Here is a 105,946-nt window from a genome sequence, read left to right as displayed (position 1 = left end):
GGAGGTCAGAAGTCCAAGATGAAGACCAAGGTGCCTGGTGAGGGCCTGCTTCCTGAGTGGGAGATGACTGCCTCCTCCCTGTCCCCTCACGTGGCAGAGAGACAGAGAGAACGCTCACGTCTCTTCCTATAAGGACACTAATCCTGTTGTACAAGGATCCCACCCTTAGGACCTCAGTAACCTTGCTCCCTTGTCTTCCTCTCGAACTATAGTCACATGTGGGAGTTAGGGCTTCAACATATGAACTGGAGGGGACACGATTCAGGCCATAGCAATGGGAAAGTCAAGCACTGTCCACAGTGGAAGAGCCCACCGGAAGTGTGTGCCCGATCTCCCCTCAATACTGCCTTGGGCAATTTTTCCTTTGCGGATTTGATTCTATTCTATTTTCTGTTCTCTTCTATTCTATGGGCTTCCCAGGTGGCCCAGTGGTAAATAATCCACCTGCCAATGCAGGGTACTGGCTTCTATCCCTGGGTTGGGAAGATCCCCTGGAGAAGGAAATGGCAATCCACTTCAGTACTCTTGCCTGGGAAATCCCATGAACAGAGGAGCCTGGCGGGCTACAGTCCATGGGGGGTGGGGGTCACAAAAAGAGTCAGACAGGACTTAGTGACTAAACAACAACAACAACAACATTCTACTCTATTTTTCCCTTTGGCTGCACCACATGGCTTGCAAGATCGTAGTTCCTCCACCAGGAATCAAAATCAGAGCCTGGGCAATGAACGTGCAAAGTCCTAAACACTGGACCACTAGGGGATTCCCGGGTATGCAGATTTTTATCTGTATCCTTCTGTTGTAACAAACCATCAGTATGACAATTTCTCTGAATTCTTTTAAGTCCTTCCAGTGACTCATCAAACTTCAGAGTGGTTTGGGGGGATCCCCAGAACAGTCTGTTTCCCTCCTCAGACTGTGGTGCAAAAAGCCATGGTTTCCCTAAGTGGGGGAGACAGTGGCCACCTGTAAGGGTCTGTCCAACCTGGGGACCAGAACTCACAATCTCAGGCGCACCCCTGCACCCCGCCGCACAGTTGTCAGCTCTCACAGAGCCCGGAGCTTGTGTAGGATGGAAAGTTGCTGACCAGGAAAACTGCTGAGTTTATTACAAATACATAGAAGGAAACAGGGGAAATGCACAGAGAAACGCGCAGTTCCTTTTCATCTATAACCAGTTCCTCACTTTACTTCCCTATTGCGTGGTTTCTCAAACAGGAGGTGACATCACTTTTAACTGAATGGTCCCCGCTGGTACCAAGCTGTGTGTCCCTCCTCTTGCCGTTGCTACTGTGTCATCTGCACCCCGGACTGGGGGTCATGGAGAGCAGCCCTCGGGGGACAGGCTCTCAGGAGAAGGAGCACCAGGACCTCTGTCTCTGCTTTTTTATTTTGAGTCAGTTTTCCAATTTCTGCTGACTTGCAAAATGGGCCCAGAACACTTCCCTTCTTTCAAATCAAGTAGACTGTTCATTGCTTGTCCAAGAGATGGCCAGAAAGACTGGGAGAGGGGAGGTCAGCCGCTGGCAGGATTCCAGGGAGACCCAGGGCCATAGGGCCTGGGCACTTAGTGAGCGCTCAGGACCCAGGTGTCACTCCAAGTCAAGAACTCTCTTCTTTCTCTGCTGCAGGAGACGTCATTGCCTCTGGGTCTCCTTGGCCTGAAAACTAGGTCTGGCTGCCTGGATATAGGGTTCTACCCATCTCGGGAGAAACAGTAGGGTGGAGAGTGTGCCCCAGATGTGTGTCTGTGAGCTCTTGCACGTGTCTGCAAGTGTGTTTGGGGCCCAGGACGGGCCATCTCAAAATATGCTTCAGGACTTCCCTGGTGGTCCAGGGGTTAAGAATCCACCTTCTAGTGCAGGGGACTTGGGTTCGATCCCTGGTTGGGGAACTAAGATCCCATATGCCACGACCCAACTAAACCCACAAGCCTCAGCTAGGGAGAAGCCCGTGCAGCTAAGACCTGACGCAGCCAAAAGTAAATGTTTTTTAAAAAAGAAGAAAAAAGTGGCAAACATAAGACACTCTGACCCCCCTTTCTTTCTCCCTGAAAGCAGGAAATAAATCTCTCCTGTGAAAGGTACCCTCCCCACACCTGGAAGGAGGACGCCCTTATCAGCAGACATAGGGGATCAAGCCGAGAACCCTGAATAAAGAAAGCTTCCTGTGCTTCGTCACAGACATGTCCAACTCTCTGCAACCCCACAGACCGCAGCCCGCCAGGCTTCTCTGTCCATGGGATTCTCCAGGCAAGAATACTGCAGTGGGTTGCCATGCCCTCCTCCAGGGGATCTTCCCAACCCCGGGATCAAACCCAGGTCTCCCACATTGCAGGCTAATTCTTGACCATCTGAGCCACCAGGGAGGGCCAAACCAACCTTGGGAAACATTGGGTTACTGCTTTAATTTCCAGTCACAAGACTAAATTCTCTTTACAGTCTCACTAATTGGGCCCCCAATGCCTCTTTATTCTGTCAATTCCTCACAGATTTATTGTTTCTTTGCCTGAAAATTATAAACGCTGTCTGAGTTGGCCACTTCTTAAGTCCCATCCCAGGTGGAGGATTCTAAAAGACAGTGTCTCTGATCAGCTGAAGAGCAGCCCCCAGAGACGTCCCCATCTTAATCCCTGGAACCTGTGACTATGTTACCTTGCAGGACAAAAGGCCTTTGCAGCAGTGATCACGTTCACGATCTTGGGATGGAGAGATTCCCCAGGTAGACCCTCACTGTGATCACAGGTTTATGAGAGAGAGGCAGAGGGAGCTCGGAGCACAGCAGGGGGAAAGGAGTAGACGGTAATACAAGAGATTGTAGTGATACCTTCAGGGCTTTCTGGTGTCTCCCTGGGAAGTACCATGCACAGAGGAGCCTGGGGGACTGCTGTCCAGGGGGTCGCGAAAGAGTCACACTTAACTGAGTGACTAAACAAGTGAGACCACCACCAAACCTGCAAAAAGCAAGGAAGAGATTCACCTTAAGATCCTCTGGAAGAAACGACCTCTGCCAACACCTTGATTCTATCCCCCTGAGGACTCCCTTTGGACTTTCGGACTCCAGAACCATAAGAGAATGTATTTGTGTGTTTTGAGTTGAAATTGAAGCCCTGCTTCAGGGGAGAATGCATCTTCCTGCCTCCTGGGCCCCTTCTGCCATCTGCAAAGCCAATGGCATAGCACTTCCTCTGCCTGATTCTGCTTTCATCTGCTTTTGCATCACACTTCCTTCTCTTCTGTGCTCAAATCTCCCTCCACCTCTCTCTCAGGAAAATCCTCGTGGTTATATTTAGGGCCAACTCAGGGAATCCCCGATAATTACCCCATCTCAACATGCTTAACCATATCAGCAGGGTCCTTTCCACCACAGAAATGACCACCCACAGGTTTCCAAAGATTAGGATCTGGATACCTTTGAGGGCTCTGTTCTTGCACATAAATATTGCATAACTCCCTTTATATGAAGTGCTCAAACTGGGCAAAGTCATAGGGGCAGAAAGCAGATTAGTGGTTTTCAGGAGCTGAGGGGAGAGCAGATTTGGGGGTGACTGTTTAACCGGTTGAGGGTTCCTGTTTGGGGGTGGGGGAAGGGATGAAAAAGTTCTGGAATGAGATAGTGGTGATGGTTGTGCCACATTATTAATGTGACAAATGCCACTGAATTACACACATTAAGATGGTTAAAATAATTGTACATTATGGATTTTTAAAAAATGGAGTACAGTTGATTTACAATATGTTAGTCTCGGGGGTACGGCAAAGTGATTCAGTTAAATATATACATACATATGTTCCTTTTCAGATTCTTTCCCATTATAGGTTATTACAAAATATTGAGCAGTAGGTCCTGTGCTATATCCAGTACGTCCCTTTTTATTGCCTATTTTATATATAGCAGTTTGTATCTGTTAATTCCAAACTCTTAATTTATCCCTCTTCCTGCTTTCTTCTTTGGTAGCCATAACTTTTTTTCTCCTGCACTGGCAGGTGGATTTCTTTACCACTGAGCCACCTGGGTCATGTATGAGTCATGTATGGATGTGAGAGTTGGACTATTAAAAAAACTGAGCACTGAAGAATTGATGCTTTTGAACTGTGGTGTTGGAGAAGACTCTTGAGAGTCCCTTGGACTGCAAGGAGATCCAACCAGTCCATCCTAAAGGACATCAGTCCTGAATATTCGTTGGAAGGATTGATGCTGAAGCTGAAACACCAATACTTTGGCCACCTGATGCAAAAAACTGACTCCTTGGGAAAGACCCTGATGCTGGGAAAGACTGAAGGCAGGAAGAGAAGGGAATGACAGAGGATGAGATAGTTGGATGGCATCACCAAGTTGATGGACATGAGTTTGAGCAAGCTCCAGGAGTTGGTGATGGACAGGGAAGCCTGGTGTAATGCAGTCCATGGGGTCTCAAAGAGTCAGACACGACAGCAACTGAACTGAACTGAGCCACCTGGGAAGCCCAAGATGGTCATAGGGAACTCCAAGCGGAACTTGAACGTGGTTGAACATTCAGGGCAAGACCACAGAGCAGCAGGTATAGGTGATACAGCTATCTTGGGACCTGGTCATGTAATTAACCTGCACTTTCTGGCCCTGTTAGATCCCTTTCTCCTGAATTCGGGCTAATGCCATGCCCAACCTTACTTCATAGTCATCACAATTCAGTACTGAAGAGGCAACTCTGAATCTTATTGACTGGTCAGCTCACTTTCCTCTCCTTGTACATCTATACTGCAGTGTGGATGTCGCTGATGGTAAGAAAATGATTTATTTACTTGTCTGGCTATTCTGCTGACCCAGAGACAGGGCCCCACGCTAGTTTCAGTCGTGATTCCAACACTGATTGTTGTGTTGTTGAGCCCTGGGCTCTGCTAGAGTATTTCACTGGCTTCAGCACCCACACCGCCCCCCACCCCACCACTGTGCCAAGGAAACGGGGTTTACTTCTACCCCAGGTGCAATGCCAAGGAAAAGCCTCTGGGCTGGGAATTGGGGATCACTGGGCTCAACTCAAGAGTTCTCCTTAGGAGAAAAAATATTGCTTTGGTGATTCACTTCCCTACTCTGATCCTGTTTTCTTTTCTGTAAAATGGGAATTTTTAGCAATTGATTTAACAAATATACCAGATCCTTCAAAGTAATTTACAAATATTAATTCATTTAATATTCATGATAGCTCTATGAAGCAGGTGTTATTAGGCCCATTTTAGAACAGAGGAAACTGAGGCACAGAGAGGCTATGCAAGCTGCCCAAGGACTCCAAGCCAGCAGGACTCCACTCGTATTGTCTCACACCAGTCTAGGCGAGGAGGCCTCCCTGCACAGGCAGGGTGGTGAATTTGAGGTCTTGTCCGTTCTCCCCCACCGAATATGCGCTCTGGGAGGTGCACGGAGGCATTTAATGAACATTGTGGAATGAACGGATAAGGGGGTATCTTAGGATGGCCACATCCCTTCGTGACCGCCTGCGCCCTCCTGCCGTCCTCTGTTTGGGGAATTCTATTCGTGGTCAGGGCTTCCAGTCCCCAGTAAACCCGACCCTCAGGGCGAGAAGGAACCCCAAGATCACGGGCTTGGGCTGAGTAGAGAATAGAGGATAACTCATTCACGTCGGGGCACGGGCGCCCCCTGGCGGTAGAGTCCTGCTAAGACAGAGCCGCCGAGAGGCAGGAAACTTACTTTGGGCGGAGCGGGATCGGGCATCTCAAAGTGAGTTGATAGCGGTTTTATTAGTGGGCAGTGTCTGAAAATCACTGTATGATGCTGGCTGCCGTCTACCAGTGGCTTTCAAACTTTTCTTACCGTGATGCAAAGTAAGATATTAAATCAACAGAGTGGTATTTTCTACCGTTCTATTCGTATCTTTAAACACCGGTCAGAACCCTTTAAATTGATTCCCAACTCTGTAATGGGTGCCCATCTGCATGAATTTTTTTTCCAGCTCATAAAGATTATCATGGAGAAAGTGTTAGCACCCAGATCCGACTCTCCACTACCAGGTCACCGCCCACTTACCTCCTGACTTCCCCTGACAGCGCAGCGCCATTGCTCTTCACCACCCGGTGCCCCACAACTGCTCCAGCCACCCGGCCCCTTTGGCATCACCCTTTTTGGTGACAAGGACCATGGGGAGCTGGCACCTTTGGCTATTCTTTCTTTCACTGTCTATGTACTAAATGGAAGTTAAAAGCGGGTCTTGTATCTCTACCAGTTCAGTCTCCTCTTGGCTTTGACCTTGGGTAGAAAGTGTGTGCTTGACCGTAAGGATTATGTTGTTTCCATTATTATCATTATTGTCTTTGGTGTAAGACTGCCCTCCCCCCAGCTTCTCCTTTCAAAGACAAGACGCACATAATCAGAGGAAGTTCTTCCTTTTATTTCCACTCACAAAGCCCCCTTCCAAAATGATCAATCAGTCCCTGCCCTCCCTCACCTCCCCCAACACCTTCACAAAACACTGATTTCCTCCCAGAGCTAAAATGTACATCCCGTCACCCATTATGGCCACTCCCCCAGACCCCCCAAATATGCACCTGCTCTGCCAAGTCGGCTACCTCTTGGTTCCACCTCCAAATGTAGTTCCCAAGGTCACTTGGCTTGTTTTGCTCATTCCTTGGGCACCTTTCTTTGAGCCCTCCCTGACTTGGTCTCCAGATGGCTTCCCTGTTCTTTGCACAGACGTTCTGCAGGGCTTCCTGGGCTCACTTCCCTGCTTGAGAGACCGGTTTTCCAAGCTCTCCCCTGCCTCCCAAATTCCCCATGGGCCTCTTCCTCAGATGTTACTTGAAGGGTGTAAATGCTGACTCATGCCAAACGTCTCATGATTGGGGGGGAGGGAAGGGAAGGCAAGAATAAAAGGGGAGGGGGAGAGAGAAAGGAGAGGGAGGGAGGGTTTGGAAGGAAGCTGGAGGCAGGGGGATGACTGGGGACCCTCCCCACTCCGCCCGGGTGCCCAAGACCAGCGCCCCCTACAGCCCGAAGCCCCCGCCCGGCTAGCTGTTCCTGGTCCTCTGGCTCCGAGCCTTGTACACTTCGATAAGCAAATCCTTGACATACTGGATCTCCCGCTCCACCGACTCCGCCCTCTCCCTCAGCTCCCGGTTCCGCGCCTCCAGCCCCTGGCATTCGCCCTCCAGGGCCTCGCCCTCTGCACGCTTCCTCTGGCGGTACCTCAGAGCCGCGGACTTGTTCTGGTCTCGCTTCTTTTGCTTGCGGTCTCCTCGGCTGGCGGCAGGACTGGGGTAGGGGGCGGGCCGGGGCGGGAGCGGGGGCGGGGGCGGGGGCGGGGCTTGCGGAGGTGTGGGCAGGGGCGCCAACCCCGAGTCCCCCTGCCCGGCCTCACCGCGGCAGTATATGGCCAGCAAGTCGAGGGTGTCCAGGGCAGGGGGCTGGGGGAGGTCAAAGGTGGGCAGGGGGAGGGGGAGAGGGAGGGAAGGTGCCGGCGGGGGCGGGGGCGGCGGCGGAGGTGAGGAGGATGGTGGGAGCAGAGGGGCATCGAGGAAGTAGTCTTCCATCTGCTCCAGCTCCTTCTTGAGCAGGGAAGCCATAGCTTCCAGGTCAGGTGGGGGTGGGGAAGGTGGGGGGAGGGCACCTGAGGGCATGGGGGGCTCCAGAGGGAGCAGGGCTGTAAAGTCGACCCGTTCTGTCATCCAGTCAGAGAAGCCATCTCCTGGAGGATTGCAGAGGGACAGAAAACTCCTTGATTTCCTAATCCTCCACCCAACCAGATCTCAGTCATGCCCAACTCATTCATCCCATTCATTGAGTTAAACCCCCAGCCAGTCAGCCAGTGAACCAACCAATCAACAAATCATCAAACCAGTTAACAGATCAGCCAACCAACCAACCAATAAACCAAACATCTAACCAACCCGTTAACCAACCAACCATCAATGACCCAAATGACAAAACAGTCAACCAGCCATTTCTTCAACTGTTCCAACATCCTCCTTACTGATTACCCTGCATCTCTGGTTTCTTGATTTACTCTCTGGTTTATTCATAAATGGCAAACGAGATCACATGTAAACACACCCTGTTTCATCTTTAACTACTGCAATCCCACTATGCGCCAAGCATTTGGGATACACTTCCCTCAGAGCTCAAGTTGGTGAAGAATCTGCCTGCAATGCAGGAGACCCAGGTTTGATTCCTGGGTCGGGAAGATCCCCTGGAGGAGGAAATGGCAACCTGCTCCAGTATTCCTGCCTGGGAAATCCCATGGACAGAGGAGCCTGGTGGGCTACAGTTCATGGGGTCACAAGAGTCAGACACAACTTAGCAACTAAACCACCACCAATGAATAAAATGGGCTTCCCAGGTGGTGCTAGAAGTTAAGAACCCACCTGCCAATGTGGGAAATGTAAGAGATGCAGGTTCGATCCCAGGGTCATGAATATCTCCTGGAGGAGGGCATGGCAACCCACTCCGGTATTCTCGCCTGGAGAATACCATGAACAGAGAGAGGAGCCCAGTGGGCTACAGTCCATAGGGCAATGAGTCAGACACGACTTGGTGACTTAGCACCGATGTCCGCAATGAATGAAATAATTCCTGCTTCAGGGGCTCTGCTTGTGCTGTTTCCTGCACCTGAAAAGCTCTCCCCTTGGGTCTTTTTACAGGTCATTCCTTACCACTCCTTAGGTCTCGGCCAAAATGTTACTGACTGGGAGAGGGCTTCTTGGCTCCCCCCACCAAACTTGTCCTCGTTGTCATTTTTATTTTTTTTTTCTCATTGCCATTTTTAAACTCAGCTAAGTGTTTCCGACTTATTCCCATGCATCATTTAATTTGTCTCTTGCATATCTCCCCAGTAAGAGTGTGCGCTCCAAGAAGGCAGGGATCATGTCAGTCTTGTTCCCAGCTGTATCCCCTAAAACAGTGCCTGACATATTATGCTGTTGTTGTTGCTTAGTTGTTCAGCTATGTCCAACTTTTTGTGACCCCATATACTGTAGCCCACCAGGCTCCTCTATCCATGGGACTTTCCAGGCAAGAATACTGGAGTGGGTTGCCACTTCCTTCTTCAGGGTTTCTTCCCAACCCAGGGATTGAACCTATGTCTCCTGACTTGCAAGCAGATTCTTGACCTGCTGAGCCAGGTCAAGTCAGGTCATTGGGGAAGCCCTATTATAGGTACTCATTAAATATTTATCAAATGAATGAATTCTTTCTTCTCCCCTCTCCCGCCAGCTCACCCCAGCTCCATTCTTCACCTGCCCTTACCTGCCAGAGGCTCTCCCCCCCCTGGAAGCCCGCCCTCCAGGGCTCCCCCAAGGACCTCATAGGGGCCCAGGGGGGCAGGGGCCAGGGGGAGTTTCCCATAGTCTACGAGCCAGCCCAGCCCGCTAGCTGGGAGCAGGGTCCTGTCCAGCTCCAGCCCCAGGGTCGCCAGGAGTGACATGGCTGCAGCACGGGCGCGGGGCACCGATGGCAATGGAAGAGGCTGCACCAACAGCTGGGAGGAGGCTCTGGAGGTTGCTCAGCTGGGCGAAGACAGGCACCAAGGCAAAAGTGGAGGACCTACAAGTGTGACACCGAAAGTGAGTGGGTCAGGATCAGCCTCACCTACTGTTGCCAAAGGCACAGGAAATCAAGCCACCCCCACCCCCAGACCCTTTCAGAATTCTAAACCTGTCCTTTCCCTGTATCTGAGCCCCACCCACTCCCAAGGGAATTCTCTTTACGCTTGCCTTATTTCTCAGAATTCCCAGGACCCAATCCTTCCAATACAGAAACCTAATGGTCTCCCAAGGGAATTTCCTTAAAGTCCTTTCCACTCACCCTGTAATATTCCCTTTCATTAAAAAAAACAAAAAACACCACGCTCAATCCCAGGGGAATTTTCTTCCAGTCACACCTCTTCCTCTAAAATATAACTTTTAGGTCCCACACCCTCCCTAAAGTCCAGCTCAAATCTGTTCCCATGGGAATTCCCCCTTGTCCCGCCGAGTCGTCAAAGTTATCCGTTCAAATCGCCGTCCTCCCTTTGAATTTTGGGGCTGCTTTGCCACTGTCTCTCAAACTCCCGCCCCAACGGTTTACTTTAGCTCCACCTCTCCCTGAAGACTCCCCAGAGGCCCCACCTCTTTCTCAAGCAGAAACCCCACCCCCGCCTCAGCAAAGGGGTTTGTTAGCCCCGCCCCTTCCACAATGGGTAACCCCGCCCCAACCCCGTCCTCGGCGACGCCTCTTATCCTAGCTCCGCCCCCTACACCGGTCGTTTCTAATCCCCGCCTTCTCCCCTGTCAATCTAAACCAGTCCCCGCCCCAGCACGTGCCTAAATGAAAGGGAGAGAAAATGAGCTCGGCGCCTGAGCAAAGTGGGAGGCGGCTCTCTCGCTGAAGGCTACAGCGCATGCGCCACCTCCGGAGCCGCACCGTAGCTCCCTCAGGCCACCGCCCTCACGGGGACCAGTGTGCCTGTGCAGCTGCTTAATGCCCAACCTTTACGCAAAAATACAGCCTCAGGTGGGCAAGCTGCGCATGAGCAATCGCTCGCAGACGGTCGGGGCGGGGGGGAGGCCACCGTGTCTGGGAACTAGTGCGCAGGCGCACACGCACGTGGGCTATCTTCTTTAAACACCAATTGTCTGGAAGAACGCACCCGCCCGAGTGCGCATGCTCCGTCGGGAGAGACCGCGCGTCTTCCCTCTTCTGCGCCTGCGCGACCGTGATTCTTCAGTCTCCCCACCCCTCCCCCAGACTCGGTCGTGAGGGCCGCGAGCTTCGAAAGGGCGGGAAAGGCGGTTGGAGAGGGAGGGGCGAGCGGTTACTCACTCCATGGCTGCGCAAAGAAGAGGCGGCGGCGGCCTCGGCTGAAGAGAGAAGGCAGGAGCGGAGAGCGCAGGCGCGGTGAGCGCGGAGACTGGCCGGGGGCACAGAGGGGTCGCGGCTACAGAGCCATGGCCGGGGATACCGGGCGGAGGCGGCGTGGCGGTAGCGTGAGGAAAGACCCGTGATCTGAGGATGGGGAATGAGGCGGCCCCCGAGACTGGGCACAGATATACGGCGGATGGCGCAGCACTGCCTGCGCGGATCCTTCCGCGCCCCGCCCCGCGTGGCCCCAACCCGGAGGCGGGCCTGCACCCCTACCCTCGGGAATCGGATCCCGGTTTTCGATCCCGGGGGTTCAGGCCTCTCCTTCCCCTGACCCGTGAATCTAGCCCCGCTTTTCTCCCTAATCCGGGGTTTCTGACCCACCCTTCTCTCTGACTCTGGGATCCGGTCCTCTGCTCCCTCTGATTCTGGCGACCTGGTAACCCCTCTTCCCCGACACTCGCGTCAGTTCATTTCTCCTTTGCTTTCCCCTGCTTCGCGAATTTCCGGCCAGCCACATGCTACTCTCTTCATCCTTCAACTGCCGTACCACTCTGAGAACCTTTCCTGTGGCTTAGAACCTGGCGTGAGTCACAGAGCGCGCTCCATTCAAATCACAGGCCGGCGAAGGTGGCCGTGGGCAAATGATCTGAATTCTCTAGCAGCCTGGATAGGGGACTATCTGTAAAACGCGGAGAATAATCAACTCTACCTGGTGGGGTCATTAGTGAGAATCAAGTAAGTCGACGCCTGTGAAACTGAGATCCCACTTAATACCTGCTCGCTCAACCTCTTATTGTGAGCAGGAAGGAACCCCTTCCAACCCTCCTGCCAGGAACCCTAGACGCTAGACCATCCAACACTTGCTAAAAGGCGATCCTTGTGTCTCCTTTACCTCCTCCAAGGTAATTCCCAGCCATTCCCCGCCCTTCCCCATTTACAACATGGACGCTCAGCCCCATCTTGTTGCAGGGAGTCAGTTATCGCCCTCAGGCTTTTTATCTTTTCTCTGTCTCCTGCCCACCTAGCCTCAACGCTTATCCTCAACATTCCTTTCAGGCCAGTTGGTTCCTTCTTTTGTCCATACCCCCCACCTAGACTCCCTTTCAGATTGTCCTCTACCTCAGCTCCCCCACCCTCCCCACTATCAGTCGTGCAGGTCTGCCAGAAATAGGAAGATCTGTAATCCATTGCTCAAAGAAATGGGACTTCCTGGTCATCCCCTCCTGGTGCGCTGGACCCTCCCAGCCCAAGTGGTTGTGGGTCTTTCCTGTGCTGTAGAAACCCGTCCTTTATCCACCTCCGTTCATCCACAGCAGGACATTACACCGGGACTTGAGCTTTTCCGAGTGCTTATGAGACTGAATCAGAATCCAGAGAAGGCAGGGGACCTTGATCTTGAGAGTTATCTGAGAATGAAGACATGCAGGCTTTTTTTTCTTTTTTTCTTCTTTCAAGTTCAGGTGCTCTTTTTTTTCTTCCAGATTTATTGGGATATGATTGACTTGTAGCATTGTGTAAGCTTAAGGCATACAGCATAGTGATTTGATTGAACATACCTCATAAATTGATTAGTAAGTGTAGTGAACATCTATTATCTCCTACACATACAAAACTGAAGAAATAGAAAAAATACATCCTGTTTTCCTTGTGATGAGAACTCTTAGGATTTACTCATGTAACAGCTTTCATACACAACATATGGTGGTATTAATTAGGTTTATTGTATACTGCATCCCTAGTACAGGCTACTCTTGCATACAGGAAGTCTTTCTTGGGATCTGACCACATTCTCTTAGATTACTTTATCCACTCTGCTTGTATTTCAGCTCTTGCCCTATAGGGGCTATGTTTTTACCAAGGAAACAGTAATGGTTAAGAGCACGGACTCTGGAGCCAAGTTGTTGGATTCAACCCTTGACTACACCTGGCTTACTAGCTTACTGGCAATTCCCCTACATGTGTCTTGCTTTCCATTAGTAGTTCCAGAATCAAATATGGAGTTAATAGAAACGTGCTAATGGCCAACGTGTGTGGCCATCAACAGTACTTATTTCTTAGTATTGTTTTGAGGATTAAATGAATTAATCCAGGTCAGGTGCCCTTGGACTAGTGCCTGGCACAGAGTGAGGTGTTTCATAAGGGAGTCGTCGTTGTTATTCAGGCAGGTGTGTTTTCTCTCCAGTGCCCAGCTGTAGTGCTTCTAAAGGCCTTTTAAGTAAGAAGTAAGGGCTGACTCCTCCGTGTTGAGTACTAGGAGGTGGGATTGGGGGAGGCCATTGGACAGGCCACTGGCAGCAAGGGGGCACAGTCATCCCCCAGTCTTCTCTTTATCAGAAGACCTTCTAGATTATAACTGGTAGACTAGGTAATTTTTCTTTAAATAAACTTTTTATTTTGGACTAATTGTAGATTGACCACAAAGCAGCAAAGACAATATAGAGAGTTCCCGAGGAACCCCTCACACAGTCTCCCCACCGTGGGCATCTTGTGTTACACCGGTGTGTTTGTCACAACTCAGGAGGCAATGCTAGTCTTTCTGTGACCTACCCCCTCGCCCACCCTATCTTCTGATTTCACCTGTTGTTCCCTAACCCCTTCCTTTGTTTCAGGATCCCCCCAGGATGCCGAATTACACTTAGTTTTCACGTCTCCTCAGCAACCTCTGGTCTGTCGAGGCTTTTCAGACTTTTCTTGTCTCCTGTGACCTTGATGTTTTTGAAGAGTGCGGGTTGGATATTCTGTGGACTGTTCCTCTATTTGGTTTTGTCTCATAGACTGGGACTTGGAGAAGGAAATGGCAACCCACTCCAGTATTCTTGCATAGAGAATCCTGTGGACGGAGGAGCCTGATAGGCTGCTGTCCATAGGGTCGCACAGAGTTGGACACGACTGAAGCGACTTAGCATGCATGCGTGCATTGGAGAAGGAAATGGCCACCCACTCCAGTTGTTCTTGCCTGGAGAACCTCGAGGACAGGGGAGTCTGGTGGGCTGCCGTCCCTGGGGTCGTACAGAGTCGGACACAACTGAAGCGACTTAGCAGCCGCAGCAGCATAGACTGGGACTCTGGGGTTTTGAGAGGTTGGTCAGGTCAGATAGTTTGTTAATATACCAGTTGCTTGCAGTTTGCTGACTGAGAAGGCCCTGGCCGGGCGGTCCCTGCCCCATGTGCCTCTTTCTCTCTCCAGCTGGTTCCCACAGAATTGAGTCCTGGTGCCAGTCACCCCGCCCATGCAGCCTGACTCACCCCTGCAGAGCGGGTGCCAGCAAGCACTCTGAGCTCCTAGCCCTTCCCAGCCTGTTAAGCTTCTGGGCAGTGGGTCATCAGTGGTGCCTGTGAGCCCAGGTCTTGGCACCCTGCGCCATCTCTGCACACCCACCCCTCATCTGGATCCATGGTCCCCCCGGTACTCAGATGACTCCGCCTCCCCCAGCTTGGCCAGGTACTCGGGGTCCAGCTGCCCCCCGGCCCTTCAGCTCCTGAGCTGAGGCTGGGAGCCTGGGTGGGGCTGCTGGGGATTCTTTTTCATTGCGGAGGAGCCAGGCTTGGGGAGTGAGGTGGCAGTTGCAGGAGGTTGCGTCACCCCGGCTCTTTGATGGGGAGGGAGAGTGGGGGGGGTTCTCTGGGGGCCGGCTGCACACCTGGCAACGGTTAGCGAAGCCCTGGACTGGGGAGACGCCCCAGTCCAGTAAGGTAGGGGATTAGGGAGGAGGAAGGAGAGCCTGTGCAGAAGCCTGGGAATAAGGCTCGATGCCAGGACGGGGCTCAGATCACAGAGGCTGACCCGCGGGGCTCGCAGGGGGCAAGGCGGAGGCCCGGCGGGGTGAGAGGAATTGTGCAGGGCCACACTGCTGGTTAGAGCCCAGCCCCTGCTGCACACCTTCTAAAGGCCTGCAGGTCCCAGGGAGAACCTGTCTCCTCTCAGACTGTGGGGTCCCTGACCCCCAGCTCAGGACATAGCTTGCTGGGAGGCAGCTGGACCTGGACCTTCACCTCAGGTCTGCTGCTGCTTACTACTGCCAAATTCTGTTGGTTGCCACCTGCCCTTCTCCAAGCCCCATGCCCCGTAGGAGGTCCTCCTTGCCTGTTCTATGGCAGAACCCGCTGCTTTCCCAGTCAAGATGACAGCCTGGTATGATGGGAGAAGCACTGGGTCTCCATCAGATGGACCCAGGTTTCGGTCCCGCACCCATGTCACCTGATCCTGGCCAAGGGTGCCGTCGTGGCCCTGACTGCTGGGCCTCTGCTTCGTTCTTAGAAGTGGCTCTGGTGGCTCCTTGGCCTTTTGATCACGGGAAAGGTGGCTCAGAGCATTGTCTCTGGAGCCAGTCTGCTAGATTCACATCCCAAGTCCGCTTCTTCTTTGACCCTCAGCAAGTGGCATCTTCTCTCTGTGTGACTCAGTTTCTTCATCCTTAAAGTGGGGATAAGATCACCCACCTCGTAGGCTTATTGTGAGGATTAAATATGTAAATGTATGTAAAATTCCTAGAAAGGGGTCTGCTTGCCTAAGTATGAGCGTTATTTCTCTCCAAGGCTTGGGTGCTGAGGGGATTATGTGAAATGCTGTAGGTAAAGCCCAGCACTTACTCACGGCCAGCCCATGGTCATTTCTCTTCCTATTCCTACCACACTTCGTTCTGCTTTCAGAGCCCCTCGAAAGCAAGACGTCTGTGTACCTGTTTCCCTGAGCACTTAGTGGGTGAGTCAGGACCCTCCTCATTCCCAGGAATTGTTCCTCACAGCCCCCAGCCCTCAGCTGTGGCCTCACGAGGCATCAAAACTTTTTTTTCCCTGGCTGCGCCACAAAACATGCAGCCTGTTAGTTCCCCAACCGAGGATTGAACCCACGCCCCACCCCCTGCGGCGGGAGCAGAGTCCCAACCCCGGACCACCAGGGAAGTCCCACATCAGTTCCTTTTCTGGCTTTGTTGGGCCTTTGTTGCAGGGCATGGGTTTCTCGTTGCAGTGGCTTTTCTTGTTAAGGAGCATGGGCTCTGGGGTGTGTGGGCTCAGTAATTGGGGCGAGTGGGCCTAGTTGCTCCAGGGCATGTGGGATCTTCCTGGACCAGGGATTGAACCTGTGTCTCCTGCATCGGCAGGCGGATTCTTTACCGCTGAGCCACCAGGGAAGCCCTCACATCAGTTCCTTTTAGAATGAGTTGCTGAGGGACAGAAACTGGGGGATTCAATTCTCTGTTCCCTGAAGAGGCCCTTGGGCAGCTGTCTAGATCATGCAGGCCAGGAGCAAGGGTTGGGAGTGGGCGTCCTGGCAAACAAGGACAGGAAGGCCAAGGCCAGTTCAACTGGGGAAAGGGCAGTGCAGGGGCCAGACACACAGCTCAGGTCTGCCACGTGGCCTGGCGGCTCAGAGTCCTCCAAAACCCCTTCTCTTAGTGGCTTCAGACAACACACATCGATTCCCTTTCCCTTCTGGAGACCGGAAGTCTAAAAAGGGTTTTTCTGGAACAGTGATCCTCAGTCTTTTTGGCACCAGGGACGGGTTTCATGGAGAACAACCCCTCATCTCCCGCTCTGCAGCCTGGTTCCTAACAGGCCACAGCCTGGTACAAGTCCACGGCGCGGGGGTTGGGGACTCCTGTTCTCAAGGCTCTAGGGGAGAATCCATTTTCTTGCCTGGGCCCTTGTGAGCACTCTGGGGCACACCCCAATAATCCAGGATAGTGTCTTCACCTCAAGGTCCTGAATATGACGTCTGTAAAGTCCCTTTGGCCATATAGGGTAGCATACTCCCAGATGCTAAGGATTAGGATGGGGACATAGCCATCCCACCACACCTCCCTCTCAGAGCCTCAGTTTCCTCATCTGAGAGCTACAGGCTGCCAGCCCTGGGATGCCCCTCCATCAGGTGTGTGCAGAGACTGGTCAGGGCAAACTGAAGGTAATTGGCAACAAACCTCCTAGATGACTCTTAGAGACCCCTTTCCCTGCTCCCCGCAAACACTGCCCCCCACGACTTTACACAGGACCCGGCAGCGTCTGAACGAGGCTGGCACCCTTTCAATCTGGGTCAGGCCGGTGGGTGGTGGTGACCCTGCCCTGAGGAATTTTCAGTGTCTTTTGTTCTCTGCCCTGGCAGAGGAGGACATATTTTTGGGGTGTGTGACGGGGATCAGAGGCCAGCAGGGAGCAGGGTCACGTCTGTGACTGGCGTTGGTTATCCGTGGAGCCAGTGCTATGCTGAATGAAGAAGCGGCTGTCAGCTCTGAGTCAGGAGGGTGGTGTTGGGTCTTTTTTATGCTTTGGACAGCGTTTGTGCTCTGGTCTATGTTGAGCTGCGCCGTGGTCCAGTGGCCCGCGTGGCCTTGCCCCGTGCATCCGTGGAGTTGTTGGTGCCCAGCAGGAGAGCGCCCGGCGGCTGTCAGGGCTGCTCATCCCTCTCTCAGCAGACAGCCTCATCCTGCCCGATGGGGGTGGCTTGGGGGCCACCTGTATCCCTGCCCTGGGGTCCTCGAGCTCAGAGGAAAGGAGTGAGGCCGAGATGAAGGCAGCTGGCACTGCTGGATGGCCAGTCACGGGGGGAGCCAGGGTGGAGGCCGGGGCAGGGGAGCTCAGCGGGGAAACGTCACAGGCCCCCTCCACAGACCCGTGAGGACGGCCCCGTGGGGGTATCTGCGGGCCAGCAGGGCCCTGGACCTCAGACCTGTTAGGTTTGCTGAAGAGTCTTTTGTCCTTCTCCTGCCCACCCCCACCCAGAGCAGGAGCAGGCTCCCCTTCCTCAAGGTCTCTAGGTGTCCAGCCTGCAGTGGGGAAACGGACAGCACTGAACTGGATTCGAGAGTGAAACCCGAACCACTGAACTAGTCTGGAAGGTGACGAGATGGCCTGGAATGTTGTCAGGGAGCAGGAAGGGGTACTGGATGTAGCATGCGAGGGAGCATTGCGTGGTGGTGGAAAAGGTCCCTCTGGAGAGGCTCCTGAGGCCCCAGTTCAGCTCTGGGCGGCCTCATTCAGTGCTACCACCTGGGCGACTCTGGGCGAGTTACTGAAGTTCTCTTGCCTTCAGCTTGCCTGTCTGTAAGATGGAAACGCTGGTGGTTCTGCTCTTTGGGTTGTAGTCAGTACAGGTCAGGGTTTCCCAGGTGACTGAATGGTAAAGAATCTACCTGCCAATGCAGGAAATGTGGGTTCGGTCCCTAAGTCAGGAAGATCCCCTGGAGGAGGAAATGGCAACCCACTCCAGTACTCTGATCTGGGAAATCCCATGGACAAAGGAGCCTGGCGGGCTACAGTCCATAGGGTTGCCAGAGAATGGGACGCGACTTAGCAGAGACATACAACAGTACAGGTAAAGCTCTGTGGACAAGGCACAAGGTAAATGTCCGGAAATGGCAGTGCGGCGATTGCTAGCCAGGGACAGGGAGGGGCTGTGGAGTGGCATCTCCATGCCAACTGCCTCTGCCACAACCTGCCTTTCCCTCCCTCCCCCAGTGACATCACTGCCTCTCCCCTGGGACGCGGGTGTTGGTTGCAGGAGGGAGGCTGGGCAGGGGGAGCACAGGGCCGTGGATTTCTGTCGACCTGCAAGCACACGCGTGTCATAAAGCCCCCAGCCCTGGCAAGTCCCCCTCTCCGAGTCTTGTCTGGGTGGGCTCTGCTCCGGGCTGTGTTTCCACTGGAGCCCCCTGCTGGCCTCAGCTGACTGGAGCTCTCCAGCCTCCTCCCCAGCCTGTTCTCAGCCAGCTTCACGCATCCCCAGAAGAAAACACAGTCCTGCCTTTAGAAGCATCTCTTCTCAGCCCCTCCCTGGCATCCCATGCTTGGTTGGTTGGTTTAATGGCTTTATTGAAATAGTGCATAATTCACATCCATTTATTAAACTATACAAATTCAGTGGTTTTTAGTACATTCAGAGTTGTGAACCTATTACCACAATGTAATTTTAGAACATTTTTATCACTCCAGAAAGAAACCTCATACCTCTTAGCAGGCACTCCCCATGCCCCCATCTGTAGGCAGCCTCTCATCTGTTTTCTGTCTCTAAATATGCCTGTAATGGACATTTCATGTGAACGGGATCATGCAGTAGGTGTCTAGTGCTCTAGGTTCATCCATTTTGTGGCATATATCAATAGGGTTTTTGTAAGGTTGTATAATATTCCATTTTATCCACTCATCAATTGATGGTCATTTGGGTTGTTTTTACTTTTCAGCTGTTAAAGAATATTTGTGTACTAGTTTTGTATGGACATATGTTTTCATTTCTCTTGGGAGAGGTCCAGGAGTGTAATTGCTGGATCATAGGATAACTGTATGTTTAAGGAACTGCCAGACTGTTCAAAAGTGTCTGCATCATCTTACACCCCCACCAGTGATGAATGAGGGTTCAGATTACTCCAAGGCTTGCTGTTATCGACCTTTTTTATTATTGTCATCCTAGTGGCATCAGTGAGCTGGTATCTCATTATGGTTTTGATTTGCATTTCCCAGTAGCTGAGGATGCTTTTCCAGTGCTTATCAGCCATTTATTTGTATACCTTCTTTGGCATCCTGTGGTTTTGACACAGGGCATTTTCCACTGTTCCTCAAGGCAGCAGACCCTTGCCTATCTGAGCTTTGGCCTGGAATGAGCTACTGATCTAACCTCTTCTCACCCTAACTCCTCCACATCCTTCAAAACATTTAAACATCCTTTCTTTCCCTAGGACAGTGTCCTTGCCCCTCCCCTGAGCTTCTAGTAGGTTCTCACCAAAGCCCTTGCGCAGTGTCTACCATGCCATCCAATAATCTGTCTCTCTGTTATCCTCAGTAAGCTCTGAATTATTTCAGCACAGGGACCTTTTTTTTGACCCTGACTTTGATATTTATGTTGACACTGAGCAGATTTCTTAACTCTGGAAAGAAGGTGCTAATGGTACCTACCCCATGATAGGAACATCGTAGAACTACACCAATTAGTACGTGAAGAGCACTTGGAATAGTACCTGGCACAAAGCAACCTGGCCCTGTTTACTCGATGAACCAGTGTTTGCTGAGTGCCCAGCGGCCCACAGCTGTCCCAAACATGGGGGTGCAGCAGTGGAGACACAGGCCCAAATCCTGCCCTTCGTGGAGCCCACTTCTAACGGGGAGACAAACACCAAATGAGATCTGTAATGGAATGTATCGTATTTCAGGTGGTGCTGGGTTCCTAAGGACAGCCAAGGAAGCCATCACTGAGGAGGTGACAGTTCACATTTTAGCAAAGACCTGAAGGAGGTAAGGGAGTAAGCCACGGGGCGAGAACAGCAGGTGCAAAGGCCCTAAGGAAGGAGTGCTCTAGGCATGTGTGAAGGGCGGCAGGAAGGCTTGTGGGACCGGAGCGGCATGATGGAGGCACGGGGCGCTTAGAGGTCGGCGCATGGGCACCTTTTGGTCATTTGGGAGTGATGCTGCTGAGAACATCTGCGCACAAGTTTTTGTTTGAGTAGCTGTTTTAAATTCTGGTAGCTTTTCCTTCATCACGTTTATAACACTCTAAGGTTTTGAGGACAGGCGGCCCTGCCATATTGTCTTTTGTTTGCCCAGTTCAAGGCCTTTCTTGTCCCAAGTCTGAGTGGATGTTTGTTGACTGAATGAATGAGGTATGTTTGTGGATTATCCACACACGCGGCACATAACAGCACTTAATGGCTGGTGCGTTCATCATTATTTTTTAATAAATGCGGTTGGTACACCAGATTGGCAGAACTTTCCTAACTTCGGGTGCTGACAGGTTGTAGGGACATGGTTGTCTCAGGCACTGCCAGTTAGAATAAAGCAGATATAGGCAAGCTGGGGAATAGTTTGGTTGTCCCTAGTAAAACCAAGATGCAAATATGTGGCATCTTGTTGTTCTTCTGGGATCTTCTGGGATCTGCCCTGGAAGAGTGTCTGCGCCTGTGCCTGAGAAAGCATGAGTGAGTGTGCTTGTTGGAGTATTGTTTATAGTAAAGAAAAACCAGAAGCGTCCTAAATGCCCATCAGTAGTTCGGTTCAGTCGCTCAGTTGTATCCGACTCTTTGTGACCCCGTGGACTGCAGCACACTAGGCCTCCCTGTCCATCACCAACTCCCGGTGCTTACTCAAACTCATGTCCATTGAGTCAGTGATGCCATCCAACCATCTCATCCTCTGTCGTCCCCTTCTCCTGCCTTCAATCTTTCCCAGCATCAGGGTCTTTTCCAAGGAGTCAGTTCTTCGCATCAGGTGGCCAAAGGATTGGTGTTTCAGCTTCAGCATCAGTCCTTCCAATGAATATTCAGGACTGATGTCCTTTAGGATTGACTGGTTGGATCTCCTTGCAGTCCAAAGGACTCTCAAGAGTCTTCTCCAACACCACAGTTCAAAAGCATCAATTCTTCGGCACTCTGCTTTCACATCCAAGTCTCACATCCACACGTGACTACTGAAAAAACCATAGCTTTGACTAGATGGACCTTTGTCAACAAAGTAATGTCTTTGCATTTTAATATGCTATTTAGGTTAGTCATGGCTTTTCTTCCAAGGAGCAAGCGTCTTTTAAGTTCATGGCTGCAGTCACCATCTGCAGTGATTTTGGAGCCCGAGAAAATAAAGTCTGTCACTGTTTTCCTTGTTTCCCCATCTATTTGGCATTAAGTGATGGAACCGGATGCCATGATCTTAGTTATCTGAATGTTGAGCTTTAAGTCAACTTTTTCACTCTCCTCTTTCACTTTCATCAAGCGGCTCTTTAGTTCTTCTTCACTTTATGCCATAAGGGTGGTGTCATCTGCATATCTGAGGTTATTGATATTTCTCCTGTCAGTCTTGATTCCAGCTTGTCCTTCATCCAGCCCAGTGTTTCTCATGATGTACTCTGCATATAAGTTAAATAAGCAGTGTGACAATATACAGCCTTGACGTACTCCTTTCCCGATTTGAAACCAGTCTCTTGTTCCATGTCCAGTTCTAACTGTTGCTTCTTGACCTGCATACAGGTTTCTCAGGAGGCAGGTCAGGTGGTCTGGTATTCCTGTCTCTCGAAGAATTTTCCAGTTTGTTGTGATCCACAGAGTCAAAGGTTTTGGCGTAGTCAATAAAGCAGAAGTAGATGTTTTTCTGGAACTTGCTTGCCCATCATTAGAGGCATGGGTAAATGTGGTCTAGTCACACCACATTATATTTATCATTCCTTCTAGCTTACTGGTTTATAGCAGCTGTAAGGAATGAAAAACCTGTTGAAAACTACAAATTGTGGAGTGACACATGCAGTATGATCCCTTGGGAGTAGAGAAAACATGTGAGTAAAATGATTTCCTCTGACTGTGAACACGTGTGCAAGCATATGTAGATGAAATATACGACTGCTTTTCACCAGAGTACCTCACAGGCGTGGGGACCAGGGGTGACAGATAGTGATCAGGGGACTCTTGGCTTTGTCGGTGATGGCCAAAACAAGATTTTAAAGAAAGGACTGGTATATTGATTGTTCCATTAAAATTTAAATGTTGAATGCAGTTAGGTGGAGGGAGAAAAATCTTTTAGTACAAGAACAAGATCTTGTCTAGTCCTTTTTTTTTTTTTTCCCCTAGTTCTATAAGAGTGTTTCTAGAATCTTCCTTAAAGTCTACCCTTCTGGCTGTTTCCTGACTTTTCCACACGTCTAACTTGATTTGCTTTCCCCGTGGGGATTGCCGTTTCCTACCACCTGAGCTCCTTCAGGTGCAAGTTTGGGCCTCAGAAGTGAGAAGGAGAGTGTAATTGCTCATTAGTGGTGAGGTGTTTGCTTGTGGTAGAGAGGTTATTTTCCAGGGAAGAAAGGGAGAAGCCAGATAGCTGAGAACCTCTGGGTCCAAGAAGCAGTTTTTGTACTAGCTGGAGGCAGTTCAAGGGGCAGGAAGCTGAGGGGTTTCTGAGAACGCTTCCTCCTCCGTCTAGTGAGGATGATACGTGTATGTGCTCAGTTGTGTATGACTGTGACCCCACGGACTGCTGCCCACCAGGCTCCTCTGTCCGTGGAGTTCTCCAAGGATACTGGAGTGAATAGCCATTCCCTTCTCCGGGGTATCTTCCTGACCCAGGGATTGAAGCTGTGTCTCCTGCTATGGCAGGTGGATTCTTTACCACTGTGCCAGCTTGGAAGCACCAGTGAGGATGATAAGCCTGCTTAAAATGACCTCTAAAATATTGTCAGTACAAAAAAGAGTGCCGAAGAGTGCTCCTGGCCCATGCAGCCTTGTGTGCACAGCGGGAGAGAGTGCAAACTGCATTTGCTTAAAGATGTCGAAAATCTCTGGAAAGAGGCCCAAGAAACCCGAAAGCTTGTCTCCAGGGAAGAGAGGTAGCTGTGGGGGTGAGGGGGACCACAGAGACCCCTCTTGTACCTTTTGAACATAGAACCATGTGAGCAAACTATTCACAAAAAGTGTGCAATTTTTGTTTTTAAAAACACCCCCCAGCAGAACACGTATGAGCAGGCCTCCTGGGGGATTGGTGTGCAGGGCCGTCTGGGGATCTGTTCAAGTGAGCAGGGCATGGCGGCAGGACCGGGGCCAGGCTTCTCACAGACCCTCCTCCCCACCCCCAGCAGGCAGGCAGGCAGGCAGGCGCGCCTCCTGGGAGGCGTCAGAGGCCTCCAGGGTGCCGTCCACACGGAGGAGGAGGCCCGTGGAAGTCAGGACCAGAGCCCCGGCCGCCTGAGGAGGTGAGAGGGCAGCTGGTCTCTGTCCTGACTCCCTGTGGGGACGCCTCATGCCATGGAGGAGGAAGGGCCACTAGCTGGCCAGGAGCGCCGAGGCGTCTGTGCCGCAGCCTGCCCGAGAGCGGGGCTCTGGTTCCTGCCTCTGGGATTGGCTGGTCCTTGCGGGCAGGGCGGTTGGGTAAGAGCCAGGCGGATTGGCCCAGGTCCCCAGCAGCCCCTGCCCGGCCCCTGGTGCTGTCTCCCCCCCCCCCCCCCCCCCCCGGCCCCCCACAGCCTGGATAAGTCTCCTGTCCCTTCAGGGTCTCTCCCGTGACTTCACCCTGCACTCTGGTCGGGCCCCGCGTGCCGCCTCGCTGCTCTGGAACCTGGAACAGCTGAGACTGCCCCGGCTGAGGGCTGGGTAGCAGGCAACTCGCCCCTGATCGGCTGATGTCCATTCTTGCAAGGCAGGCTCTCTGGGCTCATCTATCCCCTGAGGTTTAGAGGTGTTTTCTTTGACTCAAGGGAGAGAGGAGATCCAATTCAAGAGAGATTTAGGAAGCAGGAGTTTGTGGACTTGGGCCTGGCCTGTGGTGAGACAGCCCAGGGGAGGTGTGGTGGGGGCAGGCAGGGGATCCCTGCACTCAGGCCGCAGAGGTACCGGCCCAGCTGATGACCACTGATGTCTGATCCCCTCTCTTTTCTCTCCCCTCTCTCCTCCCCTCCTCTGGTCTCTCTGAGCCCATGGCTGCACTTCCTCCAAGTCTTAATTGAAGACCTAATTCCACAGGGAAAGTATAGTTGGCACAGAAGTTGCCTGTCCTGGCTGGGCTCGGCATTGTGGGCAGCGCCACCAGGTGGCTCTGGGCGGGATGCCAAAAGCGGTTGCTGGGTCTCTTCCCACAACTGCAATATTATTAACTGCAATAGTAGGTTGTTTTCTGGGCTCCAAGAATGCACCAGACACAGTGCTAAGTGCTTGACACAGATCGCCGACTGTTTCATCTTCCCAGAGACCATATGATTCTGGAGCCGTCATCCTGTTTTTTTCAGATGAGGAAACTGAGGCCCCAGGAGATGAACTTCCAACTAAGACCCTGGGGCTGGGAGTGGAGGAGCAGGCGCTCGGGCCGGCAGGCTGCAGCGCCTGCCTCTCGGTGCTGGGCTGTGTCCTGCCAGGCGCTGAGAGAGCGCGCAGGCTGGACGTGTCACGACCGCTGTGGGCCTGCTGCCCTCCTCCCAGCCCATCGCTAATTGGGAATGGAGCCCATTGGCCGGACTCATTGCTGCCCCGAGTGAAGAAGAGTTTGTCATGAAGGAAGGAGGCGGGCTGGGGGGCGGCAGCTGCCCCGGCCTGGTGGAAAAGCCTTGCTCTGGGAGGGTCGCTCGAGCTTCTGAGGTGACAGGTGAAGGGCTGCGGGGTGTCGGCAAGAAGCAGGGTCCTCTGGCTTTGCTGCCAGTTCTCCTCCGTGACCGGCCCTTGACCCCGGCCGGCAACCGGGAGGTGTGTTGCTCCTTCGGCCACGCGTCTGCCCGAGCACCCCACTGCCCCTCTCATGCTGATTCTGACACCTGCTCACCTCCTGCCCCAGAAGGAACTCAGTTCCCTCCCGGGAACTCGGGTTTGCTGCTGTGTGGCCTTGGGGAAGTCATGGCTCCTCTCTGAGCCTGTCCCTCACCCAGGAAGACTCGGTGTGCTGCTCCCTACTGCTCCTGGCCAGTCCTGCTCACATGGGTGGCCCGCAGTGAGCGGCCTTCAGTGTTAGTTCCCCAGCACTGTCCTTGGTGCTGCAGATGAAGCCGTGAGCAGAACAGGGACATCCTGCCCTGTGGAGCTGACCCTGCCACTCCACGAGCCCCCCTCAGTGCTCCAGGCCACCCTGCCCCTCCCTCTGTCACACGCGGCCCATCGCTGCTGGGTGTCTGACACATCCACGGCCCAGGAGGTCGCCCCTCGGCAGAGGATGTCCAGGTTTCCAGAACCACAGCTGTTCTTACCCCCTCGCCTGCAGCTGCCAGGCCCAGCACCCTCACCCCGCCCCTTCCTCAGCCCCACTCCAGGACGGGTTTCCCATTCACTTACCTTCACCAAGCTCCGCCCTTTTCCTTCTTTGTCCCCCACTCTTGTGTTAAGTTCCTGTTGCACTTGTTACACGTTGCCACAAACTTGGCAGTTTAAGATAACACAAATATTTCCGCTTGCAGTTCCCGAGATCAGAAGCCTGAGTCGGGTGCACAGGGCTGTGTTCCTTGTGTGGACTCAGGGGAGAGTCTGGGTTGTGCCTTTTCCAGCTCCCGGAGGCCACCTGCTCTCACATCCTTCCGGGGTCACAGTCCCTCTGGCTCACCTCTTCTGCCTCCCGATTCCATTCAGAGCCCTCGTGATCACATCGAAAGCCAGGGCCGTCTGCCCACTTGGGATCCTTAATCACATCCGCGATGTCCCTTGTTGCCACGCGAGGTCTCAGGTTCTGAGATTAGGGTTAATCTTCCCTTTTGGTCCAAGGTTGAGGTCCTCCCTTCCCTTGTATTCCTTCCCAGACAGCCACCCCTGTTCCGAGTATCTAAGGAAAGGGGAGCCCAGGACTCAGCACAGTGCCACCTGCCCCGGCCACCCTGGTCCCACGCTGGGACTTGCTCTGGCTGCTCTGGCCACCCCGGTTCACCCCCTCGCCCCTGCACTGGCACCCCGCTGGCCCGCCCCACTTGGTCTTTCCTCCAGGACACTGAGCCTCGTCTGACACTCCGAGGGCTTCCTCCGTGGTGTCTCTTTTTCTCCTGTCTTCCCAGGCGGTCCTCTGTCTCGTCCACAGCCATGTTTCCGGGGCCTTGAACGGTGTCTGTGCAGAGCAGGTGCTCGCATATCCCTGTAGCGTGCTCTCGGTGCCCCCCGGCCTCCGGGGATGGACCGTTTCCTGCTGTGTTGTTGCTGAACATGGGATAGGGCCGAGTACGTGCTGGAGTGAATAAAGCAGGTGCAGCTCGGGTTTGGAGAGGCAGAAGAACTAACGACAGAGGGAAGGTTGATGGATCAGAGCGAAGGCGGTGGTGACGGACGACACAACCCGCGTCCTTGAAGCTGGGGATGGGCCGCGCCTGTGCATGGGAATCCCTCCCAGACTCTCGGGACTGTGCAGGCACCTGGATGTGGTTTGGAAAACAAGGGCAAGTGTGCGGCTGGATGCTCTGCCAGTAACACCCCTAGTGACCTCGAGGCAGCCCCATGGACTAGAGAACCCGCTGTGCTGAGCACCCACCCCCAGGCCCACCTGCCCCTCTTCCCAAGAACAGCATCACTTCCCCTCAACAGCATCCGCTTCTCTTTTAGGAAAGCTCAACCCTTTGGTAACAGTGGAAAAGCCCTCATAAAGGGCAGAGGGGTTTTTGTGTGTTTTTGACCACATCTGTGAGAAACTCGCAACATTCTGAGGGTCAGTGGTAAGTGAGCAGTAACAGCCAGGACAAACTGTATCAGGATGTGTTCACCACTCTTCCTGGGTCCTTGGCATCCAAGGTGTTGGAAGGAGATGAGGCATTTAATAAACAGTAAACCGTTAAACCAGACAAGACACCGGGGCGGGGGCGGGTGGGGGAGATCATCTTCGTTGTGGTTTCTTAATCATATAAAAAGTGAAAACTTTCTATAAATGCTTTTCGGAAAAATTTTAGCTGCAGCTTATTAATAGCAAAAGCTGTCTTGAGCATGCTCTTGCAAACTGAGCTGTGTGGGTGTCCGGGCACGTCTGTCCACTCGCTGGTAACAGACTCAGCTCAAGATGGCTCTGCAGTGAACTGGGCTGGGGTCTCTTCATACCCAAAGAAGGAACCCAGCCTCATGCCTGAAAACAAGGAAGCCGTCTTGCAGCTGCTTTTAGATGAAAATAAACATGTGAGGGAGTAGAGTGGAAGCTGGGTGCAGAATGGTGGCGATGCCCCCTGAGCAGGGCTGCCGGCCCTGTGAGCTAGGGCCCACTGGATGAAGTGGAAATGAAGAGAGCTTTACAGCGCGGGGTGTGGGGAGTCGGTCACTGCCCACCCGGGGGTGGGCTTGCAGGTTACCTCCGTCTCAGCCCGCCCTCCCTGATCTGGGTAATCCTCCGACCTCCTCGTAGGGCGGGTGTGAAGCTGGCTGGGGGTGGCGTGCGGGGGTGACACTGCTGGGCCATAGCGCTGTCAGTGCCCGAGCCAGCCGCCCGCAGACCACGCTCACCTCAGCCGGGGATGGGCCACGCAGCCCGAGGCCCCGCTGCGCAGTGGCAGCCGACCGTGCGTTCGTGTTAGACTTGGGGCCAGCTACCACCACAGTCTTTTCCTGAGGACACCACAGCTGGGTTGGATTCACGGCCCCTCGGGGCTCCCCCCCTCCCTCCCTCCCCAGCTTCCAGAGGTGACAGTGCGGCCTGTGTCTGCGCGGGGACCGTGGTCGTGAGCACCGCACCCTCCCGACTCGGCCACACTCCAGGTCCGCAGTGGCCACTCCACTTTCCTAACGAGGCCGCTGGGTCTCGAGGTCCTCAGGAGTTACGGGGTCCCCCTCATGCCCGTCAGGCACTTTCTGCTCCCCAGCTGTGTTCATTTCCTGTGCTGCTCTCACAAATACGCAAACTTAGCAGCTTGAAACGATGCACTTTTATTCTCTTGAAGTTGAGATCAGGGTCCAGAATTGGTCTCACTGGGCTGAAATCAAGGAAGGCTGGTTCCTTTTGGAGACTGCAGGGGAGATCCGTTTCCTTGCCTTTTCCAGCTTGTAAAGGCCACCCACATTGCTTGGCCTGTGGCACCGTCCTCTGTCTCCAAGTTCAAGGCACGTTCCTCCAGCCTCTGCTTCCACCTTCGGGTGGTCTCTTCTGTAGTCCCATCGCTGCCTCCGCATTTCAAGATCCTTAGTCACATCTGAAAATTCCTCCTGCTACTTAGAGTCATTCATCCCCAGGTTCTGGGGAGTGGGGCCTGCATGTCTCTGAAGGGCCACGTCTTTGGTTGTGGCCGAGCATGGTGTTGGTGTTACGTCCACGTGCTGGCTCCCCTGCTGCCTTCAGCACAACCTCTGGAATCCAACGCGGCCCCACAACCGAGACGAGGTGTGACCGAGTGCCAGCCTGGGGGAGGTTGTTTAATTCAGTCACCCCGTCTGTCCTGCTCAAATTGTGAGTCTAGAACCCAGCTGCACGGGTTAGCTGGTTCTTCAGAGTGAATTTACACTATAATTCGAGGATCTTTTTCAAAAACCTAGCTTATCAATTATGTTTATTGTACAGGCAGGAATAAGCGCACTTGGAAACTACTGCAAATTAGCAGGGAGAGGTCATCCATGTGTAGTCCCACCAGCCAAAGACGGATCCCAGACACATCTCTGTGCATTTCTTTTCAGCCCTCCTTGTTCAGGGTTTTTCCATAGCTGAGGTCATACTGCAGTAGTAAATTTGTGTTCTGCTTCTCTTTGTTGTCATTCCCAGTGTTTCTTGAGTATAGTTTAGAGGCTGTATCAGTAGATAGGATGCAGGGCTTCCCTTATATCTGATGCCCAGTTGACCCCTAATTGGTGCCCGTGCTGGATGAGGAGCTTGATGGATTGGGCCTGGGGTCAGCTCCTAGTAGATCACCGCAGCCCCCTGAGCCCCAGTTTCCTCATCTTGGATGTGGGGACACCATCTCTGCCTCCAGACAGCAGGAGATGTCACTTACGTGAGCAGCCTGCCAGCCGTCAGTGCTTAGCCTGTGATCACTCTCCTGAAAACGCCTCTACCCAGGATGCCCTCCAACTCTTTCTTCTCCAAGTCACCTTTGACTTCCCAGCTACCAGATGGCTTTGCTCAGGGCTTTTTCCAATAGAAAAAATATGCAAATACGCAGTCACCTTTGACTGAACAGGGACGTGCTCGCTCCCAGAGCTTCTAATGAAGACCAGGCGGGGTTGGTGAGCAGGACTGGGGTTTCTGGCAGCTCTCATACTCTGCCCTCTCGCTCTTTCCTCTCTGCTCTCTCTGGCGGCGCTCACTTTCCCCCGATGCTCATCTTCCGTGCCCCACACCTGCAGGTGGGGGCGGTCTCTTGGTCAGCTCAAATCTCCACGTCCCCTTGAAACCAGCCCCTGTGGCCAGGGGCTCCAGGTGCTCCGAGCACTCGGGTCTCCTGCCCACCCCGAGTTAGGAGGGCAGGGGACTGCGCCCGTGTGCCCTCTGTCCTCCTAAACAGCGCGGGGTGTGCCCAGACAGAGCCTTTGGCACCCAAGGCCCTGTCGTAAGCTCAGCTTCCCGGGGCCGGTCTCTGAGGTTCAGAGGGGCACTCGGGGTGGTGCTCAGCCAAATCAGCCTACCCCACACCCACCTGCAGTCAGCAGGGAGACCTGGGGGGCAGGTCCCGAAGGCTCTTGTGTGGTTCTAATCCCGCTCACCAGAGGCACCTGCTCTTCGGCCTCCCCTGCCCCAGCAGTGGGCCTCCTGCTGGTGCTGACCCTGCTAGACCCCCGGGGCGGGGCTGTGCTCCCTGTGGTCTTTCCTGGTTCAGCAGGGCCTGGTTAGGTTACACCGCAGGAAGGGGAGCAGCCGCTTATCAGAATAGAGTCCCGCCCCCTTCAGACCGAGCTCCATCGTGCCACTGAGGTGTTTCCAGATCTGCCGTCTGATCATGTCACTTCCCCTGCTTTGCAAATCTTCCCAAGGTTGCAGACACCGGTGGATTTGCTTTGGAGCCGGAGTAGCTGCTGCCCCCAGAGTCTGGAGCCATGAGCGGTTTTAATTTTGGAGGCACTGGGGCCCCCACAGGCGGGTTCACCTTTGGCACCGCGAAGACCGCAACGACCACGGCCGCTTCGGGCTTTTTTTCCTCCACGTCCGGCACTGGCAGGTTTAGCTTTGGGATTCCGTCCCAGTCAGCCGCCAGCACCCCTTCCACCAGCCTGTTCTCACTCAGCACCCAGACTCCTGCGACACAGACCCCGGCCTTCAACTTTGGGACCACAACGCCTGCAACAGGAGCCACCGGATTTTCCTTAGGGAGCAACACCCCAAAGCTGAGCCTGGGCAGCACGGCCGCGGCCCCGGCCCCGACACAGCCCGCCGGCTTCGGGCTCGGGGGCAGCACGCTCAGCGGTGCGGTCTCCAGCGCCAGCACGTCCGCCCAGGGCGCGGCGCCCAGCGGCTTTGTGTTTGGCTCCACCACCACATCTGCCGCCCCGCCCACCACGTCCACGTCCGGGGGCTTCTCGTTCACAAGTGGGAGCGCATCCCAGACGGGGACCTCTGGCTTCAACGTAGGCTCCCTGGGCGGCCCGGCCCAGCCTCCAGCACTCAGCGGGCTGCCCTTCACCGCTGCCGCTCCGGCAGCTACTGGAGCAGGAGCCGCCCAGCCAGCCGCGCCCACCCCCGCCGCCACCACCGCCAGCGCCGGGCCCTCGCTCTTCACCTCGCTGGCAGCCGCTCCCACCTCATCCGCCGCCACCGGGCTCTCCCTTGGCACCCCAGCAACCACTGCGGGGACAGCGGGAGCGGGGACGATGGGCTTCAACCTGAAGCCCCCTGGAGCAGCTTCCACCACCTCCACAGCGACAACCACCACGACCACGACCGCCGCCACTACCAGCACCACCGGCTTCTCCCTGAACATAAAGCCGCTAACTCCAGCCGGGATCCCCAGCAACACGGCGGTCTCTGGGAGCGCGCCTTCTGGCCCCAGCGCGGCTGCTGGGGGGTCGACCAGCGCCGCACTGACCTACGCCCAGCTGGAGAGTCTCATCAACAAGTGGAGCCTGGAGCTGGAAGACCAGGAGCGGCACTTCCTGCAGCAGGCCACTCAAGTCAACGCCTGGGACCGCACGCTGATCGAGAATGGTGAGAGGATCACCAGCCTCCACCGCGAGGTGGAGAAGGTGAAGCTGGACCAGAAGCGGCTGGACCAGGAGCTCGACTTCATCCTGTCGCAGCAGAAGGAGCTGGAGGACCTGCTGAGCCCACTGGAGGAGTCGGTCAAGGAGCAGAGCGGCACGGTGCACCTGCAGCACGCCGACGAGGAGCGCGAGAAGACCTACAAGCTGGCGGAGAACATCGACGCGCAGCTCAAGCGCATGGCCCAGGACCTCAAGGACATCATCGAGCACTTGAACACGGCGGGGGGCCCGGCCGACACCAGTGACCCGCTGCAGCAGATCTGCAAGATCCTCAATGCGCACATGGACTCGCTGCAGTGGATCGACCAGAACTCGGCGCTGCTGCAGAGGAAGGTGGAGGAGGTGACCAAAGTGTGCGAGGGCCGGCGCAAGGAGCAGGAGCGCAGCTTCCGCATCACCTTCGACTGAACCCGCTGCCCAGGGCGGGGGTGGGGTTAGGTTACTGTCGCATTGTTGGGGTGCAGGGAAGTACGTATTTGTGTGTTTCTGTCTTTCAAACAGTTGCGCTGTTGATAGAACTGTTCTGTGGCTTGACTTTTCTTAGTGAGTAGTAAGTATACTCGGCGCTCTGGTCCAGGCAGCAGCCTCCTCGCAGGTGTGGTTTCTCCATGTCCTAGACCTTCTTCACCTGCTACAACTACCCGCCTCCAGTTGTGCTGGAGGAGGGCTGAGCCGGCAGAGAGCCGCCTGTCTCCTAGCCAGGGCGCCAGGCCTCCACTCTGCCAGACCCAGAGTCAGAGATAAAGGGAGGAGAGCTCCATCCTCACGGAGCCAGCTGCCTGGAGTGAGTGTGAGCGGTTCAGAGACGTGGCTTGTGGATGGAGTGGACAGTGGGACATAGGATTTCAAAGGAGGAGAGACAGGTCAGAAGAGAAAAGCGGTCTCCCCTTGCTTGGCTGACACACCGCGTTGGCCACCCTGAAGCCGGGTCGGGGGCCGTCCCGCGGGCCCCCCCACGCTGAGCTTGTGATCGCACACCTTTGGTAACACTGGCCACACTAGACTGTGCAGACTACTCACTTCTCCCCTCGCCATCAGGTTGTGTGCCCTGTGGGCCTGTTTCCTGTCCCCCCTGTGTGCTCAGCACAGTCCCTGTCACTCACACAGATGAACAGTAGAGATGAGACAGCATAAAACGCTTGCCCACCGCATGAATGCCTGTGGAAGTGGCCAGGGTGCCAGGGGCAGCCACAGACTTGATTCTGAGCCTCCCAGAGTCAGGGCAAACCTGGTCGGTTCCAGTGAGATCCAGTGGCCAGAAGCCAGCTGTGTCCCAGGTGTCTTTTGTGTTTGTCTTTACATTCTGCTGTACTCTCTGAAATACCTACAGCTGTATGTTGCTTTTCTAAATAAAATGTATTGTGGAATTTAAAAGCTGCTGTTTTTGTGGATAACTTAGGAGAAGGTTGGGAAAAGAGTAGGTTCCAGGTCATGCTTGGGGGGAAATCCACTCAGATCTTGCTCGTGGCGCAGGGCGGGAAGTCTGCCCTCCGGCCTCCCTTGGCTCGCACACACTTAAGCTGTGTTTTGACTCTGGAGTGCCCAGGGCTTGTCCCTGGACATACATTGTCCAGTTTCCCAAAGTCATGACTGTGAGTCATTTCCTTGAGCCATCTTGGACTTCTGGAGACCACTGTCTCATCCAAGCAGAAGCCACGGAAGAGGAGGGGAAACAAACCAGAGGCGGGAGACCCCAGCAACCCCAGTTGCTTCTCCAAAGGCTCCACCCCCTGCGACAGTGGCCCTCTGTGCAGTCTGGGAGCTGTGACCCCATCCGGTACCCGTATCCCACCCCCTTGAGTCCCCTTAGGAAGTAGTATTTTACCTACATGTATTCATTCAGTATCCATCTTTGGAACACTTGCTATACATCAGATCCCAGTCTGGCACTGGGGTTTCAAAAATGGAACCACCCGTGAGGTTATCTGCCCACCCATGAGGTCACCCTGGCAGGGGCCACACAGTCGTGATAGGAAAAACAAATTCCTTTAGCTTGCATTTCCAATGCGTAGCACATACCTATTACTTCGCATGTTAAACAAGTGAAGCCTAATTGCTTTCTTGGTTTTTTTAGTTTGTTTTTCAATCAAAGTGAGTTCCCTGGCCGTCCAGTGATTGAAAGATTGAAAGACTTCGCCCTTCGATACGGGGGTGTGGGTTCAGTCTATTGTGGGGAGCTAAGATGCCACATACCTTGCAGCCCAAAAATAAAAATGTAGAACAGAAGCAACATGGTAACAGAAACTTTAAGATTGCTTCATATCAAATCAAATCTTTTTAAAAAGATTGTAGTTTTAATATTTTCCTCCCACACCCCAAGGGATCTCACGCACAAGGCTTTTGAAGAACGCAGGTGGTTGTAATAAATTGGTACAACAGCCATGCAGGAGGGGTGGTTCTGGTACTCGGGCACCATGGGGAGAATGGCCCCCAACGGCTTCCTGGAAGACCAGGGATCCCCCAAGATTGCAACAGGGCCAGCCGCTGTGACTGAATGCCACCCCGTGATGCTGGCTTCATTGTAACTGCAATTTCCCTTTCCAGGAAGAAAACACAGATGCGTTTCCCTGTCAGTGCAGAAAGGCTTCTTAAGTTCCTCTTCATTCATTAACATGAAGAAAGTGGTGGCTAAATTTGGAGTCAGAGGCTTTTAAAAAGGTGAATCTTTTTTCTCACTAAGTGGTTACAGCATTTTTTCTCCCTATTTAGGGAGAAGAGTAGCAACTGGGGGTTTACAGTTTTGACTTTTCATCTCCCAAGATGCCCTCAAACAGCTTACAGCCCATCCCCTTCCCCGGGAGAACGCCCCTGCCTCCTCTGGCACCCCTGGGCATCAAAAAGTCAGTGTTTGAAACATTTCCCGAGGGAGAGCACCCTTGATCTTCAACAGGAGGTTGAAACAGATGATCCCCAAGCAGTGGTGTGCTGGTCAGTGTTTTAGTAGTTGGTCCTCCAGGGTCAGAGGTAGCACGTGCCCATTTCCACGGTGTGAATTCTCCCACTGTGGATGATTTCAAGCCACCAGGACGAAGTCGGAGAACATGAATTAGGGAAATGGAGGCACACTGTGTAGATAAAGCCAGTTTACCTGGAGAGTACATATGTAATAGTAAAAGGTAATCAAATACTCAAGGGGTGGATGGATTTTGAGTTTTACCCTTGTTTTTAATAAGACTCATGGTAAATGTTTTCATCTTTTAATAATGGTTCACAAACCAAAACCACAAAAAGGTCTGCAAATTAAATGACTCTTGTGAAAAGGTGTGAGCCGGCTCTGGCACACCACCGCTCCTGAGGTTTTCAGTCAACCTCGAAATTGCCTGGGTGCTTTCAAAGTCTGCCCTCCTGGGACTTCCTCAGTGGTCCGGTGGTTAAGACTCTGCTTCTTCTGCAGGAGCCACAGGTTCAGTCCCTGGTCAGGGAAGTTACGTTGCAGCACAGCGCGGCCAAAAAAAGCCCAAGTCTCCCTTCTAGACCTGCAGCTCTGCAGAACGTCCCAGACACGAGTTGCCTCACCCTCACAAGTCAGGTCCACTCATGGACACCGCCCAGACCTAACTGTCCCAAGCTGCCCCTGCGCCTGTCTGTCCCACAGTCCTCACACACCTCAGCCCTGGTCCCTTTGGACTCATGCCTCACTTAGGCACAGCCCGCACCTCACCGCAGACACCATCCTGGTTCAGCCCCATGACGTCCAGAAATGTCCTTGCAGCAGAGATCAGATCTGGTAGGCTGCTCTGCCAGGCTCAGGCCCCCCTGGGGCCATGGGGTCTCATCAGTTCTCCCCAACTCTCCCAGTTCTAGGAACACAGACCCCAGATCCACTGAGCTGAAAGTGATGATTACTGACAAAGATAGTATCACTCAGATGCAGTGTGGGCTCTTTGAATGTTGATTCAAACCAACTGTGTTGTTCTAAAAAACAAAAAAAGTTTTGAGTCAATCGGGGAAGTATAAGCATTGATTTTATGTCATTTTTAAATGCAATAATGATACTGGAATTTTAGTAAAAATCAAATAGTTCTTATATCTTTCAGAGCAGAGGTTGGCAAACTATGGCCCCACTTCCTGTTTCTGTAAATAAAGTTTTATTGAAACCCAGCCACACCCATTCATTTACATATGACTGCAGGAGGAATGATGGAGTTGAGTAGGCCAGGCAGAGACCACGTGGCCCCCAAAGCTTCAAATGTTTATAGAAAAAGTTTGCCAACCCCTGCCTTACAGAAACACCCTCAAGCATTTACCTCCCAAATAATAGTAATGTTTTAAAGTAATCCAGTGGGGGAGGGAGAGAGTGTAAATGAGGTAAGATGAACTAAGAGGTGATAAAGGCACCTGGCTTCATCATCCTAGTCTGTCTGTTTTTATTTATATTTGAAATTTTTCATAACAAAAAGCTTTCCAGACAGGAGGGCCTACGCTCCACAGCCTCCCAGCTGATCCGACCCCACACCAGGACCCTGGCATTGCCAGTCTAACAGGGAAAACAGGACACCCCGGTTTCACCCTCGCCCGACGATGACGTCCATCCCGGGCTAAGCAGAAAGGCCATGGGCACTGAGAGAGCCCGTCAGAGCCAGCCGTGCAGTGAGTATCCCCACGGTAGCCCCGGGGTTCTGAAAGCCAGGAAGGAGGGGTGGTGCGCCCTAGGGGAAGGGGCTCCTGTCTGCCAGTCAGGCCAGAGGTCAGGGGCCTCAGGTGAGTGCATCTGCCTTCCACTCTCCATGCCCCCTGACCATCCAAGTTGGGACCCCTGACTCCCTCCTGGGGCTCTTGGCATCCCCTGGGTAGGCCCTGCCCTCCTCTGAGACATGGTGAAAGTTTTAATACTGGCCATGCAGGGTCTTGGGCTTCTCTGGTGGCTCAGTGGTGAAGAACCCACCTGCCAATGCAGAAGATGCAGGTTCAACCCTGGGTCGGGAAGATCCCCTGGAGAAGGAAATGACAACCCACTCCAGTATTGTTGCCTGGGAAATCCCATGGACAGAGGTGCCTGGCAGGCTGTAGTCCATGTGGTCTCAGAGTCGGACACGACTGAGCAACTAAAGAACAACTCAGGGTCTTTAACTGACCCAGAGGAGAGAACATATGTGAGGGTCTAGCCCTGTCCCTCGCCCACTTCTGTGGCCGCCATCACTGTTAGCTGTCCTGAGGGGCCTTGGAGGCTCCTGGGGGGCCAGAGCCAGATCTCTGGCTGCTCCAGAGGTGAGCTAATCCCGTTAGAACTGTCATCGAGGTTCCAGAAGCAAGTCAAATAAGGTAGGGCTTTCACCCAAAAGACAGTTTTTATCTGAGAGGGTTGACATTGTTCCTTAGAAACACCAAAAGCACCTCCAAATCAGCTGAAGCAACCGGTGCTGGATTTGGTGGGAAGCCTGGTGTGTCTTTTGTCTCCTGCTCCCAAGCTTTGGAAACCCAAGCTTTGGAAACCCAAGCCAATCCAACCCCCGTTTTCCTGCCCCTAATTCTTACCCCAAAATCAAGCCTAACACCAATCTCTTTGACATTATCAGGAATGACTCTGGGAGGTCCCGTTTCTACCCAAGCAATCCCCAAATGACTCATACTCTCTTGACCCCAAAGTAACCTCTGCTCTCCAGCCTTCCAGCACTTCCCCTCCTGCCAGGTGCTCCCGGGACCATATCTGGCTGCTCTTGGGCGTTTCACCCAACATCATCCAAACCCCAGCCCAATGCTTCCCCCCACCTGGGAATGCAGACATCAGTGGGGGTTAAGCCTTGAGGGGCAAAGTGCTCCTGGCATCCAGAGGCCAGTGGTGGTCCTCTCACATCCTGCAGTGCGCGGGAGCACCCCGCAAAGATGGTCCCACCGGCTGGCCCGTCCCCAGTCCACAGCCTGAGCTAATAACTAAGTGGTTAGGAACACCGCCTGGACACGCCCAGACACGCCTGGGGCCCCTTGGCTCTGCTGCCTCCACTCTTTCTGCCTCCGTGTTCTTGCCGCTTCCTTTCCCTGTGGGGCCATCACTGTGCTGTTTGGCCATAAAGCAGAGGGGCCTTTGGGCAGGGCACGGGGACCTAAGATCAGCCGGACTCCCAGCTGTGCCGTTCCCCACGGGGGCCCCCAGTGCAAATGACCACCTCCGCACCGCCGGGACAAGCCAGCTCCCTCCCTCAGAGGGCCTGACTAAGGAAGCCGGCGGGCTCTGTGATGGGAAGGCCTGCCAGCTCTGGGGCCTTGGGCAGGTCCTGGGGCGCTCCCCGGTCCCCTCTGAGTTTCAGGTTCCACATCTGTCCAGTGCAAAGCTCTGATCACAGACCCGCTCAGACAGGGGAAAGTCCCTCTTGCCTCCAGTCTCTGCTGACTCGCCCTTGGCTTTCTGTGTCTCCGAGGCTCTGTCCAGCTCACTGATTCTGTTTCCTTCTTGGCCACACCTCCCCACCCATCCATTTCAGATGCCTTCTGACTCACTCTGTGCACTCCCCACCCCCGTACCTCCACCAGACCACATCCCTCTTTGATTTACGGTTGGGATTTTCCCATCAGCTGCAAGGACCTGCCGCCCTCTGGCTTTCCTCTTCACCACCACCAACCCCCCCCCCCTCCTGTGCTTGCTCCTCCAACCCCCAAAAAAGTCCCCACAATCGCCTCTCCATCCCCGACCCCTTCAAAGGACCCAGCTAAAGCCCCAAAGCCGTGAGCCAGGTGGGGGCTCCTTGGAGGCAGGTCAGCCTGTTCTCCCTGCCTGCAGCTCGCCTCTCAGGAGAAGAGCACACACAGGCGGCGGTGGCGGTGGCGGTGGCCGAAGGCAGGGCAGACAGAAGCGCCCGATGCTCTGGCCTGAGTGAGGCGACACAGGGGTTCCCAGCGCAGGCGCAGGGAGCGCTCCTGGTGCAGGGCTGGGGTTGAGGGGTACTCACTGAATCCCCCTGGGCTCGCCGTGGCAGCAGTCACTGAGTGGGAAACTGAGGTTCAGAGCGGCCACATGGGTTGGGAGGGGAGCCAGCGAGGACCCTCCAGGGCACCAAGATGACTGACACCGAGGACTCATAACAGGACTCAGCTGTCCCTGGGAGCACGCTGTCCCAAGGCCAGAAATGCACCCGCACCCGCCCCCACCCCAAGAAGGAGGCAAAGCAGAGGGCAGGCACAAGGGCCAGCTCAGGGGGGCCAGGGGCAGCCCCCGCGCTCAGCACGGTCGCCTGAGCATGTACTTGCAGCCGCCCAGCTGCCCCTGAACTATTTGGGGCAAGAGGAAGAAAACAGATTGATGTGCTCTCCCCGCCCCCACCCACTCCAGCCTCGACTAGACTCAGCATCTGACCTGCTGCCCAGGAAAGGAGTTTCATTTCCCACAGCTGGGTTTCCCAAAAGGGAGGGGAGGGAGGGGTGCCACTGGGTTTAAGGCCAGCGAGGGAGACGCGGCGGCAGGCAGACCAGCAGAGGGGCCAGAGGAGAGAGGGGTGTGCCTGGGGAGCCCGAGGTGGCGAGGAGGCTGCGGACAGACGGGGCCCCACGGACCCAGACGGGGGACGGGGAGACAGGGCGGACAGAGGAGAAACGGAGGCAGGACAGGAGCTGGCCAGCCCAGGATTAGGGGACGCACACGGCCCTAGGGGCGAGGGCTGAGGTGGGAGCCGGCAGCCCCCAGCGGGTCAGGCTGGGGGGACGCAGGCTCCTGTGACAGCGGCCTTGCTTCCCCTCTGACCCAGACACATCTCCAACCCAGACACAAGAGTCATGGACCCCTTGGGTAAGTCGGGAGGGGAGGGGGCAGAACCTGCTTTGCTCCACCACCCCCTGTCCGCACACCCGCCGACCTGCCCACTGACCCTGTCCTCCTGCCCCCAGCCTGGCGCCTCCTCGCCCTGGTCCCCGTCTTCCTCAGCCTGGTGGCATCCCTGGACTGGCAGACGGCCCACATCTATGACCCCTTCGAGAAATGCATGCACGACCCTGACTACGAGCAGCTGCTCAAAGTCGTGACCTTGGGCCTCAATCGGACCTTGAAGCCCCGGAGGGTGGTTGTGGTTGGTGCGGGCGTGGCCGGGTTGGTGGCCGCCAAGGTGCTCAGCGATGCTGGACACAAGGTGAGAAGTAATGCTGGAGGTCTACCTCGAGTCTTTCCTGCTGCAGCTGGGAGTCCCGGGTGGAGGGACCCGGCCACGTCCCTCCTGAGGGGAGAGGCTGATGGGGGGAGGGGAGAGGGAGCTCTGCTTTCCTCGTGGTCTGGGGGTCGGGAGCCTGGAACCCTCTGCAGTAACTTGAAACCCAGAGGGATGGCGCGTGTCTGTGCTGAGAGACATTTGACCTTCCCTGCCCCACTCTCATCCTGGAGGGAAGTCCCTGGAAACCTCCACCTAGCTCCTGGGGGGGTTTTGTGTTGGTGGAGAGGGAGGGAGAGTCCAGACAGGGGAAGTGCCCCCTGAAGTCGCACCACTGTCCCCCTCACTGAATCCAAGAATGAGTATGGGCCGGGTCAATGGCTTCAGTCTGCACAAGGAATCTCCCCACTCCCTGAGCAGGGAAGTCCCTCTGAAATCTGCCCAGCAGCCTTCCTGCTGCAGTCTGGAAACCAACCGTCGCACTGTACATGTTCACTGTGACCTTCTGTTCTCCCACCAAGCCCCTCACCTCCCCATAAAAAAGGGTCCTTCTCTGGTCTCCATCTGTGCTGCTGTGGGGATGGAAGGCGGGGTGCAGGGGGGCTGCCACAGAGTGGAGATGGGGGCCGGTGGGAAGAGCTGAAGGACTTGCTTGCCACCTCTCCCCAGGTCACCATCCTGGAGGCAGACAATAGGATTGGGGGCCGCATCCTCACCTACCGCGACCGGAAGACAGGCTGGATTGGGGAGCTGGGGGCCATGCGCATGCCCAGCTCGCACAGGTGAGGTCAGGCCTGGCAACCAAGCAGGTGCGGGGCCACCCCAGGCACCCCCCCCCCGCCCACCCCAGCCCCCCCGCGCCCAGGCCCGAGCCCAGACTCAGCTGGATGCTCGGCTCCATCACCAACCCGGACCCCAAACTTGCGGCCCTGGTCAAGTCAGGCCTAGACTCCGCCCCCAACTCTGTCCTCCCAGCCTCCCACCTCTAGCCCCACCACTGCACCCCTGAAGCGCCCAGCCACCGTGTCCAGCCCTTCCAGAACCCCAGCTCTGTCCTCCCCGACCCTCGTCCTTTCCCCACCCCCAGCTCCCACCCCCATCCAACCCATTCTGTCCATTCTGTTGCTATTCCACTTCATCCCCAGTGAAAGTGAGCCCTGAACTCCCACTCCAAACCCAAACCCTCCGCCTTCCAGCCTTGTTCTCATTTCAGTCTCTGGTCCCTGGCACCGAAGACTCCCAATCTAGCCCTGCCCCAGGCTCATGCCCATCCCCAAACCCCATATCCAGCTGCCCCACCTACCCCCTACCCTTCTCCAAGCCCCGCTGGGGAGAGGGGTCCCCGCCCCCGCCTGACCCTCACGGGCACCTCCACCCCCTCAGGATCCTCCATGAGCTCTGCAAGAGCCTGGGCCTCAACCTGACCAAATTCACCCAATATGACGAGAACACGTGGACAGAGGTGAACGAGGTGAAGCTGCGTAACTACGTGGTGGAGAAAATGCCCGAGAAGCTAGGCTACAAACTGAACCCCAAGGAGAAGGGCCGCTCGCCTGAAGAAATTTACCAGATGGCTCTCAACAGGGTAGGCGCGCCCGCGAGCCCTGCAGCCCTGGTCCCCTGCCCTGTCCTCCTGAGCCACACGCCTCCTCCTGACCTGGCTGCCGTTTTCCCGTTCCTTCTGGTCTCCTGTCACTGGCTCTTCCGTCTTTAGGCTCCCCTTAAATACTGCTGATCCCCATCTCCCATCCCCTTCTCAGTGGCCGGGACCACCTCAAGTGTGGGCACTTAGTGGAGGCCTTTTCTGTGCCCTGGCACTGCCCAGTTTACAGAGTCCAGGAAAACATGAGGGGAAGGGTGAGTGTGAGTGAAGGGACACCTCCTTCGGGGAGCTCCCTGGCCACCTGGGAGAAGCCAGGTGGACAAAGGAGAGGGCTGAAATCAGAGGGGGCAGGAGGCTTCCGGGACAGGAACAGAGGAGTGAACGAGGGCCACTCAGGTGCCCAGCAGAGATGATATGGGGAAGCAGGAGCAGGGGCGTGGAGGTGGGGGGACCAGAGGGTGGTCTGGGCACAGGACACTGCACTGTAGGCCGGAGCTGCCCTAAGGGATGGTGACCAAGGGCCTGGCAGCCGCCTTGAACGCCAGGCCGAGGGCTGGAACTCTGGCTGCAGGTGCTGGGGAGCCACAGAAAGGCTGGGGCAGGGGAGGTGCCAAGAATAGGGCAGTCGTGCCCTGTCACAGCTGACGGGTACAGCAGGAGGGACTCGGCTTCCGTCTGGATGCACAGAGACCCAGATGACAAGTAATTACTGGGCACCAGAAGGACACGGGGCCAACTGAGACTGCGCCATCCCTGCCTGTGAGGAGCGCGGGAGCTGGACGGGCAGGCAGAATAACACCCAACCAGGGCTGTGTGACGCTGTAACTCGGAAAGACTTACCGGGGGAGACATTGAGTTGCAGTGGAGGGCAGAGCTGAGGGCACAGCATGGGCAACGTCCTGGCTTGAATGAGAGCAGTAAATGGGCAGCCGTGGGCAAGAGAAGTGGGCAGGGCCTCCCTGGTCCTGTCCCCACAGCTCAGCACCGTCTGCTTGTCCCACACAGGCCATCAAAGATCTCCGGACACTAGGCTGCAAGAAGGCAATGATGAAGTTTGAAAGGCACACGCTACTGGTGAGTGGGGGCCTACGTGTCGCTATCTGAGCGGGAGTCGGACAAGGACGGTGCTCCTGGGGCTTAGGCGCCGGCGGAGTCAGAAGGCAGGAACCGGGGATGCCGGGCTTGGGCTTGCCACCACCTCCTTTCCTTACGAGGCTGGACACGCCCCTCTCTGGGCTTTGGTTTCCCTCATCTGTCACAAGAGGGGGGACCGTATTGTCAAGGTCCAGGGAACCGACACTAAACCCAGAGATTCCGCGGGGAGCGCCCCCCCCCCGCCGCCAGGGAATAGGGACAGAGCCGGCCGGCCTGGCCTGCCTGGGCCCTGACCCGGGCCGCGCCGTCCCCAGGAATACCTCCTCGGGGAGGGGAACCTGAGCCAGCCAGCCGTGCGGCTCCTGGGAGATGTGATGTCCAAGGACGGCTTCTTCTATCTCAGCTTCGCGGAGGCCCTGCGGGCCCACAGCTGCCTTAGCGACCGGCTCCGGTGAGAAGGCGGGGCGGATCGGGGCGGCCACAAGTGGGCGGGGGCCAGTGGGAGGGCGGGGCCCGTAGAGGGGCGGAGCCGATGGGAGGGCGGGGCCCGTAGAGGGGGCGGAGTTGACGAGAGGGCGGGGCCCGTAGAGGGGCGGGGCCGGCTGGGGGCGGGAAGACGTGCTAGGTCCCGCCTGCACTCTCCCCGCGTCCCGGGTCCTCTGAATGAAGGCTCCCGGAGAGGGGCGTGGTACAGAGGGGCCGAGACGGCGTGTCCGGGTCACACCGCTCTACCTCCCGGCCTCGAGGGACGTCGGGGACGGGTGAGGGCGGCGGTGGACGAGGGGGCGGGGAATTAGAACCAGCCTGTGAGACCTGGAGAGGGGAGCGCCCCGGGATGGGGGCCGCTGGGGAGGGGCGGGGCCCGAGAGTCCATCTTGCTCGCGCCCCGCCCGTAGGTACAGCCGCATCGTGGGCGGCTGGGACCTGCTGCCGCGCGCACTGCTGAGCTCGCTGTCGGGGCCGGTGCTGCTGCACGCGCCCGTCGTGGCGATTAAGCAGGGCACGGACGAGGTGAGGGTGCACATCAAGTCCTCGCGCCGGACCCGGAACCTGAAGTCCATGATGGCCGACGTAGTGCTGCTGACTGTGAGCGGGCCGGCGCTGCAGCGCATCACCTTCACGCCGCCGCTTACGCGCAAGCGGCAGGAGGCGGTACGCGGGCTGCACTATGTGCCGGCCACCAAGGTGTTCCTGAGCTTCCACCGGCCCTTCTGGCACGACGAACACATCGAGGGCGGCCACTCGAGCACCGACCGCCCGTCGCGGGTGATCTTTTACCCGGCACCGGGCGACGGCGCGCTGCTGCTCGCCTCGTACACGTGGTCGGACGCGGCGGCCCCGTTCGCCGGCCGGAGCCTGATCGAATCGCTGCGCTTGGCGCTCGACGACGTGGCGGCGCTGCACGGGCCCATCGCGTACCGACTCTGGGACGGCACCGGTATCGTCAAGCGCTGGGCGGAGGACCCGCACAGCCAGGGCGGCTTCGTGGTGCAGCCGCCGACGCTCTTTCAAACCGACAAGGACGAGGGGCGGGAGTACGACTGGTCGGTACCCTATGGCCGCATCTACTTCGCCGGCGAGCACACGGCCTACCCGCACGGTTGGGTGGAGACGGCCGTCAAGTCGGCGCTGCGGGCCGCAGTCTTGATCAACAGTCGGATCTCCGGCTCTGGCTCTAGCACCCGCCTGAAGGAGCCCCGGATCATCAACAAGATGGGGCATGGGCACCTGGCGCCCGCCCACCACCGCCACCACCACCACCGGTGCCCCTTCGAAAGTGGGCAGGGCACCCACTCTCCAGCCTTACATGCGGTAACCGCCGCGCACTCGACCTCAAAGAAGAGCGACTATTAAAGTACTTTTGGAATCAGCCGTGTGGTCCCGCCCCCTCCCTGGCTCAACCGTTACCCCATTTCGCAGGGAGGAGAACCGTGAACCTCCGCGATAGAAGGCGCTGCGCCTGTCCGGGAGCCCCGGAAGCGGTCCTCCTCCTTCCTGTGCCGTGGGGCTCCACTTGGGGTAGAAGGAGGTACAGGATGGACACCGCTTTGCGCCACTGGTAAAAGGTGGTAATCATAGTGCCCATCACGGTTGTAAATGACACCAATGGATCCTTATGCAAGTAACAAAAAGCCCAGTTGACAGTGGGTGAAACACGAGTTTATTTTTCTCATAACAAGAAGCTGGTAGGCAGGGCCCGAGCGAGCAGCTCCGCAGGCCCTCCCATTGAGTTAGGTCCGGGATGTACCCCAGCTCATCTACTACGTGGCGGCTGCACACCAGTACCCCATCCTCGCTCCTCCAAAAGCCCCAAACTCAGGCAGGTAAGGGAGCGCTGCCTCCACAAGCCCCCACCACTCACCCACCCCCAAGGGGCTGCCTCTTACACCTCATCTGCCAAATCAGGGTCACAACGGTCAGACATCAACTCTGCAGAACGGTCTGGGGAGACCATGAGCCTCCACCACCCGCCTCCCCATCCAGGGCCAAGGCAGCGTGGTGGCCTTCCTCCCCCAACCTCTCGAGGTCACCTGGACAGGAAAAGTGTCAGTTTCAAGAGAAGGGAGGAGTGGGTGGAGGGCCCTGCCCCTCTGCTCCTGCGTCCCGACTCTGGCAGGGGCGGGGGCGTGGGGCAGGAGCTGGATAAAGTGCCTAGTCCTGTGGGGCTGCTGCAGTAGCCCAGCACTGTTAGGAGTCGACGCCTTCCTCGTCGTCCTCCTCTTCAGGCAGGATCTCCAGGCTGCTGTCGGGCTGCGTGGCCGTGGCCGTGTCCGCGGTGGGGAGCGGAGCCGGTGGGGCCCGGGTGGGCGACAGCGGCAGTGGGGAGGCAGGGGGCGAGGGGCTTTGGGGCTCTGCAGGCGGCGCCAAGCCTAGGACCTCCTGCACGTTGTGGGGTAGCTCCTGGAGGGGTGGGGGGTGGGGGGTAGGGAGCATCAAGTCAGAGGTTTCCTGGAGGTTGGGGGGTGGTATCGGGAGGGATCAGGGACTCACCCGGCAGGCGGTCAGCTGCCGGTAGAGGGCCTCGGCCCGCGTCAGCACGTCCTCCACGCTCAGCTTCATGGTCAGCTCGTTGATGTGCTGCAGAGCGGGGGGCAGGTGGGGGTGGGGTGGGGGGTGGGGTCAGGCCCACCTGCCAGCCAGCACTCAACCACCACTGCCCCAGCACCTACTCTTGTGCTTCTTGCTGGGGACCCAGTGGAAGACACAAGGGGCTGGCCCTCTTAGGGTTCACAGTGGAGCCCTGGCATCAGGAGAGGTCATGCTCTCAGGCTGCTTGCTAGGCACTAATGCCCTGGGGGAGGGGCGGGGGCCCACTCCTGCAGGGGCCAAAAGCTCTCTGAGGGAGCCAGGGGTAAGACGGGGTAGGAGACGCACAGAGGTGTGCCCCAGCCGCTGTGCTCACAGCTTAGCTGACCACACTTTCAACAATCCTATTCTGAGGACCCACCACCCAAAGGGGCTGTGGCACAGGGGCGGTGCCCGCCTCCACGGAGCTCACACCCTGATGTGTCTCCGGGGGAGCCAAGGGCTCACCTTGAGGATCTCATTGGAGCCGAAGCCGGAAAGCATGAGGGTGTCCCGCTCCATGTCCAGGATGGCGCAGGCCACCAGCAGGTGCAGATTGGGGCCTGGGAGCCCTGTCCACAGCACCTGGCACGCCCGAGGAGGCGGTCACTGGCAAAGCCTCCGCCCCAGGCCCCACCCAGGTCGGCCCCATGCCCTGCCCACCTCCCACCAACCTCCCCACCCGCCCACCAGTCTCTCTGCCTCAATTCTCCCCCTCAACCCAGCTGGCGCACCTCCCACAGTCGGAGGACATCCGGGAAGGGGAATTCCCTCTTGAACCAGATGAGCAGCCACCGGAAGCAGAAGCAGAGAGAACCAGAGTCCTGGGAGTCTGGAGAGGGGGACAGTGGTGGGAGGGGCAACGCTATCTATCAACCCCAACCCCGCTCTAATTCACAGGGCACCCGATGTTTGGACTGGACTCTAAGAAGTCACGCTGGTGGTTAAGAACCCGCACCAGGCTCGCAAGTGGATGAAGAGCTCGTGGGGGTGGAGGGTGGGGTTGGGAAGGAGGTGGGGGGCGCTGCCCAGGTCAGCAGGAGCCTTTCCCATCCTGCCTTCCAGGCTCCAGACGCGAGGAGCCACCCCTGGTCTCTACTCTCATGAGGAAGGGAGGCAGTAAAACCAGTCCATTCAGAGGAAGAACAACAATCTGGTCAACACCCAAAGCTGGTGGGGAGCGGTGTGAGGAACTGGGCCCTGGTGTACACTGCTAGCAAAAACGTAAGTTGGCAGAGCTTTCCAGGAAAGCAGCGATGGGGATGAATGTTTCAAAAAATGTACAAGTATACGCGGATATAAATCATTTCTTGGAATTTAAAGACATTATCCACAAATACAGATTTATCATGGTGAAAAACTACAAACCACCTAAATGTCCAGCAAGTCAGGCTAAATCTACTCTTATACATCCTTAAACTGAACAGAACACCATGTAGTCGATAAAAACTGACGGTTTAGAAAACTTCCAAGTGACACAGAGAGGCAGCTAACATCCAAGTGTCCCTGAAAGGGGCATATGCTTTCTAAGCCTTAGTTTTTCTCTTCAGTGAAGTGATACCAGCTACATCTCTCCTCCCCAGCGTGACCCTGAATTTCCGTGAAGAAATGTCCACCAATCAACTAGCTTATTTATCATCATCTGCATTCAAAAGAACAGTTCTAGCAACAGCAATTTCAACTTCCTTTCCCTGAATTTCCTGCATTTTTTACATTACACAAGTAATGTAGTCAAATTTTACAGCCAAAATGTAGCTGTCCCACCCCCAAGAGCCCAAAGAACCAGCTTCCAATCCCTGACTCAGGAGTGAGCAGAGATAAGAGCTAAGTGCAGCTGGGAGTTGCGAGGAACCACAGCCAGGCCCTCCTCTGGAAAGTGTGACTGACGGGCATGAAGGAGCCACCTGATCGTGCAGCGGGGACGGGGGTGCCCACATCTGCATTTACTGAGGTTTTGCTCCAAACTGCAGTCCTGCTTTTACACATCACTTCTGGGTTCTGGGGGATTGTTTCTCATTTGGACCACATCCACACATTTGGATGTCATCTCTGGTCCTACCATCCCTGGCCCCACCCACCACACGTACCCAGGAAGTCGCAGAGCGGCGGGTCCAACACCCTGAGGAGCAGCAGGAGTTGCCCGAGCTGCCGCTTCATGGTCTCCTGACTCTCCTCGAAGTTCCCGTGCTGTGGGCAGAGGGCCTCGTGAGAAGCCAGAGCCCCTGGGGCCTGTGAGGGGGCTTGCCTCCCACCACCGCCCTGAGCCTCACCACGCGCTCCATGAAGCCACAGAAACACCAGAAGGCGTCCACCTCGTTCTGGACGACGTAGAGGATCGGGGAGAGAAGGTCACTCATGCCCTGGACGTAGCCTGGGGGGACACGGGGTCAGGGCCGCGCCCAGGCCAGCAGTGCCCCCGGGCCGGCCCCCAGCCCCTCCCTGGACTGCCACGCACCGAGATCGAAGTGGTACATGCAGTAGGTCAGGAGGATGTCATTCAGCAGGCCCAGCCCTGGGTTCTCGGGGCCCTCGTAGAACTTGTTGGTCCTATCGGTGCGGCTCACATCCCGCTCTGCGGGGACAGGGGACAAAGTGAAGGTGTGAAGGGACCAGGGTCCCATCCCTGCCGGCCGCCAGCACGCCTAGGCAGCTGTGGGCCCTCCAGAGACCGCTGGGCCGCTTCCATGGGAGGTGCTGCGCTTCACACTCACGGGCTGACCACACCCTCCCAGCCGCAGACAGTCACCAAACCAGCGACAGGTGGGGACACAGCAGCCCAGGGAGATCACATCACTTACCAAGATATCTCAGTGACTAGAGAGCAGATTTCAACCCAGGGAGCCTGGAGCGCCCCCCACGGCTCACCTCGCCATCCTGGCCACTCACCCCTGCTCGCCCCCATCTTGCTCCCCCTCACCCCTAGAGGATCTCATTTCTGGCCTGGCACCCCCATCCCCGCCCGCACCCACCGATGAGGCTGCGGTATCCATGTAGCAGTGAGTTCCTCCGCTCCTGCTCGGGGCTCACAGATTTCCACTGCAGCTTCATGCGGAAGTACTCGTCCCTGGTGGGGAAAGGGTAGCAGTAAGGACACCCTGCTGCTTTGCCCCACGGGGCTCAGCCCAGCTCACCAACACACTTCCCCTCCGCGGCGTCTCTCGGGATACACAACACCCTTGTGGGCTTTTGCTCACAGTCTGTTAGCCCCAGTGGACAGACAGCCCCAGGGGCAGGGGCCAGGACACACAGCAGAGGCACAAGATAAGCCAGGAGAGGTGGCTGCACAGTGGGAAGGAAGCCTGCTGCGCATCCGTGATATCGCATGGCCCAGGGATGAAAACAGCATCAGATATGGGCCCACTGCCTCCATCCCCGTGTGAGGGCTGATGTCCCTGATCCCTGTGATCAAGGGATATACTGTTGATCAAAAGCCTCCAGTGGACTCCGGCGGCCGGGGCAGCAAGGGCTGAGCCCAGCAGGGCAGGGGCCACACCTTCTCACTCACGTTTTCTTGCGCACATGGGCCTTGTGCTCCTCTGTTGAGCCCTCCCAGCTCAGGTACCCCAGGAGAAACTTCCAGGCCTCGCGCCGCAGGCTGGGGCTCAGACCCTGGGGGGCAGAGGTGGAGGGCAGTTCAGAGGGGCCTCCCCTTGGATGCCCGCTGCCCTGCCCCGGCCTGCCCCCCCACCTGCCCCCCCATCTCACCCCTGAGAAGATTCGGGCTTTCAGCTCTGGGACCCGCTGCAGGCGGCCCTCGGGGCCTACGTGGCCGGTCCATTCCTCCTCTGTGACGGGAGGCGCCCGCTCCACAGCCGGCCTTGGCCCCAGCTCCACCTGGGAGATACGAGGCAAGGCGGGTGAGCCCAGGGCCTCAGCTGCCCGGCAGACCCCAGCCCCCTCCAAGGCATCTCAGAGCCTTTCTTAGCTAGACGGACAAACAGAAAATGTAGTGCTGGAAACATTTTCTTTCGTGGCTCGGTGATAAGGTTACCCTCCCCCAACATTAAAAACAGGCACGAGGCGCACAGGCTACAAGCACCTTCCACACAGTCCATCAAGCAGCCCGGTGAGGGTGGTGCTGTTAGGATGCGAGCCTGGGGCAATGCGGCCCCGAGCCCAAGGTGGCTGCAAGAGCAGCGGCATCCACGCGGACACTCACACAGGAGATGACCTCGAACCCGGGCTCGGGCTCGTCGTCTGGGGCCGGGGGCAGGTCAGGGGAGGCCCCCTCCAGGTGAGGCTGCAGGGCTCCCCGGAAGAAGTTGGTCACACGGGAAAAGCTGCTGAAGGTGGTGGAGTAGGGGTCCTGGAGGAAGCGCTGGGGACGGGGTGGAGGGGTGGTCACAGCCCAGCCGCCGGCACGGTCCTCCCCGCACTGTCCCTGCCCACCAGCTTGGCCCCGCGGACTCACAGACACCACATTGGAGCTGTCCTGGTCGAAGAGCTGGAGGTGGTGGAAGGAGCTGGAGAGCGCTGACGAGTCGTGGGGGAACACGAGATAGAGGCGGGAGTCCTGCGGGGAGCTGCGGGGGCGCAGGGGGGCGTGTGGGCGACCCCAGCCAGCGTCCTGACTGCCCGTGGGGAATCTCCAGCCCAGGCCTGAGACCACGACTGCACCCCAGGGGCGCCCCAGGGCCCAGGGCTGGCCAACGAGGCCCTCTCACCACCCGGCCAGGGTGACCGACTCGGGCACAGGCCGTGGAGGGGCAGCCCCCAGGAAACTGCTGGGGTGTGGGCTAGAGGTGCTTTCTGCCTCCTGGGCCCCACAGAAGGTGATACAAACTCAAGAGAGAAAGGAGACCAACTCTTTCCATAATCTGGGGCCCAGGTCCTGCCCGATGCCAAACTACCCTTTATCCCGGAGTTATACGCACCACGCCACTCGATTCTCTTTTTCTGCCCTGAAAATCGGTCTGGGTTGTATTTCCTTCCCAGTTCTGAGGGGTCAGGCTGCGGCCCGGGAGCAGGCTCACCTGGCCAGGAGCAGGTAGCGGCTGAGGACGCGGAGCAGGGCACGGGTGCCCCCGCGGTGGAAGTGCAGGGCAGGCAGGGAGCCACCGGACTGCGTGACCAGCACCAGGTATGCCCAGCTGAGGCCCGGCTTGGAACGGCGGATGGACCTGAGCTCCCCCAGACTCACCGAGAAGGCCCAGGAGCCCCGGGGGGAGCTGGGCTCCGCACCTGGGGGGGACGGGGAGCGGGGAGGGGCTCAGTCATCTCCTGAGGTGCCTACCCCCACCCCATCCCCCCCCCCAGTCAGCCCAGGCCCTCCAGGAAAGGACTAAGGAAAACAAGGGGAGCCCGGAGCAGACACGTGCCTGCTCCAAAATCTCCCCAGGCTCCCCTCAACCCCTCCGGTCTGTTCCCTGCACCCTGTCTGTCTCACCTCTCACCCTCTCTTCTCTCTGGACCCCACACTCAAGCCACAGCAAAAGGCTGCGGTTTCCCAGTGCCCCACACCTCTGGCCTTGCCCCGGCTGCCCTGCCTGCGGGGAGAGAAACCGCTCACGTGCCCCCCAGAGCCGGGCTCTGGCAACACCTCTTCCTGGGAGGCTTCTCCATCTCCTGGAGGTTAGCTACCTCCTCTGGTGCCCCCAGCCCCACCATGTGACTCCAGGATGGCCTGAATTGCCCTGTCCCTCTGCGACTATTGCCCCACAGTCTGGAAGACTCCAGGGGCAGGACTTACATGGGGGTGCCCACAACCAGGGAGCCTGGGGTAGGGGTCGACCAGACTGCATATCCTGGAGACGCTGGCCATGCTGGACGTGACCTGGCGACCACCCTGCACCCCCACCCACTCTCCGGGGACTGGAGGCCAGTGTGGGTGGCCATCTTGACCGTGGGCAGCAAAGCCCGCGGGGCCATGACCACTGAGGACAAATCATGTCTACCTGCCCACCCACCCCCAAGCCCAGGAACCACCTTAGTCTACCTCTCGTGGGCTCTGAATGGCGGGGCCGTGGCCGCACGGTGCTGATGACAGCCCAGTCGGGTTCATAGCCGGGATCAAAGGTCGGTTCCTCCTCAGAGGTGCAGGAGTCACCCCCACTGGTGTCCTTGGGGGAAGGCAGGAAAAGAGACTAAGGGGTCATGGATTCCAGATCTGAGCCTCGAGGCCACCCTGGCAGGTAGCCCCACTGAACAAAGAGAAACTGAGGCAGAAAGAGGGCACCGCACTTGCCCTCAGGGTCACCCAGCCCAGGAAATTCTTGATTAAAAGGCACCGACAGGAGTGAACATCCTATTCAGGTGAGCCTCTGGGTGCCATGAAGGGAAGGCTGAGGAACAGCACAGACAGCTGCCCACAAGCTGCCAAACTAGCCCCTGGTTAGTTTCTGCCCTCTGTTTTGTCACCTGAAGAATTTTATACTTTTGCCAACGTTTGCACAGAACAGTGATAATTAGTAGTGCTGTCAAATGCTTGCAGCTGTCCGTCTCACAGGCATACATTAGGATGGATTATAGCTAACTGAACTCTACTGGCTGAGCGGAGACAGGCACCTAGTTCTGGCCAAAGGGCTGGATGTATCATTTCCAAGACGGACCATTTAATTGCCAGGACAAGACTTCTAGAGACTTCTATCTACCACTAGGAATGGAGACCTTTGGAATGGTGGCTGCTCTAGCAGCATGCTTCCTTGAGTAATCACGATGAGTAGAACTCTTTTGCCCACCATACACATGGAAAGTGAACAAAAACAGTTAAAAAGGCTGGACTTGCAGCAACCCTTTCGGACCACAAGGATATGTTGAGGATAAACGCCATGTGTGGAGGATTACGAAGCAAAGATGGAAGGAAGCTGAGTCACTGATACCATATGAACCTATACGACTGCATTCTGGGCTTGGAAGAAAAAGAGAAATGAGCTGCTATCTTCCCTAGGCCATTAGCATTCCTGTTTCATTTATGAACACCCAAATGCAACTCCTAACCAATACAAGAGGCTTCTGGGAAATCTCTTGCTTTTCCTGATGAAAAGGATAGATATGACAGTACCCTGCTGGGCCCCATTTTCCTTTTTCCATGCTCCTTCAAGTCCTTATGGGCTGAGAGCCCCTGGGACCTGAATCCACAGACTGAGTTATCCTCTTGCACCCTGGCAGGGCTGTCCCAAGCAGCAAAGGGGGCGAGGCGGTAGGCGCCATCTCCATGGCCACAAGTCGCATGGTGTCTGCTTTCTCTCCGTGAATGGGCCTCTTCAGCCTCATTTCACAGAGAAGAGGAAACCAGCGGGCAGAGAGAACTTAAGTCCCAACCAGGCTTATACATTCCCCAGTGGTAGGTCTGGGATTCTACCCAAATCCTTCAAATGCTTTCGACTGCTCCATCCCAGAAAAAAGCAAGTGGAGAAGAGGAAGCCAGGGAAGCCTACCTTCTTGGAGAAGAAGATTTGGGAGGAATCTCCAGCCTCCTCTATAGGAGCCCAGTGCAGGAGGACATCATTGTCCTGTGGGAAAGAAAGAGGGGTTGGAGAGGCTACCCCCAAACTCCCTAAACTCTATTTCCAAACTTCTTCCCAGTTCTGAACTCTCAGCCTTAGAAATCCACCTCTTCTTCCTAAGATCCCATCGCTGACCTCCACACTGTACTCCTACAGGTGCCGCCCTCCATCCCGCTCTGGGCCTGCCCGAGCCCTGCTCTCTCCAGGCCCACCTTCTCCACAACACGGATGACGCCGGCGATGAGGGAGTCCGGGTCTTGGTGCTTCTTGGCACTGGTGTGCAGGTACACGCCTCCTTTCTCAAACACCACCTGGAAACAGGTACCATTAAGGGGCGGGGCCCCAAAGAGAGCCAATGGGAACAGACTGAGGGGAGAAGCTATGCACCAGGACGCGGGACCCCGAGGTACCTTTACCTAGGGGACGGGGTCGGCGACGTGAAGCCTGAATACCGACCAGGCTTCTCTGGGACCCTGGAAGCCGGGGAAGGGCAAAAGTGCATTCCAAAGAGGGCGGGGCCCAGAAGAGCGCCTCAGCAGCCCAAGGGGCGGAGCTAAATGATATGAGTCTCCCTAGGAAGTGGAAGGAAGCAGTGACAGCGCGTTTATTAAGGGAATGGTGTGCTTGTTAAGGATGTGCCGGGCTCCCAGAATCCCTGCAAGGCCTGAGAAAGAAGTAGGTCACCGGAGGGGGAAGTTTCGCATCGACAGAAGAGAAAGAATGCGTCTCTGGTACTTACCCTGTAACCGGCTCCCTCCATAGCCGCGGCCGAGGCCCCACTGCCTCGGCCCCCTCCTTTTCCGGGTCAGCGTGCTGTCACATCCGGATTGGACACTCCCTGCAAGCCCAGACAGTGGTAGCGTCCCTATCTGTTCTAGAACAGGAGTGGGTGTAACCATTTTCCAGAATGGGGTGGTTGAGCTTGAACCACGAGGTTTTGAGTCACATGCCGCAGACGCTAGACGCGGAGCGGCCAGTGCGCAGGCGCAGTAGTACATTCTTAACCACGAAGTAAACAAGGGGGCGGATCTAAGAGCTCCACCCCCTCGATCAAGCTGGCTCCGAGAGGCCTGGTCCTTCCTCCATATTGCATGCTGGCATCGAAGCCAAAAAGATGCCATTTTGCTCGAGGGCACGGCCAAGGCCGGCGAGCTGAGGCCATGTTAATGCGGGGCAGTCCCATCTCTCTGCGGGGCGCGAAAGCAGGGTCCTGGAAGAAACGGGTAAAAGAAAAGGTTAGAGGAGCTGTGCATCACAAGAGGCCCTGAAGGACTCGGGTTAAAGGGATGAAACCATCAGTTTCCCCGGGAACGAAGCAGTCCCAGACGAATTCCTAAGTCACCGTAGAAAGCGGTCTCAGCCGCCATATTGAAGCTGGGCAAACTGAAGCAAGAGAGGCTGCCATGTCGGCTCTTTGCCAGTCTTGGTGCTGAAGGGGGATAGGCTGGGGAGCCTATGTATATGTTATGGACGAATGATGTCTGGCTGGTTGCCATGTCATTAATGGACATTGCTTTCCACTGTGGAAGAGGTTACTAGTGTATGAGGGACGTTAGTTCGCTTGAGTTAGTATACTGTAGTCCTGAGTGTGCATGTAGTATTTTCCCCATATTTTGGGGCGACAAGTCGAAATCTAGATTTGTGTCTTAAGAAAGTTGAAGCCTTTCTTTTACCATCTTTCTTATGGACACCCTGCCGAAGCCAATGTCCCACTGGGATCCGGCGAAGCACCTTTGCCGCCATGTTGGTCTCCGGCGTCTGGGGTTAGGGAGGTGGAGTGTGCAAAGTGGAGGCGGGCCAAAGATGCGGAAGTGACGTAAGGTACCGCCATGTCTTTTGAGGGCGGTGACGGTGCCGGGCCGGCCATGCTGGCTACGGGCACGTGAGTGGAGGCGGCGTTGTGAACCGCGGTGTGGGGAGGATTTGGCCGTCCGGAGGAGAGGGGCGCTGGGTGGGCGAGCTGCTCGTGGGAAGGGTATAGCCTGCGTTGATCAGAGGGCAGAGATCGCTCAGTGACCTCACGCTGAGCGCTGGAAAGGTGTCGGCCGCGGGAACCGTCGTGTCTGACTCTAGGCAAAGCTTGGACAGCCCTATCCTCCGGTCTTCAGACCCACTAGGATTCTTGACTTAGGCGTGGACCATGTCCACAGGGTCGAGGGGTTACTCGGTGAGGCCGCGGGGCGCCCCTCACCCGTCCAAAGGCGGGACTTCCGGTCCTGGCCCCCACCTGGGCGGGATTTCCTGTGTGCTTCCTAGCGAAGTGGGTCTTTACCTGAGCCCCCGAACCAAGTAGTGAGTTCTGTGAGCGGTAGAGAAAGACCCCAGATATTCACCTGCCCCCGGCCACAGGGTGTATCCCCGAGTTCCTCCCACCTTGAAGCGGGGAAGGGGTTTAATTTCAGTTTGACAGGTGGCTGGGGGGACTTCGCTGGAATGATAGCATCCCTCATTCCTTGGGGGACTTTTCCTTTCTTCATCTCTTCCTGGAGTCGCTTTCCTAACCTCACCCCCCACCTCATTCTAAAAAGTCAGTTGCCTTACCTGTCCCTTCCTCCTGTGGGGGACAGGTCTCACCTCCCTCTTTCCCTAATCTTCAGTTCAGTTCAGTCGCTCAATCGTGTCTGACTCTTCCCTAATCTTAAGTACCTCTATTTGGCGGGAGAGGGGGTCTTCCATCTAGCATCTCCGTGGAAGATAACAGGACTTCTTCTGGAACCTGAAGGGGTGGGAGACTCTTCTGGGGGGGCGGGGCGTACTTGGCTTGGCTACTCTCCTTTTAGGTAACCAATGCCAGAGACACCCCCCTGCCCCCAAGACCCCCAAGCCTTGGCAGAGAGGTCTGCGTAAGTCGCTCTCCTCATCTTTGAGGTATGAGTGGGGTACTCATGACCAGCTCACTCCCACTTGACTCTTTCCAGGTATTCCCAGGCTCTTGGAGTTTGATCTGCTCTCAGATCTCCTCTAGGAGAGGAGCCATATCTTGATATCCCAAGGAAGGGCACCCTGGCCTGGCATTACCAGGCTGTGCAACCTTGAGCCACTCACTCTCCTGCCCTGAGCCTCAGTTTTCTCCATCGAGTGGGACCCAAGGAGTGGCTGTGAGACCCTGGGTACCTCCCAGTTCGGTTGGGCTTTGGAGTCTGTCAAGCAGACCACAGTTTGACCTCATTTCTGCCCTTTCTAGCTGTGTTCCTTCTGGCCAGTGCCTTGAGCCTCTGAGCCTCACTTTTCCCTTGTGGACTAGGAAGCCATAAATCTTTCCTCATAAGATAGGCAGTGTGGCATTTAGGATTAAGAACACGTTCTGGATCCAGGATGACTGATCCAGGTCCCAGCCCTCGGTCTTGGTCAAGACATTGACCCTGGTCAATGAGTCTTCCCAGGCCTCAGTTTGCAGTTGTAAAGTGGGATGATCGTAGCTCCGCCCTCATAGGGGTGGTGAGAGAGTGGGATGAAACTGGATTACACTCAGGTCCCTGCCTGGGAGGTGTGGTATAAACTTGCTCCAGGGTCTGTCAGGACTGGCAGTGGTTGTGCTCTCACTGCTTGTGGCTGCCAGGAACGGCTTTGTACTCCGTGAGCTTTGACTGTCTTGTTTGTGAGGTAACAGCTCCCACCTTGGTAGGTAGGTAGGAGGGGTCATGACCGGTGCAGAGTCCCTGCACGGAGCAAGCGCTCAGCAAACTCTGGCCTCTCTCATCCTGAGTCACAAAGAGGATGTGAATTGAAATCTAACTTGTACGACCCTGGAGGGCTAGATCACAGCCCAGCTCGAATCCCTCCGATGATGAGGAGCCTGCTGCCTCTTTGGGGAGGCTTCTCCGCTGCCCAGCAGCCCTGGCTCAGCCACTGGTTTACAGGGAGAAGACAGGCACAGAGAAGGCCACTCAGTGGCCCAAGGTCACACAGCAGTCAGGGTGGGAAGTCAGGCTCCTGGTCCTTGTTCTTCCCCGCTTGTAAGGAGATGCATCCAAGCGGGTCATCTACTTAGGGTGAACCTGTCCTGGGGACACAGATCCCTGACCTCAGGTGGCTCATAGTCTGGTGGAGGAGGCAGCCAGAGATACAGCTGTCACAAGCTTGTGTGACAAGAGCTGTAATGGAGGTAGTCAAGGGCGTTGTGGGTCTAGGGGAGGCATCTGATCCATCTTGAGGGATCAGGGGAGACTTCCAGAGGACCTGCTGGAAGTGGAAGGACGTTGTGGGCAGAGCCCAGGTGCAGAAAGCAGCTGGCATCCCATTTTCTGCTCCACTCCAGCTCTCTGAGACCTGCCCTGTGCCAGGCAAGGCTGGTGTCTCAGAGGTGAATCCGACAGGCCTGCCCTCGAGGGCCTCCCGCATTGGTTGGGGAAATGGATGTGGATCCATCCAAGCAGTGCTCCCAGAGGGATCTGGGCTAGAATGGGGATCATTCAGACATTGCGGGAGCCCATCGATGGGGAGGAGACGCCCTGCGCTCGGGGTGGGTGCAGGAGTGACAAGTACACAGAGACAAGCGGTCCAAGTCGGGGGTGGGGGGCGGTTCACCTTGACTGAAGGCCTTGGGCCTCAGGAGTCTAGAAGTATGTGAGGCCGGGGCGAGCCTTCCGGTACTGGGCTGAGGGCCTGTGACCTTGTCCAGGGGATGCTGGAGCAGGGTCAGCTCTGGGGGTAAAAGGACCCCCTCACACACACACAGCCCGGGGCCCGGGTGCCTCCTGGACTGGAGGCTGGGACCATGGTGCTGGGCAGCATAGTCCATCAGAAGTATGATCTGAGCCATGTGTATAACTTCACGTTTTCTATGAGCCACATTAAAAAAATAGAAAACAGATGAGATTCACTTTTACCCTCTTATTTTATTTAGTCAGCATAAATAAATGTCGTCATTTCAACATTTAATCAAGCTTAGATTGCTCATGAGATATTTTACATCCTACCATTTTGTGCTAAGTAATCCTTGACAGTCCGGTGTGGATTTCACCCTCTCTGCACATCTCATTTTGGATCAGTTACATCTCAAGTGCTCCCTAGTCACGTGTGGCTGGTGGCTCCTATACTGGCCAGGGCAGGGCTAAGAGGAGAGTTGGGGGCTGAGGGGACAGGGTGAGGATGGGGCAGGGGGCCCAGGACAGGGCCTGGAGGTCTGGATGGAGCGGAGTCCTGTAGAAATGGAGGGCGGGGGTCGGTTGCGGGGGGAGATGAGGAGCTCAGCTGGGATCAGGTGGCGAGCAGGGCCGGGCGTGGAGTCCAGGGCCCGGTGAACACGTGGGGCTGGGTGGACAGTGAAATCTGCTGGGCCTCAGCCTCCTCTGTCCTGCTCTGCCCCGCAGGGCGCGGATGGCGTCGGGGCGGCCCGAGGAGCTGTGGGAGGCCGTGGTGGGGGCCGCCGAGCGCTTCCGGGCCCGGACGGGCACGGAGCTGGTGCTGCTGACGGCCGCGCCACCCCCACCACCCCGCCCGGGCCCCTGTGCCTACGCGGCCCACGGCCGAGGGGCCTTGGCCGAGGCCGCCCGCCGCTGCCTCCACGACATCGCCCTGGCCCACCGGGCGGCCGCCGCAGCCCGCCCCCCTGTGCCCCCGCCAGCACCGCAGCCGCCCAGCCCCGCAAGAAGCCCACCCCGGCCTGCCCTCGCCAGAGAGGAAGACGATGAGGATGAGGATGAACACACAGAGACGGAGACCTCTGGGGAGCGACAGGGCATCAGCGACAATGGAGGTGAGGCGGGAGGGGCTGGGTGGCTCTTGGTCAGTCGCCTCCGCGGTGGGCTTTCCCGGAGGGGTGCGGCTTGCTTGTCTTGTGGGCTGGCCTGTGACTCATGCTGTGACCCTGAGCAAGTCGTTTCTCCTCCCTGAGCCTCGGTTTCCTTTCCTCGTTTCCTGGGACCAGCTCCGCTGGGAGATGCTGGGCACAGAGAAAGCCCACTCCGGGCCTTTTCTCTAGGTACTGCGGGTCTGGCCAAGGAATGAAGAGTCCTGACATGAAGCAGTGCCCTGTAGAGGACGTGGGGCGGGCGGGGAGGGAACCTTCTGAGCCGGGAGCGTGAGTAGGACAGGACTGGTTTGCAAACTTGGGGTGCCTGATGCCTGTGAGAGCAGACACAGAAGTTAAAGAGGGTCAGGGGTACAAGCAACAGCGGAGGGAGCAACTGGCTGCAGTGGGGGAAACAAGAGCTTGGATGCTTCCCAGAGACTGGACTGTAACATTACGGTTTTGAAGAGTGAGTAGGAGTTCTCCAGTGGTGGGTGGGTGGAGGGCTCAACTCAGTAGTTACTTACTTGTTACTGTTACTACCAGTGGCTGACTTTCTCACTGTTGCTGGACAAACCCATGGGGTTAGGGGCTCAGACTGTGAAGCCAGGTGACCTAGGTTCAGATCCTTATTAGCGGTGAGACTAAGGGCAAGTAAGTTAATCTCTCTGCACCATTGGGTCCTGGTTGTCAAACAGGGATCATAAGCATCTCGTCTTTCTCTCAGCCTGTATTTTGAGTCAGTTCATCCCAAATGAATCTTACAGATTTTGTGTTCATCCAACCAGTTGTTTTCACCCAGGAAGATGCCAGATAGACAGAAACTAGATTTATTTCTGCCGAAGGCCAGCCAGATAACCAGGGGAAAGGTGTGCAAGGCCCGAGGCTTGCAGGGGCCTGGCCAGTGCAGGGGACAGGGAGGCGGTGGCAGTGGCCGCAGTCCAGAGCGCTCAGAGCGCAGCAGGCACCAAGCGGCCGGGCCTCTGATGCCACCCGCAGGACTCTTCGTGATGGACGAGGACAGCACGCTGCAGGACCTCCCCCCTTTCTGTGAGTCAGACCCAGAGAGCACGGACGGTGAGTGCTGCAGGCTGTCCCCGTCCCCGGAGTGCGGGTGTGGGGAGCTGGGCTCAAGGCAGGGACAGAGGCTGGAGTCCACACTCTCTCCCAGATGGCAGCCTCAGCGAGGAGACTCCCGCTGGCCCCCCAGCTTACTCGGTGCCCCCGGCCTCAGCCCTGCCGACACAGCAGTACGCCAAGTCCCTGCCTGTGTCCGTGCCCGTCTGGGCCTTCAAGGAGAAGAGGACAGAAGCTCGGTCGTCCGATGAGGAGAACGGGCCGGTGAGGGGCAAGTGGGGGAGGCGGGGAAGGAGGGTGTGGGGAAGGGCTCAGAGGCATCTCCTCCGGGATGCCCTCAGACATGGATGCCACGTTTCCCAGGATTGATCTGCCCCTCCTCCTCACAAGGCTGGCTCTCGGGCCAGAGCCCTGCAGTTTTTAACTAGATCGTAGCCTCTATGGGGTCACACAGAGTTGGACACGACTGACGGGACTTAGCAGCAGCAGCAGCCTTGTAGAAGGAGAGTGGCCTCTCCTTTCCACAAACAGCTCTGTTAGCAGAATACCTGATCTGGGCAGGGCGCAGACGTTTTGGTGTCCCCTCCAAATGGGGAAACTGAGGCTCAGCGGGGTCAGATTGCTTTCTGCCCCCACCCCTCATATTCCTGGCCCCTCTTGGAATCTGTGCCCCCTCCCTTGTCATCCGTTCCTCCCACACCATCCTACATAGGTTCCTGGGCTGGCCTGGGTGGGTCCTCATTACCCATCACTAAACCTCTGAAGCAGAAGGGAAACTGAGGCACTGAGGGTACATGTGACTTCCTGAGACTCAGCTGGAATTGGAACCCTGCTTCCTTTTGGAAAACAGCTCTGGAGGGAGGAGGCCTTGGGTCCTGTGGTTTCCCCCTCCCTGTGACACTCAGCGTCCTCCTTTACAGACTGGCAGGGTTCACTGTCTGCTGCTGTCCTTGTTTGGTGGTGGAAACATAATTAACTGAACCTCTGAGGCCTGAGTGCTGGGTCCTGGGCTGGCCTCCGAGAGGGCCTGAGTCCGGCTTCCGTCTGTGGCCTCTCATTCCGCTGGGCGTCAGGCCCAGCCGAGGGTGACAGGGTTCCTAAGGGAGGTAGCACTGGGTGCCGAGGCTGCAGGTAGAGTGAGGACCCCTCCTGACAGGCAGGGGCTCCTTTCTCTACAGTCTTGGCAACTTGGTCGTTCAGCTCTCTTTAGCAATCACCGTGGTGATAGCCCACGCCCTGCTATCTGCCCCATTTTTCAGAGGGGAGACAGAAACCTAGGGAGATAAAATCCCTGTTGACAGCTAGTGGCTGGCAGAAGCCTGATTAGAACATGACTGAGTCCCAAACCCGGTCCTCAGACGTGAGACTGGGTGCACACAGCCTTGATGGTCAGCACCCAGGCAGCACTTCCGCTCTGGAAGGACCGCAGTGAGACAGGTTGCTGTGCGTGCACAAAGGACCAGGCTGAGAACGCGGCGAGGAGAGGGGCAGGAAGGCTTCCTGGAGGAGGTGGTGCCTTGAGTTGGGTAGCAGAGCCCTAAATGGAGCAGGATAGGACGAAGGGCCTTCCGGGCCGTAGGCGTCGCAGGGGCAAAGTGCTGGGAGAGGACTTGGAGCCCTGGGGCACAGGCTCTGATCCCATCCGTGTCGCCGTTCCCGCAGCCCTCCTCGCCGGACCTGGACCGTATCGCGGCGAGCATGCGCGCACTGGTGCTGCGGGAGGCCGAGGACTCTCAGGTCTTCGGGGACCTGCCGCGGCCACGGCTCAACACCAGCGACTTCCAGAAGCTGAAGCAGAAATACTGAGGCCCAAGGAGCTTCCCGGCCCGGCGTCCGTCCCACCCATACACTACACCCCTGTCCCGCCCCCGGGGCCCGCCAATCCGAGTCAGATCCGGGACCGGCCTCCCACGCCCGGGCCACCAGGATTGACCAGTCCCTGCAGATTCCCGCCACCCTTCCAGCCCACAACTCCCGCGCCGCCGAGCGAGGCCTATCCAATTTCCGGATTGGGTCTGTCTGCTCTCTGCCCAGCGACAGATTTCTTTCTAGTAAGGAATTGGCTCGCTCTGCGACCGGGGCGTGGCTAATTCGCAAGGAGTTGGCTCCATTCCCGAAAGAGTCAAGCTCCAGAATTGGGTAATCGTTCTCCACTTCAGCATAGCGAATGGACAGCTCCTTCATTTGATTGACTTGAACACTGTAAAGGGCTTGACCAATCTCCCGAGAGACTCATCCACCCTTCTTGAGTTCCCCCATTTGATTGGCTCTAGCCTCCTGGGGGCGTAGCCAACTCCTCCTGTACCCAGGATTGGCCTGTGGCGTTACATTTACGTTCTTTACACTACTGGGACTGGCGTTGATTTTCGCCGAAGTCCCGACAATTGTCCCTCTGGCCCCCTCAGGGATGGCCTGATCCGGTTCTTGCGTCTGATACCCTCTCATTGGTTACATCCCACAACTGCCTGCCAATCAAACCCGTCCTTGCATCCAGGACGTTACCAGCTCCCGCCCCTCTCCCCCCACCCCCAACAGGTGCCTTAAAGGGCCCTCGTCCACCCAAGGTGGGGGGCAGGGGGCCTCACTCTCCGGCCCTGGTTTGGGGGAGAGAGTCGGGGGTGGGGATCGGGAGTTGGGAGGGGCGCTCTGAGATTAAAGAGTTTTACCTCTGACAAATGAATATGAAGTGTGTTCTGGGTATTCATTCAACATTTTTCGAAGCCAAATGAGCAGGTCTCATTGCTTCTCAATGCAAAGTTGGGAACTGGATTCGTTCCCACTTTACAAACAAGAAAAGGTAGATACACAGGGTGGAAGGAAGGATTCCATTCCTGTGTGATCGTGGGATCCCAATCTTCAGGGCTGTAAGTTTCGGAATGATAATAGTTTTGAGTCGGTCTCCTGAGCCCACATAAGTGCCCAGGAAAAGCCAGGAACCCCCAGCTGAGGCCGGGAAGTTTCGGACTAATGTAAGACAGCTGGAGGTAAAAGAACAAATGGCTTCTGGTCTGAGGATGCAGACGCGTAATCCCCTTCTCTCATCAGATCACCACCGATGGAATGCTAACAACAGACAAGACTTCAATAGGGTAAACTATTACCTAGACGCCTTTAAAAGTTATTTACATGTACTAACTCGATCTTCTTTGTAACCCCACAAAGTGAAAACGATTATCCTCACACTGTAGATGAGAAAACTGCAGCATTGCAGGGTAGGGCTGCTGTCCCGGCAAGGTTTCGTCAACTGACAATAACCTTAAAGAGAAATTCCTCCTGCTGTAACTATCTCCGTCGAAAGAAATGAAAGACTTCAACGCGGAAAGAGGAAAATCTGTGAGCGTGGAATCCACTCCCCCCTACTGGCTTGAGTCTCATACTGCCAGCAGGGGAGATGAAGGTCAGAGATGCAGAGAGACCTTAGGGTCCCTGGGCCTGAGGGGCGGGGCTTACGCCGCAGCGGCGCCAATGCCCCGCCCACTTCGGTAGGAAGAGTCATTTCCGTGGGCGGAGAGACAGTAGCCAGCCGAGTCGCCGGCACAGCGCCTCCGGCAAGAGCTCCCTGGTCGGAAGTGGCAAATGAGCCAAGCGGTGGGCAGGGGTGAGCGTGGGGCCGAGGCGAGAGCGCGAGTTTTTCGGCCTTTGCCCTGGAAAGCTGGGGTCCAAGCTCCAGGAGGTAGAGTGGGGCGTCGTCGCCTGGGAAACCGAGCTATTCCCGAGGCCGACGAGTGGGTGGGACTTCCGGAACCTTTAGCGGAAGAAGGGAATTCCTAGTGGAGGGGGCGGAAGGAGGCGGGACTTCCTGTAGCAACTGCGGGCTGCCACTCAAACCTGTTCCTCTATTTCCCCTTAGGCCGACTCCCAGAATGGCCAGGCTGGAGGCCCAGGGTCGCCTGTGGCTGGAGAGCCCCGCTGGGGGAGCTCCTCCCATCCTCCTGCCCCCAGACGGGCAAGCTCTGATTCTGGGCCGGGGACCCTTGACGCAGGTTACCGACCGGAAGTGCTCCCGAAACCAGGGTAGGCGGGGCGGGGCCTGAGCTGGACCGGGTGGTGTGGCGTGCTTAACGAGCGGGAACACAGGCAGTTGGAAAGATAGACAGGAGGGGATATGCTTGGCCACCATGCGGAACTGCGTGGTGCGGCCAGTCCCGAAGTTGGTAGGTGCCCCCTGTGGAGAGCACAGAAAGAAAAAAGGGTATTCCTGACCTGGGTTTAGCCAGACACCTTGGACGGGAGCGGATGGAGCCCATCCCGAGACACCTGTCACTGGGCAGAGAAGGATACTCACAAGCTACCGCGAAGACTTGAATGAGGCCACGACCCTTGTTAAGCAGAGAGCCGGTTCTGTGGAAAAAAGTGCATATTGTTAAGCAGAGATGGGTGGTAGCGGGCCAAGCCCGGAATCTGCACCTTGTCAAAGGCCTGCGTTGTCAAGGAGAAGCCATATCCACACAGAAAAATACCTGCCGTGTCCCTAGGCGAGGACTAGTGTCCCAGGTAATTGTAAGGCCTTTATCTGGCTACTGCATGTCAAGGAGCGAGCCAATCCTACTTAGAAAATAAATTGCTTCCTCCTGCCGAATGGGTGCTATGGCCCCATCCTGTGGTTTGAAGCGGAGTGTGCTCCCCAGTAAGGAGGGAAGCAGTCACTCAAGGATTCAGGTCCTGACTCCACCCCTTCCATCTTCAGTGGAGCTGGTCGCTGACCCTGAGACTCGGACGGTGGCAGTGAAACAGGTACCGATTCCATAACTAGAGGCAGCGGGCCTAGGGGTGGCGGTGGAGGATATGGAGAATCGCCACCCAGCGGGGAACGGGCCCACTTGGGAAAACCAGACTCTGGGAGGGGAACAGGTGTGGCTCGCTGCAATCGGGCAAACATCCATCCGCATTTAAATTGGGTAAGACTGGAGGCTGCTAATCTTCCCAGAGCCTGATTGGCGGTACACCAACGGGGCTAAAGGGTCTGATTAGCTGGTGGAGAAGGGCGAGTCCTTTCCCGGGTTATTTGATTGGAGGAGGTTGCCGGGGGTGGGGCCAGCTCCAGTTACTGCCTCTCTCTACAGCTGGGAATTAACCCCTCAACTGCCGGGACCCAGGAGCTGAGACCGGGTTTGAAGGGCTCTCTGGGGGTGGGGGACACGCTGTATTTGGTCAATGGCCTCCACCCGCTGACCCTGCGCTGGGAAGAAGCCCGCACTCCAGAATCCCAGCCAGACACTCCACCCGGCACCCCTCCTGGGACCCGAGAGGGAGAGGAGGAGAATGTGGAGCAGCAGAGAAAGCGGATAAGGAAGTCATCCCCTGGCTGGGAGACCTTCGAGAAACTGCTGGTGTTCACAGCACCTGATGTGAAGCCCCGGAGCAAGGTGAGGCCCAAACTGAAGACTGAGGGAGCTCTGGCACAGTCAAGTTAACACCCAAACAAAACTTCTTATTTGGATTTTCATGGTAATTAGCCCTCCGAAGTGAAAATAAGCCATGGAAGGAGGCTGGGTCGGATATGAAACCCATTTTAAAGACTGAAATACTGAGGGTCATGGGAGGTGATAGAGGAGATTTCACTCTCTGTGTCCAGGTGGCGGCCTTGTCCTTACCTAAGATGGGCAGGCCCGCTGTGACTAGGTCTCCCCATCTGTAAGGGGCGGGCGGTCACAGTCCCAGCTTGCAGAATTGACGCGAACCAGCCTGCGAGCGAGGTGGACCAGAGGTGTAACAGTGCTGCTCTTCCTCTTTTCTGGGTGACGCCAGGTGGCTGCTTTCGATCTGGACGGGACCCTCATCACCACCCGTTCTGGGAAGGTCTTTCCCACTGGCCCCAGTGACTGGAGGTGACTGGAGGCAGGCGGAGGGGGTGGTGAGGTGCATCCGGGCCCCAGGTCACCTTGCACTTCCTCGCCCGCCCTAGGATCTTGTACCTAGAGATTCCACGGAAGCTCCGGGAACTGGCCGCCGAGGGTTACAAGGTGTGTGCCCCGTGGGGGCCAATTCACAAGGTGAGCCCGGGCCTGATGAGGAGGGGCCCTGGTGACACCCCGTCTCCTTCACAGCTGGTGATCTTCACCAACCAGATGGGCATCGGGCGTGGCAAGCTGCGAGCGGAGGAGTTCAAAGCCAAGGTGGAGGCTGTGGTGGAGAAGCTGGGGGTCCCCTTTCAGGTATGGCTGCATGGGAGGCTGAAGGGCTATGTGGGGGTCAGAGAGGCTGAGACAGGGGTCAGAGATAGTGCAGTGGGCCTGAGAGGAGGAAACAGAGACCCGGGGAGAAGGTGTGACATGGTGAGCCAGCTGGAGATGGGGTGGGGGCCCCGGGGGTGGTTATGCTGACAGACGCATTGTAAGTGGCGCTCGCCTTGGTGAGTGTTGGCGTAGTGTCCTTGGGACTCAGGTGCCCTTGAAGGACCCCTCTGGGTGTCTGAGCAGAGTCAAGGACCGTGTCTGACTCCCGCCCGACCCACAGGTGCTGGTGGCCACGCACGCAGGCTTGTACCGGAAGCCGGTGAGCGGCATGTGGGACCACCTGCAGGAGCAGGTGAGCCTGACTCCCCGGGCTCCCTGCCCGCCTGCCCACCCCAGGTCTCTGCGCCGTGACCTCCCCTGTCACCCGCTCCCCTGGCCTGGCCGCCTCGGGTTTTTTGCTGTCATGTCCTAATACTGGTAGGTGAGGCAAGTGATCTTAAACTCGGACAACCAGAGTGGTCCAGAGAGAAATTACTCGTGGATTCCTTGATGGGTTTGTTCTTCAGAACAAAGCTTCTTGAGCTGAACATATTAGTGGACTAGACAGACCTGCCTGCGCCCGGGTGCTCCCAGACTAGGGAGGGCGTGGACAAGTGTGTTGATGGATGTGTAAACAGTGAGGTAAGGCCGGGTATTGATTGAGTAAAAGCTTAAAGCTGGTGAGTGAGGGAGCCGTGTGTCATCTAAGGAAAGAGCAGAGTAACAGCAAGTGCAAGGATCTTGAGGTGGATGGAGCTGGGTGTGTTCTCGGGCAGGGAGGAGGCTTGTGTGGCTACCGCTGAGCGGGTGAGGGGGGTCAGGCTGCGTGGGGTCCGGAGCTGCGCCAGGTGGGGACGGGCGCCCTCTGGCGGCCTCTTGTGGAACAGACGGGTGGCCAGGATGGTCCGGCGAAGCGGGTGAGAAGTGGCTGAGGTCTCAGAGGCTAGACCCGACAGAGCAGACCTCCTGATGGGACCCGTTAGTGCGACAGATGTGGGCGTGAGTTCCTTACTGCCTCTCGTGTGTCCCCGTCCCTGCCCAGGCCAACGAGGGAGTGCCCATCTCCATCGGGGACAGCATCTTTGTGGGAGGTAAGGGCCTGGGGCTGGGGAGGAGGTGGGTGGGTGCTGGACGCTGATGCGGGGGGCAGGGGCGCCCCCAAGGATGCTGGTGGAGACCAGGCTCTGTGTTCCAGACGCAGCGGGACGCCCAGCCAACTGGGCCCCTGGGCACAAGAAGAAAGACTTCTCCTGTGCAGACCGCCTGGTGAGTGTCCCACCTCCAGGAGCCTGCCCCCACCCCTCCTGACACCCCCCCCCCCGCCCCGACCCCAGCTGACTTGCCCTCTCGCCCACAGTTCGCCCTGAACCTGGGCCTGCCCTTCACCACACCAGAGGAGTTCTTTCTCAAGTGGCCTGCCGCCCGCTTCGAGCTCCCAGCCTTTGACCCGGTGAGGCCTGCAGGGCGGTGCGGGGGGCAGGGTGGGGGCTGCACAGGGATGGGGTGCCGTCTCTTACCTTGTCTGCCCTCCCAGAGGAGCGTCACCCGCTCTGGGCCTCTCTACCTCCCCGAGTCCAGCTCCCTGTTAAGCTCAGACCCGGAGGTGGTCGTCGCCGTGGGATTTCCTGGGGGTGAGACTCCCTGACCCCCAGAAGCCCCAGCCCCTCTCTGACTCCTGAAGCCCCACTAACCCTGCGCCCTTCGCAGCCGGGAAGTCCACCTTCCTCCGGGAGCATCTCGTGTCAGCTGGATACGTCCACGTGAACAGGGTAGGACTCGGTCTTCAGTGCCCCCTGACCCCGCAGGAACTGTCCTCTTTGTCTCCACTCCCTGGACCACTGTCCTTTCAGACTCTCCCCCGACTCCCGTTACTCTGCTCTGTGTCCCCCTGCCGGTTCTAGGTCCCTGTCCCCCTGGGTCTCCCAGGCCCCATCTCTGATCTCTTTCTGGGTCTCCAGGACACTCTGGGCTCGTGGCAGCGCTGTGTGACTGCATGTGAGGCGGCCCTGAAGCAAAGGAAACCAGTCGTGATCGACAACACAAACCCCGACGTGCAGAGCCGGGCCAGGTACCAGGGTCCCAGGGAAGGCCCCTGCAGAGTGGCCCGGGCCCTTTACCAGCCCCCCGCCCTCCCCTCCCCTCCCCCAGGTACATCAAGTGCGCCCGGGATGCGGGTGTGCCCTGCCGCTGCTTCCTCTTCAGTGCCACCGTGGAGCAGGCGCGCCACAACAACCGGGTGAGCGAGCGGCCAAAGCCGCCCCGCGCCGTACCCCCCACACCCAGCCCTGGCCTCACCAGCCAACCTCTGCCCCCGCAGTTCCGGGAGATGACGGACTCCTCCCACGTGCCTGTGTCTGATGTTGTCATTTATGGCTACAGGTGAGGGCCACAGGGTGAGGTGGGGGGACATCGGGTTGAGCCCCAAGGTTGGGCCTCGCCTCCAGCCCGCACCCTCTGCCGCCAGGAAGCAGTTCGAGGCCCCCACGCTGGCCGAAGGCTTCGCGGCTGTCCTGGAGATCCCATTTCGGCTGCACGTGGCGCCGCAGCTTGAGCGGCTATACCGCCAATTCTCAGAGGGCTGAGCCACCCCGCGCCCTCCAGCCCTCGCCCCTCCCCACAATAAACGCTAATTTTTTTCCCTAATGCTTGGCCAGCATTTTGCTGGGGAGAAGGGTGGTTCACTCAGCTAGGCCAGCAGCACAGACCTGCTGGGCCCAGGGTCCCAGGAAGACACTACTAGGGACTCTGCCCCCACCCCCCCCCCAGCCCCTGCCTCTCGTGGGCTGCGGAGGTTTATGGTGGTGGCAGCTGGAACCTGCCTGGCCCTGCCTTGTATCTGCTTCCAGCCGAGGGATGTCCTTGGAAGCCACAGGGCAGGGAGGGCAGCCTGGAGCAGCTGCAGGAAAAACCCTGAAGACTTGGAGCAGCGGGCAGCTCCGTGCATGGTGGCATCCTCTCCCGGCTCAGGTGAGAGGGGCCAGCCTCTCCGAAGCCGGGGGTCTAAACAGAGCCAAGTGGCCAGAGGGCTTTTAAAAGACTTTATTGGGGAAACGTACAGGGGGGGCTGTCCTTGGAGACATCGCAGGACACTGTCCTCCATCTCGCTGGGCGGGCGCAGTCCCCAGGGGCCCCTGCTCAGAAGCATCTGACCTGGGGGTGGGGGGGCGCAGAGAAAGAGGGACTGTCGGGGGCCCCCACACCCTGCGGCCCTGACCCTGAGGCTCCAGGGTCCAAGGAAGGGCCTGGCCCTGCCCCAGGCTGAAAGCCTCCGGGGGCTCAGCGGGGGCAGGCGGGCCTCTCCCTCTTAGATCTCCTAGAGGCCAGGGTCACACCACCTCCCAACCACAGGTGTGTCCACGGGGCCCTCCTGCCCCCCGCCCGCTGCTACTCACCAGTCTTCGCAGGGGCGTCGTCTGTGACTCCTGGAGAGGCCCGGCCCCGGGGGGGCCCACTACCCCCCCATCTGTGGGGAAGGACAGCAGGGAGGAGTCAGCCGCAGGGCAGGGGGCGGGGCGAAGGGGCATTAGAAGGGGCGCGGCGGGGCCCTCACCCCTCGCTGCTGCTGCTCCTGCTCCAGGTTCCGCTGCAGCACCTGCTGCTGGTTGGCGATGACGCGCCGGATGCCGTTGACAAAGTTGCCCTGGTCGTGTGGGATGAGGCCAATGAAGATCTTCTTCTCCGAGGAGTATAGAAGCATGAGGACGCGGACCTCGCAGGCAGCCTTGTAGGAGAAGTGCACGCAGCCGGCCTGGCGGTGCAGAGCGGTCACGCTGGTCCTCCGCGCGCTCCGCGGCCAGAGCACGGAGCACTCCGGGCCATCCCCAGCCCTGTCACCACTCCCATGAGGGGACCCAAGACAGAAGCCAGAGATGCCTGCCCGAGGGCCCGCCCAGCACACTCTGGTGATCCTGTGACCCCAACGCCGGCCGGGTAAGCGCCCAGAACCAGCCACAGCTGTGACGGACAGCACCGCACAGGAGCCACCCCGCGCTAGCAGACAGCCGGCGGGGCCCCAGGGCCACCTCCCACCGGGAAACCCTACAGGCAGCAGGGGGGCAGGGAGGCTGGGCAGCGGGTGATGCACCACGTGGCTCAGTACCCACAGGCACCAAGCGCCTCCCGACCCCTCACCGGATCCTCGCCCTCTGCAGGCCCGGGGTCACCAACCCTGTCTCCCTGGCTGAAAGCTTGAGGCCCCACAGGCCCCCAGAAAGGGCTGTGTGCCACCACGGGGGCCAACCCTCAGAGCACCCACCAGAGCTGAGAGGCTGCGGGGTGTCCCTGAGGGAACTCTGCTTTTAAACTCTTTACAACAGAAAGCATATAGAACTAGTCCCTCAAAAACACGAAGGCACAGCTAGGACACCTTCAGCTGACTTAAAATAAATGCTAAGCTGAGCTGGGGACAGCCGGGACCAGTAAAGCAAACACCCAGAAGTGGACACGGACAGCTGTGGCTTCAGGAGCCCAGAAGCCCGATACCCTCACTTCCTAGACGGAGAGACTGAGGCCTGCAGAGCAGAGAGACCAATTGAGATGCGCAGATGAGCGCCGCGGCTTTAAGAGCCCAAACTGGAGGCAGACAGACCCCGTCCCAGGGAAGGGAGAGGACATGGGGCAGGTAAGGACCTGGGAGCAGGAGGGAACCCAGACAGCAGCAGCAGGCCCCAGAGGCCCAGCACGTGCGGGCACGGCCTCTGAGCCTGTTTCCCCATCTGTGACCCCGGGTCAGGACAAGTCCTGTCCAGGCCCAGAGCACTGCACGCTTCCCACGGCCGGTTCGTGGGAACCTTCACTGCGTCTCCTTTCAGTTTCTGCGCACCGAGCCGCTGTCTGGGGGTCGTCAGCCCTGCGTGCACCCTGCCCCACTCACAAAGCCGTTGTCCATGATCCGGCACAGGCTCTTCAGCGTCTCCAGGTCCTTGGTGAAGTGGAACTGCACCAGGCGGGAGTTCCGGAAGAGCGGCACCAGCGTGGTCTGCGGGGCCCGGGGGCGGCTCCATGAGGCCCCCAGCCGGCAGCCACCCCACGACCCTGCACGTCGCCCCGGCTGGGACCCGCCGAAGCCAGGCCTGCAGCACCCCACCCTCCTCACGCGCGGAGCAGGCAGCGCCCTCTGCCCGCCCCCGCCCCTCCCCCCGGGGGTGAAGGCAGCGCCCTCCCCCGCTCACCAGGAGCTGCTGCGGGATGAGCTGCATGTACAGCTTCCGAGGCCACTGCTCCGTCCTCCTGCGGGGACGCGCCCGCGGGTCAGGAGGCGGGGCTCCTGCCAGCCCCGCCCATGTCTGCCAGCCCTGCCCCCTGCCCGCCACCGCCACTCGCCACTCACAGGATCTCCCCTTGGTTCACGTAGATGTGCGAGGGCAGCCACCGCTTGGACCGGCTGTGGGGCTCAGGCCTGGGCTTTTGGGAGGAGAGAGGGGAGAAGGTCAGGAGTGGGAGGCGCCCTGGGTCAGGGACAAAGCACTGGTCCCAAGGTCCCCCGGCCTCACCTCCTGCCACTCCATGACTCCGCTCCACGCCAGAAACTTGTTGTTGACGATCTGGACCGGGCCCGCCACGCCGCCGGGTCCCACTGCCTGTGGGGGGAGACAGGTGGGCTGTACCCCGGGCTCCCCAAGGAAGGAGCCTGGGAACCTGGAGGCTGCCCCAGGGCCCAGCCCCGCCTCGGACCCCTGCCGGGCTTCTGTTGCCAGGCTGCCCACAGGCCTGGAGGACGCCCCAGCACTGGCCCAGCCCCGCGACCCCCGTGCCCTCGGCTGGGACACTTTCGAGTGAAGGGGACGCTGTGAACCGCTGGTGAGGTGTGAGCCACGGCGTGCACACACCCCGCTCCGACCGACTGCTCTGCCCGCGAGCCCATCCGGCTCCCCGCGCCCCACGGGCCCTGCGAGCGGCAGCCCCGGGGCACACCTGTTTCCGGGTGGTGATGACCTGCCGGATGGCGTTGACGAAGCCGCTCTGGTCGTAGGGGATGAGGCCCATGAAGATCTTCTTCTTGGACGAGTAGAGGAGCATGAGCACACGCACCTCGCACGGAGAGATGTGCGGGAAGAGCATGCAGCCCGCCTGCGGGAGGGGAGGGCATCAAGAGACGGAAACCGCCCAAGTGACCCGGGGCCGCCATCCTGAGCACCTATGGACCTGCACCTCGGTGTCCCCCCCCCAACCAGGAATCTGGGGTCAGGACGGGCCCCACGGGGGGGACCGGGGGGGGGTCCTGAGAGGGCTCCATCTCCCACACCCTGCCCCCCACCCCAGACCAGCCCTGTCCTGGGAGCCCGGGCCCAGCAGACAGAGGCCACCACACCCGGGGGGGGTGCCAGACCAGAGCCTGCAAGCAGACCCAGCTCTGCTTCCTCCTAGCTTTGACCCAAGGCAAGTCACTCTGCATCTCAGTTTCCCCATCTGTACAATGGCATAACAACAGTGCACACAGCAAGTGCCACATAAATGCTTGTTGCATGAGAAGCTACTGCCTCCTTGCTGGAACTACAGGAGAACCTGAGCCACACAAGCGTCCCCATCCCCATCGGGGTGGAGCAAGCACTTTCTCAGCAAACAGTGCTGAACACAGGGGTGACCAGGCAGGAGAGAGACCCCACAGCTGTCACAACCCCAAGAAGACCGCACAGCGCCCCCTGAAGACCACAGCAGGGAGGCGGTCTGTCCCAAGGGGACTGAGGACTGGAGAGACCCCAGTGGAGCTCTCCAGGCAGTTCCCTTTGGGCAGCTGCTGGAAACGGGCCCACACCAGCTGTGTCTGAACCCCGATTCAACAACCTCACCAGCTCCAGTTTACTGAGCACTCACTACACTCAGACTACTGCCTCGGTTTTACGCAAGCGCCCTGGCTCCCCCCAGGAGATCACAGATGAGGAACCTGGCTATTCCCTGTTCCAGCTCTTTTCTGTCAGCCCCACTTCCAGGTCCCTGCCAGGGGCTGTGACCCCAACAAGCTCCCGGCTCCCTGGAGGGCTGGCCAGGCCCCCCCTTTGCTCCTGTGCCCAGCACCCGCCCCGGCCTGGCGGGGAGCTGGGTTCCTCTGCTGTCCCCTTTAAGCAGTGAGACCCCGGTTCACAGGGACGGGGATGCCCCTGGAGATCTCCCAGGATCTTGCCACCTGCTTCGACTGTCCCGGCAGAGCTCTGCCTACCGCTTGGTCACCACAGTGTTCCCGGGGCCTCTGTCCCTGCCGCCCCCCAGCACCCCTGCCCCACTCACGAAGCCGTTGCCCATGACCCGGCAGAGCCCCTTGAGGGAGTCACAGTCTCTGTTGGTGAAGTGGAACTGCGCCAGCTGGGAGTTGCGGAACAGGGGGCCCAGGGTGGTCTGGGGGCGACACGGGGGCAGCAGGGTCAGGGCTGAGCAGGTGCTCGCAGCCGGGGGGGGGGGGCGGGCGGGTGAGGGTGGGGTCTCACCAGCAGCTGCTGCGGGATCAGTTGCATGATCAGCTTCTGCGGCCACTGGTCAGTCTCCCTGCGGGAGGAGAGGGTCAGCGGGGCGCACCCCCTCTGCCACCCGCCCTCGCACCCCACCCGCACTCACAGGTTCTCGCCCTGGTTCACGTAGGCCTGGCAGGGGAGGGCCCGCTTCAGCTTCGCGGTGGAGTCCGAGTAGGGTCTGCGCTTCTGTGGTGGGGGCAGAGGGGTCTCTGGACACGCCCACTGTACAGGCTGGCCCCCCGCCTGCAAGACCCCCGGGTCAGCCCCCACCCCACAGACTCCCAGGGTGCTGGCCACGGGTGCTCACCTCCTGCCACTCCAGGACGCCGCTCCAGGCCAGCAGCTTGTTGCTGAGCCGGTGCTCGCTGACAGCCAGGCCCCCGAGGGCGAGTCCGGGCGAGGAGGGCCCAATGGGGCCCAGGGCCCCAAAGACTCGAGCACCTTGCTGTGGAAGAGGCGGAGGCAAGTGAGGAGCTGCTCTCCACCTACCCCAGAAGGGACACCCCAATGTCCAGACCCCAGGCCCCCTGCGCAAACCACCCAGGCAGTCTCCAAACCCTTCCTTCCAGAACCTAGACCCAGACTGGGTGGCCCCCACGTCCTTTTCTGGCCGTGCCCTGCCCGGAGCCTGCCTGTCCCCTCAACACTGGTCCCTGAAAGCGACCAGCTGCTTCCCCTTCAGCCTTTGCTCCAGCCAGGCTCTACCCTGGCCTGCCATGCCCTCCCCTTACTAGAGATGCGCCCCACTCATCCTCCCAGGATCATCAATTTTGGTTCCCTTTATTGAGATGCAACTCAGAAGCAGCTCTCTGGGGCTCTGGAGCCGCCTCAGAACACGCCCACAATGCACAGCCAGACTGGGCTCTGTCTGGCTGGCACACCGGCTTGCCCCATCCCACCCAAGCACAGAACTCTCTTCCACGGTTCCTGCGGCCCTGGAGAGAAAATCCAGGCTCCCCTCCGGCTCCCGCCAGGCGGGCTCCAGCCCTCCTTCACGCAGCCCAGGCTGCAGCCACTTCAGGCTGATCCTGGGGAGGCAGGAGGAAGTGACCGAAAGCAGAGAGAACAAAACCCTCTGGGAACCGGGAGCCAGACAACAAACGGAGGGTCTCCCAAACACAGTGTCTTGAGAGCATGTGCAAAACACCAGAATGTTGCGGCAATAAAGCCAAGCAGGACACATCCTACACACGGGGCACTATCCAGTCACCTTTAAACACACACACACACCAAAAACATCTCAAAACAAACAAGGGAGCGCTTAGGACAGCCGGGCAGCAGGAAACTCTTGAAAACCTCTCTAGTAGGTGCCTCCAGGCAGCCAGAAAAAATAAAGGTGGTTATTACTTTTCATCTTACTACTAATGAGTATTTTTTCCAAATTTCCTATAATGCACACAGGTGTCTTCTGCCCCAGAATATGAGACAGGAAAAACTGTATTTCGCAAGAGCTTAAAAGGTAAAGAAATCTGAGCAAGCGTCCTCTCCATGAGGGCAGGTGGTTCTGGGATTCAGACAATCCAGTGAGATCAGGAAGAAAGGCAGAGAGCTTCCCGCTCTAAGAACATGGTGGTGTGTGTTCATGAGATGGAGATAGACTGTCGGAGCCCTGGGCGCGTAGGCACCACAGCCAGAGCCCACAACATCCAAGAAACTAGTTAGATCACACAACTGTAGAAGCCTCTGGGATCCAGACAAACGCACTTAAGGACCCGGGTAATATAAGTACCAGGGACACCTGTTTAAACTCTACCGTATTTCTAGCCATCAGACTGAGCACGTTTTAATCTGGGGGGTGAAGATCAGGAAAGCTTAAGCCCAGGTCTCACCGAACGCAGGATGAGCATCAAGGTGGAGGGTCACGTTTAAGAACTAGACCTAAATGCAATCCTTAAAGGACTGTCACATCTGGACAGGTGTGTGTAAAGCCTGGCTGTGCCTCCCACATGTGTTTTGCTAATCACTGCGCAGGAAGCCTATGTAATACTGAGAAAAGAGATGAACGCCTTAAGACGCACGTTCAAGGACCCAGGAGACGCTTGTTCACAAGCGGACACGAACGCTAAGAAACCCGCCTCCCCAGGGAAGCAATGGAGTGAAGTGCGATGTTAAGAGCAGAGAGGTGTTCAGAGGCCGGGCATCTGACTCTAACACCGAGAAAACCTGCTTAAGGCTGGTGTGCAGCTGCCACAGGTCCCCGCCACGTACAACGGTGAGGCACGGTATTTACTAATTAGCCCCAGGTTAGGGTAAGCGGCGCATCTGAACAAACGTGTCATGGTTTAGCTGTGCGTGTTTTTAAACGTCGCGATGTGTGAATTTACCGCCCCGCAAAAACCTTACGAAAAATTTTTAAAAAGCATGTAGAGGTTGTGGGTCTGAGGAAGGGTGTCTAACTCAGCGTCCCTGCGAAGCTGTGTTTATGTTTAACATCTGGGCTTACCGCGATCAGTGGGACACCCGACACCTGGGCAATCGCGCAAACGAACCCCGGGCGCACACGCCCCGGGCGCCCTACAGAACGCCCCCCGGGGGCAACACCTGGGCGCCCGAGTGCGAGACGCGAGGCCCCTCGCCGCCATCTCCCCCCGCCCCTCCCCCTTCTCCAGCTTCTCTGCGCGGAGAGAGAGCAACTTTCCAATTGGAAAAACAACAGTACACGCCGACCGTCCGCCCGCCCCCCACCCAGCGTTCAAATCAGGCCGCGGAGTCAGCAGTAATTTGAGCCCTTACCGCCCCCGTACCCCACCCCCGCCACCCCATCCCGAATGCGAAACAAAGGGGAGAGCCCGGCGCGTACCACCCGGGGGGTTTCACGGGGGAAGTGGGTCCCAAAGCGGGACCACCCTTCGGGTCACCGGAGAAACCCCCGAGGGGGTGGGAGCTGGGGACAAAGACGCCAGCCCGGGGGAGGGGCCGGCGGGGGCGGGGCCGTGGAAAGCTCTGGAAAAAGGGCGGGGGGCTCACCATGGGAGGGGCCGAGCGAGCCCGGATCCGCGGCGGCTGCGGGCCTCGAGGGCTGGCCGGCCAGGAGCGCGAGCGGGCAGCGCGCGCCGTGAGGGGCCGCAGGGGGCGGCCTCGACCCCCGAGGGGGCCCCCAGCGCCGGAGCGGTGCGGGGCGCGGCGCGGACGGACCATGGCGGGCGCGGGCCGAGCGGGCTGGGGGGCTGCCACGGGCCTCACGGGGGGCTGCGGGCTGCGCCGACTGAGGGGCGCGGGCGCGCGGCTCCGGGGGAGACGGGCCGGGCTGTACCAAGCGCAGGGGACGCGTCTCCGGAGAGGGGTCGCCGCGGCCAAACCACTGCGGCGAGCAGGGGCGCGCGGCGCGTACCAACAGCGTCCGCGAGGGGGCGTGGCCGGGGCGTACCAAACAGGGCCGGGGGGGCCCGGGAAAGGGTGTGTGGGGCGGGGAACTCGGCAATTGGACGGGACAATGGGCCGCACGCGCACGAAGGGGAGGGGCTGAGAGGACGTGAAAGAAACCACCTCAGTGGGCGGGGCTGGGAGGACACACCGAAGGGAGACGGGGCGGGGGGCGGGGAATGAACGTAGAGGGTGATACCAAGCGGGCTCCGGGCCTGGGGGGGGCATGCCGGGAGGCCGACGGAACCACCGGGAGACTACGTCGGGACGCGTCAGAAAGAGAGGAAGGAAGGAATAATAGGCCTGGAGGCAAGCGAACCGGCCTAGAGGTTCGGAAATACAGGAGAGGACTTAGGGTTTCAAGGCAGTGACGTGGCCAGGCGGACGAGGGACCACAACTCCCAGCGGCCTTCGCGCGGCTTGGGCGGAGCCGACGGTCCCACAGCTGCGTGCCCATTGGCTCCCGCGACCTAGGCTCCGCCCGCGTCCCTCTACTTCTCCTTGCCACTTGCCTCTCAGGGCCATTCATTGATTCGCTCATTCACTCAGCTATTAAAGGACTGCGTATTCACATGCTAGTAGCTGTGTATAACATTTCTTGCTTCAGTTTCCTTGTTTCTTAAATGTAGATACTAGCTAACCCTAAAATGGCTATGAGAATCAAAAGAGTTGATGAAGTATTAGATCGGTATTTGGCACAGTGACGACCTAAATGATAGTTTTTCTCCTTTTACTTAATATTTATTTTATTATTATTTTTGACTGCATTGGGTTTTAGTTGCAGCACATGAGCTCAGTAGTGGTGGTGCCTGAGCTTAGTTGCCCCACAGTAGGTGGGATCTTAATTCCCCTACCAGAGATCGAACTCACGTCCCCTGCTTTGGAAGGCAGACTCTCAACCACTGGACCACCAGGGAACCCAGTTTTTCTCCTTTTAAAATCATTATTATTAGTGCCATTTCCAGTTCTGTGCTGGGCACCAATTGTGGTGACAAAGAAACCAGGCCCACTGGAGAAAATAAATAATCGCATTTTGTGAAGTGTTACAAATAGAGCAAATGCACTCTATGGGGGATGGGATGGTGACCGTGAGAAGTCAGGAAAGTGACCTTTAGGCAGCCTGCAAGTCCACAGAGGCTGCAAGAGTGTGCTAAGATGAGGGACCAGCCAGGATGCAAATCCTGAGAGTGGAAGGAAAGCGGGGTGGGGGGAGGGGGGGGAGGCGTGGAGCAGGACTGGAGCAGAGAGGATGAAGGAAAGCTGAGGAAGCAGACAGTGGCCAGGTGCTGCAAGCAGCGTCCTATAGCCTCGCGATGGAATTTGGATTTTAGCCTCACTTTGCTGGGAAACCATCAAAAGGTTTTTTATCAAGGAAGGGACAAAGTCTCATTTACATTTTAAACAAATCATTCACAAATGCATAGAGTCATGCCCACAGTGTCTCTACAAGTCTACAGAAGAAGCTGGATCCAGAGTCACCTCTGAGGAGAGAAGACAGCAGATGGAAGAGTCAAAGACATGGAAAGGAGACTCAGTTTGTTCTTGCAGACTATTTGGAATTCTTACCATATGCAACCTTTTGAAACAGTAACATCTATATTTTTAAAGATCCCTCCAGCTGCTGCATTGAATATGAAATAAGGGCTAGTGGAGCAGGAGGGCAGATAGGAGACTATGGCAATAAGCCACCTGAGAGTCACAGGTGGCTTAGACCGCAGGGAGTGTGGCCACAGTGGAAGTACACACTTTCACAATGTATTTTCAAGCTGAAGCCCAAAGGACTTGTGCAGGGAGTGAAAGTGAGAGGGTGAAGTGATTTCAAGGGTTTTGCTTGTAGAGAGGTGTCATTTCATGAAAGGGAAATGACTGTGGGAGGAGCAGGGTGGGGTGGGCAGAGATGGAACTCCAAATCTGACCTGGATTGTGGCCAAATAGGGAATCACTACTCTCTTGACCCAGACTGCCAGCTAGATAGCAACAGTTACCTCCAGAGGCCTGACTATGTCAAGAGACCCCACTCCTGGCAGTAGGAAGGAGAATCGTAGGGACAGAAGTCCCCTTCTCAATCTATTTTCTGTTTCTACGTGGTACATTTGCAGTGTTGACTAAACAGTGTAAATGGGGGGAGGTCTGGAGACACAACTTTGAGAGCCTTCAGTGTTTCATGAGAATGAATGAGATCACGAGGACGTGTGTGTGTACAGAGGCTGGGACACTCCATCCCTTTAGAGTTCAGATCTATGAGGAGCAATCACATGGGAGGAGAAGCCCCAGGTAAGGTCATATTTGAGCCCCAAATCTGACCTGGATTGTGGCCAAATAGGTAATCACTACTCTCTGGACCCAGACAGCCAACTAGATATCAACAGTTACCTCTAGAGGCCTGACTATGTCAGGAGACCCCACTGCTGGCAGTAGGAAGAAGAATTGCAGGGAGAGAAGGCCCTTTCTCCTCCTTAATCTCCCTAAACCCTCAATTCTCATCATTCTTAGTACAGGCCATTGTGGTCTCTCGCATGGCTAATAGCCTTCTAACTCTTGTCACCTTGACTTTCATTCCACTCATCAGAAGACTCCAGTGAGACTTACTTGGTGGCACAGTGGATAAGAGTCATGGGTTTGATCCCCATTCCGGCAAGATTTCACAATGCTGCAGAACAGCTAAGCCTGTGCACCACAGCTGCTGAGTCTGTGCGCTGCAACAGCTGAAGGCCACACCTGGAGCCTGTGTTCTGAGACAAGAAGCCACCGCAGTCAGAAGCCTGTGCGCTGCGACCAAGAGGAGACCCCGGCTCACCAAAACTAAAGAAAGCCCGAGCAAAGCAATGAAGACCCAGCACAGCCAAAAATAAATAAAAATATAAAAGAAAATGTTTAAAAAAAAAAAAAAAAAGACTCCAGTGGCTTGCGAGTGCCCTTAGAATTAATTACAAACTCTTCCTCTAAGGCCCCACATGGTGGGACCCCTGCTGCTGTCTCTAGACTGACCTCTTCTGTGCTCTTTCTATTCTCCACCTAGTTGATGCCTTCCCATACTCCACATCCCATCAGGACAATGTGTTGGTGTGAATTCCTAGGATTTTGTATAAGCATGGAGAAAGGTGTGCCAGGATCCACTCCAGCATGAGCAAAATGGCAACATGTCAGAATGAGAAATGAAAACACAGGGTGAAATTCTATTAGTAATTACTGTAATTAGTACAGTACAGCTCTCTGAAACCATCTAGCTTATCAAATTTGCCAATTTGTAAGACACGGTTCATCGTATCTGTAAAATCTGCCCAGCCTAGCTAGCTACTATTATGACTAAGCGGTTCTGCTCCCATCTGTTAAGTGGTACACTTCCTGAGGAGTAGCTAGCTGTCTGTTACCAAACTTGTTTATGCCAGTTAAGCCTCAGTTAATAACTTCACCCTATCAAATGAATTAAATATTAATACGAGAGTTGTTTGCATGCAGAGCGTGTTGCCTGAATTGGAAAGAATAAAAGTGAGCTGCTTTAAAAAAATGTTGCCAGATGAGTTGCAAGCAAAGTAGCTGTAAATGATTAAACGGAAAAGCTCATAAAAACCTAGGAAGGTCCAGCCTTCAGTTTGCTTAATAAGTGTCTTCAGGTTCTCCTGTCATTTTTTTAAAAGAATTGGAAATGATAAATTACTTTTTATGGTTTATGGATGCAGTTTATGTAAGCATGTGACACAGTATGAAAACTGGGAGGCTGACTGGTTGTCAGAGCTGGTGCCTGCCTGTAAAACTTAATTTAAAAATATATAATTCTTGGAGAAACTTCCCTGATGTGGTTAAGACTCTGTGCTTACGCTGCAGGGGGCGTGGGTTCAACTCCTGGTTGGGGAACTAAGATCCTGCACGCTGTGTGCGGTGTGGCCAAAAATATAAAATTAAAAAAAAATAAAACATATCATCCTTGAAAAAGCAATAATAATAATAAATGTCTTAGACACTGCTAAGCACTTCCCGTCTGAGTTCACTGAACCCTTACACACTGGGCCATGAGAGTGACAACCTTATCATCTCATTCCGCAGATAGGGAAACCAACAGCCCCCAGCTGCCCCGCAACAGGCACTGTTCCGAACACTCCCACACTGCAAAGCCCAGAGGGCTTTCTCCTCGCCTTCAGAAGCAAGGTGCCTTGAGACGGCCGTGTTCTGCCCAGCCTCTTCCCATGCAGTATCATTCACACTGGTGAACTGGCAAGAAATGAGTTGGTACAATCACTGACATGCCACATTATTTTTTTGGAGGGGACAATTTGGCAGTTCAGTCGCAGTTTAAAATGGGCACCCCGCTAAAAAATTAAAATGGGCACCCCAAAAGACCAGAAACATTCTACATAGCCAATAAGAGAGCGACTGGGAAAATGATGGCATTCCCGGGGGGAGTATTATGCAGCCATACAAACGGATGAGAGACTTCCTGGTGGTCCAGAGGTTAAGACCCCATGCTTACAACACAGCAGGTGCAGGTTTGATCCCTGGTCTAGGAGTTATTAATAAGATCCCAGACACCTCACAGCCAAAAAACCAAAACATAAAACAGAAGCAGTATTGTAACAAATTCAACACTTAAAAAATGGTCCATTAAAAAAAAAAAAGAAGGCTTTTTGTCCTGGTATAACCAGCAAGATAAATTCTCAGATAAAAAAAGTAATCTACAGAATAAGGCAGAGTAAGTTCTAGAGACCTTCTGTAGAACAAAGAGCCTGTGCTTACTGACACTCTACCATGCCTGAAATTTAAGAGGATAGATCTGTTGAAGTGTCCTTACCACACATACACATAACACACAGAAAACCGAAGGGACACAAGAAAACTTTTGGAGGTGATGAATGCCCACTACCTTGTTTGTAATGATTCTCTCACAAGTGGATGCATATATCCAAACTCAATCATACACCTCCATAAAGCTGCTTATAAAAATATAAAGCAAGCTGCCACTGGCTAGAAGAGCCAGAAAACGAATATATTTTTGTTCGCTTCTACGGGCTAGTCCAGATCCCCAAAGAACACACAAGAAATCGGTAACTAGTCTCCAGAGAGGGCTGGGAGAGACCATGCATTGGATTGATTTGGAGGCCTCTAAAATTGTGAACCACAGGAGGCTTTATTATGCAAAAAATAAGTTGAGTTTTTTATAAGTGAAGTAAATAAGAATAGAATCGGCATACACCTCAATTTGGAAATTCTCCACTTGGAAATATATCACATGCGAATCCCTGAACAGGAACTCCTCTGGCTGTCCAGTGATTAACAAAGCTCGCTTCCACTGCAGGGGGCACAGGTTTGATCCCTGGTCAGAGAATTAATATTCTGCATGCCCCTGGGTGTGGTCAAAAAAAAAAAAAAAAAAAAGAAATGCCTATACAAATGAAGGGGAAGAGATACATGTTCATGCTGATTCTCTGCGGCAGTTTTTATAATAGTGGAAAACTATACAGCTATCCAGCTGCCGTGAAGAATGTGGCAAAGAGCCTCAAAGACAGCCCCCATGACCCCCACCTCCTAGTATTATAATCTTTGTTTTGTCCTCAGCCTCAGTGTGGGCTGGACCTAGCAACTGTTCTAATGAACAGAATACAGCAAAAGTGATAGGCTATCACTTCCACTATTGGGTTACAAAAAAAAAAAAAAAAATTGGCTTGTTTGTCCTATGAAAAGGACTGCAAGGTGAGGAACCAAGCAAGACCTCCAGCCAAGAGCAAGCAAGGAACTGAGGTGCTGTGTAGAGGCAAAGGTGAAAAAAAGATCCTGCCCCCAGGCATGTGAATGAGCTTGGAAGCAGGCCCTCCCCCAGTGGAGCCTTCAGATGAGACTGCAGCCCCAGCTTGACTGCCACCTCAAGAGACTTGAGCCAGAAGCATCAGCTAAGCTGGGCCTGGATTCCAGATCCAGAGAAACTGTGAGACAGTAAATGCTATTGTTTTAAGCCACGGAATGGTTACATCAACAGGCAGTTTATGCAGACTGGATGGTTTGTGGGATTGGAATGTGTCCACTTAATACACCAGGGGAAGCAACCATTTACTAACAGGACACAGAGTTACTTGTATTGAATGATGTGGACCAATGGCCATGATTCAAGCAGGGGTGGGGGTTGGGGGTGGGGAAGGCAAGATAAAGAACATATAGAAACTGACCTCAGTTACATAAAACATTTAAGAAACTGTCAATGTGTATCTACAACCTTAAGCGTATAAACCCAAACACCAAACTGATGAACCTGCCTCTGAGGAGGCTGGTGGTTTGCTCAGTATTTGAAGTGAGAGGGGAGAATGAGGTACGAAACAATACTTCACTTTTTGTTCTACACTTCAGTGGGTTTTTCCCATCTTTATGAAACTAGATTCCTATGTAACTCAATAAAATTTTAAGATTAATTTCCTTAAAAGCCCAAGGTGATAGGAAAATATTAGTGAGTTTTATGTACCTTGAGACAACTATGTTTTTTAGAGGGTGTCATTTTTCTCAAACTTTCTTCATAGAAGGTGGGCATTCTCTCACCCAAGACAGATATCTAACCATTAATGTGTCAGTGATCTAGCTTTTTTTTCTTTTTCCCAATTATGTTCTCCCACTTTTGCCAGATCTGTTCCTGTAGAAGAATTCTCATCAGTTTCGCAGTCTTGCTTCCAGCCCTGCATGCCTGGCCCCCAAAGCGAATTGGTCAGAAATGAAATGTTTCTAACCAGTCACTCACCCAAATTACAACCGTCATGGATGCCCAGGTGGTTCTGACAAAGTAGCATGCATTTTTAGATATAGTTTTGCCCTCTAGGAGCATATTTTGACCAGTGATGGCAACCTGGCTAAAGGCAGCTCTCCTTCAAGGGCTCAATCCTGCAGGAATCACTTCTAGCCACATGGGATCAGAGATTCAGGTAGGGGTACCTTCCTAAAGCCACACAGCTCATTGGTACAGAAGCTGGAGTCTCAACCCTGATGTTTAAGGCCTGTACTACTTCTACACTGCAGCAGCTTTAACCATATCTCATGCTCAGAGAAAAACTTTCCGGAAAGTCCTGCTCTCTTGGTGCTGGCTGGTTCTGAGAGGCTGTTGTCTACACCGGGGCTGTGAAATGTGGAGGTGAGCTCTGTGCGCGCACCTCCTCTCTCTGGGCACGCCGTAACCCACGGCTTGCTTCTCATCTGGGGTACAGTATGGGGTGATGACATGTGACAGTCTTCAGTTCATCTAACTGGGTGCTGAGGTCAAGGGCCCCCAGTGACTGGGAACAGCCACTGGTTTGTTTGATCAGTTTGTCCCGGAAGGCCTCGAGGAGTGTCTGTGTTTGCCCACGGGGCCATGTCCACCCTGGTGGGAACAGCATGGCCTGCGTCCTGCTAGTCTTCTTCCCTCTTGGTGGTTTTGGACGCCAGTCGGTCACTCTCTCCTTGGAAACTCGGCTTCCAGAACACACCTGCCGGCTCCTGTCCCCCAGCCCGGGCCCAGCCCTCACATGTGGGTCCTCCTCTGGCCTCTGGCCTTGTCCTCGCGTCTTCTTGTTCCAGAGGTCACAAAATGGCGACCCGGCGGCCTCTTGAGACCCACCAGCGGGTTTTGTTTGGTCCTCACAGTGTTTTTTTTGTTTGTTTTAATTTGAATGCTGTGAGGTGGGGCAAGCACTCCCCAAGTTCGCCACAGTCCCCGTCAGTCCCTGTCGTCTTACACCCGTCCGTGTCACGCATTTCCATCACCTGCCTGGCCCCTGGAGCCATCTGAGTTTTCGAGAACCCCTGTAACGCACGCCACGGGGGAGACCTCGCCCACTTTCCCTCCGACCTCTTGTCCACACCAGAGTCGCCGAGGGGGCTTGCGTTGGATGCTGAAGCCCAGCCTCCCTCCCTCCCCCACTGGAGTATTCGCTTCGACGGTCCTAGAGGACTCTAGGGCTGGGATCGTAAACTCAAACGCCTGCAGGAGCCAGGTGGGCCACATAAATGAGTGAGCTCGCCAGGTATAAGAAAAGTCGACGGCCAGAAATATAATCAAATGGAATCTTTACTGAACGCTGGTGAATGCATGGAACATAATACAAACAGGTATGGAACTGGAGTTTATCTTTTAAATCCAAATTGAAAAAATACAAATTGAAAAATAGAAGTATTTAATTACTAAATTTTTTTTTCTCTTTTGTAATTCTTCTGCTCCCTGGACTACGAAGCCAAGGGGCGGGCCTCATCCATGCCACCCCCAGATGTCAAGGGTGGGACTGGTGGCTGAGAACTCGACCTGGACTCCTGAAGCTGGGAGCGGCATTGAACTTGATTCAGTTTTTTAACGGAAAATGGCTGTTCACAAGCGTGGGTGCTTCTGAACACCAAGATTCAGGACGACTACTGGAGAGCAGTGAGGGGCTGTCATCTTCTGAGGGAACCCACTGAGCGACCAGCAGCCCCCTGCCCTGGAGTTCGGCAGCTAGTATTTGCGGTTTGCGTTCACACGATCGACAGTAACCAAGAAAAGCAAATGGGACAGTGTTAGTTCATTCTCATCAAGTCTGGAGGCTGGGCGCCTTGGGGCAGTTTGGTCTCTAGCCCCACCAGTTGAATGAACGCTGTCCAGGCCATGCCTTTCCTCTCTGGAAACCAACTGCAGCCAACAGAAGGGAGTCAGAATCCTCCCTGCCAACGGCTTCCCCATGTCTGCCTGGACTGGATGAACACGATCATACATTCAAGTAGCTGTTTGTGAATGTCCTTGGAAGAAAAAGAGTGTTCAGACGGGTAGGAACTTTGACCCAAAGTCTCTGACTGACCTTCTCAGGGGAACCGAGGTGTGGGTTCTGGCTCACCTGAAATGAGCCAAGTTGATGGACTGCAACAGTTCAGACTGCTTCCCCATGTCACATGACGACAAGGTCGCAGAGCTTCTATAAGACACTGGGTCCAGTTCATCACCAGCCTGCCCGTGGTTAAGGTACAAAAAGCCTGTCGCGGGGACCGTGTCGCGAGTCCCACCCCACTGACCTTTCACAGCAAGGTCGGCGCCTGGTAATTGATGCGATGACCTGCCTCGAGTCTCTGCCAATGATGCCACCTCGGATCGAGGCAACCCGCCTGCGTCCCCGTGACACAAGATGGTTTGATCACCACCACGGTCTGCAGCTGTGCTTAGGTGTTTAGACCAGCTTTCGTGAAAAATGTGTTTCTCTTGACACACAGAAAACAAGTCACTTCCCAGGGTCGGGCCTGCCTTGGCACCATGTCACAGCTTTCTTCAGTCACATCGAGATCCTCCACGCCACAAATAAATAAAGCTAACTGGGTGGTGATAGTTCATGAGCAGCGACAGTAAAGGCCACGACTGATCTGACTCGGTCGAGCAACTGGACTTGTCAATCTTCAGATTTCTCTTCCCCTCCCGCGAGACGCGGATGCCTGCCAGACTCAGACGACGGTCCAAGCAGATCGGGGTTTCTGTTCGGGGGGCGTCTCTTTGGCTCCCTTATAAACTGGATATCCGTGGGCTGGAACACCCGGGTAATTTGTGCCACGTGACTCCGGACCCTCAAGCGGCAGCCGTGCCGCTGCTCCCGTCGGCTTTCCGAAAGTGGCCCTACTGACACTTGAGGCCCTTCTTCAGCTCGCTGAGAAGCGCGTCCCGCGTCTGCTCCGTGTACTGGTCGAAACTCTTACTGTGCTTCGATTCATAGTGACGCTTCAGGTTGTATTCTTTCAACACAGACACGATTTTTTTGCATATTAAGCACGTAGGCATGCTCTTCACCTCCACAAAGAAATAGGCTCGCTCCCATTTCTCTCGAAACACGTGGCCCTCTCGTTCTCTCTTTCGTTTTGCCACTTTTGGTAGAGACATGGGTACAAGAAAGATTTCACTGTCTCCGAATACTACCCCGGGGACACCAACCGTGCCAGCCCCATGCCGAAGGCGACAGCCTCCTGCCTCGTGGTGGGGGAGTCAGGAGGGAGTGGTGGGGACTGTGGCGAACCAGAAAGCACACGCCCCGTGGACAGGGACGGCTCCAGCCCATTGTTTGCTGGGCAGGAGGGTGGACCCAGGGGAGCCAGATCTTCTGATTTGTCAAGAGAAGACGAGACTGCAGATTTTGTGTGTGTATGTGTGAGTGTGTGGGTGTTTGAGCAACAGACTCATCCTGATTTTTACAACTAACTCATTAGGGAAAAAATACCACATAGCCTAACACAGGGAAGGCCAAACAAAACTCATCTGTAGAGTGGCCCAGGGGCCACCAGATTGCAACCTCTCTCCTGGGACAGGGGCCTGGGCATCTGATGCTAACAGGCGTCTCAAGCAATGCGGATGCTGGTGGTCCACCTCTGGACCACATTCTGAGCATCACTGCTGCGGGGCTGGTCTGACAACAGACAACTAAGTCTCTGCCCACAGGCCAGAGCAGCTGCCCCTTGGATGTCTCCCTAAGGACAGCCTCAGGCCCCTTGCCTCATTGCACCCCAAACCTGTACCTCCTCCTTACAGCCCCGCCAGGTCTCCCATCACCAGGATGGCCCCACTGTCCACTCTGTCCAAAGCCCTGGAAGCCTGGTCTCTGCCTGCTCTCTCCACACGAGACCTCTCCCGTTCCTGCGTCTTCAACCACCAAGCACACAGGCTGCCCCTAAGCACACTCCCCGGGCTCCTGGCGTGGCCCCGGTCCCTCGGATGTCCCGGACCATCAGCGATCACCACTGGCTCCTTCTCCCGGCTCCCGCCTCAGGGAGGTCCACCGTCTACCAGCACCCAGGCCAGGTCCTGGGGACCACCCTGGACCCCACCCTATACCCGCAACTTTTTGCACATGGGCACACCAGTCTCTGGCCTCAGCCCTCCTGCTCCCCAACTCCGGCCCCTCCTCTGGCCTCTCCCTCCCTAGGAATATCACCCGCGGCTCCTCCCAGCCTCCTATCTTGCCCCCTCACCTCCCGCAGCCCCCAGGGAGCTGACCCCCAACTGACCTGGCCCTGGCCCCCCGGCCTGGCCCGCTGCAGCCCTGCCGCGTCCCGCGGACAAGCCTCCAGCTGCTCAGTCTGGAATGAGCTCCCTCCCCGCCTGACACCTGCCCGCCTCTCCACGCCTGCCTTCCCCCACAAAGGCTCGTGCTCCCAGAGGCCTCCACTGACTTGTCCTCTGACCATTCCAGGCTTCCTCCTGCCCCACACATTCCTTTCTGTCATCTCTGCACCTAGACTGTCACCGCCTTCCTTCACGGCCTCACTGACTGCCACTAACAGGCCTCCTCTGGGCCCGCCTGGTACCCTCTCTACCTCCATGGGCGCTCGTGGTCCTAGGACCTCTGCCTACAGCCTCCTCACCTCCCCAGAGCCAGGCTGCACCAGAGGGCCTGACTTACCACCGAGGCCCCAGCCTCACCAGCCCGGGGCCTCGGGGGCATCTGCTGAAGCAAGAACAAGGGCAGAGGTGTCTCCCCCCATCTCCTCCTGCCCAGTCCTGGGGGATGTCAGTGACGGGAGCCGGGGCGTGTGTTAAAAGGAACTTTATTGGGTGTCGGGGTTCAGATGAGGTCCATGAGGATGTCGTCCTCCATGACGCTGGGCTGCAGGCCCGGCTGGGGGACCGGGCCCCGGGGCCCCCCGCTGAGCAGCATCTGACCTGGGGGGCAGTGGGAAGGGACTGCATCTCCCGGTGGTCCCTGGGGCCCGGGAGGGCCCTGGGCCTGAGTCCTCCCTCCACCTCTGGAGGCCCGAGGCACGGGGGGGGTCGAGGGAGCCCTGGGGGGACCCCAGAGGCGCCTCCTGACCCCACGTGGCCCCGGGCCGTCTGCCTCCTGTGAGCCTGTGGGGGCCCGTCCCCAGCACAACTCTCAGGCCCTGAGACTTTCCCAGCAACCCCAGAGGACACGGAGGCGGGGAGTGGGGGGGAGAGCGCCTGCTGCCTTGGCTCTCAGTGCCCTGGGTTGTACCTCCCGGGGGCCCATGGAGCCCCCACGAGCCACAAGGGCTCCCGCTATTCCTGGGTCCCAGGACTTCACTCCCCAGAAGTCACGGGACACTGGGACACAGCCCAGGCCCCGGCCTCCCCCGAACCTCTTACCTGGCAGCTGAGCCCGCGGGGGGAGCTGAGAAGGCCAGGACTGGGCCGGTGGCGGGTGAAGCAGAGGGGGCCCCAGCTGGGGCTGCCCCAGGCCCTGGTGTGGCGGGGGTAGCAGCGCAGGGGCCCCTGGCGGCTGGAGGTGGTGGAGGGAGGCCTGAGGGGGGGGCACCCCAGTCTGGGGCTGGGGGGGTGCAGAGAAAGTGGCTCAGAGGCCCCAGCTGAGAGTACCCACCTGCCCCACTCCCTGGTGCGGCCTCTGGGCTCCCTTCAAAATCTCAGCAGAAGCCCACGTAGGACAGGTGAGGCAGGGCCGGGCGACCTCCAGGCACCCGCTCCCATCAAACCAACCTCCCGCCTCCATGAGGAAAGGAATCCAACTGTCAAGCCCAAGACCCCCAGCTCCCATATGCCCCCCTCCCTGAATCTCACCGGGGGCGGGTTGAGGAGGAGGCTCCGCAGCTGGGGGTTGGCCCCGGGGTTCTGGGGCCGGAGGAGGGGTCCAGGAGGGGGCGGGCCGGGGGCTGCTCCAGGAGGGCCTTGTGGGGCGCCTGGAGGGGCCGGGGCAGCACCCTGGGGCTGGGGCTGCCCAGCGGCTGCAGAGGCCCCCACGGTACCCTGAGGCTGGGGCTGCGGCGGGCGGAGCTGGAGCTGACAGGAAAAACAGGGGTGAGGGACGGAGCCCCCAGACCCCTCCACCTCTTCTGCGAGGTCAGTCAGAATCACGGCGTCCTCTGCACGCCCCCCCACCGCGGCCCTGTCCTCACCAGGTTCTGCGAGGGTCTTGCCTGGTCCTCCAGAATGGGACCCAGCCCAGGGGGTGCCTGCTGGGCCCCCATCTGTGTGGGGAGAGAGGGAGCAGGTCAGTGGCTGGGCAGGAGTCCCCGTGCTGAATGGGACCCTGTCAGGAGCCGGGAACGTTTTCCTGGGCTGGGGGGCTTGTCTAGGATGTAAACTTTATGCTCCTCAAGAAGGAACTGTGTCTTAGAGATTCAACAAGAACATTCCTTATAAAGGAGACAGGCTGCAGGGAAACACGGGCTGAGACTGAACTTGGCGGAGGAGGACGTGCCCAGCCCCGGAGCCCCGGGAGGGCCCGGGGGTCCTGCTGTGAGAGTGGGGGCCCAGGGGGGCAGCACAGGCACGGGGGGGGGGGGGGGGGGAGCTGCAACGTCACTCACCCCGCGCTGCTGCTCCAGCTTCTGCTGCTGCACCTGCTTGTGGTTGGTGATGACCTGCCGGATGCCATTGACAAAGCCGCTCTGGTCATAGGGGATGAGGCCCATGAAGATCTTCTTCTTGGACGAGTAGAGGAGCATGAGCACACGCACCTCGCACGGGGCCGTGTGGGGGAAGTGCACGCAGCCCGCCTGCGGGAGGGGATCGAACCGTCACACCCTGCAGGAGGTGGCACCCCACCTCTTTGGGTTTTAGAAGGTTCTAGAAGCCCCACAGGCCAGGAGCAGCCAGCTTTCTGCTCTGAAAGGTGGCAGAGACTCCAAGTTTGGCTTGAGGCTGCTCCAAAGAGCTGGGTGCCCGAAGGAACAGGGTGCAGCTGGGCCCCTGCTAATGGCTGGGTGGAGAGCAGAGGAAGCCCCCTCCAATCTTGCCCCCCTCAAAGGGCTCACAGCTGAGAGGGAATTCTATACAGAGCTGACACGGGAAGTGCGTGCTCAACGGTGGTGGCAGACACCCTGACTGACAGAAGTCCGAGAGGCCCCTGGGGCGCCACATCCCCTCAACCTCAGCGTCTGCAATGAGACTTGCGGGAGGCGGCGCTCACACCTTAAGGGATGGACCCGGGTATCACACCCGCCGTCCTGCGCGTGGCTGGCTACACAGGAAGTGCCCAGGGAATGCAAGTGAACGTGAGGCAAGGCCGTTAACACGCGAGGCTTCTGGGAGAGGGCTCTTAGTGGAGGAGGCGCTGGTGAGCTTAGGGAACCAGTGGAAGGAACCTTGGCCAAGCCAGTCTCACTTTCTCAGGCAAGGTAGACCCTGCCAGTTGCTTAACATCTGCCCCCTCCCTGTGAGGAGAACCCCGACTGTTTGGGTAGCAACCCGTCTGGGCCCCAGTGCCCTCACTGGTGCCTGTTCCCCCGCGGCCTCCTCTGTCTCTATGGGTGGCCCAGGGGCCCGCGTCTAGCCCAAGACGTGAAGGGAAGCCTGCTTGTGTGTGTGGGAACATGTTTTCCTAACGAAGGAGAAATACAGGCTGATAACACACCTCCTTCTTGCCCTCCTACATTAAGTCAGACAGGATTCCTCGAGCTTCAGAAACCATCTCACAGACACGAGAGAGAAACAAGGAGAACCCCAGAGATCCTGGCCCTGATGAAAAGGGGCTACAGACCTAACCCTGAGAGTGCCCTCCTCTGGACGTCCTGTTGCACGTCACAAGTGAACGCCTGCTTGTACCAGGCTCTCAGAACCCAGCTGCCACGCTGTGAGGGAGCCCGAGCCACACGGGGAGGCCACAAGGAGGCACTCGGATGACCAGGCGCAGCTGAACCCCAGGTGACGGGCAGCACCACAAGAGGGGGCCACCTTGACCTCCAGCCCAGATGAGCTTTCAGGTGAGCACAGTCTTGGCTATCTGATGGCAACCCCATCAAAGACCCCGAGCAGGACTAACCCAGCTGAGCCCAGCGGACCCACACAAGACTGCAAGAAATGATAAACTGCTGGTCCAAGCCTTCACCCCAAGCACCTATCTGTTCTAAAACCTCTGCCGGTTGGGTGTGCTGTGACTTGCAGTTGGAGGCATTCTTAACTCTCAGAATTGCCTTCTTTAGAATTTTCCTGAAGAGAATTTTCCTGAAGGATCCATGAGGTAACCTACAAGGAGTCCTCTCTCGTGGAAAAGAGCTGGGTTCACAGAATGAACTCAGTAACTGGTTCTGCTCCTATTTCAAGACCCTCCCGTAGTGCTATGAGCTGAATGGTGTCCTCCAAAAACACATGTTCAAGTTCCAGACCGTGGCACCTAGGAACGTGACCTTATTGAAAACAGGGTGTTTGCAGAGGTAACAAGATAGGATGAGGCCATTCAAGTGGGCCCCAGTCCAAATGACAGGTGTCCTCATAAGAAGACAGACACACACCAGAAAGAGACCACCACGTGAAGACACACAGTGAGGACGGCCATGAGATGATGAGAACAGGAGACTGGACTCAGGCTATCTAAAGCCAAGCCCGCCTGGGGCTACCACCTGCAGGAGGCAAGGAGGGGTCTTCCCCCAGAGCTTTTAGAGCACATGGCCCTGCCTACACCCTGATTTTGATTGCATTTCTCTTTTCTAGAAGTGCGGGAGAACACATTTCCGCTGTTCTTGGCCCCAGGAAGCTGTGACACCTTGCAAACCTGTCAGAGCCCAGAGCTTTCTCCAATGGCTCCTGTCACTCCCTGCCATGGTTTTAATGTGGAAGAAACCTCAATCTGGCGCAGAGTTGAAGAGACCAGCGTCACAAAGGTGGCCCACCATCAAAAATGGCTCCCTGGGCCCAGGGGGACAGGAAGCCACCGCCCAGCCACCCGACTCACGAAGCCGTTGCCCATGATGCGGTAGAGGCCTTTGAGAGAGTCCAGGTCCTTGTTGGTGAAGTGGAACTGGACCATCCTCGAGTTCCGGAACAAAGGGCCCAGGGTGGTCTGCAGGAGACACCCAGGTCAGAGGGCGTGCGGAGCGGGCCTTGAGGAGGGGAGGACAGAGGCGGAGGGGCAGACGGTCACCCACCACCGGCACTCACCAGCAGCTGCTGGGGGATGAGCTGCATGATCAGCTTCTGGGGCCACTGCTCCGTTTTCCTGCGGCGACACCGGGAGACACGTCAGGAGTCGCACACCCCTGCTTGCCACCCACCCCACCCTGGCCACCTACAGGTTCTCGCCGTGATTCACATAGACCTGACAAGGCAGTGACCGGGTGAGCTTGGTGTTGGCGTCCACAGAGGCGGGCTTGGGCTTCTAAGGGGGAAAGAAAGGTGTGTCTGGGTGAGAAGGGCCCTGAGCCTCTATCCCTTTGACCTCTCCGCCCTTTCCAGGGAGCCCCCAAAGCTCAGGATAACCCCCCAGTTTAAAGCCCACAAGCCCTGGACCCCTTCATCAGACCGCCAATCTCGCAATCCTCCAGCCTTCAAGTTTCACAAATGTGGGCCTCCTCCTCCTGCCCGCAAACCCCACCACCCACTGTCCCCTCCATGCCACGATCTCCTGGCTCCTCCCTGAGCCGAGAAGCTGAGACTTCTCTCAACCCTGAACTCTGGGCTACACATCCCAAGCTTCCTCGGGACTATCCTGAGGACAACAAATCCTATGACCCCAGGACACACCAGGGCTGGCCGACAGAGTCGCTCACCTCCTGCCACTCAAGGACCCCGCTCCAGGCCAGGTGTTTGTTGGAGACTGACTGCTGCCCGCCAAGGGCTGGGGCCCCGAGCTGGGCCGGGGAAGGGCCGCTGACCCCGCCCGGGGCCACAGTGCCCGCCTGCCAGAGGGGAAAGAGAAGGGCCACAGGGTAGGGTCAGACCATCTCCTGAGAGGGGCTGTCCTGAGAGGGCCAGGCCAACAAGCGGAGGAGAACAAAGGTCCCTTCCTATGTACCCCCAGGCCCAAAACACCACTGGGCCACACCTGGGACCACAGATGCTCTAATCCTGTAGAATTCAGGTTCGCTCAAGAACCCTGGACTCCTAGGACCCTTTGGGCTCCTCAGAACAGTCTTCAGCCGCCCAGAGTACCAGCCCCACGATTCTACCCCCAGACCCATTAGTCTCAGCCTTCCTGTAGCTCAGGCTCTGTGAGCTCCCGAGGACCTCAAACAACAAGACCCACATGCCCTCGGGCCCTCTTCAGGAAGGCCGACCTCTCCTCCCCTGCGCTGTTGGCAGCCAGGAGGCAGGCACATACCATGGACGTTGCCCCGGGCTGTGCAGGGGGGGCCAGGCCCGGGCCTGGGGCCACGGTGGAGACCAGGCTGGGCTGGGAAGCGGGAGGCGGCTTGGGGGCGCCAGGGGGCCCTGGGGGCAGCTGGGTGGCCTGGGTCTGGCTGTAGGGGGGACCCACTCCTGGAGTGGCTTGCTGAAGAGGGTTGATGGGCGAGACTGTGGGAGAGACCAAGGGAAGGAATGTGGGCGGGGGTGCAGAGACCTGGCTGCCCAAGCCCACAGCCCTGCCAGTACTCACAGCGAGGGCCCAGACCCGCCTTCTGGTTCTTGGCCGCCTCCACGGCGTTCTGGGCAGCCACCTGAGCTGCACTCAGGTTCCCAGGGACCTGATGACAGAGGGGAGGGCCTGGTGAGGACCATCCTGTCCAGCGCCAACATCCTAAGAGGATGTGACTGCTGGCCTGAAGAGTCCCCCCTGCAGGTGTCTCCAGGGAGACCCCCTAACCCCCAAGGCTTAACGATTCCAACCAGGTCTCTCCCGAGGGGCCAGGGCTTCTGCCGAGCCCCAGGAGCACGACCCTCCCCTGGCAATGTCCGTACCTGGTACTGCTGGGGGACCGGTGGCAGAGGCTGCTGGGGGGCTGTCGTGAGTGTGGCGCCCGCGGGTGCAGCTGGAGGCAGGGGCACAGGCTGCTTGGGCTGGAGGGGGCCTGGGGCTGAGCCACCCCCGACTGAGCGCCAAGGATGATCAGGCAAGCCCGTTAAGAAGGGGATTGAGAGACACGAAGAACATCCGAGTGAGAGGGAGCCGGGGAGGACACCCCCCAACCCTGTGCCCCCAGCAGCCCCCAGGCTCACCCGGCAGCACGAGCCCCCGCACCAGCACCATGTGCCGTGGGTCCTGGCTCACGTCTGCTGGCGGCTGCAGGGGCTCCAGCATGGCTGGAGGAGCCGCCTTCTCAAACAGCAGCCTCAGGGCAGGCAGCTTCCGGGGGGACACGATGGAGAAGTAGATTCCTCGCTGTACAAGAGGGGACAAGCAGTCAGGACGAAGCCACAGGGCCAAGTCCCCGCCAGGCTCTGGGACTGGAGACCCAAGACCTAGACTAGCTGCCCTGGGCAATTCTGGGTTGCAGCTCTCCCCACAGAGCCAACAGGGCTGGTGAAGGCGCCTGTGCCCACCCTGAGACCCAGGCCGGCGGCCCCCAGCCCTCCTCCCTCCGACCCAGGAGGCGTCACCTCTCCAATCTTCTGCACCAGCGTCTCCGTCGTGCACCCTGAGTACGTGGTGCTCTCAACAGCAGGCAGCAGGTACGGGGGTGAATTGCAGATGAGGAGGCAGACTCGGTGTGTCTGGCCGCTACCAGGGACAAGGAAAGGTGAGGAGAGGATGGCCGCAGGGACCCCGAGGAAAGACCCGAGCCAGCAGCAGCAGTGACCAAGTCCTCCACCTCCCAGGAAGTCCAGAGTGGGGACCCATTTCCCAGCTGAGAACGCTGAGGCCCAGAGAGCCTCCTGAGTTGCTGGAAGTCACCCAACCACAGGGAAGGCAGGGGGCACACTCCGAGCCAGCTCCCCTTTCAGATGAGGATTCCGAGACAGGGAGTGAGTGGGCCAGGGGACACCTCCTGCCTCCGGCTCCCAGTGTCCGGCACAGACAGCCCACCCAACGCCCCAGGGAGGCCGGGGGTGGAGCCTGTGACCCACCAAGCAGGCTACGGGTCAGGTGGACAGATGGGCGTGGGCCCCACACTGGGCACACTCACATCTGCTCCCGCATCTTCTTGAAGTCGTCGAACAGCTGCAGGGCCGTGCTGAGGCCTTCAGCGATGAGGCTGCAGCTCTCGCCACCCCCACCCATGAACCTGCAGGGGGCACGTGGTCAGCCCCTGGGGTGCCCAGGGCCGCCACCCCCCAGCCCCCAGGAGGGGCCCACACTTGGGCCGAGCCTCTCCACAGTCTGTGCCCCTCAGGATGGGGGCACTCGGAGTGTCCCGCCCTATCCCCAGTGCTGGCACAAGGACAGGGGACATTCGTCACTTCCTGTGAGGGGGTCCCTCTGGCAAGAGGCCCCATCGGAGGACAGAACAGAGTAAGGACCCAGGACGCTAAGCCCAGGAGCCTACGCTGTGGCCCAGTCCCCATGTGCCTGCCCCGCGCTGGGCCGTCTGCCTGGCCTTCCCCTACCTTCCCAGCCTGCTGTGGGGCCTCCTCTGCCCTCCCACCTTTAGGGGTGGAACTGCATCCCTCAAAAAGGTATGCTGAAGTCCTGACCCCCCACTACCACAGGATGCAACCGGATTTGGAAACAGGGTCTTTACAGAGGTGAACAGGCATGATGAGGTTGGAAGGGTGGCCTGAACCCAACATGACCAGTGTCCTTATAAGGGGGACGGGGAAGCAGAGACACGCTCAGAGGAAAGCAAACATGGATGTGATGAGAGAGGGGGCGGGACGCCACGTGGCGATCAGAGGGACACTGCACAGGCCAAGGAACGTCTGGGGCAACCGGAAACTGAAGAGGCAAGGAAGGACGACCCTCCCCTACATGTTCCAGAGGGAGCATGGCACTCCCCCCATCCCACCCCCGCCGTCATCTCACACTCCTGGACTCAGAACTGAGAGACGGTAACTTGCTGTGGTTATAAACCACCTTGTTTCCAGTACTTTGTCCCAGCGGCCCCAGGAAATTATGACACAGACTTGGTCCCTCCTCCACCTGATCTACAGAGGGGTCACCGGTGTCCGTCCCTGTGGGGCGCGTGGCAGGCCTCTGCTGGACGGCAGCTGCTACCACCATGACTCTCTGGGTCACGTGATGGCAAGGCTGACCCTCTGCTGCGGGGGACATCTGGGCAGACTGGGTCCTGTGGCTCTGCACCATGGCCCCTGTGTCTGTGTCTCCCCCACCAGGCATGGATGAGGTCTGGACTGTTCTTGTCCCCAGCCACACACACCCCGCCCCCCAGTATGGCACAGGGGAGGGCTTGGAACTGTGTGTTACATAAACATATGGCTTCAAATCCAGCCTTGGTCATCAAGAACAGAGCCAAGCCCGCCCCGCCCCAGGCCCTGCCCACCTCGTTCCATCGCCCCCTGGGTGCGTCCGAGAAGGTCTTGGATGCCCCGGGAGTCTGTCACCCGCCATACATCCCAGTCTCTACCTGTGCTGTCCCCCCAAAGACCACACACCGCCTCCCACTCTGGCCCAGGTGGAAACCCTGCACATCTATCCCAACTCCCATGTCATCCTCCTCTAGGAAGCCTTCCCCACCTGCCACGTGAATTTAGAGCCCACCCTCGATCACAGCACATATCCCCCAATACTGTGACTATCAAGCTTCCTCCTGCAGCCTACCTCCCCCTAAGAAAGCGCAGCCCTCTGAGACCTGAGCCAGCTCCATGATGTGCCTGAGGACACACGGGCTCCAGGAAGTGCCTCCTGAGTAAGTGAGCCGCCAAAGCGTGACCACTCTGTGCTCTACCTGAATTCTTCCCCAGTGCAGACTTTGGTCCTCTGCTCCCATACTCAGCCCACACCGCTCCTCCTCCCCAGCACCCACTCCCCAGATCTCCTCCTCCTCACCATGGAGACTCTGGTTTGGACATGAATTTTAATACCACAGAGCTGGGGCAGAGGCCGATGAATCAACCAACCCTGGATCCACCCTACTGCCAACTGCCTGTGCTGGAAGAAATCAAGCCATCTTCCTGGCCGGGCTAAGGGTAGGGGGAGAGGCAGGAAGCAGCTGCTGCAGGCATGCGGGGTCTTCTCTTAGAGGGATAAAATGTTCCAGAACTAAACAGAGAAGATGGCTGCACATTTTAAATGTACTAAATACCACTGACTTGTCCACTTGAAAATGACTGCTTGTGTTATGGGAATTTCACCTCAATTTCTAAAAACAAATAATAATTTGAAGGAAAGTGAGACTGACTGACCACTCTGAGACCCTAGAGTTTGCTTTTTTTTTCCCCTTAATGAATATTAACCATAAGCCATCTGTTACCAGCTCAGAGAAAGACACAGAACAAATATTTTGTCTAAGAAAAACTTAAAACTGGGGAGCAGGATAAAAAAATATATGGCCAGTTGGGAAGTAGGTTTTTAAATATCAAAAAATTTCAAATAAATCCCTCAGATTAGAAATAGAAAGTGAAAGTGAAAAATGAAAAGTGTCCTGGGTGATACAGGTGGGATCTGACCCACTGCTTCCTTATCCTCACGCCCTGCTCCAATTGTTCCTCCTGAGGTCACACCCCTGAGTCCTTGTCATCCACTTTCACAGCCTAAGAAGCCCCTCCCCTGGAGCCCCCCAGAGGGACTAGTCAAAATGAATGAATGTGAACTGCAGCCAGCTCTGACCAATGACTGCCGTAGCCTGTCACCCCATGGAAACACTAGCTCCAGACGCCCAGGACCCTGCTTACCTCCTGCCCCCTCAGTACCTGAAACAATTTGCCCCACAAATTGTCTGCTGAATGAATGCACACACAAACCAGTGAACGAATGAAGGCATAAATGCAATGTCACAAAACTATGGGGAAGACACCTGGGCTGTCCCTTCTGATGCCGTATCACTCGCTGTAGGGGGTGGGGGAATCGCCTCACTCGTCAGACAGGAAATGTAACATCAGAAATGAAACTCCTCAAAGCAAGAAAGAACTTTCCAAAAATCACACTGCCTGCCTTGTACTGTACGTAATGGATGTTTCAGGAGAAGATAAGATTTCTCCACGTGAACAATACTTGCTGATTTTGTGATCTCTGTTACAGACTTGCCCTGAACGTCACAGAAACTGAATTTAGATGGTTGCACAGGACCTGATAAAACAGGGATGACTGTGAATATTCAGTAATGGCTTAAAACGTTTACCGGCTGATCGGGAGGATTCTGGTGCGCAGGCAGCACACGAGCTTTCTTCTTTGGTTAGGCTGACAGTGTATTCTAAGCTGGTTAAGGGAGAGGGTGGATGTGGGATGGAAGTGTTCGGAAAGTATTTCCCTCTTATCTTCCTAGTGCCCTTGACATTTTAAACAAGGGGGTTTGACTCTTCCTCCTGACATCCACCAGAAGGTTCACTTTCCTGGTGATTCTCTCCCCTAAAGCTTTCACTCGTTTATTTATTCAGCAAAGGTCTCCCAGGCCTCTTGGGTCTCAGGCCCCTGCTGGAGGCAAACAGCAGGAGAAACACCCAAGACCTGGGCATTCACAGCCCAGGGTGCGGAGCTGTAACAGGGAAACACCTGGGAGCAACGGGGCAGAGGAGAGAGCAGCTGACGGCTCGCTGGAATCAGGGAAGGACGTTGCATTGGGTCTTGATGTTTATACAGGCGTTTACCAGGGAGAACCAGAGTATGAAGTACATTCTGGACATTCGTTCATTCACTTGTTCTACAAACCTTTACTTAGGGCTCTTTCATGCCAGGCCCTGTGCTGGGTGCTAGAGACTTGAGGGACATCAGACTTGGACTTGAACCTCAAGGAGCCCCCATTCCACAGTATTCAAATCTCACCACAATCTATTCCAGAAGTTCTCTACTGGGGTGGATTCTGTCCCCAAAGGGACATCTGACAATGTCTGGAGATATCTTTGTTTTTATTGTTTATCACACTGGGGAGGGAGGGGACCACTGGCATTTGCGGGGTAGGGGCCGGGGATGCTACTGAACTCCTTACAATGCACAGGAATGCCCCCCCCACCCCTCCACAACATACATACAACAATCACCTGGCCCAAAGGGTCAACAGTGCCGAGGGTGAGAAACCCTGCTCCACCTGGACCATGAATTCTAACCACCATGAGAGGGGAATGTGAATGTGCAGCGCCTGGTCTAGCACATGGAGCCTGAAACAAACCAAGCGTTCAACAAACATTTTCTGCAGGGGCGAATGAAGATAACAGCAGCCCACAAACCCGTGTTGCTTAATGGACTCTGACCAGACCCTGAGCTGAACACAGTACGAAGATTAGCTTCTGTGACCCTCCCCAGAGTGCCGATATGGACTAGTTATCCCTCTGCAGACCAAGAAACCAAAACACAAAAGAACAGCAAAAGCTGAGGGAGCACTTAATTGTGTCAGGCACTGTTTTCAACAGTCACCCACTATTCGATTCCCAAAGTTCCCTACAGTGTCACCAGAACCAGATCTCCGATGAGTGCCATCTCCTGGTATTTATGCCCCCTCCAACACTGAACAGAACTGACCTGTATACGAAACAGGACGTGACACAAATGATGGCGTGTGACTTCTAAGATTTGATTATAAAAAGCTCTGTGGCCTCCTTTTGCTCTTTCTGTTGGATTGCTCAAGCTGAAGAAGGCCAGCTGCCATGTTGGGAGAACACTCAAGCAGCCCCATGGAGAGATATCTTAGGAATAACAGTTGGCAAGGAATTGAGGCCTCTAGCCAACAGCCACAGGGTTAGCCACCCTGGAAATGGATCCTCTGGTCTCGGTCAAACAGTCGGATGACTGCGGTCCCAGCTCATCATGACTGAAATCCCACAAGAGACCGTGAGAACCATCCATCAAAGCCACCCCTGAATTCCTTACTTAAGGAAACAAGCCACTAGTTTTTTTTTGGCTGTGCCCCTCAGCATGTGGGATCTTAGTTCCTCCACCAAGGATCGGACCCATGTCCCTTGCAGTGGAAGCACAGAGTCCCAACTGCTGGACCGTCAGAGAATTTCCAAGTCACTAAGCTTTAATCTGTTTTCTCAACACTGGATAAGTAACAGGATGACTATAAGTACTATTACTGTTCCCCTTTTAGAGATAAGTTCTATTAGACACAGGGGACAGGGACTCGTGGGTCTGGGAGTCCTGTTGTGGTAGAACTGAAAAGTGGCCCCAGGCTGTCTGCACCTGCAGTGTGAAGTATCAAAAGTCATTCCAAAGCACAGAGTCTTAGCTCCACCCCTCTTGCACTCAGGTTTCAATGCCCCTAGTAGAAAAAGAAAAACTAGAGTAGACAGGAGAAGCAAGAGACACAAAGGGGAAGAACACATGAGGAGTAGGACAGGGGTGCTGGACTTCCCCAGGCCTCCTTGACCAGGAAGTTCTTTCTATTTCCAAGCCAGACAGCAACATCAGCTGAGCATACAGAACCAACCACTAAAGTGACCTAGGGACAAAACTACAATCCCCATCACAGCCCTTTTTAGCAACCGATGTGAGGGGCTGGATCCAGCAGCTCAAATCCACACCACCATTCCTCAGCGGTCCCTCCCAGGTTCCCCCAACCCTTCCCGAAGCCGAGAAAAGAGCTCACTTAATGCCATCGAGCCAGGTGACAAACTCATAGGCGCTGCTGGTGGGAGCGTGACATTGTACGTAGGACTCTGGAGCGCAGTCCACCGTGTTGAACACCACGAGGCTGTACTGGGTGCCCCCATACTGGGAGGGGAGGACAGAAGAACTTTTCACCTGGGACCCAGTTCCTTCCCCCCTCGGACCCAGGACCCCAGTCCCTCCCCTCTCTGACGCAGGGGTCCAGACCCCAGCCTCTCCTCCCTCGGACCCGGGGGTCCGGACCCCTGTACTCCCACCTCAGACCCAGGACCCGAGCTCCTCTCCCCTCGGGCCCAGCACCTGAGCCTCCTCCCCTCTCGGACCCGGGGGTCCGGACCCCAGTATTCCTGCCTCGGACCCAAGACCCGAGCCTCCTCCCCTCTGGGACCCAGAAGTCCGGACCCCAGCCCATCCTCCCTCGGACCCAGGACCCGAGCCTCATTCTCCTGGAAACCAGAGTCCTAGACCCCAGCCTCTCCTCGCTCGGACCCACGAATCCCGACCCCAGCCCCTCGGACCCAGGAGTCCAAACACCAGCCCCTCCCGCCTCTGACCCAGGAGTCCAGGCCCAAGCCCCTCCCACCTCGGGCCCAGGGTCCAGGTACCGCCCCCTCCTCCCGCAGACCCGAGAGTCCGGACTCCCATCTTCCCTCAAACTCGAGAGTTCCAAGACTCACGTCTCCCCCGAAATCCGTCTCGGCAGGAGGACCGCCATTAAAATACCTGTGAGGGGCGGAAGTGAAAGGTCGGGGTGAGGAGAGAGACTGAGAAAAACTAAACTCGGAGGGCGGGGTTGGGGCCGCGGAAACGGCACTCACTCTATGGCCGGGAGCAGGTAGTGCTTGCGGAGCCCTTCGAAGTAGGGCCCCAGGTTGGCCGTGCCCTCAATTACAAACACCACATCAGCCACGAGGCCCCCGGCGCGGGCCGGGCCCTCCGACCCGGGGACCATGCCCCGCGCCGCAGATGCCGCCGCCGTCGCCGCCACCGCCGTTGCCACCGCCGCCGCCTCAGACACCGCGGGCTGAGCGGAAGTGCGCCTGCGCCGCGCGCGCCCCCGCGCAGGACGGCCTCTCGGCGCTGGCGGCGCGCTGGCGGCCATGTTTGTGCGGGGCGCTCACGGCCGGTGGGTTTATCTCCATCCTCCTTCGCACCCAGTGTGTGCAAGACTCAAAAAGTACCTAGAGAACTCCTTCGGGGACCAGACGTGGGAGTTTGAATTATTGGCAGAACTTTCGAGGGCGAAATATACTGAAAGCGGCGCGTCAGACGCCATTTTTGAGGGGGGCGACCTTTCTGACACTGCTTTCAGTGGAAAGGCCAGGAGATCTGGTTGCTATGCAACGCATACGCTGCCCTTGTTTTCCTAAAAAGACAGATTAGGTTTCTAGTTAAGTTCTTTCTGGTTCTTGGGGGGTGGGGGTGGGTGGGTCGTGTGAAGGGTCCAATCACACGTCTGAAACGGGGTTACTAGGCAACGCTTTAAGGTGGCAACCAACTCTGAAGGGAGTGCAGCTGTTTTTTTCCCCACTAAAAGAAGCCGAACTCTAACCCAAGTGGAGGTTGCTAAGCAACACCTGATAGTTGTTTTCTGGGAGAAGAGCCAGAAACTGGCCTAGGACATAAATACATTCCAGGTGGATTAAAAATGTAAATATAACAAATGAAAACATAACACTCTATAATCCTGAAGACTGGGAGAAAAAGAGTTTCTTATCATTACAGCAAAGCCAGAGGACGGAAAATATTGAACTGTTTGTCCTCATAAGACTTCATAAACCAAGCTGAAAACGATACCGTAAACTGCGGAAGTCACTGTAACATTTGTGTTGACAGAAATTTACTACCCAAATACGTATTACTAATCAATAAAAACTTAGGAAAACAGAAATACTTTATTTTTTTTAATTGGGGAGGAAACTAAGGTTTTTCCCATATGCAAAAAATTATTAAAAGAAAATCGCTCATATTCACAAGTTAATAAGTGTTAACACAGGGGCCAATGATATGTCACTTTATCTTTGTCATGTTAATTAATGTTGGAGAAATAAGTCCATGAGGGTGGGAAGGTTTGGGTGAAATGAGCAGGCTCAGACGTGATCTAGTGGAAATGGAAACTAAACAGCTTGCTCCAATACAGTTTGTCAATATATTTCAAGGTAAAAGACTGCATTGCTTTGCACTCAGCAGTGTCACCATTTTGTCACATGTGCTTTATTGATCCCTTTTATTTTCTTTGCTGAACGCTTGTAAAGCAAATCCCAACATCGTATCATTTAACCTCTACGTGCTAGATAGGCATCTCCAAAAAATTGCAGAAAACCACTGTGCCATTAACACCTCTAACAAAATTCTTATTTCTTGGTACTGTACAACACTTAAATCCATAATCAAAATTCCCCAGTTCTCACAAGATGTCTTCTTACAGTTGTTTTATTTGCATCAAGATCCAACAATGACCGAACCTGTGTTTAGACATCTTAAAATTCCTTTAAATCTAAAGCAGTTCTCTTCTTTTGTATGCTAGTGTAATTAAATTTTAATAAAATCATAAGGAAGATAAAAGTAAACTGGAGAAAAGCAAAGTGATCAACAGGTATGGAGCTTGAAATGGTACCTAAAATTCCCTCCTAACCATAAGGAAACTTTCCTTTAGATAAGCTGAATGCAAAACTGGTTCTGTTAATTGATTTTTAACCGTTACCATTGTTACCATTAATGGATTACAAATAGTAAAACAAACAATGAGATATTTTAGCCTGGACTTCAGTTGCTGGCATTGATAATTAGATGATATGACATTGTTTTTGTGACATTGGTGGTTTCATAAGAGGTATGGGTAGTCTTTAAGGATCTCACCTCCCCCAGAATGGAAACAGAAATTGACAACAAAAAAAGATAGGGTTGGAAAAGAAATTCCAGAGGTGCTCATTGGCATTACCAAGAACCTTATGGCACCTGTGATGTGAAAAACTTGGTGTAGTTCCTCAGCTAAGCAATGGCCTTCCACAGCAGCTGATCTAATTCTGGGCTAGTCTTCGAGCCTCTCACACAGAATGAAGTAAATCAGAAAGAGAAAAGCAAGTATATTAATGCAAATATATGGAATCTAGAAAAATGGTACTGATGAATCTAGTAGAGGGACTTGTGGACACAGTAGGGGAAGGTGAGGGAGGGATGAATTGAGAAAGTAGCATCGACATATATACACAGTCATGTGTAAAATAGTGGGAAGTTGCTAAACACCACGGGGAGCCCAGCCTGACACTCTGTGATGACCTGGAGGGTGAATCCTCCCTAGAGGACTCCGATCAATAGCACAAAGACCACAGCTGCAGAGACAAGGATTGAAATTAGAACTCACAGAAGCAAAAATTAACAGGATGCAGCCCCACCTCCACCCCCAGGATTCAGCTACAGGAAGTGTCAGGTTCATAAGGTACCACAATATGCAAAATAGAAATAAAGGACAATACTTAAGTTACTTTGCGTTGTGTAACAAATTACCCCAAAACTTAGTGGCATGAAACGACAACATTGTTACTTTGAAGTTCCTGTAGATCAGGAATTGTGATGTGGCTTAGCTGGGTCCCATGCTCCAGAGTTCCTTACAGGCTATAATCAAAGGGTCAGCAAGGGCTGTAATCATCTCAAGGCACGACTAGAACGGACCTGCTCCCATGCTCATTCTTGTCATTGTTGCAGGGTTCAGTTCCTCCCAGGTTATTGACTAGAGGTTCCATGTGTTACTGACCAGGGTCCTTGGACTTTTTAATCAATAGAAATTGATAAGAGGCCAAATGAGAAATTCAGGCAAGGCTTTATTGGGACCCTCCCACAGACTCTTAGCTTGAGGGAGGGAAAAGAACAAGAAACAGGCACCCCTGCTAGCTTGTGAGGGGAAGTAGGCTGGTTCTTTAAATGAGGTGAGTGTGGGGACGGGTTGGGCTGGAAAGGTGGCTTAGGTGGTCTGCCCACCCCTTGGTGGTGTTGTGTGTGGGGCACAATACCCTCCTTTTGCTCCTGGAGCCTCAGAAGTGGCAATTGGTTTGTGGCCTTTTTGTATCTTATTGAACATTGAAAGGTTGTTGCTGAACGATAAGACGCGGGATTCTTGGCCTCCGGAGGAGATGAATTCAATCCGGGGCCAGAGACGAGGCTGGATCGCTCAGAGCTTTTGTGTAATAAAGTTTTCTTAAAGTATAAAGGAGATAGAGAAAGCTTCTGACATAGGCATCAGAAGGGGGCAAAAGAGAACCCCCCTCCTAGTCTTTAGCTGTATGTTATATAGTCACTCACAGTCTGTTAATGAAAAGAAAGGAATGTCATAAAATCTAGAATGGCACCAGATAATTCATCCCAGGCCATAAAACTATTGACTTGCATCTTGTACCAACAAATAGTTTCGTTTACATAGATTAGGGGAACAATACCTAAATAAGTAAGTTAGGCCATTTGGCGGAACCAACTTGAAGATGGAGTCTGGGGTTCATTAACATAGCTTAAGACAACATTTCCATACGAAAAAGAAATGTATTGGTTAACTCAAGGGAGTAGTTAGCTTTAGGTGAGACCAGGTGTCATGGCCACACAGAATGTTAGGAGAAACCTCCTTTTAATTTTGTATAGAGAGGGAAAAACAGATCGCTGGTTTGTTCTTTTCTGCCGGTTAAGAGAGATAAAAATGTCTGGTACTTACAGCCTCATTCCTCCATTTGGAGACCCCTGGCCTTCCTGCCTGTTACCCTCTCAACATCATGATTTTGGCTCAGCAGTAAAAAGAAGAAAAAAAAAAAATCTGCTTTCAATGCAGGAACTGCTGGAGACGTAGGTTTGACCCCTGGTGGGGAAGATCCTTTGAAGGAGAGCTTGGCAACCCACTTCGGGATTCTTGCCTGGAGAATCCCATGGCCAGAGGAGCCTGGTGGGCTACAGTCCATGGGATTGCAAAGAGTCAGACACAAAGCGACTTTGCACATATGTACATAATTTTCCCCAACTGGGAAAACATTATGCATGCAGTTATTTTTAGTCTCATAGTTTCATTATATCCTCTTGCTCAAGAAGATGTCTGGCTTAAGTGCAAGCGCTCTAGGAAAGGTTCCCAAGTTTCAGGTCCCAGCCTGACTCACAAGGACCTCTTTTTAGATCAGTCACAACATGGCGTTGGCTGCATCAGAGTGAACAAGAGAGGGCAAGAGAGAGAATACAAAGAAGGATAGAAGTTGCCATCTTTATAACCTAATCTCAGAAGTGACATCCCACCACTTTTG

The 105,946-nt window shown here is 56.2% G+C and overlaps 8 protein-coding genes and 1 long non-coding RNA gene across 16 annotated transcripts; 4 read left to right on the top strand and 5 right to left on the bottom strand.

Annotated features, from left to right (window-relative positions):
• Nucleotides 1-6,373: 6,373 nt before the first annotated feature.
• ATF5 (activating transcription factor 5) lies at nt 6,374-11,047 on the bottom strand. Its single transcript, XM_065926540.1, has 3 exons — nt 10,786-11,047; nt 9,232-9,528; nt 6,374-7,675 (listed from the first exon to the last, which is right to left on the bottom strand). The coding sequence occupies exons 2-3, from the start codon at nt 9,407-9,409 to the stop codon at nt 6,999-7,001; spliced, it is 855 nt and encodes a 284-aa protein (XP_065782612.1). The 5' UTR covers nt 9,410-9,528; nt 10,786-11,047; the 3' UTR covers nt 6,374-6,998.
• On the top strand, nt 10,723-32,708 carry NUP62 (nucleoporin 62). Of its 2 annotated transcripts, XM_065926539.1 has the most exons (3): nt 10,723-10,860; nt 19,965-20,046; nt 30,111-32,708. In XM_065926539.1, the coding sequence occupies exon 3, from the start codon at nt 30,174-30,176 to the stop codon at nt 31,740-31,742; it is 1,569 nt and encodes a 522-aa protein (XP_065782611.1). In that variant the 5' UTR covers nt 10,723-10,860; nt 19,965-20,046; nt 30,111-30,173; the 3' UTR covers nt 31,743-32,708. The 2 variants fall into 2 exon arrangements, with proteins under 2 accessions (XP_065782611.1, XP_065782610.1); XM_065926538.1 differs by lacking the exon at nt 19,965-20,046 and having other exon boundaries at nt 10,724-10,860.
• On the top strand, nt 10,764-43,971 carry IL4I1 (interleukin 4 induced 1). Of its 2 annotated transcripts, XM_065926536.1 has the most exons (9): nt 10,764-10,860; nt 33,879-33,992; nt 35,735-35,924; nt 39,150-39,388; nt 40,073-40,185; nt 40,787-40,988; nt 42,012-42,080; nt 42,416-42,552; nt 42,998-43,971. In XM_065926536.1, exons 3-9 carry the CDS (start codon nt 35,888-35,890, stop codon nt 43,953-43,955), a joined length of 1,755 nt encoding a protein of 584 aa, XP_065782608.1. In that variant the 5' UTR covers nt 10,764-10,860; nt 33,879-33,992; nt 35,735-35,887; the 3' UTR covers nt 43,956-43,971. The 2 variants fall into 2 exon arrangements, with proteins under 2 accessions (XP_065782608.1, XP_065782609.1); XM_065926537.1 differs by lacking the exons at nt 10,764-10,860; nt 33,879-33,992; nt 35,735-35,924 and adding exons at nt 38,742-38,761; nt 39,011-39,051.
• LOC136161560 (uncharacterized) lies at nt 34,518-42,550 on the bottom strand. Of its 2 annotated transcripts, none has more exons than XR_010661741.1 (3): nt 42,422-42,550; nt 41,847-42,037; nt 34,518-35,249 (listed from the first exon to the last, which is right to left on the bottom strand). It is a non-coding gene; the product is annotated as an uncharacterized lncRNA (long non-coding RNA). The 2 variants fall into 2 exon arrangements; XR_010661742.1 differs by having other exon boundaries at nt 41,847-42,258; nt 42,422-42,546.
• Nucleotides 43,972-44,239: 268 nt separating the features above from the next.
• Nucleotides 44,240-53,472, bottom strand: TBC1D17 (TBC1 domain family member 17). Its single transcript, XM_065926534.1, has 17 exons — nt 53,352-53,472; nt 52,825-52,923; nt 52,544-52,618; nt 51,103-51,226; nt 50,141-50,348; nt 49,579-49,690; nt 49,327-49,485; nt 48,873-49,001; nt 48,673-48,776; nt 48,137-48,231; nt 47,623-47,739; nt 47,438-47,538; nt 47,255-47,354; nt 45,902-45,999; nt 45,636-45,752; nt 45,093-45,179; nt 44,240-45,002 (listed from the first exon to the last, which is right to left on the bottom strand). The coding sequence occupies exons 1-17, from the start codon at nt 53,370-53,372 to the stop codon at nt 44,790-44,792; spliced, it is 1,959 nt and encodes a 652-aa protein (XP_065782606.1). The 5' UTR covers nt 53,373-53,472; the 3' UTR covers nt 44,240-44,789.
• Nucleotides 53,473-53,721: 249 nt separating this feature from the next.
• On the top strand, nt 53,722-62,081 carry AKT1S1 (AKT1 substrate 1). 2 transcript variants are annotated; one of them, XM_065926533.1, is made up of 5 exons: nt 53,722-53,847; nt 57,925-58,310; nt 59,343-59,420; nt 59,515-59,684; nt 61,083-62,081. In XM_065926533.1, exons 2-5 carry the CDS (start codon nt 57,932-57,934, stop codon nt 61,224-61,226), a joined length of 771 nt encoding a protein of 256 aa, XP_065782605.1. In that variant the 5' UTR covers nt 53,722-53,847; nt 57,925-57,931; the 3' UTR covers nt 61,227-62,081. The 2 variants fall into 2 exon arrangements, with proteins under 2 accessions (XP_065782605.1, XP_065782604.1); XM_065926532.1 differs by lacking the exon at nt 53,722-53,847 and adding an exon at nt 54,427-54,494.
• An 822-nt stretch (nt 62,082-62,903) lies between these two features.
• PNKP (polynucleotide kinase 3'-phosphatase) lies at nt 62,904-68,780 on the top strand. 3 transcript variants are annotated; one of them, XM_065926528.1, is made up of 17 exons: nt 62,904-63,018; nt 63,271-63,434; nt 64,108-64,154; nt 64,484-64,786; nt 65,169-65,248; nt 65,326-65,383; nt 65,468-65,575; nt 65,877-65,948; nt 66,678-66,726; nt 66,831-66,901; nt 66,993-67,085; nt 67,170-67,266; nt 67,343-67,404; nt 67,594-67,703; nt 67,784-67,871; nt 67,953-68,014; nt 68,482-68,780. In XM_065926528.1, exons 2-17 carry the CDS (start codon nt 63,284-63,286, stop codon nt 68,666-68,668), a joined length of 1,638 nt encoding a protein of 545 aa, XP_065782600.1. In that variant the 5' UTR covers nt 62,904-63,018; nt 63,271-63,283; the 3' UTR covers nt 68,669-68,780. The 3 variants fall into 3 exon arrangements, with proteins under 3 accessions (XP_065782600.1, XP_065782602.1, XP_065782601.1); XM_065926530.1 differs by having other exon boundaries at nt 68,100-68,598; XM_065926529.1 differs by having other exon boundaries at nt 62,932-63,093.
• PTOV1 (PTOV1 extended AT-hook containing adaptor protein) lies at nt 68,660-76,412 on the bottom strand. Its single transcript, XM_065926531.1, has 13 exons — nt 76,048-76,412; nt 73,388-73,525; nt 73,184-73,266; nt 73,057-73,114; nt 72,860-72,967; nt 71,549-71,704; nt 71,128-71,214; nt 70,965-71,038; nt 70,807-70,864; nt 70,509-70,613; nt 69,186-69,383; nt 69,028-69,098; nt 68,660-68,785 (listed from the first exon to the last, which is right to left on the bottom strand). Exons 1-12 carry the CDS (start codon nt 76,216-76,218, stop codon nt 69,087-69,089), a joined length of 1,248 nt encoding a protein of 415 aa, XP_065782603.1. The 5' UTR covers nt 76,219-76,412; the 3' UTR covers nt 68,660-68,785; nt 69,028-69,086.
• Nucleotides 76,413-84,442: 8,030 nt separating this feature from the next.
• Nucleotides 84,443-101,720, bottom strand: MED25 (mediator complex subunit 25). 2 transcript variants are annotated; one of them, XM_065926525.1, is made up of 18 exons: nt 101,492-101,720; nt 101,351-101,396; nt 100,654-100,778; nt 95,143-95,241; nt 94,616-94,736; nt 94,235-94,397; nt 93,977-94,107; nt 93,675-93,762; nt 93,399-93,592; nt 92,848-92,976; nt 92,371-92,456; nt 92,240-92,297; nt 92,034-92,141; nt 89,671-89,859; nt 89,257-89,328; nt 88,922-89,140; nt 88,493-88,673; nt 84,443-86,262 (listed from the first exon to the last, which is right to left on the bottom strand). In XM_065926525.1, the coding sequence occupies exons 1-18, from the start codon at nt 101,623-101,625 to the stop codon at nt 86,018-86,020; spliced, it is 2,388 nt and encodes a 795-aa protein (XP_065782597.1). In that variant the 5' UTR covers nt 101,626-101,720; the 3' UTR covers nt 84,443-86,017. The 2 variants fall into 2 exon arrangements, with proteins under 2 accessions (XP_065782597.1, XP_065782598.1); XM_065926526.1 differs by lacking the exon at nt 84,443-86,262 and adding an exon at nt 87,500-88,051 and having other exon boundaries at nt 101,492-101,719.
• Nucleotides 101,721-105,946: the final 4,226 nt, after the last annotated feature.

Source organism: Muntiacus reevesi, chromosome 2 (assembly GCF_963930625.1).
Source record: "Muntiacus reevesi chromosome 2, mMunRee1.1, whole genome shotgun sequence".
Lineage (NCBI taxonomy): Eukaryota > Metazoa > Chordata > Mammalia > Artiodactyla > Cervidae > Muntiacus > Muntiacus reevesi.
Note: the sequence above shows the minus strand (reverse complement) of the source record. Positions and strands in the feature narration are given on the sequence as shown.

Coding starts and splice junctions, on each gene's coding strand:
- ATF5 (XM_065926540.1), bottom strand. CDS start 9,409: ATGTCACTCCTGGCGACCCTGGGGCTGGAGCTGGACAGGACCCTGCTC. Junction 7,676..9,231: donor GGGGGGAGAGCCTCTGGCAG/GTAAGGGCAGGT, acceptor GCAATCCTCCAG/GAGATGGCTTCTCTGACTGG.
- NUP62 (XM_065926539.1), top strand. CDS start 30,174: ATGAGCGGTTTTAATTTTGGAGGCACTGGGGCCCCCACAGGCGGGTTC.
- IL4I1 (XM_065926536.1), top strand. CDS start 35,888: ATGGGCACTGAGAGAGCCCGTCAGAGCCAGCCGTGCA. Junction 40,186..40,786: donor CGCATGCCCAGCTCGCACAG/GTGAGGTCAGGC, acceptor CCACCCCCTCAG/GATCCTCCATGAGCTCTGCA. Junction 42,081..42,415: donor TTGAAAGGCACACGCTACTG/GTGAGTGGGGGC, acceptor CGCCGTCCCCAG/GAATACCTCCTCGGGGAGGG.
- TBC1D17 (XM_065926534.1), bottom strand. CDS start 53,372: ATGGAGGGAGCCGGTTACAGG. Junction 47,539..47,622: donor CATGTACCACTTCGATCTCG/GTGCGTGGCAGT, acceptor GTGTCCCCCCAG/GCTACGTCCAGGGCATGAGT. Junction 47,355..47,437: donor GTGGCTTCATGGAGCGCGTG/GTGAGGCTCAGG, acceptor CTCTGCCCACAG/CACGGGAACTTCGAGGAGAG.
- AKT1S1 (XM_065926532.1), top strand. CDS start 54,442: ATGTCTTTTGAGGGCGGTGACGGTGCCGGGCCGGCCATGCTGGCTACG. Junction 54,495..57,924: donor GCCATGCTGGCTACGGGCAC/GTGAGTGGAGGC, acceptor TCTGCCCCGCAG/GGCGCGGATGGCGTCGGGGC. Junction 59,685..61,082: donor CCGATGAGGAGAACGGGCCG/GTGAGGGGCAAG, acceptor CCGTTCCCGCAG/CCCTCCTCGCCGGACCTGGA.
- PNKP (XM_065926528.1), top strand. CDS start 63,284: ATGGCCAGGCTGGAGGCCCAGGGTCGCCTGTGGCTGGAGAGCCCCGCT. Junction 65,949..66,677: donor GGGACCACCTGCAGGAGCAG/GTGAGCCTGACT, acceptor GTCCCTGCCCAG/GCCAACGAGGGAGTGCCCAT. Junction 68,015..68,481: donor GTTGTCATTTATGGCTACAG/GTGAGGGCCACA, acceptor ATCTGCTTCCAG/CCGAGGGATGTCCTTGGAAG.
- PTOV1 (XM_065926531.1), bottom strand. CDS start 76,218: ATGGTCCGTCCGCGCCGCGCCCCGCACCGCTCCGGCGCTGGGGGCCCC. Junction 71,705..72,859: donor GGGTCATGGGCAACGGCTTC/GTGAGTGGGGCA, acceptor CCCCTCCCGCAG/GCGGGCTGCATGCTCTTCCC. Junction 70,865..70,964: donor GTGAACCAAGGGGAGATCCT/GTGAGTGGCGAG, acceptor GCGTCCCCGCAG/GAGGACGGAGCAGTGGCCTC.
- MED25 (XM_065926525.1), bottom strand. CDS start 101,625: ATGGTCCCCGGGTCGGAGGGCCCGGCCCGCGCCGGGGGCCTCGTGGCT. Junction 94,737..95,142: donor AAGAAGATGCGGGAGCAGAT/GTGAGTGTGCCC, acceptor TGTCCCTGGTAG/CGGCCAGACACACCGAGTCT. Junction 92,457..92,847: donor GGGTCCTTGAGTGGCAGGAG/GTGAGCGACTCT, acceptor TTTCCCCCTTAG/AAGCCCAAGCCCGCCTCTGT.